Source organism: Bombina bombina, chromosome 5 (genome assembly GCF_027579735.1).
Source record: "Bombina bombina isolate aBomBom1 chromosome 5, aBomBom1.pri, whole genome shotgun sequence".
NCBI lineage: Eukaryota > Metazoa > Chordata > Amphibia > Anura > Bombinatoridae > Bombina > Bombina bombina.
The window spans coordinates 50,728,303-50,872,443 of record NC_069503.1 but is presented as its reverse complement, the minus strand read 5'-3'; the positions used below and the strand labels follow the sequence as shown (position 1 = coordinate 50,872,443).

The window sequence follows — 144,141 nt, the reverse complement described above, 5'->3', positions numbered from 1 at the left end:
TAGGCCACCCAGATTTGATTAAGTTTTTCAGCATGAGTTGAGGATCCTGTTTTGTAGCTGTTCGAATGTCAGTCAGTTTCCTATCACTAATAGGGAGATTGGTTATGACTGTGTGAATCTGTGCATCCATTCCTTTATTCAGTGATTCAAGTCTGTATGGTATTGATTTCCTGGACAGGGTGTCGGCTATTGGAATATCTTTTCCTGAACGATATATATTATTTCAAAGTCATACTTCTGTAGCTGCAATTCTCTGAAGGCGTAGTGGTGAAGCTGCAAGGGGTTTCTTCATTATGGGTATTAAAGGTTTATGGTCAGATTCAACAACAATCTTTCTGCCATAGACATACGTGTGAAACGTTTGCATCTAAACACCACAGCATATAACTCCTTCTCAATTTGAGCATAGTTTTCTTCTGTTGATGTGAGAGATTTAGAAGCATAGGCAATTGGCTTACCTTCTTGGAGCAATTCAGCACCTAGGCCACTCTTTGACACATCAGCTCTTTGTTAACTGTATCAATAAACATTTCATCCAGCTCCTCAAAATTTGTGTTTTGAACTGTATGTACAGTTTTACGTGTATCTGGCGGCCTTGACTTACATGCCTTTGCAAAGTGGTTAAATTTATTGCATATTTTGCACTGATGTACTTTTGCAGGGCATGTGTCTTCCTGGCTGTGTTGAAGAGCACAATGACTGCATAGCCTGTCTTTAGTGATGCTCCTGTCACTTCCTTTCACAGTTTTCCAATGCTTTTGCTGGGCTGTTTTTTTTTACTAAACACTGCATGAGCTGACTGGCTCTGGGTTGCCATTGCACATGAGTTTATTGTCTTAAGCTGCTATTGTGCAATTTCGTGTGACCGCGCTATATCAATGGCTTTTTCAAGTGTCAGATCAGCACCCTGATTAAGTAATTTCTCTCTGACTTTTCGAGAATTAGTGGCAAAAACAATGCGGTCTCATACCATCTCATCACTGTTAACATATCCACAGTCTTTTACAAGCTATTTAAGTTCTGTTACAAAATGTTCAAATGTCTCATGTCCCCCCTGCATTTTTTCATGAAACGTGTATCTTGCAAAGATTGGATTAGCTTTGGGCATAACATATTCCTCAAATTTGTCATAATAAGACTTCAACTTTTTAGACTCCTTAAATTTTAACGTCCAAGTATTATAAACATCTCTCCCTTTTTCACCTACCCAGAGAAGCAAGTAGCTGCACAAGGTTTCCTCAGGCTTGCCACAGAGAGGGCCAGAGAATATGAGCTGTACATGCTGGCGAAATCTCCTCCATGCATCTGGTCCATTTTTTGAGTACCAATCCATCTGTGTCATAGGCACACCTGATCAATTTTGCAGAAATAAACCAGCTTCTGACACCATGTGTTGTTCTTGTGTAGTCACTCAAATTAGTGTCTTACCAAGGAATAACTCAGAGAACACAGAGCTGCATCTAGTCACTAACTGTTTATTATCCTAACTGAACTTGTTACCATATATGGTAGAAACACCAACAACCAATCAACATTCTGTATGCAAATTGACAAACACATCACATGACATGTTAATAACATTACACCCACCACTTCCCCTATTGTTTGTGTCCTATGCCCTGTGTTGTCCACTTCCCCTTTGTGGGAGTCTTTATCTGTCTCTGTCACTCCAACTCCCATCACTTCCCCTCCCCTTCCATCTGCATCTCTGTGTGTGTGTACGGCAATGATGTGTCCTCTTTCTTCTGACCCATCCACCTTTCCTTCATCTGACCCATCCACCTCTCTTTCTTCTGACCCCTCCACCTCTTTCTTTTGACCCCTCCACCTTTTTATATCTGTCCCATCCACCTTTCCTTCATCTATCCCATCCACCTGTTTTTTCTGTCCCCTCCACCTCTCTTTCTTTTGAACCCTCCACCTCGCTCTTTCTTCTGCCCCCTATACCGCTCTTTCTTCTGTCCCCTCCAACTCTCTTAATTCTGTCCCATCTTACATCTCTTTCTTCTGTTCCCTCCACCTCTCGTTCTTTTGTCCTTTCACCTTTTCTTCATCTGTCCCATCCACCTCTCTTTCTTCTGTCCCCTCCACCTTTCTTTCTTCTGACCCTCCACCTTTCCTTCATTTGTCCCATCCACCTCTCTTTCCTCTGTCCCTCCACCACTATTTCTTCTTTTACCTCCTCCTCTATTTCATCTGCTGTTCCTACTTCTCCTGTGGTGCCTTTGCCTTCCTCCTCATGTGTCTGTTGTTGTCATTCTCCCCCTGTGTGTTTATGATGTCCCTACCCCTAATATGTCCTTGACCCTGCCACAATTTCCCTTTGCCCAACCCTCCCTCTCCCATTACTCTGTGTCTCCCTTTCTTTACCCCATCTTTCTCGGCTCGATGCCAATGTCATGGGTGAGTTTGTAAGGTAATTCAATATTTTGTGTATTGTTAATAGGTATGTGCATGTATTAATGGTTTGCCTTTTTTTCTTCTCTTCCACAAAGGTGGACCCATCATGGTATAATATATCAGAAACCCTACAAAAGATTGACAATATTATGCTGAATTCCCACATGCAACTTGGCCTCATAATGGATAGTTTGTTTGTGTTTCCAGAGCAGAATCAATAGATTTTTGAAATTTTAATATTCGTCTTCCTGCTCCTGAAGCACAACAGGGGCGTGAAGAAAGGGAGGTTGTAGACCCTAGTGGAGGAGCTTCCAAAGAGTGAAGGGGGGCAATATATCCTCCTGGTTCTTATTGTTTAAAAGTGGACACTGCCTCTTAAAATGGTTGGGCTTGAATTGCAAAGGACTATCTCTGGCCTGATGAGTGGACATTAGCCTTCTTTAGCACTGCCTCTAGAAATGGTGCTCTGGTAGTGTTTGAACTGTAAAGGACTATATCTGGCCTTCATATCTGGCCTTCTGAGTAGACATTGGCCTCCTTTGGCACTGCCTATTGAAATTGTGCTCTGGTACTGTTTGAACTGCAAAGGACTATATCTGATCTCATGAGTGGACATTGGCCATGTACCACTATTTTGGTTTTATTTATGAAGTTTCTTACACGTATAATAAATTACTTTATTTAACTGTAGTGGTTCACACCTAATTCACTTATAAGGTCTTAAAGCACAGTTATATTGAAATATGATTTCCAAGCACTGACCTTTAAATATTATATCAGTGAAACAGGTCTCATTTCTTACAAAGAAAGTTTCTGAGTACAATAAAGAAATGGTATTGAGAGAAGAATATTGCTTTAATAAATTTTTATTATGCAGAAAAATTAGCTTACAGAAGTAATAAAAATTAAATTCATTTAAATCCAAAATACACATAGAGTTAATTGACTATCAGTTAAACTTGCTTTCAATAACCACTCAAAATGACTTCTATGCAACCAGTCACCTTATCTCACCTTATCTCTAGATGTTCTAGAACGTCATGCCCCTTGTTTACAAAAGAGGTGTTTTTATAATGTTTCTGTTATCAGATGCAGACATTGTATGTTTTTAAAACATAAACATTTTGTTCATAGCCTTGAGAAGTTGTTATACAAGTTTTATCATACGCACTAAATTATTGCAATGAGCATCCATTTTAGAACTTACTAATTCAAGGTTGAATAAAACTCCATTTTAAAATCATATAATATCTTTTGTTGATTAAGTTAGTTAGTCTAGTTAGTATGTAAGTTTGAACAATTTTAAACCTTTTATATTGCAGAAGAATTTTGTTTAAACATATATTTGAATACAGTTATACATTATATAGATTGCAGACGTATTTTATTTAAACATATAATTGATTATTGCAGGATAAGCATATGAAAGATTATATTCATCATCTTCAGTACAATCATGTGAAAAGAGTTAACAGATATATATAGTAAGGCACTCTTCTTAATATATAGAAGATGTATATGAAAGATTTAAAAGATATCTTTCATTTATAGTAAGTTATAAGTGTCTTTCTAAAGAATGTATTTCTTACTGTTGGTGTAGTTTTTAATCAAATAGCAATGTTAATATGCAAACTAACATTTAAATAGCAGCTTTTATTGAGACAAGCATGCTATAAACAAAGTTTATTTGCAAAGTTATGCACTGTTAACTACAAATTACATTTACAAACACAAGTGAAACACAGGGTTAAATAAAATCCTGTCACATAACTAACGTGTGTGTATATATTTGCTAATGAAATTATTATTATTATCAGTTATTTGTAGAGTGCCAACAGATTCCGGAGCACTATAAACATAGGCGGTATGGTATCATTTATAGGGATCAAATGGGTAGAGGGCCCTGCTTAGAGTTGCACTGTTGTAGTTAGCTCTTATGAGGGTGGGCTCATAGGCTTACATGCTAAGGGGATTCAAGGGGATAACAATGAAGTTAGGAAAGGTTAGTGTAGGTTGTATGCATCCCTGAACAGTAGAGTTTTTAAGGAGCGCTTGAAGCTTTCAAAACTAGTGGAGAGTCTTGTGGAGCAAGGCATAGAGTTACACAAGATGGGAGCCAGTCTGGAGAAGTCCTGTAAACAGGAATGTGAGGAGTAACAAGAGAGGAGGAGTGTAGGAGGTTGTGAGCAGAGTGAAGGGGACGGGAGGGAGAGTATCTAGATACAAGGTCTAAGATATAGGGGGGGCAGTGCAGTTGAGTGCTTTGTATGTCAGAGTCAGAATTTTGTGTTTTTTTGTGGAGGCAAGAGGAAGTCAGTGAAGGGATTGGCAGAGAGGTGCAGCAGATGAAGAGTGACGTGTAAGGAAGATCAGACTGGTTGAGGCATTTTTTATGGAGACCAGAGAGGATGGAGTTGCAGTAGTCGAGGAGGGAAAGGATGAGAGAGTGGATTAAAATCTTAGATGTTGAAATAAAAATAAACACCTCAAGCTAATAAAAGGAACAGTATATTTTGAAAGTAGTATATCCTTCATGTGCCAGCAATGGCTGTTTCAAACAATAGCAGATTTTAATTTTATGATAAAATATTTTAGGTTAAAAAGTATAGTTTGCTTATTTTTCAAATGGTAAACAAAACATTTTTCATCTACAATGGTAAGCATGGAACATGTTATTTAATATAAAATCAAATGATAAAATCCCAGCTACAGTATCTTATCTTTGACTCAAAGGACAATTAAAATGCTATTTTTCAGAATGCCAAGCTCACAACAATGGTTTTAAATGTTTTATAACATATTTGAAATGTGTTAAGATATCCAAAAATGTTAAAAAATGTAAATATAAGCAACGAACAAGAGCATTCACTCATAAATGGAGCCCCGGCTGGATTCAGGGAAATTTGTTATTTTAACACCTAATTTTACAAAAGAAGTTGTGCAAAACTTCAGAGGAGGTTGATATTTAGAGGTATCTTCCCTGCATCACAAAATCGCTACAGTGGAGCACTTTACATAATGTAAGGTGATGCTAGTGCAAACCAGAGGATGGCACATAGTGTAAAAGCATCACCGGAATACAGGCACTATACCTTTACAGGAGAACCGATACAGACAGAGGAGCTAATTAGTGCCGGACATAGCATATAGTGTCCAAGAAGACATCTTAGCTGCATATAAAATATTAATCATACAACAAGTGACCTTGGGGAGCCAATGACACTGAAGGCATTCAAGGCATCCCCCCCCTTTCCTGCTGAACTCAATGTCAGCAGGTCATATTCACAGTTCCTTTTACCATCATTGTCCAGTGAGGACACATACCTTGGGGAGTAGTGACATGTCTACTATCTTACAAATGCCCTAAACTAACAGCTTGCTCCAACTGAACTGTTAATTCGACGCCCAAATTTCCAGCAAAGCTCCTCCACTAGTGCTGTCCCACACAAGAATGGCACACTCTAATAGAAAAAAGCATCAACAAAGACAACTTGAAGGACCTAAACGTACGGTCGCCGATTACTTTAATAGTAAGATACAGCTAGACAGAGACGGCTCTGACAACGATTCTAGAGACTCACACCTTTCTTTTAAAGGCACCACAGATCCAGAATCCTCTATAATGATGAGCTCATCACATGTAGATTCACTAGTTCTAGAATCCATAATGGCCTTATCCACAAAATTAGATAATCATTACTCTTCACTTAAAAATGAGAGACTTGAACGCCCTTGGAGAGAAAACCGAGACCATAGAAAGGAAACAAGAGGATCTAATTGTAGATCAAGCAAACTTACCATCATATGCTCAAACAAAATAATTGAGGATCTACAATCTAAAATGGCAGACCTAGAAGATAGATTGAAGATAGAAGTCAGGATAAGGGGTAAAATTTAAATAGAGCTCAGGAACTTGTTGTTCAAATATGTGTGGAACAATAATGTTCATATATAACTCTTTAATAGAACTAGAGTTCTCTCATATTGTTTTTCTCCAAGAAAGGATTACACATATCTTCTAAAAGAGTTAATGTTAGAATCATACAGTTTACAACTAATAATATTGCTGTTTATAGACTTTACCAGACTCAAGGTTTTCTGAAAAATTACATTAATGACTTTGATATCTCTTTACTTTTGTTGAGAGGTACCAATGACAGCAGTGCCTTTATATATACTCTTTACTTCCTTACAGTTATACTATATAATTCCAACAGTTTCTCATTATTCACTATTGCACTAGTGGTGATCATCAAACCTCTTGAGACTTTGAACTAATTTACACAGGATTACAAAAAGAATTGTATAAATGTTAAACATCTGATATTGCCTAAAAACGTAATGTTTGAATATACATGTAATATTTATGTGCATATCTTATTGTACTATGTTGCTTTTGTTTAGTTTTTTTATCGTTAAGGCAATGATGTTAAAATATCAAAAGGTACTAGCTCTATAGTACTACAATCTTTCAAAAACAATATGAGTAATTTTGGTTCATACCAGCCTTGATGCTGTGTTAAAAATGTTTAAATTAATATTTAGGTTCTTTATTTATATCCAGAGTCACCACAGTTAGCAGTGCATTGTCCCCTACCCCCTATATCTCTGTTACTTAATTACAACAACCCCTCCCTACCTTTAGAAGCTCCACAATCCTTTGCTATAAGATTGAAAGTAGACTTTGTTCTCCCTAAAAGACTACACTTTAACCTCCTCCCATACCTCCTCCCCCCAATTGACTAAGAATCCATTTAAATCTGAAATATTGCCCTCAGATAAATACTCTAAATTTACCAAATTTTGTGAATTCTTTAGCGGAACCAATCTGCTGCTTTGTATTTATTTATACAAGTTGTAATAGTATATGCACTTCAGATAGAGTCAGCTAAAATACATATCTGAATAGATACAATTAATGGACAACTACAGTCTGGTGACCCATTAATAGTCGAGACAACACTTAACACTAAGTATATAACTCCCTTTCCCTTACCCTCCTCTCCTTCTATTTTTTGTGTGTCTTTTTCTGTTTTATTTTGCTATCTGTATATAATTTAATCATGGTTGGCCTTCACTTCATGTCACATAATATACAGGGACTAAACACTGCTGCCAAGAGGAGTCTTTTCCTTAACAACCTTAAGAAAAATAAAGTAGAGGTGGCTTTTATACAGGAGAATCACTGGCTACGTTCCCAGGGTAAATCACATATTTTTTTAAATTTTTCTAATATATTTGGTGCATCCTACTACACAAAATCCAGAGGGGTGGTTATATTGATTAGAGACTCCATAGGATTTGAAGAAGTCTATACAGAGTATGACCTTGGGGGTACATAATTTTAGTCTGTAAAATTAATTATGTGCTATTAACATTACTCACTGTCTATGCATCCAACTCAGGTCTGATTCATTTCCTTAGAAAATTACTAAGGCTGGTGTCCAACGTCAGGCATGGTGAACTATGTATAGGTGGTAATTTCAATCTAACATGGAACCCGGACAATGATAGGCTCTTACCCCCTTCAGCTAAAAAATAGAGATCTGAGAAGTCCATGTCTGGAGCTTTAAGGAAACTGATGTTCCAACATCAGTTATATGATGCTTGGAGGGCATATAATTCAACAGAATGGGATTATACTTTTTACTCTAACCCTCTTAGGTCGTACTCCAGAATCAACACATTTTTTTCCTCACATAAACTACTAGATAAAGTAATTACATTCCAAAATACTTCCTATAACTTGGTCGGACCATCACTCGGTTACATTAGAATAAGGTCCTATCATTCCTAATGAAGGTTTTTCTTGGAAATTAGCAGATTGGTTACTAAACTCCCTCATATAAATACAAAATACTTCTGATGTTATTACTGACTTTTTGATGTTAGACGATAATCAAACCAATACACAAACTTTATGGGCCACACTAAAGGCATATATGAGAGGCCATTTTAGTTCAGCGGACACTAGACAAGTTAGGCAAAAGTTCATTACAGCAACAACAAACCCACAACATCTCTAGCTAACAAATTGCGTAATAGAACAGCCCAATGTAGGATTGCGGCTATTAGATAGGGCACAGAGACTGTGACCTCTCCTAAGGATATTGGTCAGGCTTTTACAATTTTATAAATCCCTATACAACCTGCAATCACACCCAAATAACCCAAAATGTTAAGCCCACACTATTAAGTCTTTTTTGGTGAAACTGTAACTCCTAACCCTATCAGTGGAAGCCATAGAAGTTCTGAAAGGCTCAATCTCAGTTGAAGAAATATGAAAAGCAATTAAACACATAAAGTTAGGGAAGACGCCTGGGCCAGATGTCTATAAAGGAATATTTTTATAAAAGCTTTCAAACTCTATTGATCCCTATTTTACACAGACATTTTAATGAGATTATGCAATCTGGAAAGTTCTCCCAAGAATTTCTAGAGGCATCCATAGTAACCCTATTAAAACCAGATAATACACACTGTGCTACTATTTGTGATATTGAAGAGTTAATTCAAGCTGGGCTGCTCTCTGTGTTAGTGAAGTGTTAATACATACTGTGCAGCTCTCTGTGCTAGTGAAGGGTTAATACACACTGTGCAGCTCTCTCTGTGCTAGTGAAGGGTTAATACACACTGTGCTGCTCTCTGTGGTAGGGAAGGGTTAATACACACTGTGCTGCTCTCTGGTAGGGAAGGGTTAATACACACTGTGCTGCTCTCTGTGGAAGGGAAGGGTTAATACACACTGTGCGTCAGGGTTTTTTCCTGCTTTGTTTGCCATGTGCTGCTGGCAGCCATTTTACTCACCTCTCTTGCTGACTCTGGTGCATACTATGTGATGCTGCTCAATTCCTGCACTTCCTTTTATGGCCAGACTGGTGTACATCATCAGTGTGAGACAGGATGCAGTCTCAGAATTGTGATGTCATCACTTACTATTTAAAGGGCCTCTGTTCAGTATGCTTTGCCCTTGCGTTGTCTCAGACCTGTTTGTGAGAGCTCCTGTGTATTACCTAGCTGTCTGATGTCCCTCCTGGTTCCTGATCCCTGGCTTGTTCCTGACTCTGCTGTTCTCCTTGTTCCTGATTCCGGCTCGTCTGACTACTTGCTTTGGCTCCTGACTCGGCTCGTCTGACTACCAGCTCTGGTTTTGATTCCTGGCTTGTTATTTGACTTGTGGACTTTTTATTATTTTTTGCTATTAATAAAGGTGTGATTATTTTTGCACTTCTCGTCTCAGTCTGATTCCTGGCACCCTGACATTACGCAAGGGCCATGAATCCTGATGGTGCTAATAATCCACCTTTAACTGCCTTAATTTCCAAGATGGATGAACAGGATCACCGCTTGGATCAATTTGCATAGCCCTGCAAACCCTGCTGAGTAGCACTGCACATTTGGACCAAAGTGTCCCGCAAGTTATGGTTGCTCCTGTTTCCGCTGCTGCACCTCATCCTACCAGGAGCATGTCCGGTTCTGCACCTCTACGTCAGCGTTATGGAGGCGATCCTAATCAGTGCAGAGGGTTTTTGAACCAGGTGGGCATTTACTTTGAGATGTTACCTCAGGTGTTTCCCTCTGACAGAGCTAAGGTGGAATTTCTCATCTTGTTACTCTGACACAGCTCTTGCCTGGGCTAATTCCTAGTGGGAGACTAATAAACCTGTGATTTCAAATTACCCTGAATTTGTGGCCTCCTTTCGAAGGGTATTTGATGTTCCGGCTCGCTCTTCCTCTGCTGCTAAATGACTCATGTCCATTCAGCAAGGTACAAGATCTGTTGCTTAGTATGCCATTGAGTTCCATACGCTTGCCGCAGAGGTAGATTGGAACAATGAAGCCCTTGTTGCCGCCTTCTTTCATGGGCTCTCTGATACGATTAAAGATGAAGTTGCTGCCAGAGATTTACCAGAAGATCTCGAGGCATTGGTGTCTTTTTTTTCCTAATTGACATTAGACTAAGTGAGAGGCCCTCTTTCAAGGAGCGCTTGCGGAAGCCTCCTGTTTTGTTGTCTCCTACGTGTTCGTTCCCACCCATGCCTCCCTCTCCTCCCATGCCTCCTGGTCCCGAGTCACCAAGTTCTGCTGAGCCGATGCAGTTGGGATTCACGCGTCTCTCCATGGCGGATAGGGCCTTTAGGAGGAGGGAGGGGCTCTGCCTCTATTGTGGGTTACATGGCCACCTTTTGAAGTCTTGTCCTACACGGCCGGGAAACGCTCACACCTAAGGTCCTGTCGGGGCAGACCTTGGGTGGTTTATCCTTGCCCCCGGAACCGCTAAAGGAGAAACCTTTGGTTACGGTTGTCCTTTGCTCTTGTTGACTCCGGTACTGCGGGCTATTTCATTGACAGTGCTTTTGTATCAAAGCACTCCATTCCTTTTTGCCCCAGTCTGTTCCGCTTGCTATTGAGGCCATTGATGGCAGGCCCCTTCAGCCCGCACTCGTTACTCACGAAACTGCTCCGTTATCCATGGCTGTTGGGGCTCTCCATTTTGAAACCCTCCAGTTCCAGGTGATAAACTCTCCACATTTTCCGGTTGTTCTGGGTTATCCCTGGCTCCAAAAGCACATTCCCAGTCTCGACTGGCGCAGGTCCGAAATTTTGTCGTGGTCTCCGCAATGTATTTCCACTTGTCTTCGGAAACCAGTTAAAGTCTTGTGCACTTCTTTGGTATCTCAATTGCCAGATGAGTAATGAGAGTTCCTAGACGTTTTTGACAAGGTGCGTGCCGGTACGTTTCCTCCTCACCGGTCTTACGATTGTGCCATAGACCTGCAACCCGGAGCCATTCGTCCTCTGGGCCGGGTGTACCCTCTGTCTGTTGCGGGGGATTATCCGCAAATCCTGCTCTCCTGCAGGGGCTGGCTTCTTCTTTGTGAAGAAAAAGGGTGGCGAGTTAAGACCATGCATCGATTATAGGGGTCTTAATCATCTTACCATTAAGAATGCCTACCCCGCGCCCAAGGATGGTAGTGATTAAGTATCTAAACTTTCAACATAAGATACAGATAATGAGACATTACAGGAAAATTCAGGGGTTTAAGATAAGCACGAAATCTGTCTTTCTATTTCAGGATTTCTCAATAGAGACTTCCTCAAAGAGAAAGGCAATGGCACCCTATTGCACAAGCCTAATTAAGGAGGGAATTAAGGCAAACATGAGGTACCCAGCCAAAATTGTAATTTTTTTAATGCAGAAGGGAATGCTACTGTATTAAATACTGTAACAGAAGCTAAAAAATATTGTACAGAAAATGGTATAGAGGTATGATTTATCAAACAGCAATGTTTCGGCTTTTATATTATTCTTTGTTTAGATTAGTGATGTCGTTGGCTGTTTTCGTTGTTAAATTTTCTGATCAAATAATTGTTTTGTTTTTTTCCCTTTTTCTTCTCTCGCATGTCTACCGCCAAACTGCCTTGATGTACCCGATCCCGTTTGAACTCGGAAGTGAAGTTGGGTTGGGCCTGGCCAGTACCTGCATGGGAGACCACCTGGGAACACCAGCGGCTAGATTTAGAGTTTTGTCGGTAACGACCCGCGTAGCTAACGCATGCTTTTTTTCCCCCGCACCTTTTAAATACCGCTGGTATTTAGAGCTCACAGAATGGCTGCGTTTTCAGAGCGTTAGGCTCCAAAAAGGGAGCGTAGAGCATAATTTACCGCTACTGCAACTCTCGATACCAGCGGTGCTTACGGACGCGGCCAGCTTCAAAAACGTGCTCGTGCACGATTCCCCCATAGGAAACAATGGGGCTGTTTGAGCTGAAAAAAAACTAACACCTGCAAAAAAGCAGCGTTCAGCTCCTAACGCAGCCCCATTGTTTCCTATGGGGAAACACTTCCTAAGTCTGCACCTAACACTCTAACATGTACCCCGAGTCTAAACACCCCTAACCTTACACTTATTAACCCCTAATCTGCCGCCCCCGCTATCGCTGACCCCTGCATATTATTATTAACCCCTAATCTGCCGCTCCGTACACCGCCGCAACCTACGTTATCCCTATGTACCCCTAATCTGCTGCCCCTAACACCGCCGACCCCTATATTATATTTATTACCCCCTAATCTGCCGCCCCCAACGTCGCCTCCACCTTCCTACAATAATTAACCCCTAATCTGCCGACCGGACCGCACCGCTACTCTAAATAAATGTATTAACCCCTAAAGCTAAGTCTAACCCTAACACTAACACCCCCCTAAGTTAAATATAATTTAAATCTAACTAAATAAATTAACTCTTATTAAATAAATTATTCCTATTTAAAGCTAAATACTTACCTGTAAAATAAATCCTAATATAGCTACAAATATAAATTATAATTATATTGTAGCTATTTTAGGATTAATATTTATTTTACAGGCAACTTTGTATTTATTTTAACCAGGTACAATAGCTATTAAATAGTTAATAACTATTTAATAGTTACCTAGTTAAAATAATTAAAAAATTACCTGTAAAATAAATCTAAACCTAAGTTACAATTAAACCTAACACTACACTATCAATAAATAAATTAAATAAACTACCTACAATTATCTACAATTAAACCTAACACTACACTATCAATAAATTAATTAAATAAAATACCTACAAATAAATACAATTAAATAAACTAACTAAAGTACAAAAAATAAAAAAGAACTAAGTTACAAAAAATAAAAAAATATTTACAAACATTAAAAAATATTACAACAATTTTAAACTAATTACACCTACTCTAAGCCCCCTAATAAAATAACAAAGACCCCCAAAATAAAAAAATGCCCTACCCTATTCTAAAATTAAAATAGAAAAGCTCTTTTACCTTACCAGCCCTGAAAAGGGCCCTTTGCGGGGCATGCCCCAAAGAATTCAGCTCATTTGCCTGTAAAAAAAAACATACAATACCCCCCCCAACATTACAACCCACCACCCACATACACCTAATCTAACCCAAACCCCCCTTAAATAAACCTAACACTAAGCCCCTGAAGATCTCCCTACCTTGTCTTCACCACACCGGGTTCACCGATCGATCCAGAAGAGCCTCCGATGTCTTGATCCAAGCCCAAGTGTGGGGCTGAAGATGTCCATGATCCGGCTGAAGTCTTCATCCAAGCGGGAGCTGAAGAGGTCCATGATCCGACTGAAGTCTTCTATCAAGCAGCATCTTCAATCTTCTTTCTTCCGGATCCATGTAGTTCATCCCGCCGACGCGGAACATCCATCTTCACCGACGACTTCCCGACGAATGACGGTTCCTTTAAGGGACGTCATCCAAGATGGCATCCCTCAAATTCCGATTGGCTGATAGGATTCTATCAGCCAATCGGAATTAAGGTAGGAAAATTCTGATTGGCTGATGGAATCAGCCAATCAGATTCAAATTCAATCCGATTGGCTGATCCGATCAGCCAATCAGATTGAGCTCGCATTCTATTGGCTGATCGGAGATTTATGATTATACAAGCCGAAATCAACAATTGACTGTGGACGTTTTGTAACATATATGGTCTGAATGAAATTGATACAGAATTCTGGGAAATGATTAAGAATAAATTAGCAAACTATGTAGGGCAAAACATAGTGATGGCAGGTGACTTTAATGCTACGATGCGGCCACAGATCGATAGGCTATGATCCGGAACCATCAGAAGGCATAATAGAGAGGCAAAGCTTCTACGGGAATTTGCAAAGACATTAAAATTAAGGGATATATGGCGCTTACAGCATCCAGATGAGCGCAAATTTTCGTGCGAATCTAAATCATTTAAAAACTTTTCGCGGATAGATATGTTTTTGATAGACGAGAAATTTTTGGCTCTGGATATGGAGACACAAATGGCCGAGATAGTAATTTCAGATCATGCGATTATTAACTTTGAAAATAGAGGGCGGGATGGATAAGGGCAGCAACAGAAACACGTTTAGTTTCCCCAGTTATATGTTACAGGACGAGAATTTCCAGAACTTCCTAACGGAAAGATGGAGAGAATATTATAGGCAGAACAGACTAGATGTGAGCAGCCCAGACATATTCTGGGAAGCTGGTAAAGCTGTTTTATGGGGCGAGATTAAAAGTTATATGATAAAAAGAATCCAATTGGAGAGATCCAATTAGCCAATCATCTCAAAAATTCATATAGTAGGTATGTGATTACTCCAAATAGATATTCCTGGAATAGTTACAAAATAGCTAAATCAGAGCGGGAGACTTTTCTGAGAGAAAAGTGGGCAAGAGAAGATATTCGGACAAGAGCATACTGTCAGGGGTATCAGGGGATCGCCGCAAAGCATTTGGCAAAAATAATACAATTTCAGAAAAAAATAATCTAATATCAATTATTAAAGAAGGAGCAATGACCTTTACTCAATCAGCAGAGATAAGAGAGGCTTTTTTTAGATATTACCAGGAATTGTACTCCAGCGAGGTAATTGATGAGACGATAAAGGGTGAATTCTAGCGAAAGATCCGGGTCCCGAAAATAGATAAGAAGGACCTAGTCCAGATTAACTCCCCGATAACAGAGGAAGAAGTTAAAACTATGATTGATAGAATTAAAGTTAATAAGGCACCGGGGCCTGATGGTCTTCCGCCAGAATTCTACAAAATTATTAAAAAAGATATCTCGGGTACACTGGTAGAACTATATAACAGTTATTATTTGCAAGCGAATCTAAATTCACCTTTTTTCACTGACTCAATAGTTTCATTAATACACAAGAAAGGGAAAGCACCAGAAGAGTTGGGATCATACCGACCAATTTCACTCCTGAATCAAGACTACAAAATACTAATGTCAATTATAGCAGATAGATTGAAGAAAGGGGTTGGAAATTTGATTCATAATGACCAATGAGGATTTTTCCTGGGTAGAAACCCAGTACGGAATATGCGGAGGGTGCTAGCCATTCTAGACCATTATTTTAATAAATCCCAGAAGTCGAATAAAAAAATACAAGCAGATCTGGCTATGCTTATGATCGATGCAGAAAAAGCATTCGATTCCATCATTTGGGATCATCTATTTATGGCACTTAAGGAATTCGGTTTTGAAGGTAATATGGTCCAGTTAATTAAGAGGATTTATACCAGCCCGCGGTCTCAACTGTTGGTAAACGGAGAATTATCTCACTATATAACTTTACAGAGAGGGACCAGACAGGGATATCCCTTGTCACCATTATTATTCGATTTGGCATTGGAACCACTGTCTGTTCAATTTAGACAAGAATTAAAGGGAGTGGAATTTGGGGGACATGATCTCTTAATATCCTTATATGCGGATGATATTATGTTGTTCTTGCAGCATACTAAAACAAGTATTCCCAAATGTCTGGCAATTATCAATAATTTAGGCTATTTTCAGGATATAAAATTAATAAGAAAAAGTCAGAGCTGTTATGGATTAACAAAACAAGATCGAGTCATCTGCAACATGGATTTAAAGAAGTAAAGTCGATAAACTATTTAGGAATCAAAATAAGTAAAAATCCTAAAGAATGGTACAGTTTGAATTATGCTGAGTTCTTTGACAATCTAGAGGGTAAATTAGGCAGGTGGAATATCCACTACCTATCGCTCTCTGCGAAAATAATGTTGATTAAAACTATTGTCTTCCCCAGGCTATTGTTCTTAATGCAAAATCTACCACTGTGAATCACCAGACAAGATGTTGCAAGGTATAATAGAGCTTGCGCGCACTTTATCTGGGGTAAGAGGAAAATTAGAATAGCGACCGAGAAACTTACCCAAAGTAAAAAATATGCTGGTTTGGCTTTGCCAGACATTGTAAAATATAATGTCGTTGCTCTTACGAAATTTGGAGTAGACTGGATAACGGAGGCTAATCATGTGACTTATTATGATTTAGAATCCACACTGTTAATGCCCTTTGACCTTAAGGCAATATTACACCATCCGTATAGGAGTCTACCTTTGCTAATGTGGTTCGCGCATGGCAGAAGTTTTATGGATATGTGGGTCAAGATTTCCATTTATCACAATACTTGCCTCTTATCGGTACTCCGGATTTTATACCCGGGATGAATAATATGGTCTTTAAAGTATGGAAGCAAAAAGGTATACGTTACTTTTATCAGCTATTGCAAGGAGAGGGGCAAGTGATGCAAACATTTGAGACACTGGCAAAACAATATCAGCTACTGATAAAAACTTTTTTTCGCCTATCTACAGGCCAGGCGTTACCTCTTTAAACTGTTTCAAACTTACAGAATTGTGTGGGATCCAGGAATTGATTCAGGAGTGAAATTATACGCGGCTGGCAAAAGATCGATATCGTATTGGTATAAGATTTTACTAATTCTCTCAGGGAAAGAACATATAAACAAAAGGAAAATGTTTGCTATGAAATATGTTAGCTCGCTACAAGGCGAGGAAATTGAAAGGAGTCTTAAGCTGGCAGATGCAGCAACAAGGTTGGTGAGCTGGAAAGAATCACAGGTTAAGTTGCTAAATATTTATTACTTAACCCCAATGCGGATGACTAAATGGGCGCAGAACGGGCACAAGGGGAACTGCTTTAAATGCCAGAAAGAGGGGGAGACCTGAGCCATTGTCTCTGGGAATGCCCAAAAGTCAGTCAATTCTGGAGCAAAATCCAATATTGGGTAAACAGGTTTCTGCCAGAAGAGCTTACCTTTCAATTGAGGCACATTTTTATTCTAAAAGAATATTGGCGTGCCAAAGGTGAGGGTCAATGAATTAATATGGCTATCTTGGCGGCACGGCATATGATATTCTCGAAATGGAGATCTCCTGAGGCCCCTACTTTATGTGAGTTTGTCAATACTATTAAGCTACAAATGATTATTGAAAGACATCACTTAGTAAGAGTATTGGAAAAGACTCTTAGATTATTTTTTGACAAATGGAAGAAGGTAATTTTATCACCGGACGGCACAGGTTCAATTTGTTACACCCTTAAAGAATAATGTAAAATTCATAGCGCTGGTTGCAGGGGAGGTTGTCCCCGCATATTGGCTTTGAGTTTCTCTGGCAGGGATAAGGGGTCGGACTGACCACCAAGTTTTGGGGTAGACGTTTCCCTTTTTTTTTTTCTCCCCTCCTGTTGTTGAGTTGGAAGTTTCGAGCAGGAGCTGCGTCTCCTTTGAATATTTCTGTACACAAGGAAGCTGTGTCTTCCAAGAGCTGTCTGAAGTTCATTATTATTTATAATTCTATGTTTTTTGATGTTGTGATGTGTGCAGTTCTATAATAAAAACTTTATAAGAAAAAAAGAATGCCTACCCTATTCCGCTCATTACGGAACTCTTTGGCCACCTCAAGGGAGCTACGGTCTTTACTAAACTTGATTTGAGAGGAGTTGAGAGGATTTGAGAGGAGTTTGTGCAATCTCGTTAGGATCAAGGAGGGCCACGCATGGAAAACAGCATTTAACACCAGGAGCGGGCATTATGAGTATCTTGTAATGCCCTTTGGCCTATGTAATGCTCCTGCTGTTTTCCAGGAATTTATTAATTATGTCCTATGAGATATGTTGCAACAGTGTGTTGTGGTGTACTTAGACAACATCCTCATACACTCACCCACACTTGAGGCTCATTGTTCTGATGTTACACGGGTTCTTCAGAGACTACGTGAGAACGGCCTGTTTTGTAAACTCGAGAAATGGGAGTTCCATCAGACTCAAGTAACCTTCCTAGGTTATGTTATCTCCGTTGCAGGGTTCTCCATGGATCCTGAAAAGTTATCTGCAGTTCTGCAGTGGCCTCGCCCAGTTGGTCTTCGGTCTATTCAATGTTTTTTGGGGTTCGCCAATTACTATAGAAAGTTTATTAAAAACTTTTCTTCTTTGGTCAAACCTATAACAGACATGACCTGTAAAGAGAATGATCCACTCCATTGGTCATCTACTGCCAATAAGGCCTTTGATAGTCTTAAGACTGCCTTTGCTGCCGCTCCAGTTCTGACTCATCCTAACCCTGTCCTGCCTTTTATTCTTGAGGTCGATGCGTCTGAGAGACTGGAGTAGGTGCCCTCTTGTCTCAACGTCCTACGCCTGACGGTTCCTTGCATCCGTGTGGTTTCTTCTCTAAGAAATTGTCTCTAGCGGAGTGCAATTATGAAATTGGTGACAGGGAATTACTGGCCATAATTTTGGCACTCAAGGAATGGAGGCATCTTCTCGAGGGTACTAGCGTGAAAGTGCTCATTCTTACTGACCACAAGAATTTAACTTATCTATCTGAAGCAAAACGTTTGTCGCCCGACAGGCCAGATGGGCGCTATTTTTGTCTCCGGTTAATTATGTGGTCTCCTACCTGCCTGGTAGTAAGAATGTTAGGGCTGATGCCCTCTCTCGACAATTTTCCCCTCTGTCCAAGGAGGAGTCTGTACCTATTCCAGTTATACCTCCTGACCATATTTTGGCTCCCATACGTACTAATTTGACTTCTCCCTTGGGGGAGGAGATCCTGGCTGCACAAACCAATGCACCTCCTGAGAAACCTAGTGGTAAGTGTTTTGTTCCTGAGAATCTTTGAACTAAACTTTTGCACACTTTGCATTCCTTTGAAGAAGTTGCCTACTGCTCAGGAGCTTGCTTCAATTTTTGCCCGGGAGGTCTTCCGTTTACATGGTTTACCCAAGGAGATAGTGTCGGATCGGGGTAGCCAGTTTGTCTCCAGATTTTGGCATTCCTTTTGTGCTCAAATGGGGATCCAGCTTTCCTTCTCCTCGGCATATCACCCTCAATCCAATGGGGCTGCGGAACGGTTTAATCAAGCTCTGGAACAGTGCCTCCATTGCTATGTTTCAGATCACCACAATAATTGGTCTGAACTGTTACCTTGGGCAGAGTTTGCTCATAATAGTGCTATTAATGCTTCCACCAAGTTATCCCCGTTCATGGCGAATTATGGGTTTCAACCATCCTTGTTGCCCGATTCATTCATGTCTCAGGGTATTCCATCTTTGGAGGAGCATCTCCGGCAACTCCGTTCCACGTAGGTGCAGATTCAGGATTGCCTTCATCGTTCTATGAAGCGCCAAAAGTTCCAGGCTGATCGTAGGTATCTGCCTGCGCCTTCCTACCAGGTTGGTGAGAGAGTTTGGCTGTCCTCCCGCAACTGTCAGGGTTTTTTCCTGTTTTGTTTGCCATGTGCTGCTGGCCGCCATTTTACTCACCTCTCTTGCTGACTCTGGTGCATACTGTGTGAAGCTGCTCAATTCCTGCACTTCCTTTTATGGCCAGACTGGTGTACATCATCAGTGTGAGACAAGATGCAGTCTCGGAATTGTGATGTAATCACTTACTATTTAAAGGGCCTCTGTTCAGTATGCTTTGCCCTTGCGTTGTCTCAGACCTGTTTGTGAGAGCTCCTGTGTATTACATGGCTGTCTGGCGTCCTTCCTGGTTCCTGATCCCTGGCTTGTTCCTGACTCTGCTGTTCTCCTTGTTCCTGATTCCGGCTCGTCTGACTACTCGCTTTGGCTCATGACTCGGCTCGTCTGACTACCAGCTCTGGTTTTGATTCCTGGCTTGTTATTTGACTTGTGGACTTTTTATTATTTTTTGCTATTAATAAAGGTGTGATTATTTTTGCACTACTCGTCTCAGTCTGATTCCTGGCACCCTGACAGTGTGCTAGTGAAGAGTTAATACACACTGTGCAGCTCTGTGTGCTAGTGAAGGGTTAATACACATTGTGCTTCTCTCTGTGTTAGTGAAGGGTTAATACACACTGTGCAGCTCTCTGTGCTAGTGAGTGGCAAATACACACTGTGCAGCTCTCTGTGTTAGTGAAGGGTTAATACACACTGTGCTGCTCTGTGTGCCAGTGAAGGGTTAATACACACTGTGCAGCTCTCTGTGCTAGTGAAGGGTTAATACACACTGTGCTTCTCTCTGTGCTAGTGAAGAGTTAAAGGGCCACTAAACCCAAAATCTTTCTTTCATGATTCAGATAGAGCATACAAATTTAAACAACATTACAATTTACTTATTTATTTTGCTTAATTTTTTAGATATCCTTATTTGAAGAAAAAGCAATGCACATGGGTGAGACAATCACATGAGGCTTCTATGTGCAGCAACCAATCAGCAGCTACTGAGCATATCTAGATATGCTTTTCAGCAAAGAATATCAAGAGAATAAAACAAATTAGATAATAGAAGTCAATTAGAAAGATGTTTAAAAATGCATTATCTTTCTAAATCATGAAAGAAAAAATGTGGGTATCATGGCCCTTTAATACACAGCTTCATAGTTTTTCAATAAGAATATAACACATAAATTTAGCTATAAACTATTTCTCTAGATTTAATCTTTGAACTGTGAGACTAATGAAGACATCTAGAGACAGACATATGAAGCATTTCTTGCAATGACCACAACAGTGTCATGAGCCAGTGTAGCTAACTTACAAATGGTTCCCTATTCTCAAAGGTCAGAAAATGACAAAATGACAAAATGAAAGTAAGGAATAATATCAAGTGTTCTGTACTACAGATTACAAATACAAAATCTTACATCTTGCAAGTTTAGATTTGTGCTCATATTATGTGATACCTAATCTGTACCACATAATATGAAGTATGAACACAAATCTAAGCTTGAAAGATGTAAGATTTTGTAATCTCGAAAATGTAAATTCTTTTTCAGCACAAATATCCTGAGCTTTAAAGATATTTTACAAGTTAACTGAAAATGTAACACACACTTTTAATAAATGCAGCCTGAAAAATAGAGTGGAAGTCTATTTATTGCTTGATCTCTTTAGGGGACAGATTCATTTAATTTCATATTCAAATGGTCTGAGAATTAATTCTGAAACTTCTGGACTCAGATGCTAGAACAAATCTACAGACCTGCAGTATCTGGTCCTTTTGTGCATCAGTTAATAATACTGTAAATCATTTGCAGTAGTTTTTATCATAAACACCAATTACATCTAAAACAAATCTACTCTAGAGGTCATCTGTGCCTGGTAAATTCTATTCTACTCAAGTGTGGGTCACATTAGCATTTAGATGGCTACAGAAATATTGCTCATCCATTTAATTAGCTTTCATTCACTTCACAAGTATAATGTACATAATACAACAGCCTTACTGTATACAACTATTTATTTTGTGGAATAACCCTGAGACCCTTTGCTTTCAATGAGTTTCATAATCATAGACACAATTTCTTTGTACCATTTTATAATCAGAACATGGCTCACTTCTCACTTTTCAGTAGTACAAAGTTGAGTTACCTAAATAACATTGTTATAGAAATTTCATACATTTTCAAGTGAAGGTGAACTTACCTTTTTGCCGATCTAGTTTATCATTCTTTGCTCTAAATCAATATGAGTTTCATTCATCAATTTTTCTAAATTAGAGTGTAAATAAAGTTATCTCCGTTATAAATCTATTTTTTCAGGTACACCAATTCAACCGGTATTTTTTTTGTTTTGTTTGTTCTTGATCACCTTTTTCTAGTACCCAATTGAAAATCTGGCCGTTAGGCGGCCATCAATCCACGTCATAAGCCTCATCTGCCATTGCGATATTCTTATTTTCTTTATATCTGACTAGCTTTGCTGATTAGCGCATGCGCAGAAGAAAAGCTTCTCAGGTAAATGGAGCTTCATGAATGTGCTTTTGAGACAAAGAGAGAGGGTGGGACCGCTCTATACGTCACAGACAATAAAAGCAGGAAAAAAGGCTTGGGAGGAGTCAACATCTAAATGGTAAGGATTTATAAATATATATATTAGGCAACCTTCCTTCGAGACACCAAGCATTTGTTGAATTGTGTGGAGGAGATCATGTGGTGTTCAGAATATTGCTGGCTCACGGTGGATGTGGTGGGATTATATTCCGTCATACCACATGATAAGGGCCTACAGGCCATTAAGTATATGCTAGACTTTCTGAGTGACTATTCGCCTGAACTAAGGGATTACATTGTACGAGTCATTGAATTTTTGCTTGATCACAATTTCTTCAATTTTAATGGATGTTTTTATCTGCAAAGGCGTGGGACAGCGATGGGAGCCAAATTTGCCCCAGCCTATGCTAATTTGTTCATGGGCTGGTGGGAGCTGTCCCACGTCTTTGCAGATACAAATCCCTTCAGTGAACAGATAGTTGGCTACAAGCGCTACATAGATGACCTGTTGTTTGTTTGGTCAGGCAGCAGGGAACAAAGTGAGCAGTTTGTGTCATACCTCAACAGCAACGATGTGGGCTTGTCATTTACTCATTGTTTTGACAAGATAAAGGTAGATTACCTTGACATCACGCTAATAGGTGACAGCGTTGCTGGTGGGGTTAGGACGAAACTGTTCACTAAACCGATTTCAGCCAACTCATTGATTCATGCGAGAAGCAGTCACCCATGCCATATGCATTATGGTGTGGCAAAGGGCCAGCTAATCAGGGCTAAACGCAATTGCTCTGACGAGTTGGACTTTGAAACAGAAAGTGAGACTCTCATGGCAAAACTAAGAGAAAGGGGGTACCCAGAGGGTCCTATAAAAAGAGCTCAGAGAGAAGTCAGGAATATGCCCAGAGAAACATTGTTATTACCAAAACAACGAAAACAGGAAACCCGTAGTGAGATTACATTTGTTACAGCATACACCAGTCAATTTCACAAGATTTGTAACATCATCAAAAAGAATCTTCAGATTCTAAGAGGTGATGACATCTTAAAAAATGTGATAGACAAGGGCTGTCGATTTGTTCCTAGGAGGAATATCACCATAGGGAATATGATCTCCCCAAGTATGCTCAAGCCACCGAAAAAAGAGAGTAGCTGGTTGAGCAGCAAAGGGCACTACAAATGTGGTGCCAGAAGTTGCACAGCGTGCAGCTATGCTTTAATAAGCAAGGTGTTTCAATCGGCACATACAAAGAAGGTTTTTGAATGTCAGAGATGCACTAACTGCAGGTCAGAATTTGTCGTGTACCTGGTGACATGTAACGTTTGCAATTTGCAATACGTGGGGTGCACTTCAAGAGAGGCTAGAGCAAGGATAAGAGAGCATCTCAATGATATCGACAAAGAAAAAACAACTACAGGGGTAGCGAAACATTTTCTGTATGATCATCATGGTGATGCAAGTAACTTCAGATGGATGATCATAGAGGTGATAGACAAGAAACCTAGAGGGGGTAGTAGGATGCAGGAGCTATTACGTAGAGAGGCATACTGGATCTTCACCCTAAATACACGGAGACCAGTGGGCATGAATATAACAAATGACATCATCAATTTTTGGGAGTAGTGGAAAGGACAAGGAATAGGTGTACCGAACTCCCTTGTATAATTAACACAATATGTTGGTGTTCATTACTGTGATATAAAGATTGAACAAATTGTGTTCAAATTTAGGAAGTTTATTTATGTCAGATTTATTCACAAAAAGCGAATACAGATAATGATAATCGCTGCTCCATACATATAACAATTTAGGAACATTAGTGTTAAGCTACATGAGGGCTGGCTAATTTTATTTTATTTCTTTTCTTTTCTGTGACACACAACATTATAAACCAACACATATTTTCCCTTATTCTTATCCTAATTGGGTTTAGATAATAGGTCCAGAAATCACTGAGGCAAACGTGACATGTCTATGAATGTAATAGGCAACTGTGACAGGCTTTAAATAATGAAAAGTATGTTGTGTGCAAAGGCAGATGTCAATCAATGTCAATTATGCATAAGGGAGGAGTTATTACAGACACATTACACAGGCTACCAATCAGATTGTGAGGGGGCATTTAAAGTCCCACAGGTGAATTAACAAAATTAAGTCTATGAATAAGGCATATCAGCCGAAACGCGTCAGACTGGCCTGTTTGTGACTAAGCAGCTGTTTGAAAATACTTGTTACTGCACGCTGGCATCAAGTTTTTATGTTGATCAATAAAGTACTGAGTTTTACCTTAGCGGCATTCTCTTTTTTCTGTGGATATCGTTTGGCCTAGGAAGGGGCCATTGCTTGCTGCAATAGGGCTGCTTGCCCGAATTTACCCGTATTTACCCGTGAGAGCTCCGGGTAGGTGTAATTCAAATCACTGCTGTGACCGGTAGGAGCTGGAGAATAGCAAAGACACCGCGCACCCAGTCTGCCCCGTGATTGGCTAGGTACGGTCACGAGAGAGTGACGTCAGGCGCCGTCCGAAAAAATCCCCGAGCACGGTCGAGAACAGAGGACGGGTACAGAGGAGATGGCAGTCATCGGGACAGAGGTGTTTTGAAGGTGAGGTAATTTCTTTCACAGCCACCGCTAGCAGGACGGATCCCCGTGAGTCAGAGGAGTACCTTTCTTTACACATTTAAACTTGAAAAATATTAGATAAAAAACATTAGCGATTAGCTTCTTATAATATTAGCCAATGCATTGATGTTCCAAATGTGAAAACTTTACCTTCACTTTAATGTGCAGGATGTGTATAGTTTTATGGGTAAATAGTCAGTCTTGGTCTAAAGACATTAGGTGGCATTGCCATATCAGTAAAGCAGCCAGCAATATTAGCCACTGTGAGATTAGACAGGTGGAATGAAATTATTTGTGAGCAGAAGAGAGATTAAATATATATAAGGAAGCTGTGAAAAATAAGGCAAAAGAGATTCAGATTTAGATTAGAGCCACAAATGTTTATGGTCGACACACCCAAAAAACTAAAATACCAAAAGAACAAAACAAAACAGAAAAAATAAACAACAAAAAGTAAATAGAATTGAAATGCATATTTGTAAGCTCTAATATGGTTGGATATCTCTAGAGAACAAAGCATATAAGTGCACATCTGTATATACACTGAATATCTCAATAAACAGTGGTTTGCACTCGCTGGTCTTTTAAAAAAAAACGTGCCTTTATTGTAACGTGCCTCACTACAGACTGCTCCTAACTAAAACAGAGTCCTCCTAGTCCTACCTACTCCTTCTGACTGTCAAGTGGACACGGCACGTGGCATCACAGCCCACTGTGAGAATTTGAAATAAGCCACACCGCAACCAGCTGGCCACACATTACAGTAGTGCAACCGAGTGCCAAATTTTTATTACTCTCACACCTCTGCAGTGACAGGCAATCACAGTGTAATCTTCCTGAGCATCTCTGAGTGAATCTGTACAGCGTGAGGCATGTGGGTCTTCTCAAGCTGATGAGTGATCACGTGATGTGCGACAGTGCATCTCACAGACCCGGTGAAGCTGCGCCTGCTACTACGGTTCCAAATTATCTACTCAGTGGATCATGGGCTGGGCAGTGGGACACCCTAAGCACATGGTGCCAGTGGTCATAACGTTACACCACTCGGCACATAGGCGCCACTATCAGTGTGTGCGGGACACACAAATGGCGGGCCCGAGTTCCACATGTCACCTGACATCACTCGCATCATGTGTATCGTGCAGCTGCTCCGGCCATCACACCACATCACTGTGTGATTGGCCCACTACACCTGTGAGTGACAGCGGTCGGTGTGGGCGAGGCTAAGGAAACCGGCGGTCCACCGGGCATTTGCCCGGTATGCCCTATGGTCAGTCCGGGATATGTATCTGTCAAATGGTATATATTATATATATATATATATATACGCGTGTGTATATGTGTATATATGTATTTACAGACATATACACATATAATCACATTAATATATATGTATACATATTTTATATGCACAAATTACAGTATGCAATTATTATTGTGCATATTACATTATGCAATCATGTTTGTGAATATTATACAAGAACATTGGAATATGAAATATTCATATTTTCATGTCGGGTTTGTGCTAATGAGAATATGTCATGGTGATTGCGCGACAGAGTGGGTGTTAGTTTTTTTCTTTTTCTTTATCTCTCCATTGATCTCTATGGGGGAAAACATGAACGTGCACCTGAAAACTTAAAGTTAGGTTTTTAATGCTATTTAGGTAAGGTTACCGCTAGCGCCGAATACGTTAGTCATGTACCTGACTAGGAGCCTATTGCAGGCTTCAAACGTTGTCCTCTTGTCTTTTGGACCCAACCAATGAAAATAAAGGTCTTTTAACCCTTTGAGTGCTAAGCACTTTCTCACCTGGGTGCTAAGCTAAATTTAAGTTTTTTTCTTTTTTAATTTTTCTCAGATCCGCAAGACTTACACCGTTGGGAGCTTGGCAGCCATTTCAAAGTGGCCAGAGACAATATACATTTTATTATAACTGTTTTACTGTTCCTACTACATGATATAGAAAAGGTGCAGGGAGCTATATACAGCTTAATCTAAGGTAAGACTTTAAGATGACTAAGGTGTAGACTGTCAGCTATAGAGTGGCAATATAATACTGGGAGCTAGCTGAGCATATCTGGTGAGCCAATGACAAGAGACGTGTGTAGCCACCAGTCAGCTCCCAGTAGTACATAAGTTTGATAACAGAAGTGAAATTAAGTGTCATAAAAAGACACATTCTATCTGAATAATGAAAGTGTCATTTCATATCCCTTTAAGTATGATTTAAGTAACAGAAAATGCCTGTGTATAAAGTCTTGCTGGTGATTAATAATCTGGGTTGGTGTAGGTTGGGGTTCATTTGATATTGTTTTATGTACTGTTAAAGGGACAGTAATGTCAAAATTAAACTTAAATGGATTGGATAGAACATGATATTTCAAACAACTTTCCAATTCACTTCTATTATAATTTGTGCTTAATTCTCCTAGTATCCTTTGTTAAAGAATAATCCTAGGTGAACTCAGGAGTGTGCACGTATCTTCAGACAGCAGAGTTTGCAAGAAAATTTATAGCATTGTTATACATAGTTACAAACACTTCTGCACAGAGTACTAAATACACGTGCACGCCCCAAAGCTCATATAATATCAGCCTCCTAGGTTTATTCTATAACAAAGGATACCAAAAGAACAAAGCAAATTAAATTGGAAAGTTGGGTAAAATTGCTGCTCTATCTGAATTATCAGCGTTTAACTTTCACTTTTACAAAAAACACAAAATACTGGTCTGGATTTCAATCACTTTTTATTTGCATAAAAAACATTGTATATCATTATATAGTAAACAGCAGCATTACATGATATATGCACACAATGGTATAAATATACCCAACACTTGTGCTCTTGATACAAAGGGATTTATCAGACATATAATGTTCCCTTTATATATACAGTATGTGCTATTATCAGTTCTTGTGGCTTCTAACTAACATGAAAACATCTAACAGACATAATATCAAGTTACACAACATGACACACATATTACATACCCAGTATACATGTAGGTTATAGTAGCCATTTAAATTAAACTGATTATGATCACATGACACACATATTACATACCCAGTATACATGTAGGTTATAGTAGCCATTTAAATTAAACTGATTATGATCACATGACACACATATTACATACCCAGTATACATGTAGGTTATAGTAGCCATTTAAATTAAACTGATTATGATAACATATATAACGGTTACTGATATTGTGTCTCATGAAATAAAATCAGTTTCCCTCAGTAATTCCTCTGGTATATAACATGTACAATGCTAAGCATCTATTGCTATAAGAAAAGGTTTATCCACATGATGTGCACAATAAATGTATCTCACATATGTCAATCATATGAGACTGATGTTCTTGTTTATATAAGTCTCTAACACTCTATTCATATAAAGACTCCTTTATTCTGTAAAGGTAATTATTTTCTCCCCTATGTAAAACAAACGTACAACTCCTAACACTGGCATGTTAATAAACACTGGGGGTGCTTTGGTGGTAAATGGTTGTGTAAACTGGTCAGTATGAGGGCAGATCTGTATATTCCTGTGTGGTGTTTGTATTCTATCACATTGATATGAGAGAAACTGAGGGACACATATATAGAGGAACAAAGGACAGCACTTCCAATCTGGGGCTTTTATAACTGGGATTTAGTAAATATTATTTACAATGGGATCCTTTTTGTTGCTTCTATTTAGAGAGTTTGTCCTCTTTAGGATATTTGTAAAAAGGTTTGTACACTGTGTATATAAAGTTTATTTGTGTGTAAATATTTGGTGTTTTTTTATATCCCTGATTTCAATAAAAACATAAATTATGCTTACCTCATAATTTTATTTCCATTGAGGGGAGGAGAGTACACTGCTTCATTCATTACTAGTGGGAATTAAGAACCTGGCCACCAGGAGGAGGCAAAGACACCCCAGCCAAAGGTTTAAATACTTCCCCCACTCCCCTCATCCCCCAGTCATTCTACCGAGGGAACAAGGAACAGTAGAAGCATCAAGGTATAAATGGTGCCAGAAGAAGATAATAAATTTAGGTCAGCCCATCGGAGATAGGAGCGGGAGCTGTGGAGTCTCCTCCCCTCAATGGAAATAAAATTATTAGGTAAGCATAATTTATGTTTTTCATTTAAAGGGGAGGAGAGTGTACGGCTTCATTCATTACTAGTGGGAACATATACCCAAGCTATAGAGGACACTGAATGAAACCGGGAGGGTAAAAGGCGGACCCTTAGTCTGAGGGCACCACAGCCTGTAGAACCGTTCCCCCAAAAACAGCTTCCGCAGAAGCAAAAACGTCAAATTTGCAAAACTTTGTGAAAGTTTGCAAGGAGGACCAGGTAGCCTCCTTGCAAATATGCTCCATAGAAGCCTCATTTTTGAAGGCCCAAGGTGAAGCTACCGCTCTAGTGGAATGAGCCGTAATTCTCTGAGGAGGCCTATTTCCTGCTGTCTCATAGACCAAGCGGATCAAGCTCCTCAGCCAAAAAGACAAAGAAGTAGCAGAAGCCCTCTGACCCCTGTACTTCACTGCATATACAACAAAAAGAGATTTAGTTTGTCTGAAATCCTTTCTAGCCACATCCAAATTATGAAGCAACCTTTTCTTAGGAGAAGAGGGGTTAGGACACAATGAAGGAACAACTATTTCCTGATTAATGTTACGGTTAGACACCACCTTGGGGAGAAACCCCAAGCTTGTGCGAAGAACAGCCTTATCCGAATGAAACCCCAGATAAGGAGGCTCATGCTGCAAGGCCGCCCGCTCAGATACTCTGCGTGCTGATGCAATAGCCAACAGGAAAAAAACCTTCCAAGACAGAATCTTTATGTCAAGAGAATGCATAGGCTCAAACGGAACCTTCTGCAGAACCTTAAGTACCAAGTTTAAACTCCAAGGCGGAGCAGAATGCTTAAAGACAGGCCTGATTCGAGAAAGAGCCTGAACAAAAGATTGAATGTCAGGGAGTTCAGCGAGTCTCCTATGCAACAGAACTGATAAAGCTGAAATCTGTCCCTTTAGGGAACTAGTGGCCAGACCCTTATCCAACCCCCCTTGGAAGAAGGACAACATCCTGGAAAACCTCACCTTGTGCCAAGGGTATCCATGTCTCTCACACCAGGATAAGTAAGTCCTCCACACCTTATGGTAGATGCATCAAGTGACTGGCTTCCTTGCCTGAACTAAAGTGTCAATCACACTCTCAGAAAAAACGCTTTTACCCAAGACTAAAAGTTCAAACTTCATGCAGTCAGCCTCAGAGCATCGAGATGCTTTGATGTTGAAAAGGACTCTGTTCCAGCAGATCCCTGAGACAGGGTAAATTCCACGGCGGAGAGGATGACATCCCCACCAGATCCACAAACCACGTCCTCCTCGGCCACGAAGGAGCAATCAGAATGGATGATGCTCTCTCCTGCCTTATACAAGCCACTACACGAGCAAGAAGCGGTAATGGAGGAAATATGTACACTAGACCGAACCCCCAGGGTACCGCTAATGCATCTATTAGCTCCGCCTGGGGGTCCCTCGACCTCTATCCATATTGAGGAAGCTTGCAATTCAGCCTTGATGCCATGAGATCGATCTCTGGCGTCCCCCATCTGAGATAGATCTCTGCAAACACTTCAGGGTGAAGAGACCATTTCCCCGGATGAAAAGTTTGCCTGCTGAGAAAATCCGCTTCCCAATTGTCCACACCCGGGATGTGGATTGCCGAGAGCAAACAACTGTGGGACTCTGCCCACTCCAGTATAGGAAACACCTCCCTCATTGCCAGGGAGCTCCTCGTACTGCCTTGGTGGTTGATGTAAGCCACTGAGGTAATGTTGTCCGTCTGGAACCTGATGAAGTTAAAATCCCCCAGATGGGGCCATGCCTTTAGAGCTCCAGGATATTTATTGGAAGAAGAGACTCCAGCTGTAAGGATTCCACTCCGTGTTTTTGTTTTCACCTTTTCCCGGTCACCTGACTCAGGCTTACCTGTACTTAAAGCATCACCTGACTGCAGACAGGTGCTTAATTATTAAATTCCCAGACAACCTCTGAAGTCACAGAGTTACCTATATGCTGTGTTACAGATAGCAAGCAGTTCAACTTTTATATCCAAACCGGAGCCTGTCTGCTCCCTGGGAGCATTTACTACAGAAGCTTTGACATCACGCTCATAACCGGACTGAACTTCTATATAATTAAGAGACTTTATCTTTCTAGCGTTTACGCTACAACTGTTCTACCAGCAGCTGCAGTCTGTTTGATTCTGTCTCCCTCTGTGAATCGCACAATCTCTTAAGCACTGAAGCGCTTCACCTATACCGGACTCCTCCCCCCAGCTGCCGCAACGGAGCGCAACCTCTCCTCTCACAGCGTCCCACGGATCTCGCAGCAGGACGTTCAGCAAGCAGCTCCTCTCCTGTTCCACTCCATCGGCTCTGGGGGTAAGCGCTATACCAACTTAATAGTGCTGTGCTTAACTTAAACGCTGCAAAACTTTACACTGTTGCTTCACTGACCGCAAGGCTGACTAACACTCCTTGGGACAGATTTAAGCTCAACCAGACTCCATGCTGTGATTGTACTGACGGCTTATGCATACAATTCCTGTAACTTACTTCTGCACTAACAGCAATACTGACAACTAACTGGGACTCTGGCTTATAACTACATTACTACTATCTAATGACACAAATGAACTTTAATCATTCCTACAATCAAGTAGAGATATAAGCTATTTGAAATTCAGCTTCCTGCCTCTGAGTATGTTTATTATGTTGCTGTGACTTTCAACAGCAACTCTGATTTCCTTTTCTAGTTGCCAGGCATACCTATGCTCCGCAAATTAATTTTCACAGAATAAATATTTCACTGCAAGCAGCTTGGTCTATGCTGATCAATAGTCCATTGCCAAAGTGATACATATTATTTATTTAATATAACTCTGCAGCTGTGATCCACTCTCACGCAGCACTGAGACATTACACCAGCCAAGACCACTTCCCCTGTGCCATCCTAGCACCCCAAACAGCTCACCATCCCCCGAAACTCACTTTTGTGGTCACAATCTCCCAGGATGGTCTCAAAAAGGATGTTCACATGGACAGTTGGTCCGGGCGGATCCACCAAGAGAGGGAAATCAGAGACTGCACATCAATGGATATCAGCTGTGATTGATCGGAATTATCGCTGTTCCACTGCCTTAACATGCACAATTGAAGATGTCTGAGATGAAACCTAGCGAATGGAATGATGTCCATGCTGGAAACCATGAGCCCAATTACTGAGCAACAGATGGTCTCACTGTAAACTGAAGGGCAGGACAGGTAGATATCATATTTGTGCGTTGCTTGTCCGTGAAAAAGATCTTCATGGACACGCAGTCTATGATCATTTCCAAAAACTCCACCCTGGTACTGGGAACTGGTGAACTCTTCTCGACATTGATCTTTCAACCGTGAGATTGAAGTAACTGCAGCAGGGCCCTGGCATGAGTCTCTGTCTGATGGGATGATGGAGCTTGGACAAGGATATCATCCAGGTAGGGCGCCACTGCGATGCCCCGAGATTTGGCAACAGCTAGGAGGGGCCCCAAGACGTTTGTGAAAACTCTCGGGGCCATCGCCAGACCGAATGGAAGAGTCACAAACTGGAAATGCTGATCCAAAAAGGCAAATCTGAGAAACCTGAAATGGTCCCTGTGAATCGGAACATGAAGGTAGGCATCTTTCAAGTCTATAGTGGTCATTAGCTGCCCCTCTTGAACCAGGGGCAGAATAGATCTGATTGTTTCCATTTTGAACGATGGAACAAACAGGAACTTGTTTAAACATTTGAGGTCCAGGATCAGGCGGAACGTGCCCTCCTTCTTTGAAACCACAAACAAATTTGAGTAGTACCCAAGACCCCTTTCTGCGTGGGGTACTGGTATGATAAAACCTAAAGCAGAGAGATCCCGCAATCCAGAAAGGCCTCTCTTTTCTCCGGCCTTAAGGATAGATTTGATAAAAGGAATCTGCCCCTGGATGGAGAGGACTTGAACCCTATCCTGTAACCCTGGGCGACTACCTCCAGAACCCAGGGGTCCTGAACATCCTGCAACCAGGCGTTTAAGAATAGAGACAATCTGCCACCCACTCGGTCCGTAGACCGGTCGAAGGCCACTCCTTCATGCAGAGTTAGTCTTGGTGGGCTTCTTGTTCTGCTTAGATTGTTCCAAGCTTGAGCAGGCTTGCAGGCGCCCTTGGGTTGGTCCACTTTTGGATGAAAAATAGAACCCTTAGGTTTCGCTTTCTTATCCTGAGTTGAGTCCAGACCTGGACTGAACAGAATCTTGCCCTTAAAGGGTAAAGACAGGAGCCTCGTTTTAGAGGTCATGTCCGTCGACCAGGATTTTAGCCACAGAGCCCTGCGTGCTAGAACCGAGAAACCAGATACTTAAGCATTCAGGCAGATAATCTGCATATTAGCATCACGAATGAAAGAATTGGCCACCTTCAGAGCCTTAATCTTTTCCTGCACTTCCTTGAAAGAGGGTTCACCCTCAATCACATCAAATAAGGCATCACAGCAATATGACACAGCTTCAGCAACTGCAGCGACCAGCGCTGCCGGTTGAAAAACAAACCCTGTGTGTTGAAACATCTTTCATAACATGTTTTCCAATTTTTTATCCATAGGCTCTTTGAATGAAGAATTATCCTCTAAAGGAATCGTCGTGTGTTTAGCGAGCATGGAGATGGCCTCATCCACCTTGGGAATGGCCCCCCACAGTTCCAGCTGAGCCTCTGCAATGGGGGAAAGCTTTTTACATTAAAAAGAAATGGAAAAGGAAGAATCTAACCGCTCCCATTCGTTCTTTATAATGTTTGCCATCTTCACAAGAACTGGGAAAGTCTGGGGAACCACCCTGTCCTCGTAAACCTTATTTAAATTCGGAATGGAGGGCTCTTCCGGAAGCTTCTGTTCTGAGAACTTCTAAAGTAGCCAGTACTTTTTTTAGTAAGAAATGCAAGTTCTCCATCTTAAACCTTAAGTCAGACTCTTACGCTGCCGGGGTTTAGATGACATGGATTTTGACCCAGAAAGGGCCCCTTCCAAAGCGCCAGAATGGCCCTCGTCGTCGTACCACCCATCCGGAGTGTCCAACCGAGACAATTCCTTGGTCGGGCTGCTATGAAAAGCTCTACACTTGCACTTAGCAGAACATGGCAAAGCATGGATCACCTTACCAACTGCCGTTTCAAGCTGGTCCGCAAAATCAGGCATCCAAACAATCTCCCCAAAGGGGTAACAGTCGGACCCTGGGGCGCTGCATGTGGGATACGGGATGCCATTAGGGAATGCACCTCATGGGACGGTGACCCCTCAGAGGTGGACGGCTCAGTAGTGCTAGACATTCTCTTATGTTTAGAAGTTGTAGCCTACTCAAGGCATGTGGAACTCAGTTGCGCAGGCTGGTCTACCAAAACCTCACAATAAACACAGGTATAAGGCTTAGTTACAGAGGGACTACTCTCTAATGCGTCAGAATCCTCCATAGCCTTTGTTGTGAAAAGATAAGACAAACACCTTTATAACTACCAATGGACGGGGCACTCACCACCTCCTATGACCCGGGATGTGGAAACTTTGACTGGGGTGTCTTTGCTGCCTCCTGGTGGTCAGGTTCTTAATTCCCACTAGTAATGAATGAAGCTGTGAACTCTCCTCTCCTTTAAATGGAAAAGCTTTTTTCCACTTTATAAACATGTGAAAGGTTTCTTCCCCTGTGAATCCTTTCATGAGTTTTCAGATTATTCATATGTGTAAAACTTTTTCCACACTCTGTACATGTGAAAGGCTTTTCTCCTGTATGACTCCTTTCATGCTTTTTCAGATCACTCTTTTGTGTAAAACTTTTTTCACACACTGTACATGTGAAAGGCTTTTCTCCTGTGTGAATCTTTTCATGAGTTTTCAGATTATTCATATGTGTAAAACTTTTTCCACACTCTGTACATGTGAAAGGCTTTTCCCCTGTGTGACTCCTTTCATGAGTTTTCAGATCACTCTTTTGTGTAAAACCTTTTCCACACTCTGTACATGTGAAAGGCTTTTCCCCTGTGTGACTCCTTTCATGAGTTTTCAGACAATTTATACGTGTAAATCTTTTTCCACACTCTGTACAGGTGAAAGGCTTTTCTCCTGTGTGAATCCTTTCATGAGTTTTCAGATTATTCATATGTGTAAAACTTTTTCCACACACTGTACATCTGAACGGCTTTTCTCCTGTGTGACTCCTTTCATGCTTTTTCAGATCACTCTTTTGTGTAAAACTTTTTCCACACACTGTACATCTGAACGGCTTTTCTCCTGTGTGAATTCTTTCATGAGTTTTCAGATATTCCACTCGTATAAAACTTTTTCCACACTCTGTACATGTGAAAGGCTTTTCTCCTGTGTGAATCCTTTCATGAGTTTTCAGACAATTTATACGTGTAAATCTTTTTCCACACTCTGTACATGTGAAAGGCTTTTCCCCTGTGTGACTTCTTTCATGAGTTTTCAGATCACTCATTTGTGTAAAACTTTTTCCACACTCTGTACATGTGAAAGGCTTTTCTCCTGTGTGAATCCTTTCATGCTTTTTCAGATCACTCTTTTGTGTAAAACTTTTCCCACACTCTGTACATGTGAAAGGCTTTTCCCCTGTGTGACTCCTTTCATGCTTTTTCAGATCACTCTTTTGTGTAAAACCTTTTCCACACTCTGTACATGTGAAAGGCTTTTCCCCTGTGTGACTCCTTTCATGAATTTTCAGATTATTCATATATGTAAAACTTTTTCCACACTCTGTACATGTGAAAGGCCTTTCCCCTGTGTGACTCCTTTCATGAGTTTTCAGATCACTCTTTTGTGTAAAACCTTTTCCACACTCTGTACATGTGAAAGGCTTTTCCCCTGTGTGACTCCTTTCATGAGTTTTCAGACAATTTATACGTGTAAATCTTTTTCCACACTCTGTACATGTGAAAGGCTTTTCCCCTGTGTGACTCCTTTCATGAGTTTTCAGATTATTCATATCTGTAAAACTTTTTCCACACTCAGTACATGTGAAAGGCTTTTCTCCTGTGTGACTCCTTTCATGCTTTTTCAGATCACTCTTTTGTGTAAAACTTTTCCCACACTCTGTACATGTGAAAGGCTTTTCTCCTGTGTGACTCCTTTCATGCTTTTTCAGATCACTCTTTTGTGTAAAACCTTTTCCACACTCTGTACATGTGAAAGGCTTTTCCCCTGTGTGACTCCGTTCATGCTTTTTCAGATCACACTGTTGTGTAAAAATTTTTCCACACTCTGTACATGTGAAAGGCTTTTTTCCTGTGTGAATCTTTTTATGAGTTTTCAGATGATCCATTTGTGTAAAACATTTGCCACACTCAGGACATGTGTGTGGTTTCTCACCTTTGTGAATTTTGTAGTGTTCTAGTAGAGGAGACTCCCATCTAAAGCTTTTCTGACATTTTGAAGATTTGAAAGATTTCTCCTTTGTATGAATCATTTCATACTGTAGACTTCTCCCTTCTTTAATATGTTTTGAAAACTCAGTAAATGTGTGTGGTTTATCCTCTGGGATAATAATTTCACTAGATAAGTCATAAATGTTGTCCTCTTGATTGATGACTAAATTACTCTCTGTACATAATGATTGCTGCCATGTTCCTGCCAATTCACCATCTTCTTTAAATATCTGCTGTGATATCCCCAATGTTTGTGAATAGTCATTGGTGTCTAGGACTTTTGTAGTTTGCGGTATCATTCTGATGCTTCCTATAGTGAAGGATGGATATGAACTATTCATGTGTTTGTCTACATAAAAAGAAATGGAATAAAGAAAAATAAGAATGTTTATTTTTTATGATATAATTCATCTCAATTATAAAACATTTTTTTATACTCAAAAAATGTATTCCGTGTTGTATTTTTAAATGTATTTACCTCTAAATCACAAATTAAAAAGGATGACAAGAACGTAAACATTACTACATCATAGTAACCTAAATGACTGATTACTGATGAAAACAAGTTATATGGCCGAATTAAACAAAGTGCGTGTGGTTAATTTTCTCAGCCAGGGAACAAATACATCTGTATTCTGGGCAAGAGAGGTGACATCCATCATCCTCATTTAACATTGTACAAGCAACTGCACATATAGCCCTGCACAGCTCATGCTCAACCAGTTGGGTGAGAACATGATGTCCTAATCATCACAGACTAATCATCAATGTGAGATGTTTTGAGAGGGTAAGAAGCAGTGACCTTATGATAATCTTTAGCTTTCAGCTGTGGTTCTATTTATATAAACAGCCAAAAACATTATTAGTTTAATAATACTCACTGTAAAAATAAGCACACAAATCAGTGTTGGTTCTGGGGTGGGGAACACTGGGGGAGTTTTGGGTGTTCCACAAATGGGAACAAGGTAGGCATAAGTGTAGTTATGAGTGTTCCATGAGCGAGGTCAGGGCAGGGGAAGATGGAGTTGCCGGTGTTCTGAGTAATGAACTAGGTTAGGGGATGAGGTTAGGAAGTTGTTGGACATGATCTGTCTAAAAGAACAGAGGGGGGAGTAGTTTATTTTACCCTCCCCCTTTATAAAACGTCACTGACACGAATGTTCTTAAAGACGCAGATATAAATAACATAATTTATGTAAGAACTTACCTGATAAATTCATTTCTTTCATATTAGCAAGAGTCCATGAGCTAGTGAAGTATGGGATATACATTCCTACCAGGAGGGGCAAAGTTTCCCAAACCTCAAAATGCCTATAAATACACCCCTCACCACACCCACAAATCAGTTTAACGAATAGCCAAGAAGTGGGGTGATAAGAAAAAAGTGCGAAAGCATAAAAAATAAGGAATTGGAATAATTGTGCTTTATACAAAAAAATCATAACCACCACAAAAAGGGTGGGCCTCATGGACTCTTGCTAATATGAAAGAAATGAATTTATCAGGTAAGTTCTTACATAAATTATGTTTTCTTTCATGTAATTAGCAAGAGTCCATGAGCTAGTGACGTATGGGATAATGAATACCCAAGATGTGGATCTTCCACGCAAGAGTCACTAGAGAGGGAGGGATAAAATAAAGACAGCCAATTCCGCTGAAAAATAATCCACACCCCAAACAAAGTTTAAATCTTAAAATGAAAAAAAAACTGAAATTATAAGCAGAAGAATCAAACTGAAACAGCTGCCTGAAGTACTTTTCTACCAAAGACTGCTTCAGAAGAAGAAAATACATCAAAATGGTAGAATTTAGTAAAAGTATGCAAAGAAGACCAAGTTGCTGCTTTGCAAATCTGATCAACCGAAGCTTCATTCCTAAATGCCCAGGAAGTAGAAACTGACCTAGTCGAATGAGCTGTTATCCTTTGAGGCGGAGTTCTACCCGACTCAACATAAGCATGATGAATCAAAGACTTTAACCAAGACGCCAAAGAAATGGCAGAGGCCTTCTGACCTTTCCTAGAACCAGAAAAGATAACAAATAGACTAGAAGTCTTTCTGAAATCTTTAGTAGCTTCAACATAATATTTCAAAGCTCTAACTACATCCAAAGAATGCAACAATCTTTCCTTAGAGTTCTTAGGATTAGGACACAATGAAGGAACCACAATTTCTCTACTAATGTTGTTAGAATTCACAACCTTAGGTAAAAATTTAAATGAAGTTCGCAAAACCGCCTTATCCTGATGAAAAAACATAATTTATGTAAGAACTTACCTGATAAATTCATTTCTTTCATATTAGCAAGAGTCCATGAGCTAGTGACGTATGGGATATACATTCCTACCAGGAGGGGCAAAGTTTCCCAAACCTCAAAATGCCTACAAATACACCCCTCACCACACCCACAAATCAGTTTAACGAATAGCCAAGAAGTGGGGTGATAAGAAAAAAGTGCGAAAGCATAAGAAATAAGGAATTGGAATAATTGTGCTTTATACAAAAAAATCATAACCACCACAAAAAGGGTGGGCCTCATGGACTCTTGCTAATATGAAAGAAATGAATTTATCAGGTAAGTTCTTACATAAATTATGTTTTCTTTCATGTAATTAGCAAGAGTCCATGAGCTAGTGACGTATGGGATAATGACTACCCAAGATGTGGATCTTTCCACGCAAGAGTCACTAGAGAGGGAGGGATAAAATAAAGACAGCCAATTCCGCTGAAAAATAATCCACACCCAAAATAAAGTTTAAATGATAAAAACTGAAAATATAAGCAGAAGATTCAAACTGAAACAGCTGCCTGAAGTACTTTTCTACCAAAAACAGCTTCAGAAGAAGAAAAGACATCAAAATGGTAGAATTTAGTAAAAGTATGCAAAGAAGACCAAGTTGCTGCTTTGCAAATCTGATCAACCGAAGCTTCATTCCTAAACGCCCAGGAAGTAGAAACTGACCTAGTAGAATGAGCTGTAATCCTTTGAGGCGGAGTTTTACCCGACTCAACATAAGCATGATGAATTAAAGATTTCAACCAAGATGCCAAAGAAATGGCAGAGGCCTTCTGACCTTTCCTAGAACCGGAAAAGATAACAAATAGACTAGAAGTCTTTCGGAAAGTCTTAGTAGCTTCAACATAATATTTCAAAGCTCTAACTACATCCAAAGAATGCAATGATTTCTCCTTAGAATTCTTAGGATTAGGACATAATGAAGGAACCACAATTTCTCTACTAATGTTGTTGGAATTCACAACCTTAGGTAAAAATTCAAAAGAAGTTCGCAACACCGCCTTATCCTGGTGAAAAATCAGAAAAGGAGACTCACAAGAAGAGCAGATAATTCAGAAACTCTTCTGGCAGAAGAGATGGCCAAAAGGAACAAAACTTTCCAAGAAAGTAATTTAATGTCCAATGAATGCATAGGTTCAAACGGAGGAGCTTGAAGAGCCCCCAGAACCAAATTCAAACTCCAAGGAGGAGAAATTGACTTAACAGGTTTTATATGAACCAAAGCTTATACAAAACAATGAATATCAGGAAGATTAGCAATCTTTCTGTGAAAAAGAACAGAAAGAGCAGAGATTTGTCCTTTCAAGTAACTTGCAGACAAACCTTTATCCAAACCATCCTGAAGAAACTAAAATTCTAGGAATTCTAAAAGAATGCCAGGAAAAATGATGAGAAAGACACCAAGAAATATAAGTCTTCCAGACTCTATAATATATCTCCCTAGATACAGATTTACGAGCCTGTAACATAGTATTAATCACAGAGTCAGAGAATCCTCTTTGACTGAGAATCAAGCGTTCAATCTCCATACCTTTAAATTTAAGGATTTGAGATCCTGATGGAAAAAAGGACCTTGCGACAGAAGGTCTGGTCTTAACGGAAGAGTCCACGGTTGACAAGAAGCCATCCGGACAAGATCTGCATACCAAAACCTGTGAGGCCATGCTGGAGCTACCAGCAGAACAAACGAGCATTCCTTCAGAATCTTGGAGATCACTCTTGGAAGAAGAACTAGAGGCGGAAAGATATAGGCAGGATGATACTTCCAAGGAAGTGACAATGCATCCACTGCTTCCGCTTGAGGATCCCTGGATCTGGACAGATACCTGGGAAGTTTCTTGTTTAGATGAGAGGCCATCAGATCTATTTCTGGAAGTCCCCACATTTGAACAATCTTAAGAAATACCTCTGGGTGAAGAGACCATTCGCCCGGATGCAACGTTTGGCGACTGAGATAATCCGCTTCCCATTTGTCTATACCTGGGATATGAACCGCAGAAACTAGACAGGAGCTGGATTCCGCCCAAACCAGAATTCGAGATACTTCTTTCATAGCTAGAGGACTGTGAGTCCCTCCTTGATGATTGATGTATGCCACAGTTGTGACATTGTCTGTCTGAAAACAAATGAACGATTCTCTCTTTAGAAGAGGCCAAGACTGAAGAGCTCTGAAAATTGCACGGAGTTCCAAAATATTGATCGGTAATCTAACCTCCTGAGATTCCCAAACCCCTTGTGCCGTCAGAGACCCCCACACAGCTCCCCAACCTGTAAGACTTGCATCTGTTGAAATTACAGTCCAGGTTGGAAGAACAAAAGAAGCCCCCTGAACTAAACGATGGTGATCTGTCCACGACGTCAGAGAATGTCGTACAATCGGTTTTAAAGATATTAATTGAGATATCTTTGTGTAATCCCTGCATCATTGGTTCAGCATACAGAGCTGAAGAGGTCGCATGTGAAAACGAGCAAAGGGGATCGCGTCCGATGCAGCAGTCATAAGACCTAGAATTTCCATGCATAAGGCTACCGAAGGGAATGATTGTGACTGAAGGTTTCGACAAGCTGATATCAATTTTAGACGTCTCTTGTCTGTCAAAGATAGAGTCATGGACACTGAATCTATCTGGAAACCCAAAAAGGTTACCCTTGTCTGAGGAATCAATTAACTTTTTAGTAAATTGATCCTCCAACCATGATCTTGAAGAAACAACACAAGTCGATTCGTATGAGATTCTGCTAAATGTGAAGACTGAGCAAGTACCAAGATATCGTCCAAATAAGGAAATACCACAATACCCTGTTCTCTGATTACAGACAGAAGGGCACCGAGAACCTTTGTAAAAATTCTTGGAGCTGTTGCTAGGCCAAACGGCAGAGCCACAAACTGGTAATGCTTGTCTAGGAAAGAGAATCTCAGAAACTGATAGTGATCTGGATGAATCGGAATATGCAGATATGCATCCTGTAAATCTATTGTAGACATATAATGCCCTTGCTGAACAAAAGGCAGGATAGACCTTACAGTTACCATTTTTTTTTTTTTTTTTGAATAATATTTTTTTATTGAGGTAACGAAAGATTACAATCAGAAATACAGAAAATATGTCAGAATATACATCTTAGTTTGAACGATACATCTTTACAGTTTTCTTAAAGAGAATAAGTTTGGTCTAAACCTTCAAGATAGTGAAATTACAAAGCATACAGAATAGTAAGATCATCATAGAGTCGCATTAGGAACCTGTGTGTGGAAGATGTAGAAAGCTGGGACATATTATAACACAACCTCTTTTTATAACCTTTGGCTAAATGAAAATAATGATGATGAGCCCCCATTTACTATGGGATTCTTATAACTGTTTGTCCACTATAACTACGTCAGGGTAAAATGGGGGTTAGTATAAAGGTTTTATTTGGGGGATGGGGATTTCAGCGGGCCAGAGCCGCTCCAGTTGGGGAAGGGGGGGGAGGGGGGCGGAGCCTGTTAGAGTAATGGTCTGGTCTGGTGGAGCTTTGGGGTCTCTAGGTTTAGTGTCCTGAAGAAATTACATATAGGGGGATGAGTGAATGTAAGCCATATACATGTAACCAGGCGAGGCTATAGTAAATGGCCTCAAAATAGCCTCAAAATAGCCTATCCCTGCATGACTATGAATAAATAATATGCTAAATCTCCTGTAGGGCGATATTAGGAGCTTGAGTTAAAACTTATTGTCAAATGTAAGTTGCTTGCATTGCCTAGGAAGTGTCCGGTTAAATATAATAAAGCCATATTTAGAGTTCAGAGTACATTATAGTGTCGGCATTTCTGCAATGAGGCGTGACATACCAATATAGTATATAGTGTAAAAACTGGATAACACCCATGTAAAATTTTACAAACGGCTAAAGCATATACTGGATTACTAAAGATAAGGTAAACCTTAGAACATAGTATAGGCAATGCAGGTAATCTGGTTGGTTGTTAATCTGTATTTATGTGGGGTAGTTGTCAATGTCTTGCTTGATAGTGCAGGCTAATAGTTAAAATAATGTATGCTCAGCTACCTTAAAGATTGCTTGACTATTAATAAGGGATGATGTAACAAAACTTCTCTGACTACTTGATATATAGTGAAATAATAATATAGACATCCAGTACATACATCTTGGTATAAGATTAATATCAGCCACAAATATTAAACAAAGATAGCTTGGTAGTGACTAAATGAAAAGGGGCTGTCCGTTTAAAACCATTAACAGGAGGGTTTAAAAAGATATGCCCGATAGAGACACAATATGATATGACGTAGATCTCCAGACACCTAGACGACAAGTATCAGTGATAGGGTTAGGATTACTTAATAAGCTTGAGTTAAACTTGTTGTCAAATGTGAGTCGTTTGCATTACCTAGGAAGTGTCCAACCAAATATAATAAAGCCATATTTAGAGTTCAGAGTACATTATTGTGTAGACATTTCTGCAATAAGGCGTGACATCCCAATATAGTATATAGTGTAAGAACTAAATATCACATATATAAGATTTTACAAACGGCTAAAGCTTTAGCATATACTGGATTACTATAGATAAGGTAAACCTTAGAACATAGTATCATTGCACATCCATGGAACCAACATATGCATTCTAGATAAAGAGCTTCAACTAACTTGAGGAACATAAGCAATGCCAGTAATCTGGCTGGTTGTTACTCTGCATTTATGTGGGGAAGTTGTCAGTGTCTAGTTTGATAGTGCAGGCTAATAGTTAAAACTCAAGGATTGCTTGACTATTAATAAGGGATGGTATAACATGACTCCCCTATCTACTGACTACTTAATATATAGTGAAATAATATTATAAATATCCAATATATGCACCTTGGTATAAGATTGATATCAACCTAAAGTATTGAACAAAGATAGCTTGGTAGTGTCTAAATGAGAAGGGGCTGTCCGTGTCAAATCATTAACAGAAGGATCTAATAAGATATGCCCGATAGAGTCACAATATGATGTAGCGCAGATCTCCAAACACATAAACAATAAGTATCAATGATAGAGTTAGGATTACTTAATATACAAACAATCTAAAGATAGAACACCCTAAATTAAGGGTTAATGCACATGAGAAAAACACATTGTATTATAACATAGATAGAGAAAAAAAAAATTACAGCTCAAGGGTCCTGAGAGACAATTTAGGCTGCTGTATGTATCTTTAGAAGTTGTCCTTTATCCTATGCCCGTAACCAATTTTAAGCCAGCGTGTAACGGCTGCAGTAAAGTGAAGGGGCTGAGTGACCAGACAGAAAAGTTCCGTGTCAGAAAACTGTGGTACTGGATTGGGGAATCCCAGGCATCTGTCCCTTCATAAGGTAGAAACTGTAGGTCAACTCCGCAAATCAACTCACATGATGATGTTTCTATGGAGTCTTCTATGTATACGCACCGTTCCGGTTCAGCGGCTATCTCAGAGCCCAGCTTGATAGGTTCAGGATCCGGCGTTCTCAGGCTATCTCTTAGTTCCTCCTTGTTCGGCATATGCTGATGTCTAAATGCTCCCACCGGAGCAGTAGTTGCCTTCAGGGAAACAGGAACCTTTGAGTCACAAAGGGACTGCGAGTGGGTAGCCATGCTGGGATCTGATCTGTCGCCGCCATCTTGCCTGTCGCGTGAGGTGAAAAACTGCTCAGAGAGCTGCGTGAGCAACAAATTCATTGCTGAAAAATGATCTTCCAGGCTCCCACTAACCTGCTCCTCGAACTTGCGGAGTGCAGCTTCCATATCCATATTTGGTAAGTATTAAGAGGAGGGTTACTCAGAATTAGGATGACTTATATCCTCCCTGCCTCTGCAGATAAATTAGGCTCCAGGCCGCGATGTCCCTTGGAGGGCTTAAAAGTCAATAGACATCCAAGTAATTTAAAGGTCCGGGTCGTTATGGTATTATATGGTTATCCATCTTCAATTAATTTTAGTAGAGGAGCTCCATATACACACGTCTTCTCTCCTTGCAGGCAAACTCCGCCCCCCCTTACAGTTACCATTTTGAATGTTGGTATCCTTACATAACGATTCAATATTTTTAGATCCAGAACTGGTCTGAAGGAATTCTCCTTCTTTGGTACAATGAAGAGATTTGAATAAAACCCCAGCCCCTGTTCTAGAACTGGAACTGGCATAATTACTCCAGCCAACTCTAGATCTGAAACACATTTCAGAAATGCTTGAGCCTTCGCTGGATTTACTGGGACACGGGAAAGAAAAAATCTCTTTGCAGGAGGTCTTATCTTGAAACCAATTCTGTACCCTTCTGAAACAATGTTCTGAATCCAAATATTGTGAACGGAATTGATCCAAATTTCTTTGAAAAAACGTAATCTGCCCCCTACCAGCTGAACTGGAATGAGGGCCGCACCTTCATGTGGACTTAGGAGCTGGCTTTGCTTTTCTAAAAGGCTTGGATTTATTCCAGACTGGAGATGGTTTCCAAACTGATACCGCTCCAGAGGATGAAGGATCAGGCTTTTGTTCCTTGTTGTGACGAAAGGAACGAAAACGATTATTAGACCTGAATTTACCTTTAGATTTTTTATCCTGTGGTAAAAAAGTTCCTTTCCCTCCAGTAACAGTTGAAATAATAGAATCCAACTGAGAACCAAATAATTTATTACCCTGGAAAGAAAGGGAAAGCAGAGTAGACTTAGAAGACATATCAGCATTCCAAGTTTTAAGCCATAAAGCTCTTCTAGCTAAAATAGCTAGAGACATATACCTGACATCAACTCTAATGATATCAAAGATGGCATCACAAATAAAATTATTGGCATGTTGAAGAAGAATAATAATGCTATGAGAATTATGATCTGTTACTTGTTGCGCTAAAGCTTCCAACCAAAAAGTTGAAGCTGCAGCAACATCCGCCAAAGATATAGCAGGTCTAAGAAGATTACCTGAATACAAATAAGCTTTTCTTAGAAAGGATTCAATTTTCCTATCTAAAGGATCCTTAAAGGAAGTACCATCTGCCGTAGGAATAGTAGTACGTTTAGCAAGAGTAGAGACAGCCCCATCAACCTTAGGGATTTTGTCCCAAAACTCTAATCTGTCAGATGGCACAGGATATAATTGCTTAAAACGTTTAGAAGGAGTAAATGAATTACCCAAATTATTCCATTCCCTGGAAATTACTTCAGAAATAGCACCAGGAACAGGAAAAACTTCTGGAATAACTACAGGAGATTTAAAGACCTTATCTAAACGTTTAGATTTAGTATCAAGAGGACCAGAATCCTCAATTTCTAATGCAATTAGGACTTCTTTAAGTAAAGAAAGAATAAATTCCATTTTAAATAAATATGAAGATTTATCAGCATCAACCTCTGAGACAGAATCCTCTGAACCAGAAGAACCATTATCAGAATCAGAATGATGATGTTCATTTAAAAATTCATCTGGATAATGAAAAGTTTTAAAAGACTTTTTATGTTTACTAGAAGGAGGAATAACAGACATAGCCTTCTTAATGGATTCAGAAACAAAATCTCTTATGTTATCAGGAACACCCTGAGTATTAGATGTTGACGGAACAGCAACAGGTAATGGAACTTTACTAAAGGAAATATTATCTGCATTAACAAGTTTGTCATGACATTCAATACAAACAACAGCTGGAGGAACAGCTACCAAAAGTTTACAGCAGATACACTTAGCTTTGGTAGCTCCAGCACCAGGCAGCGATTTTCCTGAAGTATCTTCTGACTCAGTTGCAACGTGGGACATCTTGCAATATGTAATAGAAAAAACAACATATAAAGCAAAATTGATCAAATTCCTTAAATGACAGTTTCAGGAATGGGAAAAAATGCCAGTGAACAAGCTTCTAGCAACCAGAAGCAATAAATAATGAGACTTAAATAATGTGGAGACAAAAGTGACGCCCATATTTTTTTAGCGCCAAATAAGACGCCCACATTATTTGGCGCCTAAATGCTTTTGGCGACAAAAATGACGCCACATCCGGAACGCCGACACTTTTGGCGCAAAAGAACGTCAAAAATGACGCAACTTCCGGCGACACGTATGACGCCGGAAACAGAAAAAAAATTTGCGCCAAAAAAGTCAGTGCCAAGAATGACGCAATAAAATTAAGCATTTTCAGCCCCCGCGAGCCTAACAGCCCACAGGGAAAAAGTCAAATTTTAAGGTAAGAAAAAAATTATTGATTCAAATGCATTATCCCAAATATGAAACTGACTGTCTGAAATAAGGAATGTTGAACATCCTGAGTCAAGGCAAATAAATGTTTGAATACATATATTTAGAACTTTATAAAAAAGTGCCCAACCATAGCTTAGAGTGTCACAGAAAATAAGACTTACTTACCCCAGGACACTCATCTACATGTTGTAGAAAGCCAAACCAGTACTGAAACGAAAATCAGCAGAGGTAATGGTATATATATATAAGAGTATATCGTCGATCTGAAAAGGGAGGTAAGAGATGAATCTTTACGACCGATAACAGAGAACCTATGAAATAGACCCCGTAGAAGGAGATCATTGAATTCAAATAGGCAATACTCTCCTCACATCCCTCTGACATTCACTGCACGCTGAGAGGAAAACCGGGCTCCAACCTGCTGCGGAGCGCATATCAACGTAGAATCTAGCACAAACTTACTTCACCACCTCCATAGGAGGCAAAGTTTGTAAAACTGATTTGTGGGTGTGGTGAGGGGTGTATTTGTAGGCATTTTGAGGTTTGGGAAACTTTGCCCCTCCTGGTAGGAATGTATGTCCCATACGTCACTAGCTCATGGACTCTTGCTAATTACATGAAAGAAATCAGAAAAGGAGACTCACAAGAAAGAGCAGATAATTCAGAAACTCTTCTAGCAGAAGAGATGGCAAAAGAAACAAAACTTTCCAAGAAAGTAATTTAATATCCAGCGAATGCATAGGTTCAAACGGAGGAGCTTGAAAAGCCCCCAGAACCAAATTCAAACTCCAAGGAGGAGAAATTGACTTAATGACAGGTTTTATACGAACCAAAGCCTGTACAAAACAATGAATATCAGGAAGATTAGCAATCTTTCTGTGAAAAAGAACAGAAAGAGCAGAGATCTGTCCTTTCAAGGAACTTGCAGACAAACCTTTATCCAAACCATCCTGAAGAAACTGTAAAATTCTAGGAATTCTAAAAGAATGCCAAGAAAAATGATGAGAAGAACACCAAGAAATGTAAGTCTTCCAGACTCGATAATATATCTTCCTAGACACAGATTTACGAGCCTGTAACATAGTATTAATTACGGAGTCAGAGAAACCTCTATGACTGAGAATCAAGCGTTCAATCTCCATACCTTCAAATTTAAGGATTTGAGATCCTGATGGAAAAAAGGACCTTGCGATAGAAGGTCTGGTCTTAACGGAAGAGTCCACGGTTGGCAAGAAGCCATCCGGACAAGATCCGCATACCAAAACCTGTGAGGCCATGCTGGAGCTACCAGCAGAACAAACGAGCATTCCTTCAGAATCTTGGAGATCACTCTTGGAAGAAGAACTAGAGGCAGAAAGATATAGGCAGGATGATACTTCCAAGGAAGTGACAATGCATCCACTGCTTCCGCTTGAGGATCCCTGGATCTGGACAGATACCTGGGAAGTTTCTTGTTTAGATGAGAGGCCATCAGATCTATTTCTGGAAGTCCCCACATTTGAACAATCTTAAGAAATACCTCTGGGTGAAGAGACCATTCGCCCAGATGCAACGTTTGGCGACTGAGATAATCCGCTTCCCATTTGTCTATACCTGGGATATGAACCGCAGAAACTAGACAGGAGCTGGATTCCGCCCAAACCAGAATTCGAGATACTTCTTTCATAGCTAGAGGACTGTGAGTAGCCATCCGAACAAGATCCGCATACCAAAACCTGTGAGGCCATGCTGGAGCCACCAGCAGAACAAACGAACGCTCCTTTAGAATCTTGGAAATCACTCTTGGAAGAAGAACTAGAGGCGGAAAGATATAGGCAGGATGATACTTCCAAGGAAGTGACAATGCATCCACTGCTTCCGCCTGAGGATCCATGGATCTGGACAGATACCTGGGAAGCTTCTTGTTTAGATGAGAAGCCATCAGATCTATTTCTGGAAGTCCCCAGATTTGAACAATCTGAAGAAATACCTCTGGGTGAAGAGACCATTCGCCCGGATGTAATGTTTGGCGACTGAGATAATCCGCTTTCCAATTGTCTATACCTGGGATGTGAACCGCAGAAATTAGACAGGAGCTGGATTCCGCCCATACAAGTATTCAAGATACTTCTTTCATAGCCAGAGGACTGTGAGTCCCTCCTTGATGATTGACATATGCCACGGTTGTGACATTGTCCGTCTGAAAACAAATGAACGACTCTCTCTTTAGAAGAGGCCACGACTGAAGAGCTCTGAAAATCGCACGGAGTTCCAAAATGTTGATTAGTAATCTCGCCTCCTGAGATTTCCAAACCCCCTGCGCTGTCAGAGACCCCCATACCGCTCCCCAACCTGTCAGACTTGCATCTGTTGAGATCACAGTCCAGGTCGGAAGAACAAAAGAAGCCCCCTGAACTAAACGATGGTGGTCTGTCCACCACGTCAGAGAGTGTCGTACAATCGGTTTTAAAGATATTAATTGTGATATCTTTGTATAATCCCTGCACCACTGGTTCAGCATACAGAGCTGAAGAGGTCGCATGTGAAAAACGAGCAAAGGGGATCGCGTCCGATGCAGCAGTCATAAGACCTAAAATTTCCATGCATAAGGCTACCGAAGGGAATGATTGAGACTGAAGGTTTCGACAAGCTGAAACCAATTTCAGACGTCTCTTGTCCGTTAACGACAGAGTCATGGACACTGAATCTATCTGGAAACCTAAAAAGGTTACTCTTGTCTGAGGAATCAACAAACTCTTTGGTAAATTGATCCTCCAACCATGTTCTCGAAGAAACGATACAAGTCGATTCGTATGAGATTCTGCTAAATGTGAAGACTGAGCAAGTACCAAGATATCGTCCAAATAAGGAAATACCACAATACCCTGTTCTCTGATTACAGATAGTAGGGCACCGAGAACCTTTGTAAAAATCCTTGGAGCTGTTGCTAGGCCAAACGGCAGAGCCACAAACTGGTAATGCTTGTCTAGAAAAGAGAATCTCAGAAACTGATAGTGATCTGGATGAATCGGAATATGCAGATATGCATCTTGTAAATCTATTGTGGACATATAATGCCCTTGCTGAACAAAAGGCAGAATAGTCCTTATAGTTACCATTTTGAATGTTGGTATTCTTACATAACGATTCAATATTTTTAAATCCAGAACTGGTCTGGAGGAATCCTCCTTCTTTGGTACAATGAATAGATTTGAGTAAAACCCCAGACCCTGTTCCAGAACTGGAACTGGTATAATTACTCCAGCCAACTCTAGATCTGAAACACATTTCAGAAACGCTTGAGCTTTCACTGGATTTATTGGAACACGAGAAAGAAAAAATCTTCTTGGCCTTATCTTGAAGCCTATTGTGCACCCCTGTGAAACAATGTTCTGAATCCAAAGATTGTGAATCGAATTGATCCAAATTTCTTTGAAAAATCGTAATCTGCCCCCTACCAGCTGAGCTGAAATGAGAGCCACACCTTCATGTGGACTTGGGAGCTGGCTTTGGCTTTCTAAAAGGCTTGGATTTATTCCAGACTGGAGATGGTTTCCAAACTGATACCGTTCCTGTAGGGGAAGGATCAGGTTTTTGTTCCTTATTGTGACGAAAGGAACGAAAACGATTAGCAGCCCTATATTTACCTTTAGATTTTTTATCCTGTGGTAAAAAAGTTCCTTTCCCCCTAGTAACAGTTGAAATAATAGAATCCAACTGTGAACCAAACAATTTATTCCCTTGGAAAGAAAGGGAAAGCAAAGTTGACTTAGAAGACATATCAGCATTCCAAGTTTTAAGCCATAAAGCTCTTCTAGCTAAAATAGCTAAAGACATATACCTGACATCAACCCTAATGATATCAAAGATGGCATCACAAATAAAGTTATTAGCATGTTGAAGATGATTAACAATGCTATGAGTATTATGATCTGTTACTTGTTGTGCTAAAGCCTCCAACCAGAAAGTTGAAGCTGCAGCAACATCTGCCAAAGATATAGCAGGCCTAAAGATTACCTGAACATAAGTAAGCTTTTCTTAGAAAGGATTCAATTTTCCGATCTAAAGGATCCTTAAAGGAAGTACTATCTGCCGTAGGAATAGTAGTACGTTTAGCAAGAGTAGAGAAAGCCCCATCAACTTTAGGGATTTTGTCCCAAAACTCTAATCTGTCAGATGGCACAGGATACAACTTCTTAAACCTTTTAGAAGGAGTAAAAGAATTACCCAGATTATTCCATTCCCTGGAAATCACTTCAGAAATAGCATCAGGGACGGGAAAAACTTCCAGAATAACTACAGGAGGTTTAAAAACCGTATTTAAATGTTTAGATTTAGTATCAAGAGGACCAGATTCCTCTATTTCTAAAGCAATTAAGACTTCTTTAAGTAAAGAACGAATAAATTCCATTTTAAATAAATAACAGAATTTATGCTTACCTGATAAATTACTTTCTCCAACGGTGTGTCCGGTCCACGGTGTCATCCATTACTTGTGGGATATTCTCCTCCCCCACAGGGAAAGGCAAGGAGAGCACACAGCAAGAGCTGTCCATATAGTCCCTCCCAGGCTCCGCCCCCCCCAGTCATTCGACCGACTGTTAGGAGAAAAAAAGGAGAAACTATAGGGTGCCGTGGTGACTGTAGTGTATAGAGAAAGAAATTCTTCAAACCTGATTAAAAAAACCAGGGCGGGCCGTGGACCGGACACACCGTTGGAGAAAGTAATTTATCAGGTAAGCATAAATTCTGTTTTCTCCAACATTGGTGTGTCCGGTCCACGGTGTCATCCATTACTTGTGGGAACCAATACCAAAGCTTTAGGACACGGATGAAGGGAGGGAGCAAATCAGGTTACCTAAACAGAAGGCACCATGGCTTGCAAAACCTTTCTCCCAAAAATAGCCTCCGAAGAAGCAAAAGTATCAAATTTGTAGAATTTGGACAAAGTGTGCAGAGAAGACCAGGTCGCTGCCTTACATATCTGATCAACAGAAGCCTCGTTCTTGAAGGCCCATGTGGAAGCCACAGCCCTAGTAGAGTGAGCTGTGATTCGTTCAGGAGGCTGCCGTCCGGCAGTCTCGTAAGCCAATCGTATGATGCTTTTCAGCCAAAAGGAAAGAGAGGTAGCAGTAGCTTTTTTGACCTCTCCTCTTGCCAGAATAAACAACAAACAGAGAAGACGTTTGTCTGAAATCCTTTGTTGCTTCTAAATAGAACTTTAAAGCACGGACTACATCTAAATTGTGTAACAAGCGTTCCTTCTTTGAAACTGGATTCGGACACAAAGAAGGCACAACTATTTCCTGGTTAATATTCTTGTTGGAAACAACCTTTGGAAGGAAACCAGGTTTAGTACGCAAAACAACCTTATCTGAATGGAACACCAGATAGGGCGGATTACACTGCAGAGCAGATAATTCAGAAACTTTTCTAGCAGAAGAAATAGCAACCAAAAACAGAACTTTCCAAGATAACAACTTGATATCTATGGAATGTAAGGGTTCAAACGGAACCCCTTGAAGAACTGAAAGAACCAAATTTAGACTCCAGGGAGGAGTCAAGAGTCTGTAAACAGGCTTGATCCTGACCAAAGCCTGAACAAAAGCTTGAACATCTGGCACAGCTGCCAGTCGTTTGTGTAACAAGACAGATAAAGCAGAAATCTGTCCTTTTAGAGAACTCGCTGATAATCCCTTATACAAACCTTCTTGGAGAAAGGAAAGGATCCTAGGAATTTTAATCTTACTCCATGAGAATCCCTTGGATTCACACCAACAGATATATCTTTTCCATATTTTATGGTAATCTTTCTAGTCACAGGTTTTCTGGCTTGTACCAGAGTATCTATCACAGAATCCGAAAACCCACGCTTAGACAAAATCAAGTGTTCAATTTCCAAGCAGTCAGCTGGAGAGAAACTAGATTTGGATGTTCGAATGGACCTTGTACTAGAAGATCCTGTCTCAAAGGTAGCTTCCATGGTGGAGCCAATGACATATTCACCAGGTCTGCATACCAAGTCCTGCGTGGCCACGCAGGAGCTATCAAAATCACCGAGGCCTTCTCCTGTTTGATCCTGGCTCCCAGCCTGGGAATGAGAGGGAACGGTGGAAACGCATAAGCTAGGTTGAAAGTCCAAGGCGCCACTAATGCATCCACTAGAGTCGCCTTGGGATCCCTGGATCTGGACCCGTAGCAAGGAACCTTGAAGTTCTGACGAGACGCCATCAGATCCATGTCTGGAATGCCCCATAATTGGGTCAACTGGGCAAACACCTCCAGGTGGAGTTCCCACTCCCCCGGATGAAAGGTCTTACGACTCAGATAATCCACCTCCCAGTTTTCCACTCCGGGATGTGGATCGCAGACAGGTGGCAGGAGTGATCCTCCGCCCATTTGATAATCTTGGTCACCTCTCTCATCGCCAGGGAACTCCTTGTTCCCCCCTGATGGTTGAAGTAAGCAACAGTCGTCATGTTGTCTGATTGGAATCTTATGAATCTGGCCTTTGCTAGTTGAGGCCAAGCCTGGAGAGCATTGAATATCGCTCTCAGTTCCAGAATGTTTATTGGTAGAAGAGACTCTTCCCGAGACCATAGACCCTGAGCTTTCAGGGAATCCCAGACCGCGCCCCAGCCTAATAGACTGGCGTCGGTCGTGACAATGACCCACTCTGGTCTGCGGAAGCTCATTCCCTGGGACAGGTGATCCTGGTCAGCCACCAATGGAGTGAGTCTCTGGTCTTCTGATCTACTTGAATCACTGGAGACAAGTCTGTATAGTCCCCATTCCACTGTTTGAGCATGCACAGTTGTAATGGTCTTAGATGAATTCGCGCAAAAGGAACTATGTCCATTGCTGCAACCATCAACCCTACTACTTCCATGCACTGAGCTATGGAAGGCCGTAGAACAGAGTGAAGAACTTGAAAAGCGTTTAGAAGCTTTGACTCTCTGACATCTGTCAGGAAAATCTTCATTTCTAAAGAATCTATTGTTGTTCCCAAGAAAGGGACTCTTGTTGACGGAGACGGGGAACTTTTTTCTATGTTCACCTACCACCCGTGAGATCTGAGAAAGGCTAGAACAATGTCTGTGTGAGCCTTTGTCTTTGAAAGAGACGACGCTTGAATTAGGATGTCGTCCAAGTAAGGTGCCACTGCAAAGCCCCTGGGTCTTAGAACCGCTAGAAGGGACCCAAGCACCTTTGTGAAAATCCTTGGAGCAGTGGCTAGTCCGAAAGGGAGAGCCACAATAGGTAATGTTTGTCCAGAAAGGCGAACCTTAGGAACTGATGATGATCTTTGTGGATAGGAATATGCAGATACGCATCCTTTAGATCCACGGTAGTCATAAATTGACCCTCCTGGATTGTAGGTAAAATCGTTCGAATAGTTTCCATTTTGAACGATGGCACTCTGAGAAATTTGTTTAGAATTTTTAAATCCAGAATTGGTCTGAAAGTTCCCTCTTTTTTTTGGGAACTACAAACAGATTTGAGTAAAACCCCTGACCTTGTTCCACAGTTGGAACTGGGTGTATCACTCCCATCTTTAACAGGTCTTCTACACAATGTAAGAATGCCTGTCTCTTAACTTGGTTTGAAGATAAGTGAGACATGTGGAACCTTCCCCTTGGGGGTAGTTCCTTGAATTCTAGAAGATAACCCTGAGAGACTATTTCTAGTACCCAAGGATCCTGAACATCTCTTGCCCAAGCCTGAGCAAAGAGAGAGAGTCTGCCCCCTACTAGATCCGGTTCCGGATCGGGGCTACCTCTTCATGCTGTCTTGGTAGCAGCAGCAGGCTTCTTGGCCTGTTTACCCTTGTTCCAGCCTTGCATTGATTTCCAAGCTGGTTTAGTCTAGGAAGCGTTACCCTCTTGTCTAGAGGCTGCCGAGTTGGAAGCCAGTCCGTTCCTGAAATTACGAAAGGAACGAAAATTGGACTTATTCTTAGCCAGAGCGCTCTGCGCGCCACAATTGTAAACCCTGAATTTTTTGCCGCTAACCTCGCTAACTGCAAAGCGGCGTCTAAAATAAAGGAATTAGCTAACTTAAGTGCGTAAATTCTATCCATGACTTCCTCATACGGAGTCTCCCTACTGAGCGACTTTTCCAGTTCCTCGAACCAGAACCACGCCGCTGTAGTGACAGGAATAATGCACAAAATAGGTTGAAGGAGGTAACCTTGCTGTACAAAAATCTTTTTAAGCAAACGCTCCAATTTTTTATCCATAGGATCTTTGAAAGCACAATTGTCCTCAATAGGAATGGTCGTGCGCTTGGCTAGATTAGAAAACTCCCCCTCGACCTTAGGGACTGTTTGCCATGTGTCCTTCCTGGGGTCGACCATAGGGAACAATTTCTTAAATATAGGAGGAGGGACAAAAGGTATGCCTGGCTTCTCCCACTCCTTATTCACTATGTCCGCCACCCGTTTAGGTATCGGAAAAGCATCAGGGTGCACCGGGACCTCAAGGAACTGTCCATCTTGCACAATTTTTCTGGGTTGACCAGATTGTCACAATCATCCAGAGTAGATAGCACCTCCTTAAGTAATGCGCGGAGATGCTCTAATTTAAATGTCACAACATCAGGTTCTGCCTGCTGAGAAATTCTTCCTGTATCAGAAATTTCCCCATCTGACAAACCCTCCCTTACTGCCACTTCAGATTGGTGTGAGGGTATGACAGAAAAATTATCATCAGCGCCCTCCTGCTCTACAGTGTTTAAAACAGAGCAATCACGCTTTCTCTGAAATACTGGCATTTTGGATAAAATATTAGCTAAGGAGTTATCCATTACTGCCGTCAATTACTGTATAGTAACAAGCATTGGCACGCTAGAAGTACTAGGGGTCGCCTGCGCGGGCATAACTGGTATAGACACAGAAGGAGATGATGTAGAACTATGTCTACTTCCTTCATCTGAGGAATCATCCTGGGCAACTTTACAATTTGTGACAGTTCTGTCCTTACTTTGTTTGGACGCTATGGCACAATTATCACACTATATTTGAAGGGGGAACCACATTGGCTACCATACATACAGAACATGATCTATCTGAAGGTACAGACATGTTAAACAGGCTTAAACTGGTTAATAAAGCACAAAAACCGTTTTAAAACAAAACCGTTACTGTCTCTTTAAATGTTAAACAGGGCACACTTTATTACTGAATATGTGAAAAACTAGGAAGGAATTATCCAAGCTGTTAACCCTTAAAATGTGGAAACTGGAGCCGTTTTTAATTTTAACCCCCTTACAGTCCCAGCCACAGCCTTTGCTGCAACTTCACCAATCCCAGGGGGGTATATGATACCAAATGAAGCCTTCTAGGAACGTTTTTAGTGGATTCCAGACCCTCACACATGCAGCTGCATGTACTGAACTCAAAATTAACTGCACAGTAATGGCGCGAAAATGAGGCTCTGCCTACTACAGAGAAAGGCCCTTCCTGACTGGGAAGGTGTCTTAACAAGTGCCTGGTGCTAAAAACGTTCCGCAATGTTATAAAAGTGTTAAATACAACTTCAAACTGCATATAATACTTAAATAAAGCAATCGATTTAGCCCCTAAAAGTGTCTACCAGTTTATAGCCCATAATAAGCCCTTTATTCTGTTTGAGACTAAGAAAATGGCTTACCGATCCCCATGAGGGGAAAATGACAGCCTTCCAGCATTACACAGTCTTGTTAGAAAAATGGCTAGTCATACCTTGAGCAGAAGAGGCTGCTAACTGTTTCCCCCAACTGAAGTTATCTCATCTCAACAGTCCTATGTGGAAACAGCAAACGATTTTAGTAACTGCTGCTAAAATCATATTCCTCTCACAAACAGAAATCTTCATCCTTTTCTGTTTCAGAGTAAATAGTACATACCAGCACTATTTTAAAATAACAAACTCTTGATAGAAGAATAAAAAACTACAACTAAACACCACAAACTCCTCACCATCCCCGAGGAGATGCTACTTGTTCAGAGCGGCAAGGAGAATGACTGGGGGGGCAGAGCCTGGGAGGGACTATATGGACAGCTCTTGCTGTGTGCTCTCCTTGCCTTTCCCTGTGGGGGAGGAGAATATCCCACAAGTAATGGATGACACCGTGGACCGGACACACCAATGTTGGAGAAATGAAGATTTATCAGTATCAATCTCTGAAACAGAATCCTCTGAACCAGAAAAATCATTATCAGAAACAGAATCAGAATGATGATGTTCATTTAAAAATTCATCTGGAAAATAAGAAGTTTTAAAAGACTTTTTACATTTACTGGAAGGAGGAATAACAGACATAGCCTTCCTAATAGATTTAGAAACAAAATCTCTTATGTTAACAGGAACACCCTGAGTATTAGATGTTGATGGAACAGCAACAGGTAATGGAACATTAATAAAGGAAATATTATCTGCATTAGAAAGTTTGTCATGACATTCATCACAAACAACAGCCGGAGGAACAGATACCACAAGTTTACAACAAATACACTTAACTTTGGTAGATCCAGCATCAGGCAGCGATTTTCCAGAAGTAGCTTCTTATTCAGGGTCAATCTGAGACATCTTGCAAAATGTAATAGAAAAAACAACATATAAAGCAAAATTGATCAAATTCCTTAAATGACAGTTTCAGGAATGGGAAAAAAAGGCAATGAACAAGCTTCTAGCAACCAGAAGCAAATAAACAATGAGACTTAAATAATGTGGAGACAATAATGACGCTCATATTTTTTAGCACCAAAAAAGACGCCCACATTATTTGGCGCCGACATTTTTGGTGCAAAAACGTCAAAAAAATGACGCAACTTCCGGCGACAAGTATGATGCCGGAAATGACAAAGAAAATCTTTGCGCCAAAAAAGTCAGCGCCAAGAATGACGCAATAAAATGAAGCATTTTCAGCCCCCGCAAGCCTAACAGCCCACAGGAAAAAAAGTCAAATTTTTAAGGTAAGAAAAATTGATTATTCATATGCATTATCCCAAATAATGAAACTGACTGTCTGAAATAAGGAATATCGAACATCCTGAATCAAGGCAAATAAATGTTTAAACACATATATTTAGAACTTTTATATAAAAGTGCCCAACCATAGCTTAGAGTGTCACAAAAAATAAGACTTACTTACCCCAGGACACTCATCTACATGTAGTAGAAAGCCAAACCAGTACTGAAACGAGAATCAGTAGAGGTAATGGTATATATAAGAGTATATCGTCGATCTGAAAAGGGAGGTAAGAGATGAATCTCTACGACCGATAACAGAGAACCTATGAAATAGACCCCGTAGAAGGAGATCACTGCATTCAAATAGGCAATACTCTCCTCACATCCCTCTGACATTCACTGCACGCTGAGAGGAAAACCGGGCTCCAGCCTGCTGCGAAGCGCATATCAACGAAGAATCTAGCACAAACTTACTTCACCACCTCCACGGGAGGCAAAGTTTGTAAAAACTGATTTGTGGGTGTGGTGAGGGGTGTATTTATAGGCATTTTGAGGTTTGGGAAACTTTGCCCCTCCTGGTAGGAATGTATATCCCATACGTCACTAGCTCATGGACTCTTGCTAATTACATGAAAAAAATAATATTTGCTTAATGAGCAATCTGTTCTATTTTCCCAGTAATTAAAGTCAGCATAATATCTATTTTACTCACCTAACACATATGAGTTCATGCTGATAACAGGCTCCAATGTCTGTGCTCAGGAAGAAGGTTCCCTTATTCACTCCAGTTACATCAATACCTGATATCTCTCTGTGGCCTGGCTGTGTCTGTAAAAAGTATATTAAATGGTTTAGACAGATAATAATAAATAATGGTCCTGATTAACTGTACGTATGGTATAATTAAAGGCACACATAACAATTCATGTGATACAGATCAGCTGTTTAGGTTATTACATATGTGCTATTGATTCAGCACAAACATTTAGTACAGTCAGCTCTGAGTGTTATAATTGTCCCTTAAATATGAATCTTGCCAGATCTATACAACATAATGGTAGAAAATCTGTTTAAGTGGGACCATATCACAACTTTACAAATATATTATAATCTTTGTTTTCTATCATTTATTTGAAACAATATTTTCTCCTGAAAGAAATGTTAAATATAATTTGTTTAAATATAAGTTAAAATGGATCCTGCATATGCCAAGTAGGAGCCGGAGCCTCAGGTTATTTAAAGGCTGTGTACAATTTAATAATGAAAATAAATTACAAACAGCAAACAGTTATTTTACATAAAAATAAAGCTAAAGGTAAAATGTCCCATACACTTTATACACCGGTAAAACAAGTCATTAGAAACACAATTAAAGGGACAGCAAAGCCACAATTAATCTTTTATTATTCAAATTTAAACAACTTTCCAATTTCCTTCTATTATCAAATCTGCTTTATTCTCATGGGGACCTTTGTGGCAAAGCATATAATGCAGTATAGTGTGCTAGCTGCTGATTAGTGGCACATACAAGCCTCTTGTCATTGGCTCACCTTATGTGCTCAGCTAGCTTCCAGTAGTGCATTGCAGCTGCTTCAATAAAGGATATCTAGAGAATGAAGAAAATATCATAATAGAAGTCAGTTGGAAAGTTGTTGAAAATCATATGTTCTATTTAAATGATGAAAAACATTTGGGGTTTTCTTGTTATTTTTTTGCTGAAATTGCTTTTATTGTCACACGGTATAACATACATTTTGCAGTTTACATTTTTCTCTTAGTACAATAATATTTCACATAGTAAATAAAACCGTTTCCAACAGACTTCAGTTTAAAACTTGTCACAGCATTAGAGACCGGCAACAAGTAAAAAACAGCAAATGTAAAAGACATTTCTCTGGATATTTGTTCATAACCAGCTAAAGTGTAGTCGTACATTGCTAAGTACATTACCCGTTAGTGTGAGTTCTAAGTGCGTCTACCTCTAGCTTCTGTGTGCATAATCCATGGCTCCCATATGGTGAGGAATTGGTCCTTAGTCGCTAGTAGGTCAGCTGCTAGACTAGACATCTTATAGAAGTGCTCTATTTCCCGCTCTATGAGGAAGACTCCTGGGGGTTCTGTATTCCAGTATTTGGCGAGGCACATTCTGGTAGCTGTGCAAAGTATAGGTATCAACTTATTTTAGTTAGAGGTAAGTCCTGTAACTGGAAAGTGCAGTAGTGAATGCTCAGGGAGTAATTCTATCTCTTTGTCAATTAGCTGCGTCTTTCCAGAAGGGTTGTATTTTACTACAGTGCCACCATGTATGTAAATATGTCCCCTCCTCCCCACAACCTCTAAAGCAAAGATTATTATCCTTTCCTCCCTTCTTGATTAATCTTGTGGGGTATAGATACCATCTAAACTTTATGTAATTTTCCTGTAGTGGGGAACTAATAGTGAATGAGGTCCCTCTTCATAATGTTTCAACCCATACCCAGGCTGGCCATTCTTTACCTAGTTCTTTTTCCCATTTGTGCATAAATGCTGTTTTAGTGATGAAGTCTGACTTATTAAATATGGGATACAGTTTGGTTATTGAACTCTTTGGTCTTTGTTTTGACAGAGAATTTCAAAAGATGTAGAGCTATGTGTGAGAGCTTTTCCAAGCACCTCTGCTACTCTAGATCTCAATTGGAAATAATGAAACCAGGTGTTGCTATCAGTTGGGTCTAATTCATTGTAATGTTGTATCGTGAAGAACTTACCATTAACAAGGAGTATCAGCTATCCTGTACAAGTTTATGCTTATCCATTTACCTTGTACTTATTTATCCAAGGAGGAGTTTAGATCTATCAGTGGGGTAACTGACAAGTTAGTATTTAGTAACAGAAAAAGTTTGGTGTTCTATCCCACATGTACAAGATGTGTGCAATAGCTATGTAACTTCTTACCTTCTGAGGTCTATTTATCTTAGCCGTCCACAGTAGTTTGGCTATATCATCTATTCCCATTATGTCAGCTTCTAATTGTATCCATTGGATGGCGCCCGATCTATTATGCCACAGGGCAGTTTGGGCCATTCTGGCAGCATTATAAAATGAGACAAGGTGTGGTAGGCCCAACCCGCCCCCTGATCTATGTCTAGTTAATATTTGTTTGTTGATCCTTGCTCTTTTATTATTTCAAATGAAGGCCTGGATGTCCCTTTGTAGATTATTAAGGTCTGTGAGTGGAATTGAGATGGGCAGTGATCTAAAAAGATAGAGCAATCTAGGCAGGGTCGTCATTTTAGTCTCCACAATTCGTCCCAGAAGTGAGATTTTGTATTTAGACCATTTAGTCATAAGTTGTCTTATATGAGTCATTAGGGGTTTGCAAGTATATCAATATAGATCATGGACATCTGCTGTAATGTTTATTCCTAGATACTTAATGTGCTTGTTTGCCCATTTAAAAGAGAAGTTTAGCTTCAGTAATTTTTTTGGTAGTGTTTGGTATGTGAATGCCTATTGCCTCACACTTATTGTCATTTATTTTATAGCCTGATAAGGCACTAAATCACTGTAACGTGAAGTATAAGGGGGCAGTGACAGTAGGGGCTTCGTCAAAGTCAGTATCACGTCGTCCGCGAATAGGCTTATCTTGTATTGATTGGACTCTATCGATATCCCTGTTATATCTATACAGTCTCTTATTTTGATTGCAAGGGGTTCAATACAAAGGACAAAAAGCAATGGCGACAGTAGGCACCCCTGTCTGGTTCTATTGCGAATTGCAATAGTCCTAGACTGATATCCGGCCAGTCTTATGTATGCCGCAGGGGTGGAGTATAAAGACAAAATCACTGTATGGAACTCCCCTCTAATTCCAGCCTTTTCCAAAAGAGCATGCATATAGTTCCAGGTTACTCTAACAAATGCCTTCTGTGCTTCCAGTGATAGGAGAAGAGAAGTGTCATACTCTGCAAGGGAGCAGGTTCAGGAGTTGGGAGCTGTTGTGCAGAGGTGTCAGGTTCTGGGGTTAAAGTTGTGTTTTGTCTGTGTGAGTCTTTCCTTTTTTGGCATAATTAAACAAGTACAAGGTTTTAGGAAATAAAGGTGATGTTTTATTGATAGGATAATTAGCAATGCAGAGATATGCAAATTAGATAAGGCAAAGTCTATAGGCTGTAGACTGGAACTCTGTAGTATCAGGCAGGAATGCACTCTTTGTAAAAACAGGCAGGATACTTGCATATGCTGTAGACTGGAACTATAGGCTGTAGCCTGGAACCATATGGTATAGACTGGAACTCTGTAGTAACAGGCAGGAATGCAGTTCTTTGTAATAACAGGCAGGATACTTGCATAGGCTGTAGACTGGAACTCTGTAATAACAGGCAGGAATGCAGTTCTTTGTAATAACAGACAGGATACTTGCATATGCTGTAGACTGGAACTCTGTAGTAACAGGCAGGATACTTGCATATGCTATAGACTGGAACTATAGGCTGTAGACTGGAACCATATGGTGTAGACTGGAACTCTGTAGTAACAGGCAGGAATGCAGATCTTTGTAATAACAGACATGATACTTGCATATGCTGTAGACTGGAACTCTGTAGTAACAGGTAGGAATGCAGATCCTTATAATAACAGACAGGATACTTGCATATGCTGTAGACTGGAACTCTGTAGTATCAGGTAACAAGCAAGTAAAAGAACCTGAGGCAGTCCTTCAGAAATAACAGAGACCTAGCCAAGGTCAATTGCCAGGAAATCAGTCCAGAAACAAACACAGTGGCAATGGAATATCCAGATGAGTAGTCACAAAATGAAGCAGAAATCAGGCATCAGGAAATCCAACAAATCTGTATTCACTCAGGAAACAGGACCAGAGGGTCTGTCAGAGTATAACACTCAATGTCAAAGCCCAGAATTGCAAGCAAACCTCCCAAATATAGCAGGCTGCTGATTATATGATTTGTTTCAGCTTGTAAGCAGGTGGAGCCAGAGAGCCAAAGTTGCAGCAAACAGAAAAACCCAATATTCTTAGCCTGTGATCAAGCCATCTGGTGGCAAAGAGGTAAGACAACAGGCTGGGAAAGAACAGCAGCATAAATAGAGACAGGTCCCAGGTTCAATTCTAGGCTGGATCATGACAAGAAGGCACTCTATTGATCAAAGCGTAATTTATAAAGTCTATGCCTTTACGAACATTATCTGGGGCTTCCCTTGCCTTGATAAATCCGACTTGATAAGTGTGAATTAAGTGAGTCAATGGCCCATTCAGTCTATTAGCTAATATTTTTGTAAATTGTTTGATGTCATGATTTATTAGGGAGATGGCTCTATAGTTCTTGCAGTATTGTTTGTTCTTCCTGGGTTTGGGGATCACTGAGATTCTAGCCATTAGCATTTCACTGGGAATCTCACTACCCTTCATTATGGCATTAAATATGGAAACTAGCAGTGGTGCTAGAATATTTTTAAATGTTTTGTAAAATATGCCTGTATATCCATCAGGTCCTGATGCTTTATTGGTTTTTAAATCTTTAATGACTGTCAATACCTCAGAGCAGTGATTTGTTAACCTTTTTTTTTGCCGTGGCACACTTTTACATTAAAAAATCCTGTGGCACACCACCATCTCAAAATTTTAAAAAAAATCACACATTGTAGCCTAATACAGGATATATATATATACACATACACACACACAAACATACTGTATGTATTGTGCTGTTATGCCATGCCTCCTACAAACTACCCCTGCACTGGGAGTAAAAAACAAACAAAGTTTAAAAAATATGTCACACTGTTGTCAGTCTGCCACGGCACACCTGAGGATCTCTCACGGCACACTAGTGCACACTGGTTGAAAAACACTGCCTCAGAGGGTTATGAGTTTAAAGTACTTCTGTCTTCATCAGTGAGGGAGGGCAGCGTGCTATCATCTAGAAATTTATCTAGGGCGTCCCCTGCCGCAAGTTCCTTAGATTGTGTGGGATAAAAGACTTGTAATACCAACGGTAGTGGAAAAAGAGCGATAACGCTGCTTTTTCACCCATACCCTAAAACTCGTAATCTAGCCGTTTGTCAGCTGTAAAACACAAAGACCTAACATTGAGGTGGTAAATTGTGAAAACTAGGTGATAAAAGCATTTATCGCCATTAAAGTCTATAGAGAATTCGTATGATACCAGCAGTTTCCAAACTTTACTACCACAATGAAAACACGGCCAAAGTATGATCTGTTAGAACCATATAGAAAAAGCACTTACATCTGTGCTTAAAGGGACAGTCTACTCCAGAATTGTTTATTTTATAAAGATAGATAATCCCTTTATTACCCATTCCCCAGTTTTGCATAATTAACACGATTATATTAATATACTTTTTACCTCTGTGATTACCTTGTATCTAAGTCTCTGCAGACTGTCCCCTTATCTCGGTGCTTTTGACACTAGTATTTTAGCCAATCAGTGCTAACTCATAAATAACTCCATGTGAGTGAGTACAATGTCATCTATCTGGCCCACATGAACTAGCGCTGTCTAGCTTTTAAAATCTACACTAAATTAAGAGGCAGCTTTCAAGGGATTAGAAATTAGCATATGAGCCTACCTATGTTTAGCTTTCAACAAAGAACACCAAGAAACAAAGCAAATTTTATGATAAAAAGTAAATTGGAAAGTTTTTTTTAAAATTGCCTGCCCTATCTGAATCATGAAAGTTTAATTTTGGCTATACTGCCCCTTTAACATACAGAGAGATATTTAAGGAAATACAAACTAGGTTACAAAGATGGGCTTCATTTCTGATAATTGTATCTAAAAAGATCATCTTAATGAAAATAGTTATTCTCCTACTGAGTATGAATCTATTAATATACTTTTTACCTCTGTGATTACCTTGCATCTAAGCCTCTGCACACTGTCCCTTATCTCAGTTCTTTTCACAGACTTGCATTTTAGCCAATCAGTGCTGACTCAAATAACTCCATGGGAGTGAGCACAATGTTATCTATATGGCACACATGAACTAGCACTGACTAGCTGTGTAAAACTTTCAAATGCACTGAGATAAGAAGCTGCCTTTAAGGGCTTAGAAATGAGCATATGAGCCTACCTAAATTTAGCTTTCAATAAATAATATCAAGAGAACAAAGCAAATTTGATGATAAAACCAAATAGGAAAGATGTTTAAAATGACACACCCTATCTGAATCACTAAAGGGACAGTCAACACATTTATAATGACTTATTCCTATGTAGTAGTTAATTTTAATATAACCCCCCTGTAGCCCATATTTAATGCATATATAATTTTTGTTCAAAATCACTTTTCATACTCCGGCCAATTTGAAATGGCCACCAGACCCCTCCTTTCCCTGACAACATCCTAAATGAATGCTCTGTTGAAAGTAACTGCTCCGTGTCGAGCAAGCTTGTGTACGTCTTTTGCGCATGCGCATTGTATTTAAGAGTTTAGTCTCACAGCGCCAAGTGCAAGCTCCTCTGAATTCTCCCTTGACTTCTAATTTGACTTTCACTGCATAATCCCCCCCCCCCCCTCACAATTACTCTGCCATACGGTTCCTCCCTACAAAGCAACCATGTCACGTAACGCACAATACTTGCAGCTATACAACTTGCCTGAGCCAGACACCATGCGGGAACTTTAGAATATTGCCAGTAATTAATGCAAACGTCAGAATTCACACACTGGTAGCGCCAAGTGCAAACACCTTGCACATCAATAGAAAATAAAATGCAATGCCTGTACTGGTGTCTTTAGTACTAGATACAGAACTGCACAATGTCAGACCACACACAGCCCAACCACTATAGTGTAATGTTACACCGAGATATTTCTGTCACAGCCTCAGTCCCCATACATAATACTATAAGTGACATTGTGCAGTTCTATATCCAGTGTAACACTGAATAATGAAAGAAATATATTAAGTTTAATGTCCCTTTAAAACGAACCCTGCTACACATCTGCCCCTAGTTAGTCTGAGCAGGGGTGATACGATCATGTAAAACAATACAAGTGTTGATAGAAAACTAATATAACAAATCTTTGTCTACTCTGTAACAAGGTCAGATTGGCTCCTACAAATAAGGCAAACTATGTGAGGTTATTAGTTACTGGGCTGAGTTCTGTCAAGGTATGTGTAAGGTTAATAAATATATATTTTAATCTTATATTTTAAGGTTAATAAATATATATATATATATATAGATTTATTCAGATCTGACTGGTCAGTAGAAAATAATTCATATCTTTCAGACAAACTGACTTCAATCATGGTTAATTCTCCCCCACTGAGCATATCTCAAGACTAAAATTGCAGACAGGATGTCCCAAGAAACAAAAGGGAAGCATTTGCTCTTAATTGGAAGTGCAAACTCATGTTCAGCTCTTCCCCCATTTAGTATTCAAAAAACATAATTTATGTAAGAACTTACCTGATAAATTAATTTCTTTCATATTAGCAAGAGTCCATGAGCTTGTGACGTATGGGATATACATTCCTACCAGGAGGGGCAAAGTTTCCCAAACCTCAAAATGCCAACAAATACACCCCTCACCACACCCTCAAATCAGTTTAACGAATAGCCAGGAAGTGGGGTGATAAGAAAAAAGTGCGAAAGCATAAAAAATAAGGAATTGTAATAATTGTGCTTTATACAAAAAAATCATAACCACCACAAAAAGGGTGGGCCTCATGGACTCTTGCTAATATGAAAGAAATGAATTTATCAGGTAAGTTCTTACATAAATTATGTTTTCTTTCATGTAATTAGCAAGAGTCCATGAGCTAGTGACGTATGGGATAATGACTACCCAAGATGTGGATATTTCCACGCAAGAGTCACTAGAGAGGGAGGGATAAAATAAAGACAGCCAATTCCGCTGAAAAATAATCCACACCCAAAATAAAGTTTAAATTAAAAATATAAGCAGAAGATTCAAACTGAAACAGCTGCCTGAAGTACTTTTCTACCAAAAACAGCTTCAGAAGAAGAAAACACATAAAAATGGTAGAATTTAGTAAAAGTATGCAAAGAAGACCAAGTTGCTGCTTTGCAAATCTGATCAACCGAAGCTTCATTCCTAAACGCCCAGGAAGTAGAAACTGACCTAGTAGAATGAGCTGTAATCCTTTGAGGCGGAGTTTTACCTGACTCGACATAAGCATGATGTATTAAAGATTTCAACCAAGATGCCAAAGAAATGGCAGAAGCCTTCTGACCTTTCCTAGAACCGGAAAAGATAACAAATAGACTAGAAGTCTTTCGGAAAGTCTTAGTAGCTTCAACATAATATTTTAAAGCTCTAACTACATCCAAAGAATGCAATGATTTCTCCTTAGAATTCTTAGGATTAGGACATAATGAAGGAACCACAATTTCTCTACTAATGTTGTTGGAATTCACAACCTTAGGTAAAAATTTAAAAGAAGTTCGCAACACCGCCTTATCCTGATGAAAAATCAGAAAAGGAGACTCACAAGAAAGAGCAGACAATTCAGAAACTCTTCTAGCAGAAGAGATGGCCAAAAGAAACAAAACTTTCCAAGAAAGTAGTTTAATATCCAATGAATGCATAGGTTCAAACGGAGGAGCTTGAAGAGCCCCCAGAACCAAATTCGAACTCCAAGGAGGAGAAATTGACTTAATAACAGGTTTTATACGAACCAAAGCTTGTACAAAACAATGAATATCAGGAAGATTAGCAATCTTTCTGTGAAAAAGAACAGAAAGAGCAGAGATTTGTCCTTCCAAGGAACTTGCAGACAAACCTTTATCCAAACCATCCTGAAGAAACTGTAAAATTCTCGGAATTCTAAAAGAATGCCAGGAAAAATGATGAGAAAGACACCAAGAAATATAAGTCTTCCAGACTCTATAATATATCTCCCTAGATACGGATTTACGAGCCTGTAACATAGTATTAATCACAGAGTCAGAGAAACCTCTTTGACTAAGAATCAAGCGTTCAATCTCCATACCTTTAAGTTTAAGGATTTGAGATCCTGATGGAAAAAAGGACCTTGCGACAGAAGGTCTGGTCTTAACGGAACCTGTGAGGCCATGCTGGAGCTACCAGCAGAACAAACGAGCATTCCTTCAGAATCTTGGAGATCATTCTTGGAAGAAGAACTAGGATGATACTTCCAAGGAAGTGACAATGCATCCACTGCTTCCGCTAGAGGATCCCTGGATCTGGACAGATACCTGGGAAGTTTCTTGTTTAGATGAGAAGCCATCAGATCTATTTCTGGAAGTCCCCACATTTGAACAATCTGAAGAAATACCTCTGGGTGAAGAGACCATTCGCCCGGATGCAACGTTTGGCGACTGAGATAATCCGCTTCCCAATTGTCTATACCTGGGATATGAACCGCAGAAACTAGACAGGAGCTGGATTCCGCCCAAACCAGAATTCGAGATACTTCTTTCATAGCTAGAGGACTGTGAGTCCCTCCTTGATGATTGATGTATGCCACAGTAGTGACATTGTCTGTCTGAAAATAAATGAACGATTCTCTCTTTAGAAGAGGCCAAGACTGAAGAGCTCTGAAAATTGCACGGAGTTCCAAAATATTGATCGGTAATCTCACCTCCTGAGATTCCCAAACCCCTTGTGCTGTCAGAGACCCCCACACAGCTCCCCAACCTGTAAGACTTGCATCTGTTGAAATTACAGTCCAGGTCGGAAGAACAAAAGAAGCCCCCTGAACTAAACGATGGTGATCTGTCCACCACGTCAGAGAGTGTCGTACAATCGGTTTTAAAGATATTAATTGAGATATCTTTGTGTAATCCCTGCACCATTGGTTCAGCATACAGAGCTGAAGAGGTCGCATGTGAAAACGAGCAAAGGGGATCGCGTCCGATGCAGCAGTCATAAGACCTAGAATTTCCATGCATAAGGCTACCGAAGGGAATGATTGTGACTGAAGGTTTCGACAAGCTGATATCAATTTTAGACGTCTCTTGTCTGTCAAAGATAGAGTCATGGACACTGAATCTATCTGGAAACCCAAAAAGGTTACCCTTGTCTGAGGAATCAATGAACTTTTTAGTAAATTGATCCTCCAACCATGATCTTGAAGAAACAACACAAGTCGATTCGTATGAGATTCTGCTAAATGTGAAGACTGAGCAAGTACCAAGATATCGTCCAAATAAGGAAATACCACAATACCCTGTTCTCTGATTACAGACAGAAGGGCACCGAGAACCTTTGTAAAAATTCTTGGAGCGGTTGCTAGGCCAAACGGCAGAGCCACAAACTGGTAATGCTTGTCCAGGAAAGAGAATCTCAGGAACTGATAGTGATCTGAATGAATCGGCATATGCCGATATGCATCCTGTAAATCTATTGTAGACATATAATGCCCTTGCTGAACAAAAGGCAGGATAGTCCTTACAGTTACCATTTTGAATGTTGGTATCCTTACATAACGATTCAATATTTTTAGATCCAGAACTGGTCTGAAGGAATTCTCCTTCTTTGGCACAATGAAGAGATTTGAATAAAACCCCAGCCGCAGTTCCAGAACTGGAACTGGCATAATTACTCCAGCCAACTCTAGATCTGAAACACATTTCAGAAATGCTTGAGCCTTCGCTGGATTTACTGGGACACGGGAAAGAAAAAATCTCTTTGCAGGAGGTCTTATCTTGAAACCAATTCTGTACCCTTCTGAAACAATGTTCTGAATCCAAAGATTGTGAACGGAATTGATCCAAATTTCTTTGAAAAAACGTAATCTGCCCCCTACCAGCTGAGCTGGAATGAGGGCCGCACCTTCATGTGGACTTGGGAGCTGGCTTTGCTTTTCTAAAAGGCTTGGATTTATTCCAGACTGGAGATGGTTTCCAAACTGATACCGCTCCTGAGGATGAAGGATCAGGCTTTTGTTCCTTGTTGTGACGAAAGGAACGAAAACGATTATTAGACCTGAATTTGCCCTTAGATTTTTTATCCTGTGGTAAAAAAGTTCCTTTCCCTCCAGTAACAGTTGAGATAATAGAATCCAACTGAGAACCAAATAATTTATTACCCTGGAAAGAAAGGGAAAGCAGAGTAGACTTAGAAGACATATCAGCATTCCAAGTTTTAAGCCATAAAGCTCTTCTAGCTAAAATAGCTAGAGACATATACCTGACAACTCTAATGATATCAAAGATGGCATCACAAATAAAATTATTAGCATGTTGAAGAAGAAGAATAATGCTATGAGAATTATGATCTGTTACTTGTTGTGCTAAAGCTTCCAACCAAAAAGTTGAAGCTGCAGCAACATCCGCCAAAGATATAGCAGGTCTAAGAAGATTACCTGAACACAAGTAAGCTTTTCTTAGAAAGGATTCAATTTTCCTATCTAAAGGATCCTTAAAGGAAGTACCATCTGCCGTAGGAATAGTAGTACGCTTAGCAAGAGTAGAGACAGCCCCATCAACCTTAGGGATTTTGTCCCAAAACTCTAATCTGTCAGATGACACAGGATACAATTGCTTAAAACGTTTAGAAGGAGTAAATGAATTACCCAAATTATTCCATTCCCTGGAAATTACTTCAGAAATAGCACCAGGAACAGGAAAAACTTCTGGAATAACTACAGGAGATTTAAAGACCTTATCTAAACGTTTAGATTTAGTATCAAGAGGACCAGAATCCTCAATTTCTAATGCAATTAGGACTTCTTTAAGTAAAGAACGAATAAATTCCATTTTAAATAAATATGAAGATTTATCAGTATCAACCTCTGAGACAGAATCCTCTGAACCAGAAGAACCATTATCAGAATCAGAATGATGATGTTCATTTAAAAATTCATCTGGATAATGAGAAGTTTTAAAAGACTTTTTATGTTTACTAGAAGGAGGAATAACAGACATAGCCTTCTTAATGGATTCAGAAACAAAATCTCTTATGTTATCAGGAACACCCTGAGTATTAGATGTTGACGGAACAGCAACAGGTAATGGAACTTTACTAAAGGAAATATTATCTGCATTAACAAGTTTGTCATGACATTCAATACAAACAACAGCTGGAGAAACAGCTACCAAAAGTTTACAGCAGATACACTTAGCTTTGGTAGCTCCAGCACCAGGCAGCGATTTTCCTGAAGTATCTTCTGACTCAGTTGCAACGTGGGACATCTTGCAATATGTAATAGAAAAAACAACATATAAAGCAAAATTGATCAAATTCCTTAAATGACAGTTTCAGGAATGGGAAAAAATGCCAGTGAACAAGCTTCTAGCAACCAGAAGCAATAAAAATGAGACTTAAATAATGTGGAGACAAAAGTGACGCCCATTTTTTTTAGCGCCAAATAAGACGCCCACATTATTTGGCGCCTAAATGCTTTTGGCGCCAAAAATGACGCCACATCCGGAACGCCGACACTTTTGGCGCAAAAGAACGTCAAAAATGACGCAACTTCCAGCGACACGTATGACGCCGGAAACAGAAAAAAAAAAATTTGCGCCAAAAAAGTCCGCGCCAAGAATGACGCAATAAAATGAAGCATTTTCAGCCCCCGCGAGCCTAACAGCCCACAGGGAAAAAGTCAAATTTTTAAGGTAAGAAAAAAATGATTGATTCAAATGCATTATCCCAAATATGAAACTGACTGTCTGAAAATAAGGAATGTTGAACATCCTGAGTCAAGGCAAATAAATGTTTGAATACATATATTTAGAACTTTATAAAAAAGTGCCCAACCATAGCTTAGAGTGTCACAGAAAATAAGACTTACTTACCCCAGGACACTCATCTACATGTTGTAGAAAGCCAAACCAGTACTGAAACGAAAATCAGCAGAGGTAATGGTATATATATGAGTATATCGTCGATCTGAAAAGGGAGGTAAGAGATGAATCTCTACGACCGATAACAGAGAACCTATGAAATAGACCCCGTAGAAGGAGATCATTGAATTCAAATAGGCAATACTCTCCTCACATCCCTCTGACATTCACTGCACGCTGAGAGGAAAACCGAGCTCCAACCTGCTGCGGAGCGCATATCAACGTAGAATCTAGCACAAACTTACTTCACCACCTCCATAGGAGGCAAAGTTTGTAAAACTGATTTGTGGGTGTGGTGAGGGGTGTATTTGTAGGCATTTTGAGGTTTGGGAAACTTTGCCCCTCCTGGTAGGAATGTATATCCCATACGTCACAAGCTCATGGACTCTTGCTAATTACATGAAAGAAAAATTATTCTCAACACCCCAGTGAGGGAAATAAACATTTGGCTTATTCAACTTTAACAGCTATCTCAGGTGCAAATGAGTACTGCTGTGCAACGCTGACCCTTGAATATACAAAATGTTAGACATTGTGTCTAGGGAGGATAAAACACAGTGACCTAGATTTGGAGTTTGGCGTTAGCCGTGAAAACCAGCGTTAGAGGCTCCTAACGCTGGTTTTAGGCTACCGCCGGTATTTGGAGTCACTCAAAATAGGGTCTAACGCTCACTTTTCATCCGCGACTTTTCCATACCGCAGATCCCCTTACGTAAATTGCGTATCCTATCTTTTCAATGGGATCTTTCTAACTCCGGTATTTAGAGTCGTTTCTGAAGTGATCGTTAGACATCTAACGACAAAACTCCAGCCGCAGGAAAAAAGTCAGTAGTTAAGAGCTTTCTGGGCTAACGCCGGTTTATAAAGCTCTTAACTACTGTGCTCTAAAGTACACTAACACCCATAAACTACCTATGCACCCCTAAACCGAGGCCCCCCCACATCGCCGACACTCGAATAATTTTTTTTAACCCCTAATCTGCTGACCGCCACCTACGTTATCCTTATGTACCCCTAATCTGCTGCCCCTAACACCGCCGACCCCTGTATTATATTTATTAACCCCTAACCTGCCCCCCACAACGTCGCCTCCACCTACCTACACTTATTAACCCCTAATCTGCCGACCACAAAGCGCCGCCACCTACGTTATCCTTATGTACCCCTAATCTGCTGCCCCTAACACCGCCGACCCCTATATTATATTTATTAACCCCTAATCTGCCCCCCACAACGTCGCAGCCAGCTACCTACAATAATTAACCCCTAATCTGCCGACCGCAAAGCGCCGCCACCTACGTTATCCTTATGTACCCCAAATCTGCTGCCCCTAACACCGCCGACCCCTATATTATATTTATTAACCCCTAATCTGCCCCCCACAACGTCGCCTCCACCTGCCTACACTTATTAACCCCTAATCTGCCGACCGGAGCTCACCGCTATTCTAATAAATGTATTAACCCCTAAAGCTAAGTCTAACCCTAACACTAACACCCCCCTAAGTTAAATATAATTTACATCTAACGAAATTAATTAACTCTTATTAAATAAATTATTCCTATTTAAAGATAAATACTTACCTGTAAAATAAATCCTAATATAGCTACAATATAAATTATAATTATATTATAGCTATTTTAGGATTTATATTTATTTTACAGGTAACTTTGTATTTATTTTAACCAGGTACAATAGCTATTAAATAGTTAAGAACTATTTAATAGCTAAAATAGTTAAAATAATTACAAATTTACCTGTAAAATAAATCCTAACCTAAGTTACAATTAAACCTAACACTACACTATCAATAAATTAATTAAATAAACTACCTACAATTAACCTAACACTACACTATCAATAAATTAATTAAAATACAATTCCTACAAATAAATACAATTAAATAAACTAGCTAAAGTACAAAAAATAAAAAAGAACTAAGTTACAAAAAGTAAAAAAATATTTACAAACATAAAAAAAATATTACAATTTTAAACTAATTACACCTACTCTAAGCCCCCTAATAAAACAACAAATCCCCCCAAAATAAAAAATGCCCTACCCTATTCTAAATTACTAAAGTTAAAAGCTCTTTTACCTTACCAGCCCTGAACAGGGCCCTTTGCGGGGCATGCCCCAAGAAGTTCAGCTCTTTTGCCTGTAAAAAAAAACATACAATACCCCCCCCAACATTACAACCCACCACCCACATACCCCTAATCTAACCTAAACCCCCCTTAAATAAACCTAACACTAAGCCCCTGAAGATCATCCTACCTTGTCTTCACCTCACCAGGTATCACCGATCCGTCCTGGCTCCAAAATCTTCATCCAACCCAAGCGGGGGTTGGCGATCCATCATCCGGTGGCTGAAGAGGTCCAGAAGAGGCTCCAAAGTCTTCATCCTATCCGGGAAGAAGAGGCGATCCGGACTGGCAACCATCTTGATCCAAGCGGCATCTTCTATCTTCATCCGATGACGACCGGCTCCATCCTGAAGACCTCCACCGCGGACCCATCTTCTTCCGGCGACGTCCAACTGAAGAATGACGGTTCCTTTAAGGGACGTCATCCAAGATGGCGTCCCTCGAATTCCGATTGGCTGATAGGATTCTATCAGCCAATCGGAATTAAGGTAGGAATATTCTGATTGGCTGATGGAATCAGCCAATCAGAATCAAGTTCAATCCGATTGGCTGATCCAATCAGCCAATCAGATTGAGCTTGCATTCTATTGGCTGTTCCAATCAGCCAATAGAATGCGAGCTCAATCTGATTGGCTGCATGGATCAGCCAATCGGATTGAACTTGATTCTGATTGGCTGATTCCATCAGCCAATCAGAATATTCCTACCTTAATTCCGATTGGCTGATAGAATCCTATCAGCCAATCGGAATTCGAGGGACACCATCTTGGATGACGTCCCTTAAAGGAACCGTCATTCTTCAGTTGGACGTCGCCGGAAGAAGATGGGTCCGCGGTGGAGGTCTTCAGGATGGAGCCGGTCGTCATCGGATGAAGATAGAAGATGCCGCTTGGATCAAGATGGTTGCCGGTCCGGATCGCCTCTTCTTCCCGGATAGGATGAAGACTTTGGAGCCTCTTCTGGACCTCTTCAGCCACCGGATGATGGATCGCCAACCCCCGCTTGGGTTGGATGAAGATTTTGGAGCCAGGACGGATCGGTGATACCTGGTGAGGTGAAGACAAGGTAGGATGATCTTCAGGGGCTTAGTGTTAGGTTTATTTAAGGGGGGTTTGGGTTAGATTAGGGGTATGTGGGTTGTAATGTTGGGGGGGGGTATTGTATGGTTTTTTTTACAGGCAAAAGAGCTGAACTTCTTGGGGCATGCCCCGCAAAGGGCCCTGTTCAGGGCTGGTAAGGTAAAAGAGCTTTTAACTTTAGTAATTTAGAATAGGGTAGGGCATTTTTTATTTTGGGGGGCTTTGTTGTTTTATTAGGGGGCTTAGAGTAGGTGTAATTAGTTTAAAATTGTTGTAATATTTTTCTTATGTTTGTAGATATTTTTTTATTTTTTGTAACTTAGTTCTTTTTTATTTTTTGTACTTTAGTTAGTTTATTTCATTGTAGTTATTTGTAGATATTGTATTTAATTAATTTAATGATAGTATAGTGTTAGGTTTAATTGTAACTTAGGTTAGGATTTATTTTACAGGTAATTTTGTTATTATTTTAACTAGGTAACTATTAAATAGTTCTTAACTATTTAATAGCTATTGTACCTGGTTAAAATAATTACAAAGTTGCCTGTAAAATAAATATTAATCCTAAAATAGCTACAATGTAATTATAATTTATATTGTAGCTATATTAGGATTTATTTTACAGGTAAGTATTTATCTTTAAATAGGAATAATTTATTTAATAAGAGTTAATTAATTTCGTTAGATTAAAATTATATTTAATTTAGGGGGGTGTTAGTGTTAGGGTTAGACTTAGCTTTAGGGGTTAATACATTTATTAGAATAGCGGTGAGCTCCGGTCGGCAGATTAGGGGTTAATAATTGAAGTTAGGTGTCGGCGATGTTAGGGAGGGCAGATTAGGGGTTAATACTATTTATTATAGGGTTAGTGAGGCGGATTAGGGGTTAATAACTTTATTATAGTAGCGCTCAGGTCCGGTCGGCAGATTAGGGGTTAATAAGTGTAGGCAGGTGGAGGCGACGTTGTGGGGGGCAGATTAGGGGTTAATAAATATAATATAGGGGTCGGCGATGTTAGGGCAGCAGATTAGGGGTACATAGGGATAATGTAAGTAGCGGCGGTTTACGGAGCGGCAGATTAGGGGTTAATAATAATATACAGGGGTCAGCGATAGCGGGGGCGGAAGATTAGGGGTTAATAAGTGTAAGGTTAGGGGTGTTTAGACTCGGGGTACATGCTAGAGTGTTAGGTGCAGACGTAGGAAGGGTTACCGCATAGCAAACAATGGGGCTGCGTTAAGAGCTGAACGCGGCTTTTTTGCAGGTGTTAGGGTTTTTTTTCAGCTCAAACAGCCCCATTGTTTCCTATGGGAGAATCGTGCACGAGCAGGTTTTTGAGGCTGGCCGCTTGCGTAAGCAACTCTGGTATCGAGAGTTGAAGCTGCGTTAAAAATGCTCTACGCTCCTTTTTTGGAGCCTAACGCAGCCTTTATGTGGACTCTCAATACCAGAGTTATTTTTATGGTGCGGCCAGAAAAAAGCCGGCGTTAGTTTTTCGGGTCATTACCGACAAAACTCCAAATCTAGCCGAGTGAAAGCACATGCTTTAAATTATACTCTTGGGAACCATTGTTAAGAGACAGCATAAATAAAATTAAATACATTTTGAAAAAGAAAAAAAATGCCAATTGCTTCATGTGTGTTTAATATAATTCAAATAACCCATAAATGTATATGGAACTGAAACAGATTGTATTAAATAAAGATTTGTTGCAGTGAATAGATATATGAATAAATAAATTCAAATCTGTAATAGATTAAATGGAAATTACAATAAACCCATTGTTAAAAAAAAACAGCATAGAAATTAATACATGTGTGTGCATATATATGAAAAAATCTTTTTATTTTTCAGATGGACCATAGAGGAATTCATGCAGACAAAACTTGTTGGAGATGTAAAAACATATTATATCTGTATGAACACCATATTAGATATATAAATGCCATTAATCTTGAATAGTTAGCAATATAAATTGTTTTAATATAAAATATTGATGTTTCATGTCAAATTGATCAGAATAAAAAAAAATGTAATATAATACATTACATATAAACATATAACTTAATAATGTAAGGAAATTATGACAGTTATTACCCATTTTAAAGAAATATTTATTTCACTGTCTAAAAATGTTGGTTAAATGAATCTGTATGTATTGTCATGATGCATGTATTGCTGTGTCTGTTTGTAATGCTGCCACCCGGTGTTGCCATACGAGAACTACAGCCACAAGGCTTTTTGGCTGTTTTAAAAATGAAATTTCAAAGGGCCAATCCGAGACAAGGTTTCCGTGTGGGCGTAACCAAACCAGATCTCTAATGATTATAAAACAGGAAGGTTAAATGTAAGAGAGGACAGTTTTTTTGGTGATTGCTTACCCTGGTGACTGATAACTGGCAAGCATACTTGGGACACAGTCATTCAAGCAAGGAGCTGAAATACTAACCCTGATCTATGCAAAATAACTTTTCCTTCAAATGAGGAGATCTAAGATATTTGGAAAATATTGAATTACAATTTGGTTCAGACTGGTGATGTATGATTTCTAACTTTAATATTTTAAACAAAGGTTATTGATAATATCATAGTCAAATTGTAGTTAAGCAGATTTAAATAAGCAGTTTGTATTTCAAGTCAGTATTTCATAAGCCTGTGTAGTGTTAAAAGTTTATTTTTGTATGCTAAGGAATTCATTTAAAGCATTTGTCCACTGTAAGAATATATGTACTTTAGTACCCTAATTAGAATTGTATTGCTGAAGATTAGTAGCTGTGATATTTTAGTCTCATTGTGTTAATTTTGAATGAAAGGATATTGTAAATCAGGCTAGCTTTAAAGGTAAACTTTTATGAGCTTGGCAAAAAAGTATAGACTGTCCTATTGTTTAAATTAGCGCTGTTAGAATTGTATTGCTTGGGTATTTAGCTGTTAAAGATCTTAAAATCTCATTGTACTAACAGGGTGAACTTTTACTGTGAATAAGATAGATTTTTATGAATGTTGCATAGCCTATTTGAACGGTTTTAAACGCATATAGTGTTGACTCATATTCTAATTCTCACAAATATTTATGTATCAACATGTTCATAGTTATTTACTAATAATAAAGAATTCAGATATTTATATTAATTTCGTTGTCTTAGTAGAAGTATATTGATTGTGGGTTCCGTCTAAAGAAAGATTGTTAAATATATTCCCTGCCATATACTCACACATTGTTTGGAGAATACTGCTAAGATTTTTATAAATATACTCACATATTATTTGGAGGCATTGCATGAGATATTATAAATAATTATCATATTGATATAGTATATTTGTGGTAAATAGAAATTATTATAGAAGATAATTTTTTTTTTCATATTTCGAATTGATATTTTGAAAATATAGAAGTTTTTTTTTTTTGAAAATTTAAATATTGATTTTTGTGTTCAAGATTAATATTAATATTTTGAAATATTATTAAAAATTAATTTTTTGAAAAATTAATAAAAATATTAATTTTTCATATTTTAAAGTTCATAAAAATATTAATTTTTCATATTTCAAAATTCATAAAAATATAAATTTTTCATATTTCAAAATTGGTCAAAAATATTAATTTTGTCATATTTTCAAAATTGATATTGATATTTTGAAGATATATATATATATTTTTTCCCCCTCTCTCTTATTGGTCAAAATTGTATTAGCGTTTTATCTTATTAAGTACAACACTAAAATAACGATGACTTCAGCAAAAAGTAATGCTAGCGTTTCTGTACAAGATGAAATTGTGCCCTCCCCAAGGTCCTCCGTCAATGAAGGGATTCAGAAAAAAAACGCTCAAATTAGACGCCATGAATCACATCATGACTAGACTTGATATTGGGGACGATGTCTCCAGGTATATTAATGAGTGTTAAGATAAGGCCAAAGATTTAATTAAAGATATGTGGTTTGAAGATGGGGAATTATACCAAATGTTACTGCAACTTAATAAATGCACGGAACTTAGGGGGCGTGATTAATTAATTTTCTAAACTTGGCCGATCCTAATGTATTTGAGCTGTGAGATGTCTAACCAAATGGCAGGACAGAACAGACAATTAGGTCGGCTAAGGGATGAAAATGATTCATTACGAGAATTTCAAGATGCCTTTATTCAGGCAAAGACAGAGGTTTTCCACACTAGCCAAAAGGCTTCTGACTTAGATAAATATAATCAGGAATTAGTAGCTGATTTTAAAGCTTTCGAAGAAGAATATGAAAAGTGCCAAGATGAAAATAAAACTTTAAAAGCTAGATATCATGAGGCTGAAAAAGCATACGAGCAGGCAATAAATAAATTACAGAGACAAATTAGCAGTTATAAGGACTGGGACAGAAATCAGTTTCAAGATACCAGGCGGGAGGATAGACAAAGATACCCAAATTATAGCCCAAATTCAGGCCCAGAGGTAAATTTTTCCCCTAGGCAATTACGTAACTCTGGGGGACCAGAAAATTATTACGCCTCAGATGAAAGGCACTCTAGCTCAAACAATAAGTCCCCAGTAAGATCCAGTGATGTACCAAATAAAGTGTATGACACCCCCACAATAATTAAATTCCTAAAGAATACAGTACGCCCATTTTCTAAAGGGGGGGGGCACTTCCATAATTGACCATTTAGAGGCTTTTGAAAATGCTTTATCTTTAATGAGTGTTACAAATGAGCAGTTAAAAATTGAATTTCTACCCTGGGTATTTGAAAGTAAACATCACAAATTCTTTGCTTCACTAAAGGATATGAATATTCATTCCTGGAGTGAAACAAAACGACAATGCAGAAAAGAATTTGGACAACATTGCACTAAAACAGCAGCGAGAATAGCTGTATATGGTTTAAAATGTAGTGCGAATCAAAGTCCAATCGAGTTCCTTTCTATATTGAAGAATGCATACAGCATGGCTGAAGATGATCTCATATTTGAAGGTTCAGAGGGGAACCAATGGTCCAAGAATCATTATTATGGGGCATCAAGAGCTAGGCCCAGGAGTAGGGGTAACTTGTACAATCAAGTAGATCAGCTTAGTACCCAGCTAATTCGGTTGAGCGAACAAGTCGCTAATATGAGTCAAAAACTTACGGCTCAGCAACCAAACAATACTTTTTTAGGGGTACAGCCAGTGGTCAGCAGTGGACCACAGGCACAATCATAAACACTGCGGTATCACCTGAAAGGGAGGGGAGAGATATACAAAATGTAATAATAAATATCAACGATACTAATCATGTTGTCTCCCCACAGACCGGAAACGGATGATTTAGCCGTGATGACAAGCAACCTCATCCGGGAAAAATTAATAAATCTCTTCCTTTGCAGCACTCTCCTAACCTTATTCCCATAAATGCAGTACAGAAGAATCCAGCCGACCCTGTCATGGAGGAGGCCGGTAGGTATGAAGCTTCCTCTGCAAGGGAAAACGTGGAGAATTCAGGTAACACGTGGCGTAGCCCACAGATATATGAGAATGCCAATTTTATGTGTGAAATGGTAGAAACTGCAAGGAGATATTATGTATTGGCTGAACTACAAGATTCAGTCTCCAACCCTATCATGGGATTAGTTGATACTGGATCTCAGGCAACTATTTTATCCCACAGGTACTACACACAGCTAAATGAGCTAACACCCCACAAACCTAAAATAAAAGAATTTGACGGTTCTCTAATAGGAGTTGGGGGTGATTCTCTAAAAGTCTACGGTACGGCCTGGTTAAAATTTAAATTTGGGAACAGGGTCATAAGACACGCTGTCATTATAGTGGATCTGCCAACTGATCGTTTAATTATTGGTAGTGATCTCCTGAAGCGATTAAGCACCATAATTGATTGCATAAATAATGTAATTTGGTCACAAGTTAAAAGGCCTATCAATTATGAAAAATCTGGTATATCTCGCACCCGACATAGCTGTCACGTGGTGGAAGAGAAACCAGATGCTGTGGAGATTCATTTCAGGAATAACTCTGTACCTGAAATCACTATTCTACAAATAGATGATCAGACTCCTTTAAGTGGCTCTGATGGTAATACTTTTAAAATTTCGCCTGGAAAGATAGCGAATATTTCCCTAGATGGCGATGTATTAACCATATCACTCCACAAGGGGGATCATTGAATCCCTAAGGGGGAAGGCCACGCTCAATACCTCACAGGGATTGAGAGAGTTAAAGAGGATCTATTTATCCCTATACAAATGCATGACCTTGGGAAAACCAAGTATGCTAAATTGAACTTAAATGAAGTGTGTCACTGAGCGCCTACTACAATGAAGACCCTTAGCTCTAATATATTGACCCCTAGCGGTCAAAAAATATGGAGAATCAGAAGAAATATTATCAAAGCGCCAAATAACAATGGCAGGGTCTGAGTAATATGAAATAAATTTTATTCAAACAGTTGCATTTGAATAAAAGATTAAAACAATGTGACAGTTTGGACAATTTAATGAAGGATATAAACAATGTGACAATTTTAAATAATGTGACAATTTTAAAACCGATGTTGATTAAAACAATGTTACAATTAAAACAAATAATCGAGGATCCAAGATTTTACAATATTTAAAAACCCAACTTCTTGGGAGACAGCAAGAATTTGCAATAAATAATATACAAATAACAAGTGACTTCCTATATGTAGGCCTATGGGCGTGTTGGAGCGGTGTTTTTAATGCCTTTTATATAAGGGATTTAATGTGTCTTATCCTAGTATTTTCAGAATTCTTTTGATGAAAGGTATAAATGCTTGAGTGAAATTTTTTTTTAATAAACTTGATGTGAAATAATATGTGTCAGAGTCAATGGTGTGTTTAAAAACAAAACAATGATTTTGGAAAATAGTGAAAAAACTGCACTAAAAAACGATAAGCAGAGAACAGTGTGAACGGTAAAAAATCCAGTAAAAGTACAAATACGGTGCTTATCTAAATACAATCTGTCTTCATAACTGATAAACAGTGAAAATAATAATCAGTAAAAATATAGAACAGTACAAATGTGGTCTTCACAATTGTGCAAATACAATCCAGTGATCAAAATAAAAAGGAATTGTGATCCATGATGTAAAAAGTCAAGTGAAAAAGGAAAAGAAAAAATGTTTGTTCAAATTGGTGTGAAACAGTCACACAACCAGAAGTAGAGTCAAATTTAAAATGTATATGTGATGGTTTTCCTCCAAGATTGAGGGTGCAATGTGTCTTCTAAATAGTGAATTCAACTCGCTGCAGATAAAAGTCCTTCTGCCAAAAAAGAAATAAATAATAGTGTAGATGGTTTAAAAAGGATAATAATACCAGAATGTCACTCACCAGTCGACGCGTTTCGGTCATCCACTGACCTTTATCAAGGCCAGTCTTGATAAAGGTCAGTGGATGACCGAAACGCGTTGACTGGTGAGTGACATTCTGGTATTATTATCCTTTTTAAACCATCTACACTATTATTTATTTCTTTTTTGGCAGAAGGAATTTTATCTGCAGCGAGTTGAATTCACTACTTAGAAGACACATTGCACCCTCAATCTTGGAGGAAAACCATCACATATACATTTTAAATTTGACTCTACTTCTGGTTGTGTGACTGTTTCACACCAATTTAAACAAACATTTTTTCTTTTCCTTTTTCACATCATGGATCACAATTCCTTTTTATTTTGATCACTGGATTGTATTTGCACAATTGTGAAGACCACATTTGTACTGTTCTATATTTTTACTGATTATTATTTTCACTGTTTATCAGTTATAAAGACAGATTGTATTTAGATAAGCACCATATTTGTACTTTTACTGGATTTTTTACCGTTCACACTGTTCTCTGCTTATCGTTTTTTAGTGCAGTTTTTTTCACTATTTTCCAAAATCATTGTTTTGTTTTTAAACACACCATTGACTCTGACACATATTATTTCACATCAAGTTTATTAAAAAAAAATTTCACTCAAGCATTTATACCTTTCATCAAAAGAATTCTGCAAATACTAGGATAAGACACATTAAATCCCTTAGATAAAAGGCATTAAGAACACCGCTCCAACACGCCCATAGGCCTACATATAGGAAGTCACTTGTTATTTGTATATTTTTTATTGCAAATTCCTGCTGTCTCCCAAGAAGTTGGGTTTTTAAATATTGTAAAATCTTGGATCCTCGATTATTTGTTTTAATTGTAACATTGTTTTAGTCAACATCGGTTTTAAAATTGTCACATTATTTAAAATTGTCACATTGTTTATCCTTCATTAAATTGTCCAAACTGTCACATTGTTTTAATCTTTTATTCAAATGCCACTGCTTGAATAAAATTTATTTCATATTACTCAGACCCTGCCATTGTTATTTGGCGCTTTGATAATATTTCTTCTAAATTGAACTTAAAACAGGAAGCTAGCTATATAAGCAAAGGCTTATTAGCGCAGATAGCTGAACCTAAAGTGATTAAATATCTTTCTCCCCAAGACCACTGTGTCAACGACCTGGATAACAGGTCTGAAAGCTATAACATCACAGCTAAGTGCTTATTATCTATCTCTATAGGAAATAAGTCAGTGAAGCACCTGGTTTTAGTTTTAAATACTCCCCATAATCAAATATACATTGGCAATGATATCTTGCCTCTGGAGTAGGTTAAAGGGGGACCCTGAAGTATTTCAGGACGAAAATGCAGCCCTGAAATCAAACCAGCAATTGCCATATGCTGTGAATATGCAGGCGCCTAGCGATGTTATAATTCCTGCTGGGGCTGATAAATTTCTTTTACCCTTACAGGTAAAGAGAGGTCAGAAATTAAAAACTTCTGAAACATTAATTTGCCTCTCCCATAGAACACAAAATCTGGGTGTCACAGTAACCTACACTCCTATGGTGAATATTGGAACTGTTCCAATACATATTATTGTGCATAACATGACCCCACAGGATATAACATTATCCAAGGGAACTACCATAGGATATGCGCTGGAATCAAGTTATTACACTTTTGGATTCCAGAATAATGTAATTTGGCTAATACCTGAAGGATACCTAACTGAAGAACAATTAATAGAACAATCCTTTGCATCTATGCCAGAGGGTCTATTTAATATTCAGTCTATTTATCCCTTCAGCTCAGAGGAAGGCATCTGTAAAATTGAAGAAGCCTCTCTAGTGTTTGATCAGCCAATCAAACAGCAAGATTATCCCAATACCCAGAGTCATGGGAGCAATGTAAATTATAATCAAGGGGATCTCACCTCTAGGTTGGAAGAAGCCTATGAAATAGGACAGCCTGAAATCTTTCCAGGATTTCAACAAATAGTCGAAGAGCAAATATCCTTAGCTAATGGCTGTTCCAGCGATGATGAACGCCAACTGCTGCGAGAACTTCTGTTGGAGTACAAGGATATTTCCGCTAGGGATTCTTACGACTGTGGTACTACAGACTTGCACATTGCAAGGATACAAACAGATCCCAATGCACCACCTGTCGTTGTTAAACAATACAGACTTCCTTTAGCCTCATATGATTCTCTTGCAGAAATCATAAGGAACTTGGAAGAAAGGGGTATCATACGACAGGTGCACAGCTCTTATAATAATCCTATTTTAGGTGTTCTTAAGGACAATGGCATTTGTGTGCTGATTTAAGACAGCTAAACAAACGAGTGTACATGTCTGGCTGGCCTGTACCATACATTGACTAATGCCTAGCGCAGATGCAGGGATCCAAAATTTTCACTGCCATTGATTGTGCACAGGGATATTGGACCATAAAGGTACATGAGGAGGACCAGTATAAGCTGGCATTCTCATTCCAAAAGGTCCAATATGCGTTTCAGAAACTTCCATTTGGATACATAAATTCTGGACATGAATTTGCTGTATTCATGCATAAGGCTATGCCTGATGCACTGGAAAGGGGGAGCTTATCTTATGTTGATGATGTTTTAATCAAAAGCACAGACTTTGAAAAACACATTGCAGAGCTTAAACACATCCTCAGCCAACTTAAAAGGGCAGGTTTCAAATTATCCCTACAAAAAGCTCAATGGTGGCGCACTCGTGTAAACTTCTTGGGACATGAAGTTACTTCTGAAGGGCTAAATCCTCAGAAGAAAAAGGTGGAAGCTATAGTAAATTCTAAAAACCCAACCAACTTAAAGGAATTGAGATCATTCCTGGGTATGACAAATTATTCTCGCAAATTCATTGATAATTATGCAGAGTTAGCTAAACCACTACTACTTCTTCTAAAGAAGGATGTGAAATGGCACTGGAGTGAGTCTCAAGAGACAGCCATCAAAGAGCTGAAGAGAAAACTCACACAAGCACCTTGCTTAGCATATCCTGAAGGTGGTAAACCTTTCTACTTAGAAACAGGGTACAAAGATGTAAGCATGAGTGCTGTTTTATACCAAAAGCATGATAATTTAAACAAAGCCATTGCTTATGCGAGTAAAAATCTATCCCCAGTAGAAATAAAGTTTAGCGATTGCGAAAAAGCCCTCTTATCTACTGTATGGGCTCTACAAAATTTCCACAGCTATATACAGGGCGAGAAAATTATTGTAGAAACGGCCCACCAGCCTTTGCTATATTTGCAAAGTGAGAGAATAAGAGATGGGAATTTGTCAAATAGCCGCATAACAGCATGGACTCTTTCCTTATAAGGCTGGCCATTAGAAATTCGCTACAAGCAGAATAAAAAGAATCCAGTCACACAGGGGCTTGCTGAGCTCCACGACTGTACTGCTAGAGATCCTGGGGAAGAATTATCAGAAGATGATTTTCTGGAGGAACAATTGCTTTCCCCATATAAAACGTACAATGAGGACCATTGTCAAACATTACATTGGGTATATGTTGATGGTTGTTCTTACCATGCCACTATTGAAAATGAGCGCAGATTAGTCGCTGGCATTGGTATAACTGGGGCAAATGGATTCCCAAATATATCTATAGGTTTCAACATTGGACCAAGATCCAGTCAAGTTGCAGAACTAACTGCTGTTTTCAAAAACATTGAAATGGCTATTGAACATGGTATTCATGAATTTGTGATCATAACTGACTCAAATTATGTGCGTGACAGTTTTGTTGAATACCTGCCAACTTGGAAAAGAAATGGCATGCAGAAAAGCAATAACAAACCAGTCAAACATGGCAAGTTGTTCTGCGAGATTGATAATCTGGTGGTATCCAATGATTTAACCATACACTGGAAAAAGACCAAGGGTCATTCCAGGGTTCTAGGTCCAGCTAAGGAAGGAAATGACCTTGCGGATTCATTAGCCAAACAAGGAGCCATAACTGGAGAACTCCTTAATATTGGCCACTTAATGGGTGCAATTCAGGTAGAAGCCATTACCAGAAACCAGGCAAAACAACAGAGTGAGCCTAACTTGGTACAATGGAGTCAGGATTCTCCTAGTGAGGACCTGATCACTAGTCAAAAAGAAGACCCCATTGTAGGCATCTTCTATAAACACATAGAAGATCCTGAAAGCAACCCCATTCCAAAAGATGATTGTATTGGCAAAGAAGATCTTAGAATCTTAATAAAGTCCAGATCACAATTCAAGTTACAGGATGGCTTGTTAATTAGAACCTCCAAAACTGGCATCCAGCAATGGGTAGTACCCACCAAGTTCAGAGGTCTAATGCTTCAACATGCCCATGATGCTCCCACATCTGGTCATCGTGGTGCCAAACTCACGTATGAAATATTCCGTGATTACGCCTTTTGGCCACACATGTTGAAAGATGTTCACTAAATGGGTAGAGTGCATCAGTGCACCTAACAATAGTGCTGAAACATGTGCAGCATTGCTCATCAACCATGTATTTTCCAGATTTGGTTTGCCCCAAAGAATCGAGTCAGATCGGGAAACCCACTTCACTAGCGAAGTGATGACAAAAATGTGGAAAATACTAGGGGTTAAAAGAAAGCTCCATATTGCTTATAGAGCTTCCTCAAGTGGTGGTGTAGCGCATTACAACCAGTTCATTGTTAAAATCCTCAAAAAGTTTGTGAGTGAAACGGGTAAAGACTGGGATATAAAACTACCTCTAGTCCTAATGGCATTAAGAGCAACTCCAAGTAGTGCTACCAAGATGTCACCTTTTGAACTGATGACTGGTAGAAGGACTGGTAGATGACTGGTAGATGGTACATCAGACCAAAACTTGATAAACGCTGCCAATACACATCAATATGTGTAGAACCTAAAAAAGCATCTGCAATATGTCTTTGCATTTGCTCAAAGGAATTTAGAAAGAGCCGCAACTGCCACTAAAACCTATTATGATCTCAAAATGTCCAAAAAGGAATATGAAATAAATGATAAAGTTTATCTTTATAACTTTGGCAGAGATCAGGTTAGGGAGAAGAAATTTCTTCCCTCATGGAAAGGTCATTTTGTCATTACTGACAAAATATCGCCAGTGGCCTATAAAATACGGATCCCCAAAAATGAAAGTTTCATAGATAAATGGGTCCATAACAATCAATTGCGGGCATGTCATCCCAGGTCCCAACTACAAGTCATAGAGGGAGAATGAAGTGTCATATCCCCAGATGCACTAAAGACATACTGTAGTTTAAAGAGGCCTAGCTGATGAACATGAAGGCTCAAAAAGGACAGACTTTCTACATAGAAGACTGTCTATGATGTGTACGGTCAACATCCTTACCAAATACTATTGACTTTAAGCCAATTTAAATACATGTGTCCTACATCTATTTAAAATTGGAAGGGGGATTTATGTCAAGGTATATGTAAGGTTATATATTTTAATCTTATATTTTAAGGTTAATATATATAATATATATCATATATATATATATATATATATATATATATATATATTATATATATATATATATATATTTATTCAGATCTGACTGGTCAGTAGAAAATAATTCATTTCTTTCAGACAAACTGACTTCAATCATGGTTAATTCTCCCCCACTGAGCATATCTCAAGACTAAAATTGCAGACAGGATGTCCCAAGAAACAAAAGGGAAGCATTTGCTCTTAATTGGAAGTGCAAACTCATGTTCAGCTCTTCCCCCATTTAGTATGCAAAAAAAATATTCTCAACACCCCAGTGAGGGAAATAAACATTTGGCTTATTCAACTTTAACAGCTATCTCAGGTGCAAATGAGTACTGCTGTACAACGCTGACCCTTGAATATACAAAATGTTAGACATTGCGTCTAGGGAGGATAAAACAAAGTGAAAGCACATGCTTTAAATTATACTCTTGGGAACCATTGTTAAAAGACAGCATAAATAAAATTAAATACATTTTGAAAAAGAAAAAAAATGCCAATACCTTCATGTGCGTTTAAAATAATTCAGATAACCCATATATGTATATGGAACTGAAACAGATTGTATTAAATGAAGACTTGGTGCAGTGAATAGATATATGAATAAATAAATTCAAATCTGTAATAGATTAAATGGAAATTACAATAAACCCATTGTTAAAAAACAAACAAAAAAAAAACAAAAAACAGCATAGAAATTAATACATGTGTGTGCATATATATGACAACATTTTCTATTTTTCAGATGGGCCATAGAGGAATTCATGCAGGCAAAACTTGTTGGAGATGTAAAAACATATATCTGTATGAACACCATATTAGATATATAAATGCCATTAATCTTGAATAGTTAGCAATAAAAATTGTTTTAATATAAAATATTGATGTTTCATGTCAAATTGATCAGAATAAAAAAAATGTAATATAAAATACAATACATATAAACATATAACTTAATAACGTAAGGACATTATGACAGTTATTACCCATTTTAAAGAAATATTTATTTCACTGTCTAAAAATGTTGGTTAAATGAATCTGTATGTATTGTCATGCTGCATGTATGGCTCTGTCTGTTTGTAATGCTGCCACCCGGTGTTGCCATACGAGAACTACAGCCAGAAGGCTTTTTGGCTGTTTTAAAAATGAAATTTCAAAGGGCCAATCCGAGACAAGGTTTCCGTGTGGGCGTAACCAAACCAGATCTCTAATGATTATAAAACAGGAAGGTTAAATGTAAGAGAGGACAGTTTTTTTGGCGATTGCTTACCCTGGTGACAGATAACTGGCGAGCATACTTGGGACACAGTCATTCAAGCAAGGAGCTGAAATACTAACCCTGATCTATGCAAAATAACTTTTCCTTCAAATGAGGAGATCTAAGATATTTGGAAAATATTGAATTACAATTTGGTTCAGACTGGTGATGTATGATTTCTAACTTTAATATTTTAAGCAAAGGTTATTGATAATATCATAGTCAAATTGTAGTTAAGCAGATTTAAAGAAGCAGTTTGTATTTCAAGTCAGTATTTTATAAGCCTGTGTAGTGTTAAAAGTTTATTTTTGTATGCTAAGGAATTTATTTAAAGCATTTGTCCACTGTAAGAATATATGTACTTTAGTACCCTAATTAGAATTGTATTGCTTGAGATTAGTAGCTGTGATAGTTTAGTCTCATTGTGTTAATTTTGAATGAAAGGATATTGTAAATCAGGCTAGCTTTACAGGTAAACTTTTATGACCTTGGCAAAAAAGTATAGACTGTCCTATTGTTTAAATTAGCGCTGTTAGAATTGTATTGCTTGGGTATTTAGCTGTTAAAGATCTTAAAATCTCATTGTACTAACAGGGTGAACTTTTACTGTGAATAAGATAGATTTTTATGAATGTTGCATAGCCTATTTGAACGGTTTTAAACGCATATAGTGTCGACTCATATTCTAATTGGTGATGTCGCAAACCTTAAAATTTTGGTTCGCGAACGGCGGACTCAAACTTCCGCTACTGTTCGCGAATCGGTGAACCGCCCTTGACTTCAATAGGCAGGCGAACTTTAAAACCCACAAGGACTCTTTCTGGCCACAATAGTGATGGAAAAGTTGTTTCAAGGGGACTAACACCTGGACTGTGGCATGCCGGAGGGGGATCCATGGTAAAACTCCCACGGAAAATTACATAGTTGATGCAGAGTCTGGTTTTAACCCATAAAGGGCCTAAATCACCTAACATTCCTAAATTGTTTGGAATAACGTGCTTTAAAACATCAGGTATGATGTTGTATCGATCATGTAGTGTAAGGGTTACGCCAGCTTCACAGTGACAGACCAAACTCCCCGTGTAATGCACCGCAAACAAACGCAAACAGTCCATTTGCACAACCACGAGATAGATAGATTTGATAGATACATAGATTACATAGATCAATAGATGCAATATACATATGATAGATACGAATTACATAGATCAATAGATGCAATATATATTTGATAGATACGATTGATAGATAGATTCGATAGATAAATAGATAGATTTGATAGATATATAATTTCCCTGACAGAGTATAACAATAGGACATGCGGTCTGGGACCCGTGGTGTGTTAAGTAGTACTATTCTTAGCAGTTTACTACCTGTTACTCCCTCTATCGGGGGAGGTTTATATGGCCTGCATCTTTGGAACAGGGAGATGGAAGAAGATGATTGGTCTGTCCTCCTACTTCAAATTTGGCCTAAACACAAGTGGATGTTTCAAAACAGTCCGGCCATGAGATAGATAGATTTGATAGATAGATATACATAGATTGATACGATAAAGGAGAAAGGCAGCACCTGTGGTTGTATTGTTGCGTTGCTAACACCAAACACCCCTTTTATGTATAGCACCTGCTACAATTTCCAAAACCTCACAGTGGCCCCCAAAAGTTCCGTTATATATTCATACGACCTGTATTCCGTTGTGGCGCTGATTCTGGGGACCCACCAAAACCTTCTGGGCTCCAGATCCCCTCTCTCCGTATTCTGTGTATCAACAGTGATGGCCTGGAGGTCGAGCCGCGGCGTGGGTCCCTATAGCGTCTAAGCGTGTGTGCAGATCGATCCGGAACTATGTGACGTCACAAATGGGAGCGGAAGAATCCGCAGGTGCGATGAGTCCTCAACCAGGGAGGACCGTTGTTACAGCGTCCTACTGTGTCTTATGCAGGGGTGATTCAATGCTGCACAAAAGGTGCAAGTACCCGTGCCTTTGAACATATCCATCAAGATACAGCGTCAAAGAAAGAGAATAGAGGCACCGGGTAGTTGCACAAACAAAATGTCCTTTATTAAGGAAAATAAAACTGGAAACACTTAGGATAAAGCTTAAATCCTTGGGGCAATGGTGTATGGTAGTTCCCCACGTACCCTAGTGCTGACATGTTTCGGCAAATGCCGTAATCGTAGCTATAGGGTGCAAAGCTTGTTTGTTTATTTAAATACACAAATCACATTTCATTGGTTAAAAACTTGTGTGCTACGTGGGTGACACCCACCTCCACCTGTAGTTAATCTATCTGCCCTAATCTAGGATGTGTTACCGTGCTATCCACTCTATGTACAGGTTAGTCATTCTCAATATAAACTAAACTGATATAATAAATATAATAGATAAATAATGTCATGAAACGAGACCTTCCTTAACATATGTATATAAATACATAAAGAAATACAAAAACTAAAACTGAAAAAACCTTTGTAATAATGAATTGTAAATAATAAACTAAATGGTACAATCTTAAATCCAAAAAATAATAATAACAAAGGCAGGGATCTGCTAAAACAGACCCAATACCTGGAGGCACCAGAGAGTATTCTCGGCAGCTAATACTCATAAGCATTTTTACATTAAACCATGTTTTACTATAGTGTACATATACTAGACTATTTTAAGTCAGTTTTCTATGTCTTTTGTATAGTTGCCAAAGATAAAATTTAAAGATAGAATTTATCGAAGGTGAAATTTATTCATGAACATATAAACTTGTAAGCATATATATATATTATAATGCTTTGTTTTGAATACACAGGCTAACACCAGAAATTAATTAAATCATACTCAGAGTTGAGCCCCTTGGGCACCCTGGTGTTCAACCTGTGTATCCAGAACACTTCCCTTTTGAGGAGCAAGTTCTCCCTATCCCCTCCCCTATTTTGTGTATTCACCACTTCAATAATTGTCCATGACAATGTCCCTGGATCCTTATTATGTTTAAACTTGAAGTGGTTTACAAGGGGGGTGGTGAGTTTACCTTGCTTGATATCGTTTATATGTTCCCTAATCCTGGTTCTGACTTGTCGAGACGTTTGTCCTGTATATTGGATGTCACATGTATCGCAACTGAGAAGATACACTGCATATGTAGACCTACAATTAAAGAGCGCCCTGTGTGCAAATGTTTCACCTGAATAGGCACTCCTAAATATATTTCCTAGTTTTACATGTCCACATGCTATACAGCCGCTAAAATTGCACTTGTAAACCCCTTTGTACCTTAACCAAGAGGATGTATTTATTTCATCTTGTTTTAATTGTGTGGGGGCTACATAGTTTCCTATGGTTTTGCCTCTCCTGAAGGCAAACCTCACTTTTTGTGTGGCAATGTGAGCGAGCTCATCATCAGCCTTCAGCAACGTCATGTGCTTGCGTACAATATTGCACACCTGATAATATTGCCTACTAAACTGTGTGACAAAAGTTAACTGTTCTGGTTTGGTGGTCACATTTTGATTGTTTCTCACAAAGTAAGGTGGTCCTTTTTATGGCCCTTACTTCCTCACATGCCCTATATATATCCTGCTTGGGGTACCCTCTCTCCTTAAATTTGGTTACTAGTTCAGTTTCATGCTTGAAATGTTCACTATCTCGGGTGCAATTCCTTTTGACCCTGGTGAACTGACCCTTCAAGACTGATTTAAATACCTGTTTCGGGTGGCTACTATGGGCATGTAAAAGCGTATTTCTGGTTATTGGTTTCCTATAAAGCTCGACCTTAACGTATTCCAGTTTCACACCATGAAGGGTAACATCCAAAAAATTGATGCTAGTGGACCCATATTCATGGGTGAACTGTAGGCCAGCCTTATTGATATTCAGATACTCTGCAAAAATCTCAGCTTCCTCCACACTTCCATCCCAGACAAAAAGCAGATCGTCTATATAACGACGATAATATGCAATTTTGCTTCTCTGTCTGTTTTTATCTCCATAGATGTGGCACAGCTCCCACCAACCCATATACAGGTTGGCGTAAGAGGGAGCAAATTTTGCTCCCATGGCCGTGCCACATCTCTGGAGATAAAATACGTTTTCAAACACAAAGAAATTATGTGTGAGGAGGAATTCGGTTACCCTGACAACAAATTTAATGAAATCATCATTATATTTAGTAGATCTTCTTAGAAAGAAGGCTATGGCTTCCAAACCTAAATTATGTGGAATGGATGAATAAAGCGACTTTACATCCACTGATAACCAGCCATAGCCCTCCCTCCAAGAGATCTTTTCCACCTCTATGAGGAGTTGTTTGGTATCCCTCGGCATTTGCCGAAACATGTCAGCACTAGGGTACGTGGGGAACTACCACTACACCATTGCCCCAAGGATTTAAGCTTTATCCTAAGTGTTTCCAGTTTTATTTCCTTAATAAAGGACATTTGTTTGTGCAACTACCCGGTGCCTCTATTCTCTTTCTTTGACGCTGTATCTTGATGGATATGTTCAAAGGCACGGGTACTTGCACCTTTTGAGCAGCATTGAATCACCCCTGCAAAGACACAGTAGGACGCTGTAACAACGGTCCTCCCTGGTTGAGGACTCATCGCACCTGCGGATTCTTCCGCTCCCATTTGTGACGTCACATAGTTCCGGATCGATCCTGCACACACGCTTAGACGCTATAGGGACCCACGCCGCGGCTCGACCTCCAGGCCATCACTGTTGATACACAGAATACGGAGAGAGGGGATCTGGAGCCCAGAAGGTTTTGGTGGGTCCCCAGAATCAGCGCCACAACGTAATACAGGTCGTATGAATATATAACGGAACTTTTGGGGGCCACTGTGAGGTTTTGGAAATTGTAGCAGGTGCTATACATAAAAGGGGTGTTTGGTGTTAGCAACGCAACAATACAACCACAGGTGCTGCCTTTCTCCTTTATCGTATATATCACACTGCATGTCCCAGTGAATTAAGCTTGCACTGTGAGAGTATATATTGTTGTTGCTATACTGAAGCTGTCTTGCATACAAGTAACATGGAGGCCGATCAAAGCTTGGATGTGTCTACACATTTCTATTCACTCTCTAAACTGGAGGACAGAGGGTTAAATGAAGGGTGAACTTGAGACTTTGTTTGTTACGGATAGAGCACAGTTACCACTCAGTAAGCTCTTTTGAAGAGGCTGAATTTCTCTTGATAAAAGAATGTCGTCTCAAATGGGACATTTGGACATTACAAAAATATCTTTCCTTAGGGATTATACCCAGGGGACTACGCATAGCTAAGTTCCCTACCTTTCCTGTTGAGGATATAGAATTTATCACTGCATGGAATGACATATTGACAGAATGTTCGATACGTTTGATAAATATGCTTATAGAGTATAAGAGAAAGTTATTACAAAATATAACAGTTGAAATTGAATTATTACAGTCAGAATTAAGCATACGCAGTACATGTGTCAAATACTCACAATATGACATTATTTTGAAAAGTACCTTGGATGAGGCTAAAAATAATATTATGGGCATTAAGCATGAGAAATATCTCAGGGATCAGAGTGATTATGACAACAATAAAGTCTATATCTGGAACAGGAAGCAAAGATCACATGCACATAGATTAAAAAGATAATAGACTTAGATCTCAGGGACAAGGGGGTCAGAAGGGACACTCCACACTCAAAAAAGTCACTTTCTCTGATAGTGAGGGTAGAGTCCACAAGAAGACTACAATACTGGTGCCTCTTCAGGTGACGAGAATATACAAACACCCACAGTCGCCTCGAATAAAACCAGAGCCATAGTTTCAGCCCCAGTACAGCCCAATACAGGTAGCAGGGGAAGAGGTAGGGGCAGACAATCCAGATACCAGGATCTAGATAGTATCAATGGTGCTCCTATACCCACTACTGCTATGTCCATGGAACGGGAGAGGGGAGAGATTGAACAGGTTTTTTCCAGGCCCCCCATAGGACAAGAAGGGGGGGGGGAAAGGTGGAGATCATTTAAAAACAAGGTCATCATCCAGAAGAAAATATCAGGGCAGGAAGTACAATTAACACCAGTGATCAATATTTCCAGCCACACATTGAGTAAGGTTGAGGAAAAAGTCCTAGGCTTGGGACTAAATTTTGTACCTACTGATAACTTTGACCTGTTCACTACGTTAATTGATGTAAACAAACTCATCAGAACACTAACATTAAAAAAGCATTTCAAAAATGATCAGGCTGAGGATATATATACAGGTGATTTAGCCAAAGGGCAAATAAATTCTTCTTTAACCTTTGAAGAATGTTGTGATGTGGTGAACTTGGAGTCACTAGATAGAGAGAACTATTGTGGTGATATGAATTCTGCCCACACCAGTACCATTGGTCCCAGATTCAGAGGTGCATCCAAATTTTACCCTATTCAGTCGAGGGGACCTATCCTGGAAAAATTCCAGCGAAGAATTGAGGAGGATTTAAATAAATTAGCATACACCTCTGGATATGGAGCTAATGGTAATCTCAGTGTTATGGAGAGGAAAGCACTCAAAGCTTTAAGTGAGAATAAAAATTTGGTGGTGAGGGCAGCGGATAAGGGGGGATCTGTTGTTTTAATGGATAGGGCATCCTTTATCAAAGAAGCCCTACGACAGCTTAATGACCCCAAACAATATACCGAACTGGATTTCAACCCCACACTAAGGTTCCAAAGAGAACTTTCACACCTAATTGATGATGGGATGGAAGGGGGGTTTTTTGATGAAGGGTACTAGCGATTATTTATATAATTGTAACCCCAGAATTCCTACCCTTCAACCTTCTCCCTAAGGTACACAAGTCCCTGGAGAAGGTTGAGGGTAGGCCTATCATCAGTGGGATTGGTTCCATGTTGGAAACATTATCCAAATGGCTAGACTCCCTTCTACAACCCCCTAGTGGGGGAACTCCTTAGTCACCTAGAGGGATACCAAACAACTCCTCATAGAGGTGGAAAAGATCTCTTGGTGGGAGGGCTATGGCTGGTTATCAGTGGATGTAAAGTCGCTTTATTCATCCATTCCACATAATTTAGGTTTGGAAGCCATAGCCTTCTTTCTAAGAAGATCTACATAAATATAATGATGATTTCATTAAATTTGTTGTCAGGGTAACGAATTCCTCCTCACACATAATTTCTTTGTGTTTGAAAACGTATTTTATCTCCAGAGATGTGGCACGGCCATGGGAGCAAAATTTGCTCCCTCTTACGCCAACCTGTATATGGGTTGGTGGGAGCTGTGCCACATCTATGGAGATAAAAAACAGACAGAGAAGCAAAAATGCATATTATCGTCGTTATATAGACGATCTGCTTTTTGTCTGGGATGGAAGTGTGGGAGGAAGCTGAGATTTTTGCAGAGTATCTGAATATCAATAAGGCTGGCCTACAGTTCACCCATGAATATGGGTCCACTAGCATCAATTTTTTGGATGTTACCCTTCATGGTGTGAAACTGGAATACGTTAAGGTCGAGCTTTATAGGAAACCAATAACCAGAAATACGCTTTTACATGCCCATAGTAGCCACCCGAAACAGGTATTTAAATCAGTCTTGAAGGGTCAGTTCACCAGGGTCCAAAAGGAATTGCACCCGAGATAGTGAACAATTCAAGCATGAAACTGAACTAGTAACCAAATTTAAGGAGAGAGGGTACCCCAAGCAGGATATATATAGGGCATGTGAGGAAGTAAGGGCCATAAAAAGGACCCACCTTACTTTGTGAGAAACAATCAAAATGTGACACCAAACCAGAACAGTTAACTTTTGTCACACAGTTTAGTAGGCAATATTATCAGGTGTGCAATATTGTACGCAAGCACATGACCGTTGCTGAAGGCTGATGATGAGCTCGCTCACATTGCCACACAAAAAGTGAGGTTTGCCTTCAGGAGAGGCAAAACCATAGGAAACTATGTAGCCCCCCACACAATTAAAACAAGATGAAATAAATACATCCTCTTGGTTAAGGTACAAAGGGGTTTACAAGTGCAATTTTAGCGGCTGTATAGCATGTGGACATGTAAAACTAGGAAATATATTTAGGAGTGCCTATTCAGGTGAAACATTTGCACACAGGGCGCTCTTTAATTGTAGGTCTACATATGCAGTGTATCTTCTCAGTTGCGATACATGTGACATCCAATATACAGGACAAACGTCTCGACAAGTCAGAACCAGGATTAGGGAACATATAAACGATATCAAGCAAGGTAAACTCACCACCCCCCTGTAAACCACTTCAAGTTTAAACATAATAAGGATCCAGGGACATTGTCATGGACAATTATTGAAGTGGTGAATACACAAAATAGGGGAGGGGATAGGGAGAACTTGCTCCTCAAAAGGGAAGTGTTCTGGATACACAGGTTGAACACAGGGTGCCAAGGGGCTCAACTCTGAGTATGATTTAATTAATTTCTGGGTGTTAGCCTGTGTATTCAAAACAAAGCATTATAATATATATATATGCTTACAAGTTTATATGTTCATGAATAAATTTCACCTTCGATAAATTCTATCTTTAAATTTTATCTTTGGCAACTATACAAAAGACATAGAAAACTGACTTAAAATAGTCTAGTATATGTACACTATAGTAAAACATGGTTAATGTAAAATGCTTATGAGTATTAGCTGCCGAGAATACTCTCTGGTGCCTCCAGTATTGGGTCTGTTTTAGCAGATCCCTGCCTTTGTTATTATTATTTTTTGGATTTAAGATTGTACATTTAGTTTATTATTTACAATTCATTAGTACAAAGGTTTTTTCAGTTTTAGTTTTTGTATTTCTTTATGTATTTATATACATATGTTAAGGAAGGTCTCGTTTCATGACATTATTTATCTATTATATTTATTATATCAGTTTAGTTTATAATTGAGAATGACTAACCTGTACATAGAGTGGATAGCACGGTAACACATCCTAGATTAGGGCAGATAGATTAACTACAGGTGGAGGTGGGTGTCACCCACGTAGCACACAAGTTTTTAACCAATGAAATGTGATTTGTGTATTTAAATAAACAAACAAGCTTGCACCCTATAGCTACGATTACGGCATTTGCCGAAACATGTCAGCACTAGGGTACGTGGGGAACTACCACTACACCATTGCCCCAAGGATTTAAGCTTTATCCTAAGTGTTTCCAGTTTTATTTCCTTAATAAAGGACATTTGTTTGTGCAACTACCCGGTGCCTCTATTCTCTTTCTTTGACGCTGTATACATAGATTGATAGTTAGATAGAATCGATAGAAGATAAATAGATAGATTTGATAGATAATTACCCTGACAAAGTATAACAATAAAACATGCGGTCTGGGACCCATGGTAACTAGGTTGTGTTAAGTAGTACTGTTCTTAGCAGTGTAATCCCTGTTACTCCCCCTATCAGGGAGATCTATATGGCCTGCATGATTACCCTGACAAAGTATAACAACAAGACATGCGGTCTGGGACCCATGGTAATTAGGTTATGTTTAGTAGTACTGTTCTTAGCACTTTAATCCCTGTTACTCCCCCTATTGGGGGAGGTCTATATGGCCTGCATGATTACCCTGACCAAGTATAACAACAAGACATGTGGTCTGGGACCCATGGTAACTAGGTTGTGTTAAGTAGTACTGTCTTAGCAGTTTAATACCTGTTACTCTACTCCCCCTATCGGGGGAGGTCTATATGGCCTAAATGATTACCCTGACAAAGTATAAAAACAAGACATGCGGGCTGGGACCTATGGTAACTAGGTTGTGTTAAGTAGTACTGTTCTTAGCAGTTTAATACCTGTTACTCCCCCTATCTGGGGAGGTCTATATGGCCTGCATGAATACCCTGACAAAGTATAACAACAAGACATGCGGTCTGGGACCCATGGTAACTAGGTTGTGTTAAGTAGTACTATTCTTAGCACATTAATCCCTGTAACTCCCCCTATCGGGGGTGGTCTATATGGCCTGCATGATTACCCTGACAAAGTATAACAACAAGACATGCGGTCTGGGACCCATGGTAACTAGGTTGTGCTAAGTAGTACTGTTCTTAGCAGTTTAATACCTGTTACTCCCCCTATCTGGGGAGGTCTATATGGCCTGCATGATTACCCTGACAAAGAATAACAACAAGACATGCGGTCTGGGACCCATGGTAATTAGGTTGTGTTTAGTAGTACTATTCTTAGCACTTTAATCTGTTACTCCCCCCTATCGGGGGGGTCTATATGGCCTGCATGATTACCCTGACAAAGTATAACAAAAAGACATGCCGTCTGGGACCATGGTAACTAGGTTGTGTAAGTAGTACTGTTCTTAGCAGTTTAATACCTGTTACTCCCTAATCTGGGGAGGTCTATATGGCCTGCATGATTACCCTGACAAGTATAACAAGAAGACATGCGGTCTGGACCCATGGTAACTAGGTTGTGTTAAGTAGTACTATTCTTAGCAGTTTAATTCCTTTTACTCCCCTATCGGGGGGAGATGGTCTATTTGGCCTGCCATGATATATAATTACCCTTACAAAATATAACAATAAGACATGCCGCGTCTGATGACACATGGTAAAGTTGATGTTAAGTAGTACTATTCTTAGCAAGTTTAATCCCTTTTACTCCCCCTATCGGGGGAGTTGTTCTATATGGCCTGCTATGACTATATAATGACCCTTACAAAATATAACAAATAAGACATGCGGTCTGCAACACATGGTAAGGTTGTGTTAAGTAGTACTATTCTTAGCAGTTTAATCCCTTTTACTCCCCCTTTCGGGGGAGGTGGTCTATATGGCATTCATGATATATAATTACCCTGACCAAAGTATAACAACAAAACATGCAGGTCTGGGAACCCATGGTAACTAGGTTGTGTTAAGTAGTACTATTCTTAGCAACTTTAATCCCTGTAACTCCCCTATCGGGGGAGACTATGTGGCCTGCATGATTACCCTGACAAAGTATAACAACAAAGCATGCGGTCTGGGACCATGGTAACTAGGTTGTGTTTAGTAGTACTATTCTTAGCACTTTAATCCATGTTACTCCCCCTATCGGGGGGGTCTATATGGCCTGCATGATTACCCTGACAAAGTATAACAACAAAGACATGCGGTCTGGGACCCATGTGTAACTAGGTTGTGTTAAGTAGTACTGTTCTTAGCAGTTTAATCCCTTTTACTCCCACTATCGGGGGAGGTCTATATGGCCTGCATGATATATAATTACCCTTACAAAATATAACAATAAGACATGCGGTCTGGGAGCCATGGTAAGGTTGTGTTAAGTAGTACTATTCTTAGCACTTTAATCCCTTTTACTCCCCCTATCAGGGGAGTTGTTCTATATGGCCTGCATGATATATAATGACCCTTACAAAATATAACAATAAGACATGCGGTCTGCGGACCCATGGTAAGGGTTGTGTTAAGTAGTACTAGTCTAGCAGTTTAATCCCTTTTACTCCCCCCTATCGGGGGAGGTCTATATGGCCTGCCTGATTACCCTGAACAAGTATAACAATAAAACATTGCGGTCTGGGACCCATGGTAAGGTTACTTCCTTTTGCACAATAGAGTACAGGTATGGCATCCGATTTTAGGAACCCCAGAGATAATTTTTATGAACCGGGAGATGGAAAAAGATGCTTGGACACCCAGTACTGGTCGTTCTCCTTCAGCCTTTTTTATACGGGTGTCCCCGGGCCCTCAACAGGCATAACAGCATGAAACACCACATATGCCATTCTTTTGCACAATAGAGTACAGGTATGGCATCGATTTTAGGAACCCGGGGATAATTTTTAGGAACCTGGAAATTGAACAAAAAACATGCTTTGACACCCAGTACAGGTCGCTCTCCTTCAGCCTTTTTATACGATGGTCCACGACCCTCAACAGGCACAACAGCATGAAACACCACATATGCCATCCTTTTGCACAATAGAGTACAGGTATGGCATCGATTTTAGGAACCCGGAGATAATTTTTAGGAACCTGGAGATGGAAAAAGATGCTTGGACACCCAGTACTGGTCGTTCTCCTTCAGCCTTTTATACGGGTGTCCCCGACCCTCAACAGGCACAACGGCAGGAAACACCACATATGCCATCCTTTAGCACAATAGAGTACAGGTATGGCATCAATTTTAGGAACCCGGAGATAATTTTTAGGAACCTGGAGATGGAAAAAGATGCTTGGACACCCAGTACAGGTCGTTCTCCTTCAGCCTTTTTATACGATGGTCCACGACCCTCAACAGGCACAACAGAATGAAATACCACATATGCCATCCTTTTGCACAATCGAGTACAGGTATGGCATCAATTTTAGGAACCCGGAGATCATTTTTATGAACCGGGAGATGGAAAAAGATGCTTGGTCGGTCCTCCTACTTCAAATTTGGGGCACTGCGCGTGCAATCTACTGTGCCACCAGATATGAGTGGTATGTTAAGTAGTACTATTCTTAACAGTTTAATCACTGTTATGTGACTTTTTTTGGTTTTGTAGCCACAGTGCAGCACCAGAGGCCAGAAAAATTAGGCATGTACAAATGCCTGAAAAATTAGGTATTGTTGTAGCCGCTGAAAACTTGATGTTTGTTTGACAGTTAGAAAGTGACCTAAAACATTGCGGCTTGAACCCTAGTTGTTGGCGAATAAGTCACGCAAGTCATCCAGCATTCGAAGATAAAATAGAGCAGCGTGTGTACCATTTGTAGCCCAAGGCAGCTCGTCATCTCATCATGCCTTTTTTACTCTAATGTATCGCACAATGTCAGTCCCTTCGGGATCCATCCCTCATTCATTTTAATAAAGGTGAGATAATCAAGACTTTTTTGACCTAGGCGACTTCTCTTCTCAGTGACAATACCTCCTGCTGCACTAAAGGTCCTTTCTGACAGGACACTTAAAGCGGGGCAGGCCAGAAGTTCGATTGCAAATTGGGATAGCTCAGGCCACAGGTCAAGCCTGCACACCCAGTAGTCAAGGGGTCCATCGCTCCTCAGTTTGTCGAGATCCGCAGTTAATGCGAGGTAGTCTGCTACCTGTCGGTTGAGTCTTTCTCTGAGGCTGGATCCCGAAGTACTGTGGCTTTGCATAGTAGTTAAAAAGGTCCGCATGTGTCCATCAACAACACGTCTGGAAAGTGTCCTGTCCTTGCCGGCGTGGTCGTGGGAGGAGGATTACTTTCATCTCTTCCCCTGTTAGATTCCTGTTGTGCTGTGACATCACCCTTATACGCTGTGTAAAGCATACATTTTAATTTATTTTTGAACTGCTCCATCCTTTCCGACTTGCGGGAATTCGGTAACATTTCAGTCACTTGATGCTTATACCGGGGGTCTAGTACGTGGACACCCAGTACAGGTCGATCCCCTTCAGCTTTTTTATACGAGGGTCCCTCAACAGGCACGACAGCATGAAAGACCCCATTTGCACAAGGTTGGATGCAGAGCTAATCATGTCCCGTTCCTCGTCCTCACTGATCTCACTGAAGTTATCTTCTTCCCCCCAGCCAAGTACAACACCACGGGAGCCAGATAGGTGACAACAACGAGCACCCTGGGATGCCTGTTGTGCTTGGTCTTCCTCCTCCTCCAAGCCACATTGCTCCTCTGACTCCTCTTCCTCACAATCCTCTTCCTGCGTTGCCGCTGGTCCAGCAAGCGATGCTGATAAGGCTGTTTCTGGTGGTGATGGACACCACAACTCTTCCTCTTCACGCTCATCTACGGCCTGATCCAGCACTCTTCGCAGGGCACGCTCCAGGAAGAAAACAAATGGTATGATGTCGCTGATGGTGCCTTCGGTGCGACTGACATGGTTTGTCACTTCCTCAAAAGGACGCATGAGCCTACAGGCATTGCGCATGAGCGATAAGTAACGTGGCAAAAAAAAATCCCCAGCTCCCCAGAGGCTGTCCTAGCACCGCGGTCATACAAATACTCGTTAACAGCTTTTTCTTGTTGGAGCAGGCGGTCGAACATTAGGAGTGTTGAATTCCACCGTGTCGGGCTGTCGCAAATCAAGCGCATCACTGGCAGGTTGTTTCGCCGCTGGATATCTGACAAGTGCGCCATGGCCGTGTAGGAACGCCTGAAATGGCCACACACCTTCCTGGCCTGCTTCAGGACATCCTGTAAGCCTGGGTACTTATGCACAAATCGTTGTACAATCAAATTGCACACATGTGCCATGCACGGCACATGTGTCAACTTGCCCAATTTCAATGCCGCCAACAAATTACTTCCGTTGTCAGAAACAACTTTGCAAATCTCCAGTTGGTGCGGAGTCGGCCACTGATCCACCTGTGCGTTCAGGGCAGATAGGAGTGCTGGTGCGGTGTGACTCTCGGCTTTCAGGCAAGTCAATCCCAAGATGGCGTGACACTGCCGTATCCGGGATGTTAAATAGTACCTGGGGAGCTGGGGGGGTTCCGTTGATGTGGAGCAAGACGCAGCAGAAGATGACTGAGCTGAGAAAGAGGTTATGGAAGAGGATGGAGTAGGAGGAGTAGAGGAGGTTGCAGCAGGCCTGCCTGCAAGTCGTGGCTGTGTCACAAACTCCTCTGCAGAGCCACGCATTCAATGCTTGTCAGCTGTCAGCAGGTTTACCCAATGCGCAGTGTAGGTGATATACCTGCCCTGACCATGCTTTGCAGACCAGCTATCAGTGGTCAGATGGACCCTTGCCCCAACGCTGTGTGCCAGACATGCCATTACTTCCTTTCGCACAATCGAGTACAGGTTGGGGATTGCCTTTTGTGAAAAGAAATTTCGTCCGGGTACCTTCCACTGCGGTGTCCCAATAGCAACAAATTTTTTGAACGACTTAGACTCCACCAGCTTGTATGGTAAAAGCTGGCGGGCTAAGAGTTCAGACAAGCCAGCTGTCAGACACCGGGAAGGGGGTGACTTTGGGAAATTGGCTTCTTATACTCAAACATGTCCTTGACAGACACCTGACTGTGGGCGGATGACCAGGAACTGCTACGTAAGAGAGACTGAGTGGAGAATGGTTGAGAGGGGGCAAGGAGGACAGCAGTGGTTGACGTGGCTGAAGATGCTGGACCAGGAGGAGGATGGCGGCTTTGAGTTTGTGTGCTGCTTCTATTCATGTGTTCTTCCCATCGGCGTTTGTGATGTGAGACCATGTGCCTTCGCAAAGCAGTTGTACCTAGGTGGGTGTTGGACTTCCCACGACTCAGTTTCTTTTGGCACAGGTTGCAAATGGCATCGCTGTTGTCAGAGGCAGACACTCAAAAAAATGCCACACTGCTGAGCTCTGCGATAACGGCATTCTGGTGGTGGCAACAGCATGCGTTGATTGGCGTGCTGTTTGGCTGACCCCGGGTGCCGATGCATGCTGTCTGACTGTGCCACTATATCCTTGCGACGACCTCCCCCTGCTTCCAACTCGTCTCCTTCTCCTCCTCTATGTCTCCCCATATGAACTTTCCCCCTCTTCTTCTTCTCTTCTAGCGGGCACCCACATGACATCAACGGACACATCATCATCAACCGCTTCACTTGTATCTGACAAATCAACAAAGGAAGCAGCAGCGGGTACAACATCATCATCACACCGTACGTCCATGTCTGTAATGCTGCCTGACTGAGACATATCACTGTTATCTACATCCTCTGTCAATGATGGTTGCGCATCACTCATTTCTTCCAACTGATGTGTCAATAACTCCGCTGACAGATCAAGTGAAGAGGCTGTGGTGCTAGTGTTGGTGGTGGCGGCAGGCGGGCGAGTGGCACTGGTCACTTGAGAGGTGCCCGAAGCTAAGCTGGAGGTGGATGGTGCGTCAAGGTTTGGACTAGGAGCGGAAGCTGTAGAAGATTGGGTGTCCTGTGTTAGCCATTCAACTAGGTCCTCCTCAGAACTTTTCGCGTCCATGGCACGTGGCCTCTGAACACTGTGCATAGTTGTAGGGTCTAAGGGAATCACAGCACCACGACCATGACGGCACCTGCGGGGTGGCCTGCCTCTGTCTATAATTTTTTTTTAAATGTACACTTACAATACTATTAAACGAATAATGAGTGGTGACACTGGGCAAGTGGGCACAGTATACGCTGTGAGCCTGACACAAAAAAGCAGTCTGATGTTTCACAGTCAAATTTTTTTTAAAATATTTACACTACTGTTATAACAAATATGATTGGTGTCACTAGTTGGCAAGTGGGCCTGGCACACACGCTGGGAGGCAGGCAACTTCAATTAGATTACACTAGCTGACTGATGTTTCACAGTCAAAAAAGTTTTTTTTAAAATATTTACAATACTGTTATAACAAATATGATTGGTGGCACTAGTTGGCAAGTGGGCCTGGCACACATGCTGGCAGGCAGGCAGGCAACTTCAATTAGATTACACTAGCAGACTGATGTTTCACAGTCAAAAAAGTTTTTTTTTTTAAATATTTACACTACTGTTATAACAAATATGATTGGTGGCACTAGTTGGCAAGTGGGCCTGGCACACACGCTGGGAGGCAGGCAACTGCAATTAGATTACACTAGCTGACTGATGATTCACAGTCAAAAAAGTTTTTTTTTTAAATATTTACAATACTGTTCTAACAAATATGATTGGGGGCACTAGTTGGCAAGTGGGCCTGGCATACACGCTGGCAGGCAGGCAATTGCAATTCAATTGCACTAGCAGACTGATGATTCACAGTCAAAAAAGTTTTTTTTTTAAATATTTACAATACTGTTATAACAAATATGATTGGTGGCACTAGTTGGCAAGTGGGCCTGGCACACACGCAGGCAGGCAACTGCAATTCAATTGCACTAGCAGACTGATGATTCACAGTCAAAAAAGTTTTTATTTTAAATATTTACACTACTATTATAACAAATATGATTGGTGGCACTAGTTGGCAAGTGAGCCTGGCACACACGCTGGGAAGCAGGCAACTGCAATTCAATTGCACTAGCAGACTGATGATTCACAGTCAAAAAGGTTTTTATTTTAAATATTTACAATACTGTTATAACAAATATGATTGGTGGCACTAGTTGGCAAGTGGGCCTGGCACACATGCTGGCAGGCAGGCAACTGCAATTCAATTGCACTAGCAGACTGATGATTCACAGTCAAAAAAGTTTTTATTTTAAATATTTACACTACTGTTATAACAAATATGATTGGTGGCACTAGTTGGCAAGTGGGCCTGGCACACACGCTGGGAGGCAGGCAACGGCAATTAAATAACACTAGCAGACTGATGTAAAAGTTTTTTAAAAAAAGTTACACTAATGTTACAACAGATAGGAGTGGTGGCACTCAGGATAGAAGTAGGCACAGTATGTGCTGGCAGCCTGACACACAGGCTGGCACTAGTGGCAGGCTGGCCTAGCAACTAAAATTAAATAACACTAGAAGACTGATGTAAAAGTTTTTTTTTTTTAAAAATTTACACTAATGTTACACCAGATATAAGTTGTGGAAAACAGAGCAATTAATCACAGTATATGATGTGGGCCTGACACACAGGCCTGATGGAAAATGAAATTAGATTACACTAGCAAAACGATGTAAATGTTTTTTTTTTTTTAAATTTACACTAATGTTAAGCAGATATCAGTGGTGGCACTAATCACAGTATATGCTGTGAGCCTCACACACAGGCTGACAGGTAGGCAAATGCAAATTAAATTACAAAAAAAAAACGACTGAAGTTCTAGCCCTAAAAAGGGCTTTTTGGGCTGAAGTTCTAGCCCTAAAAAACATAATTTATGCTTACCTGATAAATTCTTTTCTTCTGTTGTGTGATCAGTCCACGGGTCATCATTACTTCTGGGATATAACTCCTCCCCAACAGGAAATGCAAGAGGATTCACCCAGCAGAGCTGCATATAGCTCCTCCCCTCTACGTCAGTCCCAGTCATTCGACCAAGAATCAACGAGAAAGGAGTAACCAAGGGTGAAGTGGTGACTGGAGTATAATTTAAAAGATATTTACCTGCCTTAAAACAGGGCGGGCCGTGGACTGATCACACAACAGAAGAAAAGAATTTATCAGGTAAGCATAAATTATGTTTTATTCTGTTATGTGTGATCAGTCCACGGGTCATCATTAATTCTGGGATACCAATACCAAAGCAAAAGTACACGGATGACGGGAGGGATAGGCAGGCTCATTATACAGAAGGAACCACTGCCTGAAGAACCTTTCTCCCAAAAATAGCCTCCGAAGAAGCAAAAGTGTCAAATTTGTAAAATTTGGAAAAAGTATGAAGCGAAGACCAAGTTGCAGCCTTGCAAATCTGTTCAACAGAGGCCTCATTCTTAAAGGCCCAAGTGGAAGCCACAGCTCTAGTGGAGTGAGCTGTAATTCTTTCAGGAGGCTGCTGTCCAGCAGTCTCATAGGCTAAACGTATTATGCTACGAAGCCAAAAAGAGAGAGAGGTAGCAGAAGCTTTTTGACCTCTCCTCTGTCCAGAATAAACGACAAACAGGGAAGAAGTTTGGCGAAAATCTTTAGTTGCCTGCAAGTAGAACTTGAGGGCACGAACTACATCCAGATTGTGTAGAAGACGTTCCTTCTTTGAAGAAGGATTTGGACACAAGGATGGAACAACAATCTCTTGATTGATATTCCTGTTAGTGACTACCTTAGGTAAGAACCCAGGTTTAGTACGCAGAACTACCTTGTCTGAGTGAAAAATCAGATAAGGAGAATCACAATGTAAGGCTGATAACTCAGAGACTCTTCGAGCCGAGGAAATAGCCATTAAAAACAGAACTTTCCAAGATAACAATTTTATATCAATGGAATGAAGGGGTTCAAACGGAACACCCTGTAAAACGTTAAGAACTAAGTTTAAACTCCATGGCGGAGCAACAGCTTTAAACACAGGCTTGATCCTAGCTAAAGCCTGACAAAAGGCCTGGACGTCTGGATTTTCTGACAGACGCCTGTGTAACAAGATGGACAGAGCTGAAATCTGTCCCTTTAATGAACTAGCTGATAAACCCTTTTCTAAACCTTCTTGTAGAAAGGACAATATCCTAGGGATCCTAACCTTACTCCAGGAGTAACCTTTGGATTCGCACCAGTATAGGTATTTACGCCATATTTTATGGTAAATCCTTCTGGTAACAGGCTTCCTAGCCTGTATCAGGGTATCAATAACCGACTCAGAAAAACCACGTTTTGATAAAATCAAGCGTTCAATTTCCAAGCAGTCAGCTTCAGAGAAGTTAGATTTTGATGTTTGAATGGACCCTGTATCAGAAGGTCCTGTCTTAGAGGTAGAGACCAGGGCGGACAGGATGACATGTCCACTAGATCTGCATACCAAGTCCTGCGTGGCCATGCAGGCGCTATTAGAATCACTGATGCTCTCTCCTGTTTGATTTTGGCAATCAATCGAGGAAGCAGCGGGAAGGGTGGAAACACATAAGCCATCCCGAAGTTCCAAGGTGCTGTCAAAGCATCTATCAGAACCGCTCCCGGATCCCTGGATCTGGACCCGTAGTGAGGAAGTTTGGCGTTCTGGCGAGACGCCATGAGATCTATCTCTGGTTTGCCCCAACGTCGAAGTATTTGGGCAAAGACCTCCGGATGAAGTTCCCACTCCCCCGGATGAAAAGTCTGGCGACTCAAGAAATCCGCCTCCCAGTTCTCCACTCCCGGGATGTGGATTGCTGACAGGTGGCAAGAGTGAGACTCTGCCCAGCGAATTATCTTTGATACTTCCATCATTGCTAGGGAGCTTCTTGTCCCTCCCTGATGGTTGATGTAAGCTACAGTCGTGATGTTGTCCGACTGAAACCTGATGAACCCCCGAGTTGTTAATTGGGGCCAAGCCAGAAGGGCATTGAGAACTGCTCTCAATTCCAGAATGTTTATTGGAAGGAGACTCTCCTCCTGATTCCATAGTCCCTGAGCCTTCAGAGAATTCCAGACAGCGCCCCAACCTAGTAGGCTGGCGTCTGTTGTTACAATTGTCCAGTCTGGCCTGCTGAATGGCATCCCCCTGGACAGGTGTGGCCGATAAAGCCACCATAGAAGAGAATTTCTGGTCTCTTGATTCAGATTCAGAGTAGGGGACAAATCTGAGTAATCCCCATTCCACTGACTTAGCATGCACAATTGCAGCGGTCTGAGATGTAGGCGTGCAAAAGGTACTATGTCCATTGCCGCTACCATTAAGCCGATCACCTCCATGCATTGAGCTACTGACGGGTGTTGAATGGAATGAAGGACACGGCATGCATTTTGAAGCTTTGTTAACCTGTCTTCTGTCAGGTAAATCTTCATTTCTACAGAATCTATAAGAGTCCCCAAGAATGGAACTCTTGTGAGAGGAAAAAGAGAACTCTTCTTTTCGTTCACTTTCCATCCATGCGACCTTAGAAATGCCAGAACTAACTCTGTATGAGACTTGGCAGTTTGAAAGCTTGAAGCTTGTATTAGAATGTCGTCTAGGTACGGAGCTACCGAAATCCCTCGCGGTCTTAGTACCGCCAGAAGGGCACCCAGAACCTTTGTGAAGATTCTTGGAGCCGTAGCCAATCCGAATGGAAGAGCTACAAACTGGTAGTGCCTGTCTAAGAAGGCAAACCTTAGATACCGGTGATGATCTTTGTGAATCGGTATGTGAAGGTAAGCATCTTTTAAATCCACTGTGGTCATGTACTGACCCTTTTGGATCATGGGTAAGATTGTCCGAATAGTTTCCATTTTGAACGATGGAACTCTTAGGAATTTGTTTAGAATCTTTAAATCTAAGATTGGCCTGAAAGTTCCCTCTTTTTTGGGAACCACAAACAGGTTTGAGTAGAAACCTTGTCCTTGTTCCGACCGCGGAACCGGATGGATCACTCCCATTAATAACAGATCTTGTACACAGCGTAGAAACGCTTCTTTCTTTATCTGGTTTGTTGACAACCTTGACAGATGAAATCTCCCTCTTGGGGGAGATAATTTGAAGTCTAGAAGGTATCCCTGAGATATGATCTCTAGCGCCCAGGGATCCTGAACATCTCTTGCCCAGGCCTGGGCGAAGAGAGAAAGTCTGCCCCCCACTAGATCCGGTCCCGGATCGGGGGCTCTCGGTTCATGCTGTCTTTGGGGCAGCAGCAGGTTTCCTGGCCTGCTTGCCCTTGTTCCAGGACTGGTTAGGTTTCCAGCCTTGCCTGTAACGAGCAACAGCTCCCTCCTGTTTTGGTGCAGTGGAGGTTGATGCTGCTCCTGTTTTGAAATTCCGAAAGGGACGAAAATTAGACTGTCTAGCCTTAGCTTTGGCTTTGTCTTGAGGTAGGGCGTGGCCCTTACCTCCTGTAATGTCAGCGATAATTTCTTTCAAACCGGGCCCAAATAGAGACTGCCCTTTGAAAGGTATATTAAGTAATTTGGACTTAGAAGTAACATCAGCTGACCAGGATTTTAGCCACAGCGCCCTACGTGCCTGGATGGCGAATCCTGAGTTCTTAGCCGTAAGTTTGGTTAAATGTACTACGGCCTCCGAAATGAATGAATTAGCTAGTTTAAGGACTCTAAGCCTGTCCGTAATGTCGTCTAGCGTAGATGAACTAAGGTTCTCTTCCAGAGACTCAATCCAAAATGCTGCCGCAGCCGTAATCGGCGCGATACATGCAAGGGGTTGCAATATAAAACCTTGTTGAACAAACATTTTCTTAAGGTAACCCTCTAATTTTTTATCCATTGGATCTGAAAAAGCACAGCTATCCTCCACCGGGATAGTGGTACGCTTAGCTAAAGTAGAAACTGCTCCCTCCACCTTAGGGACCGTTTGCCATAAGTCCCGTGTGGTGGCGTCTATTGGAAACATCTTTCTAAATATTGGAGGGGGTGAGAACGGCACACCGGGTCTATCCCACTCCTTAGTAACAATTTCAGTTAGTCTCTTAGGTATAGGAAAAACGTCAGTACTCGCCGGTACCGCAAAGTATTTATCCAACCTACACAATTTCTCTGGTATTGCAACGGTGTTACAATCATTGAGAGCTGCTAAAACCTCCCCTAGTAATACACGGAGGTTCTCCAATTTAAATTTAAAATTTGAAATATCTGAATCCAATCTGTTTGGATCAGAACCGTCACCCAGAGAATGAAGCTCTCCGTCCTCATGCTCTGCAAGCTGTGACGCAGTATCAGACATGGCCCTAGTATTGTCAGCGCACTCTGTTCTCACCCCAGAGTGATCACGCTTGCCTCTTAGTTCTGGTAATTTAGACAAAACTTCAGTCATAACAGTAGCCATATCTTGTAATGTTATCTGTAATGGCCGCCCAGATGTACTAGGCGCCATAATATCACGCACCTCCCGGGCGGGAGATGCAGGTACTGCCGCGTGAGGCGAGTTAGTCGGCATAACTCTCCCCTCGCTGTTTGGTGAAATTTGTTCAAATTGTACAGATTGACTTTTATTTAAAGTAGCATCAATACAGTTAGTACATAAATTTCTATTGGGCTCCACCTTGGCATTGGAACAAATGACACAGATATCTTCCTCTGAGTCAGACATGTTTAACACACTAGCAATAAACTTGCAACTTGGTTATAATCTTTTTTAGCAAAAACGTACTGTGCCTCAAAGAGGTACTAAACGATTAAATGACAGTTGAAATAATGAACTGAAAAACAGTTATAGCATCAAACTTTAAAACAACACAACTTTTAGCAAAGGTTTGTTCCCATTAGTAAAATAACAATAATTAAATTTGACATAAAAATTACAGAGCAACGTTTTTATTCACAGTCAATATAAAAGTCTCACAGCTCTGCTGAGAGAATCTACCTCCCTCCAAAGAAGTTTGAAGACCCCTGAGATCTGTCAGAGATGAACCGGATCATGCAGGAAATATAAGAGTAACTGACTGGAAATTTTTGATGCGTAGCAAAGAGCGCCAAAAACGGCCCCTCCCCCTCACACACAGCAGTGAAGAGAAACGAAACTGTCACAATTAAAACAAACAACTGCCAAGTGGAAAATAATGCCCAAATATTTATTCACTCAGTACCTCAGAAATGTAAACGATTCTACATTCCAGCAAAAACGTTTAACATGATAAATACTTATTAAAAGGATTAGTGACTTTTAACAGAGTAGTTCCGGTGAAATACCATCCCCAGAATACTGAAGTGTATACATACATGTCATTATAACGGTATGGCAGGATTTTCTCATCAATTCCATTCAGAAAATAAAAACTGCTACATACCTCAATGCAGATTCATCTGCCCGCTGTCCCCTGATCTGAAGCTTTTACCTCCCTCAGATGGCCGAGAACAGCAATATGATCTTAACTACTCCGGTTAAAATCATAGTAAAAAACTCTGGTAGATTCTTCCTCAAACTCTGCCAGAGAAGTAATAACACGCTCCGGTGCTATTGTAAAATAACAAACTTTTGATTGAAGTCATAAAAACTAAGTATAATCACCATAGTCCTCTCACACATCCTATCTAGTCGTTGGGTGCAAGAGAATGACTGGGACTGACGTAGAGGGGAGGAGCTATATGCAGCTCTGCTGGGTGAATCCTCTTGCATTTCCTGTTGGGGAGGAGTTATATCCCAGAAGTAATGATGACCCGTGGACTGATCACACATAACAGAAGAAAAGGGCTTTTTGGGGTGCTGTCCTTACAGCAGAGATTAGATGAGTCCTTCAGGACTGTAGTGGACACTAAATACACTAGCCTAGCTATCTATTTCCCTATAATATCATCAGCAGCAGCACTAAACCTCCTCTCACTAAGAATGCAGGATTGTAATGAATCTAAAATGGCTGCTGCCCAGGAGCTGGGAGGGTCTGGGAGGGAGTGTCTGCTGCTGATTGGCTTAAATGTGTCTGCAGACTGTGAGATACAGGGTCAAAGTTTCCTCAATGATGACGAATAGGGGGCGGATCGAACATCGCATATGTTCGCCCGCCGCGGCGAACCCGAACAAGCTAAGATCGCCGGGAACTGTTCTCCGGTGAACAGTTCCCGACATCACTAATTCTAATTCTCACAAATATTTATGTATCAACATGTCCATTGTTATTTACTAATAATAAATAATTCAGATATTTATATTAATTTAGTTGTCTTAGTAGAAGTATATTGATTGTGGGTTCAGTCTAAAGAAAGATTGTTAAATATATTCCCTGCCATTTACTCACACATTGTTTGGAGAATACTGCTAAGATTTTTATAAATATACTGACAGTTCTCCCCTCTGCCCTAGTGTGTATTAACCCTTCCCTACCACAGAGAGCAGCACAGTGTGTATTAACCCTTCACTAGCACACAGAGCAGCACAGTGTGTATTAACCCTTCCCCTTACACAGAGAGCAGCACAGTGTGTATTAACCCTTCACTAGCACACAGAGCAGCACAGTGTGTATTAACCCTTCCCTTCCACAGAGACTAACACAGTGTGTATTAACCCTTCCCTACCACAGAGAGCAACACAGTATGTATTAACCCTTCCCTATCACAGAGAGCAGCACAGTGTGTATTAACCCTTCCCTACCAGAGAGCAGCACAGTATGTATTAACCCTTCCCTACCAGAGAGCAGCACAGTGTGTATTAACCCTTCACTAGCACAGAGAGCAGCACAGTGTGTATTAACCCTTCCCTACCAAAGAGAGCAGCACAGTGTGTATTAACCCTTCCCTACCACAGAGAGCAGCACAGTATGTATTAACCCTTCCCTACCAGAGAGCAGCAGTGTGTATTAACCCCTTCACTAGCACAGAGAGCTGTACATTGTGTATTAACCCTTCACTAGCACAGAGAGCAGCACAGTGTGTATTAACCCTTCACTAGCACACAGGGCAGCACAGTGTGTATTAACCCTTCACTAGCACACAGAGCAGCACAGTGTGTATTAACCCTTCACTAGCACAGAGAGCAGCACAGTGTGTATTAACCCTTCACTAGCACAAAGAGCAGCACAGTGTATATTAACCCTTCACTTGCCCAGAGAGCAGTACAGACTGTATTAACCCTTCACTAGCCCAGAGAGCGGCACAGTGTGTATTAACCCTTCACTAGCACAGAGAGCTGCACAGTGTGTATTAGCCCTTCACTAGCACAGAGAGCTGTACATTGTGTATTAGCCCTTCACTAGCACAGGGAGCTGCACAGTGTGTATTAACCCTTCACTAGCACAGAGAGCTGCACAGTGTGTATTAACCTTTCACTGGCACAGAGAGCTGCACAGTGTGTATTAACCCTTCACTAGTACAGTGCTGCAGTGTGTATTAACCCTTCACTAGCACAGAGAGCTGCACAGTGTGTATTAACCCATTCACTAGCACAGAGAGCTGCACAGTGTGTATTAGCCCTTCACTAGCACAGAGAGCTGCACAGTGTGTATTAACCCTTCACTGGCACAGAGAGCTGCACAGTGTGTATTAACCCTTCACTAGCACAGAGAGCAGCACAGTGTGTATTAACCCTTCACTAGCACAGAGAGCTGCACAGTGTGTATTAACCCATTCACTAGCACAGAGAGCAGCACAGTGTGTATTAGCCCTTCACTAGCACAGAGAGCTGCACAGTGTGTATTAACCCTTCACTGGCACAGAGAGCTGCACAGTGTGTATTAACCCTTCACTAGCACAGAGAGCAGCACAGTGTGTATTAGCCCTTCACTAGCACAGAGAGCTGCACAGTGTGTATTAACCCTTCACTGGCACAGAGAGCAGCACAGTGTGTATTAACCCTTCACTAGCACAGAGAGCAGCACAGTGTGTATTAACCCTTCACTAGCACAGAGAGCAGCACAGTGTGTATTAACCCTTCACTGGCACAGAGAGCAGCACAGTGTGTATTAACCCTTCACTAGCACAGAGAGCAGCACAGTGTGTATTAACCCTTCACTAGCACAGAGAGCAGCACAGTGTGTATTAACCCTTCACTAGCACAGAGAGCAGCACAGTGTGTATTAACCCTTCACTAGCACCGAGAGCTGTACAGTGTGTATTAACCCTTCAGTAGCACAGAGAGCAGCACAGTGTGTATTAACCCTTCACTAGCACAGAGAGCTGCACAGTGTGTATTAACCCTTCACTAGCACAGAGAGCTGCACTAGTCATGCACTAGGGACATTTTTTTTGCAGTACAGCGGTCCCACCCCTTGCTCTCTCCCCTCTCTCTTTTGCTCTCTCTCCCCCCTCTCTTTTGCTTTCTCTCGACCCTCTCCTTTGCGCTCTCTCCCCCCATTCTTTTTCTCTCTCTCCCCCCTCTTTTGCTCTCTTTCCCCCCTCTTTGGCTCTCTCCCCTCATTCTTTTTCTCTCTCTCTTTTGCTCTCTTTCCCCCCTCTTTGGCTCTCTCCCCTCTTTTGCTCTCTCTCCTCTTTGGCTCTCTTTCCTCTTTTGCTCTCTCTCTCCCCCCCCCCCCTCTTTAGCTCTCTCTCTCCCCCCTCTTTAGCTCTCTCTCCCCCCTCTTTAGCTCTCTCTAAAGGGCAGCTACGGCTGTATGGTGGCCTGGGATCAGCTCCGACATTGCAAGTCATGTGTCTAAATGTGCCTTTTGCCGGGAACGTCGGCCTACTCAGAGAAGGGAGCCCTTGATTTCTACTCCGCTGCCTGCAGGCCTGTGGCAGAAAATAGCTGCTGATTTGTGCAAACTGCACGGGAAAACGATCCTAGTTGTGATCGACTACTATTCCAGGTATTTGGAAATTGCACCTTTGAATGAAATCACAAGTCAAGCAGTTATCATTCGTCTTAAGAGCTTGTTCACCCGGTGGGGCATTCCAATGGAGCTGGTGAGTGATAACGGAATGCAGTTCGCTTCTACAGAGTTCAGGGCTTTCAGCAAGGAATATGATTTTATACATTCCACGTCAAGTCCACATTACCCGCAGGCCAATGGAATGGCTGAAAGGGCAGTTCAAACAACAAAATTCATTTTAAAGCAATCTGAGCCATACCTAGCCCTCTTGTCCTATAGGGTGACGCCCATTCAAGCCACGGGGTTTAGCCCCGCACAGCTTACCCTCTGTGGGTGTCTTCCAGCCGACTGGCTCTATTCCTCGGGACAATGTCCTTAGGAGGGATGAAGAGGCAAAAAGGGGCTATCGATTCTTCTACGACAGGAGACATTCTGTGAGGCCCTTACAGGAGCTGAATGCGGGGCAAAGTGTCAGAATTAAACTGGATGATGAGAAGAAATGGAAGACGCCTGCTACGGTAATTGGACTCTCTCCAGAACCAAGGTCTTATATAGTCCTTACTGGAGGGACAGTTACATGCCGTAACCGAAAACATCTTCAGCCTGTACCCGAGAGTTTGGAACTGGATGCCTCTGTACCACCGCCGGTGGGATCCCCTGTTTTAAAAAGGGTGCCTTCCCCTCAGCAAGATCACAGCAGGGATATGTCTTTGCCTCCAGCAGACTCTCAATCACCTTCTTCTGTATCAGAGGACAGTTCATGTAGAGTTACATCTAGTGGAAGAGTGGTGAAACTTCCGGCCCGATATCGGGACTAACTTTAGTTAGAACAGTGACTGGAAGTATGGGCAGAATAATCCCATGGTCACTGTGGACTAGGGTAGTCTACCCCGATGTTCAAGTCAGGATGTAATTCATGTTGTTTATATTTTCTGTAACTTATTTGTTATATACTATACAAAATTGTTGTTGTATACTCTGTTTGTATACCTTGTTATTTGTTATATTCAAATGTATGCTTTGTCCTTTGAAAAGGGGGAAGATGTGATGAGAGCAGGAAGTGACGTCACTAGATTGGGGGCAGGGCTTAGGTCCGTTTGTCTGTGTCGCAGTTAGTTAGTGAGATCAAACATACCAGATGTATATTTCCATGCTCTGTAATAAAATAGAGTTGTACCATCCTTGCTGTGTCCTGCATCTTATGACAACTAGCACAGAAAGCAGCACAGTATTAACCCTTTCACTGTCATAGAGAGCTGCATAGTGTATATTAGCTCTCTTCACCAGCACATAAAGCAGCACTTTGTGAATCAACTCTTCAATATCACAAAGAGTAGCACAGAGTGTATTATCCCCTTCCAGAGTTAATTAACTCTTCACTAGCAGAGAGTGCATTAACCCTTCACTAGCACAGAGAGCAGCACAGTGTGTATTAACCCTTCACTAGCACAGACAGCAGGGCAGTCTGTATTAACCCTTCACTAGCACAGTGAGCAGCACAGTGTGTATTAACCCCTCACTAGCACAGAGAGCAGCACAGTGTGTATTAACCCTTCACAGAGAGCTGCAAAGTGTGTATTAACCCTTCACTAGCACAGAGAGCAGCACAGTGTGTATTAACCCTTCACTAGCACAGACAGCAGGGCAGTCTGTATTAACCCTTCACTAGCACAGTGAGCAGCACAGTGTGTATTAACCCCTCACTAGCACAGAGAGCAGCACAGTGTGTATTAACCCTTCACAGAGAGCTGCAAAGTGTGTATTAACCCTTCACTATAACAGAGTGCAGCACAGTGTGTATTAACCCTTCACTAGCACAGAGAGTTGCACAGTGTGTATTAACCCTTCACTAGAACAGAGAGCAGCACAGTGTGTATTAACTCTTTACTAGCACAGAGCAGCACAGTGTGTATTAACCCCTTCACTAGCACAGAGAGCAGCACAGTGTGTATTAACCCATCACTGGCACAGAGAGCAGCACAGTGTGTATTAACCCTTCACTAGCACAGACAGCAGGGCAGTCTGTATTAACCCTTCACTAGCACAGTGAGCAGCACAGTGTGTATTAACCCCTCACTAGCACAGAGAGCAGCACAGTGTGTATTAACCCTTCACAGAGAGCTGCAAAGTGTGTATTAACCCTTCACTATAACAGAGTGCAGCACAGTGTGTATTAACCCTTCACTAGCACAGAGAGTTGCACAGTGTGTATTAACCCTTCACTAGAACAGAGAGCAGCACAGTGTGTATTAACTCTTTACTAGCACAGAGCAGCACAGTGTGTATTAACCCCTTCACTAGCACAGAGCAGCACAGTGTGTATTACCCCATCACTAGCACAGAGAGCAGCACAGTGTGTATTAACCCTTCACTAGCACAGAGGGCAGCACAGTTTGTATTAACCCTTCACTAGCACAGAGAGCTGCACAGTGTGTATTAACCCTTCACTAGCACAGAGAGCTGCACAGTGTGTATTAACCCCTCACTAGCACAGAGAGCAGCACAGTGTGTATTAACTCTTTACTAGCACAGAGCAGCACAGTGTGCATTAACCCCTTCACTAGCACAGAGAGCAGCACAGTGTGTATTAACCATTCACTAGCACAGAGAGCAGCACAGTGTGTATTAACCCTTCACTAGCACAGAGAGCAGCACAGTGTGTATTAACCATTCACTAGCACAGAGAGCAGCACAGTGTGCATTAACCCCTTCACTAGCACAGAGAGCAGCACAGTGTGTATTAACCATTCACTAGCACAGAGAGCAGCACAGTGTCTATTAACCCTTCACTAGTACTGACAGCAGGGCAGTGTGCATTAACCCTTCACTAGCACAGAGAGCAGCACAGTGTGTATTAACCCTTCACTAGCACAGAGAGCAGCACAGTGTGTATTAACCCTTCACTAGCACAGAGAGCAGCACAGTGTATATTAACCCAGCACTAGCACAGAGAGCAGCACAGTGTGTATTAACCCTTCACTAGCACAGAGAGCAGCACAGTGTATATTAACCCAGCACTAGCACAGAGAGCAGCACAGTGTGTATTAACCCTTCACTAGCACAGAGAGCAGCACAGTGTGTATTAACCCTTCACTGGCACAGAGAGCAGCACAGTGTGTATTAACCCTTCACTAGCACAGAGAGCAGCACAGTGTGTATTAACCCTTCACTAGCACACAGAGCAGCACAGTGTGTATTAACCCTTCACTAGCACAGAGAGCAGCACAGTGTGTATTAACCCTTCACTAGCACACAGAGCAGCACAGTGTGTATTAACCATTCACTAGCACAGAGCAGCACAGTGTGTATTAACCCTTCACTAGCACAGAGAACAGCACAGTGTGTATTAACCCTTCACTGGCACAGAGAGCAGCACAGGATGTGTTAACCCTTCACGAACACAGAGAGTTGAACAGCACTTAGTACCAATTGTCTGGCACAAGCAGGTAAATAACATACAATAAAAGAACAACATTTATAATAATAATTATAAACTTTTTAAGAAGACCAGAAAGTGACTAAAACGTTTTATCACACAGTACACACAGCCTGACTCACTCACCCAGCAGCAGCTGCACAGGAAGTAAATGGGAGGGGAACAACAGAATACAAAGGAGTCTAGCTGCAGACTGGAGCTCCACTCTAGATCTAGAAAGGAAACATGTGACCTCCACTCAAAGCTTTTTTTTTTTCTTTGTTGTTTTTTTTTTTTTTTAAATCAACTTTAATGTAACAAACAACCTATAGACAATCATTCTGAAAACTAAACATTTTGCAGCTTTCTTGTTCTTAACCATTCACAGTGTTTTTAATTTATAAAGTAAGCACTGTGACTGTCATTTATAAGGTAATCACTGTGACTGTCATTTATAAGGTAATCACTGTGACTGTCATTTATATGGTAATCACTGTAACTGTCATTTATAAGGTAACTGTCATTGATAAAGTAACCACTGTGACTGTCACTTATAAGGTAACCACTGTGACTGTCATTTATAAGGTAACCACTGTGACTGTCATTTATAAAGGAACCACTGTGACTGTCATTTATAAGGTAATCACTGTGACTGTCATTTATAAGGTAACCACTGTGACTGTCATTTATAAGGTAATCACTGTGACTGTCATTTATAAAGTAACCACTGTGACTGTCATTTATAAAGGAACCACTGTGACTGTCATTTATAAAGGAACCACTGTGACTGTCATTTATAAGATAACCACTGTGACTGTCATTTATAAAGTAACCACTGTGACTGTCATTTATAAAGTAACCACTGTGACTGTCATTTATAAGGTAACCACTGTGACTGTCATTTATAAAGGAACCACTGTGACTGTCATTTATAAGGTAACTACTGTGACTGTCATTTATAAAGTAACCACTGTGACTGTCATTTATAAGGTAACCACTGTGACTGTCATTTATAAAGTAACCACTGTGACTGTCATTTATAAAGTAAGCACTGTGACTGTCATTTATAAGGTAACCACTGTGATTGTCATTTATAAGGTAACTACTGTGACTGTCATTTATAAAGTAACCACTGTGACTGTCATTTATAAAGTAACCACTGTGACTGTCATTTATAAGGTAACCACTGTGATTGTCATTTATAAGGTAACTACTGTGACTGTCATTTATAAAGTAACCACTGTGACTGTCATTTATAAGGTAACCACTGTGACTGTCATTTATAAGGGTAACTGTATAAAGGAACCACTGTGGACTGTCATTTATAAGGTAACTACTGTGACTGTCATTTATAAAGTAACCACTGTGACTGTCATTTATAAGGTAACCACTGTGGACTGTCATTTATAAAGTACCACTGTGACTGTCATTATAAAGTAAGCACTGTGACTGTCATTTATAAGGTAACCACTGTGATTGTCATTTATAAGGTAACTACTGTGACTGTCATTTATAAAGTAACCACTGTGACTGTCATTTTATAAGGGTAACCACTGTGATTGTCATTTATAAGGTAACTACTGTGACTGTCATTTATAAAGTAACCACTGGTGACTGTCATTTATAAGGTAACCACTGTGACTGTCATTTATAATGTAATTTATAAAGGAACCACTGTGACTGTCATTTATAAGGTAACTACTGTGATTGTCATTTATAAAGTAACCACTGTGACTGTCATTTATAAGGTAACCACTGTGACTGTCATTTATAAGGTAATTTATAAAGGAACCACTGTGACTGTCATTTATAAAGGTAACTACTGTGACTGTCATTTATAAAGTAACCATTGTGACTGTCACTTATAAAGTAACCACTGTGACTGTCATTTATAAGGGTAACTACTGTGACTGTCATTTATAAAGTAACCACTGTGACTGTCATTTATAAAGTAACCACTGTGACTGTCATTTATAAGGTAACCACTGTGGACTGTCATTTATAAGGTAACCACTGTGACTGTCATTTATAAAGGTAATTTATAAAGAAACCACCTGTGACTGGTCATTTATAAGGTAACTACTGTGACTGTCATTTATAAAGTAACCACTGTGACTGTCATTTATAAGGGAACCACTGTGACTGTCATTTATAAGGGAACCACTGTGACTGTCATTTATAAGGTAACTGTCATTTATAAAGTAACCACTGTGACTGTCATTTATAAGGTAATCACTGTGACTGTCATTTATAAAGTAACCACTGTGACTGTCATTTATAAGGTAATCACTGTGACTGTCATTTATAAAGTAACCACTATGACTGTCATTTATAAGTAATCACTGTGACTGTCATTTATAAAGTATACCACTATGACTGTCATTTATAGGTAAATCACTGTGACTGTCATTTATAAAAGTAACCACTATGACTGTCATTTATAAGGTAATCACTGTGACTGTCATTTATAAGGTAACTACTGTGACTGTAATTTATAAGGTAACCACTGTGACTGGTCATTTATAAGGTAATTTATAAAGGAACCACTGTGCTGTCATTTATAAGGTAATCACTGTGACTGTCATTTATAAAGTAACCACTATGACTGTCATTTATAAGGTAATCACTGTGACTGTCATTTATACATTTATATTCAAAGTTTTATTTTTTAATCAGGTGAGTTAATCAATTCTAGTTTGCCCTTAATAGTCACAAATATTTTGTTAGATATTTCCTGTTAACCTGGTCTTATCTGTCGACAATAACACTGGGTCAGTCAGGAATCTGGTAATAATATCATTTTTTTATGGTTTGCCAGGATTATTAGTTTACCTGATTCTTGCCAGCGATGCTGAGAATTTAAATAACAAACATTTCTGTTTCTCTATTATACACGCAAGCTACTGCAAATAAAATCATTTAGTGATTGTTTTCATTAGTTCTAACCTGATAATCATTAAATCATTGTAATGATGTATGCTTATTGATTTGCTGTATTCAAATATTGCTTATTATTCCAATACTTCTTTTAATAAACTAAGTTTGTTTATTGATCTGGTCTCAGTTTAATTAATAGACAAATCAGAACTAAAAGGATTCAGGTTTTATATCTATTATCCTTTGCAAATGATATCATTCAGAGTGTTATTAAATTGCACACATTGCTCCTGCAAAGTTGGTAACCGCTATTATATATATATTGAGTTACATTATCAGAATGATATAGAGGTTCCATGATATTTATTGTGTCTTAACACATAATACACTTTGCGGAGACATTACTGAAATAATAATAATAATAAAAATAATAAAAAAAAGGATAATATTCACAAATATATATATAATACTTGCTTCATAAATGCTCTTTTTAGCCAGTAACTGCAAGGTCTCACTACAAATCTAATATGTGATACAATCACTGTGGAGGGGGTTCACAAGGTTATATATAAAAAAGTAAAAGTGATCAATACTGGCCCCTAGAGGCAATTTGTAACTATGACAAATAGTGCAAACAGATCTTAATACAGACCAATAAAATCCTGTAAATATAATATGGTAAAATCTCCTTTAGTATAGAGAAAAGAAAAAGTATTTTTATATAATGGACTGATAGTTGGTATTGGCAGCCTCCTCTTCACCAGATGATCCAGAGAACAACTATAAAACAGAAAACAACAGAGGGGCGCCTCATGTGTAGTATTATCTTGGTGATGACAGAGATATAATTGAATAGCCAAATAGGTACTCACATATTCCACAAGCACACTTATGAGCTGGTAGGGACAGGCTGTAGATTTGTATAGGTGTAACAGCTCACCCGTTCTGGGATACTTCCAATACAATAATGCTGCAGCAAATATAAAAAAGCAAACAGAAAGCACTATATGTGCAGACCATTAAAAGATAAAACATAGGTGTGTACTTATACGCAGAAGATGGGTACTCACATACTCCCATAGCACACCAATGTGCTAGTAGATGCAGGCTGCAGATTCAGACAGGTGTGGCAGCTCACCCAAACAGATAGTCCTTCAAGTATTGATGAAATGAGAAGAGATGCAGGTTTTGAGCTTTCCAGTGGCTGTATCCTTCTCAGTACAAATGAGCAGATGGTAGGAAATGAATTCCACTCCAAAGATAGAAGTTAAAAAATATTTATTAAAAACAAGTAAAAAATTAAAACAACACCAAGGTTTGTTACATAAAGTGGATTGTAGGGTCACCCAGTTGGCCCCAATAATTGCAACGCGTTTCTCGGTTTACAAACCATTTCATCAGGCATATCATATTCATTCCTACCTCTGTTCTTTATACCCTACATGCAAACAAACAATTGACTCCTTTCTAATCGGTGTGTGCCTCATTAGTTCCCACCTGTGTAAATTGTCAGGTGTTTCACAAACTGATTTATTGTTGAAAACAAAAGACAATATTGATAATAAAAAGTAAATAAAAAACTAAGTATTCCCCTTTTGTTTGTACATTTATGTATTTATATGCAATATTTTTTTTTTTTTGTAATATTTTTTTTATTGAGGTTTTGCAGAAAAAAAAATGTCATATAACAGAAATCGCCTGTGCGCATCATGAATTAAAAATACAGTGAAAATTGAACAAATTATTTCAGAAATTATACAGTATGCAATAAGTAGGCTAATGAAACCTCGTTTTTATGATAAATAGCATAAATGACTAACCAATTAGCAACCAACTCTCAGGCCATACGGCCACTAAGGATATAATGAAGAAAACTGGTAGACAGGTAAATAGCTTCAGGGTATGGGGGGGGAGGATATTCAGAGGATAAGCACCGCTAGTCAAACATGGGGGGGGGAGTGGGGGGGGGGGCAGAGCCTTATACAAGTTTTTGGTATTGCACACAAGTTGTACCTATAATACTAGTTACTACTAAATACACAAATAGTATTTGTAAACTGGGGACACTGTATTAGACTTTTTGTTATATTAAATAGGATATGAATACTTAAGGTCAAAGTCTCTGTTAAGGAGATGACTAGATTAACTAGTAGTAAGACCATTTTTCATGTAGTTAATGGTATTGACAAATACTTGTGTATCCTAGAACAGAAGTCCAGGAATATACAGGGGTTTAAGATATATGTAGGTATCCATACATAATGAACCTGCGTTTCCGCCTTATATTGTGACATATAGCTTGAAGCTTAGTAGAGACAGCGCTAGAAGGTACTATTATTTATATTAGGCCATATGCACAGCCCTGACACAAAACTAGGGAGGAAAGGGCTACAAATAGGTCAAAGTAATCATCACTTATGCAGTTCAAATCTACTCTAATCTAGTGATTGAGTGCCGTATGAGAGTCCTAGAATATAAGGACTAAGTAGTACCTCCTCAAAATTTTGGGGATCCCAAAAGCCCTTAATCATAGTAGAAAAAGCAATATAGTATCCCTATGTGTTGTGAATAAACTGTTATTCCGAAACTGTTAACCATGGCTTAAAGGCCTATGCAGAGCTCCATGTGTATGTGTAGGCTTACAGTAGCAATTATCATGTTGAAAGAGGGTACACCGCCTATAAACAGAGTAACATAAGAAGCAGGGTTCCAAAACAATCTTGGTAATTTCATACCTCAAGTTGTGGGGTCAAGTTTGCCTGTGTGCTTATGGTGTGATAGATGCAATGGCGCCCATTAAAGCAGTTAATAGACTATGGCTCTCTCAGGCCATTCCAAGGTTAGATAGGTCATAACAGAGCATAAAGTAAAACTATAGTTTAGGTGTTTTGCAATACCAGATATCAGGCACATATATAAATTTGACATAGGATACACAATACGCTGGAAGATCTGGGCTACACAATATTTGATCACTAGAGACTGATCCCTTATTTTCACTATAGTATAGGGTCTAGTAGGTATGAGTAAATAATTACAGATCTGTAGGGGAGCACTTCTGGGTGCGCAGAGCACATAAAGGTATAAAGAGGCTAAAAATCTCATAAGTATAAACCCACATAAGTCTATGTCTAATCTACATCAAGATCATATGTAAATGATTGGGTTTTTGGGTTTTTTTTCTCTTTTTTTTTCTTTTTTTTTTTTTTTTTTCCTTTTGGATTCTCCAATGTATCTAAGACCTGAAGGGATGACCTGATGAAACATATCTGCAAAATCATAACTGACATAGCTCTAATTGCTTATAGTAGGCATATATGATGTATTAACTACAAGAGGGAGCCATCAAATATACCCTTACAGAGTTATTCATACAGCATAAAGGCATACATAATGGAGTGAAACAGTTGGTTCCTCTGTAGATAACCCTTGTTAGGTAAAGACAAAGGCGGAAGGCATATATCAGAATACAAACATATTACACAGAAACTCACCAAAACCTCATATCAACAATCTAAACTAACATTAAATATGGAAGGCAATTATATTAGCAAACGCTTATAGTCCCATTTATCTAAATGTGTCCGTAGGGAAAACAAGAGATAGCAAAAGAAAAATTTTGTCAAAATATGGGGCTCTACAATAACTCTAAACGTAGCCCTTACAAAAGTCCTGCCAGGTTGCATGAGAGTTCATAAACCACCGTATCAGTAACTCCGGTATTCAGCCTGTGGTTAAGCAGAAAAAAAAAAAAGAAAGTTAGCCACCCGGATCAAAGTTCCTCCTCAGCGATCCAGAGAGCATCATGTAGTTCAGCCTTCGGGTTCTCTGCCTCAGACTCGGGTATTTATTCTTAGCGTAGTCGCGACCATAGCCGCTCAGATGCCAGGTAAGAGAAGGTTGCGTATGAGCGAGAGGCAAAGGTGTCTTATCTGCGGCGGACTTTTTTGGAAAAGATAGCATCTCAGTAAGAACCGCCACCTTGAGCGGAGTGATAGATCTTCTGGCCGGGTTATATTTAGAGACCAAAGAAGGAGGGTTGGGCTGCTTAGCTGGGAGCAGGACCACAGTAGGGAGGTCAATTACATTCAGAGAAAGGATCGCCTCGTGCATCCACTGTCCAGCTCTCTTCCCCTTATATATGGCAGCACTTGACACAGATTGTGAACCATCCGCTTGAGTCGTGTGTGCCTGTGCGCTAGCTCGTAGGTCTACTTGCTTTACCACCTCCCTTGTAGTTACAGATGTCTCTCTTTGTTCAGCGCCATAACATATGACGCTTCTCAGGGAATTAAATTGGCACATCATGCGATTGTCAAATTCTATTAGGAGGGCTCTTACTTCCTCCAAGCTCTCCATTATGCCGTATACAAGCAGAACAGTTTTGGTGATCTAGGCAGAGTTGCAGTAATAAAAGAAGTGCGGTAGTTAGAGTTATGACATGAGCCACATGGTTTCTCTCACAGCCACTAGTTGCTGGTTGTAGTAGGCCCCAGTTCACAGAACCTCTGATGTTGCTTCCCAGATCACATATCCGGATTCTACTCACTAAGTAGTTTATAGAAACAGTTATCCTTAGATCCTGTCCATTCTGGAGATTCCAGTTAATAATAAATTGGGTATTTGCTCATGTTTAACTTTTTGGAACAGAGGAGCTCCAGGCATGCACGTCTGTTCTCCTCGGCAGTAGGCTCCGCCCCTATATGCAATGATATTTTGAGGAATGTCATTGTTCCTATATGCTTATATAATTTGTGTTTTAGTGTTACACACTGTTACACAGTGGTACACTAAAACACAAATTATATAAGCATATAGGAACAATGACATTCCTCAAAATATCATTGCATATAAATACATAAATGTACAAACAAAAGAGGAATACTTAGTTTTTTTATTTACTTTTTATTATCAATATTGTCTTTTGTTTTCAACAACAAATCAGTCTGAGAAACACCTGACAATTTACACAGGTGGGAACTAATGAGGCACACACCCATTAGAAAGGAGTCAATTGTTTGTTTGCATGTAGGGTATAAAGAGCAGAGGTAGGAATGAATATGATATGCCTGATGAAATGGTTTGTAAACCGAGAAACGCGTTGCAATTATTGGGGCCAACTGGGTGACCCTACAATCCACTTTATGTAACAACCTTGGTGTTGTTTTAATTTTTTACTTGTTTTTAATAAATATTTTTTAACTTCTATCTTTGGAGTGGAATTCATTTCCTACCATCTGCTCATTTGTACTGAGAAGGATACAGCCACTGGAAAGCTCAAAACCTGCATCTCTTCTCATTTCATCAATACTTGAAGGACTATCTGTTTGGGTGAGCTTCCACACCTCTTTGAATCTGCAGCCTGCATCTACTAGCACATTGGTGTGCTATGGGAGTATGTGAGTACCCACCTTCTGCTACTAAGTACACACCTATGTTTTACTTTTAATGGTCTGCACATATAGTGCTTTCTGTTTGCTTTTTCATTTGCTGCAGCATTATTGTATTAGAAATTTCCCAGAAAGGGTGAGCTGTTACACCTATACAAATCTACAGCCTGTCCCTACCAGCACATAAGTGTGCTTGTGGAATATGTGAGTACCTATTTGGCTATTCAATTATATCTCTGTCATCACCAAGATAATACTACACATGAGGCGCCCCTCTGTTGTTTTCTGTTTTAAAGGTCTCACTACAGACTGCTCCTAACTAAAATGTAGAGTCCTCCTAGTCCTACCTACTCCTTCTGACTGTTAAGTGGACACGGCACGTGGCATCACAGCACAGTGTGAGAATTTGAAATAAGCCACACCGCAGCCAGCTGGCCATACACTACAGTAGTGCAGCCGCGTGCCGTATTTTTACTACTCACTCACCTCTGCAGCTATAGGTAATCACAGTGTAATCTTCCTGAGCATCTCTGAGTGAATCTGTACAGTGCGAGGCACGTGGGTTTTCTCAAGCTGATGCGGGATCACGTGATGTCTGACAGTGCATCTCACAGACCTGGTGAAGCTGCGCCTGCTACTACGGCTCCAAATTATCCACTCAGTGGATCATGGGCTGGACAGTGGTCATAATGTTACGCCACTATCAGTGTGTGCGGGACGCACAAAAGGCGGGCCTGAGTTCCACATGACACATGACATCACTCGCATCATGTGTATCGTGCAGCCACACCGAACATCACTACACCACATCACTGTGTGCTTGGCCCACTACACCTGTGAGTGACAGCAGTCGGTTTGGGAGGGGTTAAGGTAACCGGCGGCCCACCGAGCATTTGCCCGGTATGCCTTATGGTCAGTCAGGGCCTGTACAGATATTTATCTTTAAAATGTAATTGAATCAGGTGTCTCATTTTAAATAGTGGTTTGGTTGAAGTCTATGTGTATGCCAGTGAACAAGGGCGAGGGATAGGCCCAAAACATGTTTGGCACTCTTTTCCACCAGACCACAGGATTGTTCTAATATTTTTATGGCTCTTCTATATATTTTTTTTTTTTTTTTAAAAACATAATTTATGTAAGAATTTACCTGATAAATTCATTTCTTTCATATTGGCAAGAGTCCATGAGCTAGTGACGTATGGGATATACATTCCTACCAGGAGGGGCAAAGTTTCCCAAACCTCAAAATGCCTATAAATACACCCCCACCACACCCACAATTCAGTTTAACAAATAGCCAAGAAGTGGGGTGATAAGAAAGGAGCGAAAGCATCAACAAGGAATTGGAATAATTGTGCTTTATACAAAAAAATCATAACCATAAAAAAAGGGTGGGCCTTATGGACTCTTGCCAATATAAAAGAAATGAATTTATCAGGTAAATTCTTACATAAATTATGTTTTCTTTCATGTAATTGGCAAGAGTCCATGAGCTAGTGACGTATGGGATAGCAAATACCCAAGATGTGGAACTCCACGCAAGAGTCACTAGAGAGGGAGGGATAAAAATAAAGACAGCCAATTCTGCTGAAAAATAAATCCACAACCCAAATCAAAAGTTTTAATCTTTATAATGAAAAAAACTGAAATTATAAGCAGAAGAATCAAACTGAAACAGCTGGCCTGAAGTATTTTTCTACCAAAAACTGCTTCTGAAGAAGAGAAAACATCAAAATGGTAGAATTTAGTAAAAGTATGCAAAGAAGACCAAGTTGCTGCTTTGCAAATCTGATCAACAGAAGCTTCATTCTTAAAAGCCCAGGAAGTAGAAACTGACCTAGTAGAATGAGCCGTAATCCTCTGAGGCGGGGATTTACCCGACTCCAAATAAGCATGATGAATTAAAAGCTTTAACCAAGATGCCAAAGAAATGGCAGAAGCCTTCTGACCTTTCCTAGAACCAGAAAAGATAACAAATAGACTAGAAGTCTTTCTGAAATCTTTAGTAGCTTCAACATAATATTTCAAAGCTCTATCCACATCCAAAGAATGTAAAGATCTCTCCAGAAAATTCTTTGGATTGGGACACAATGAAGGGACAACAATTTCTCTACTAATGTTGTTGGAATTCACAACTTTAGGTAAAAATTTAAATGAAGTCCCCAAAACCGCCTTATCCTGATGAAAAATCAGAAAAGGAGACTCGCAAGAAAGAGCAGATAATTCAGAAACTCTTCTAGCAGAAGAAATGGCCAAAAGGAACAATACTTTCCAAGAAAGTAATTTAATGTCCTGAGAATGCATAGGCTCAAACGGAGGAGCCTGTAAAGCCCTCAAAACCAAATTAAGACTCCAAGGAGGAGAGATTGACTTAATGACAGGCTTGATACGAACCAAAGCCTGTACAAAACAATGAATATCAGGAAGATTAGCAATTTTTCTGTGGAACAGAACAGAAACAGCAGAGATTTGTCCTTTCAAGGAACTTGCAGACAAACCCTTATCTAAACCATCCTGAAGAAACTGTAAAATTCTAGGAATTCTAAAAGAATGCCAAGAGAATTTATGAGAAGAACACCATGAAATGTAAGTCTTCCAAGATCTGTAATAAATCTTTCTAGATACAGATTTACGAGCCTGCAACATAGTATTAATCACCGAGTCAGAGAAACCTCTATGACTAAGCACTAAGCGTTCAATCTCCATACCTTCAAATTTAATGATTTGAGATCCTGATGGAAAAATGGACCTTGAGATAGAAGGTCTGGCCTTAACGGAAGTGGCCAAGGTTGGCAACTGTACATCCGAACAAGGTTGGCAACTGTACATCCACATACCAAAACCTGTGAGGCCATGCTGGAGCCACCAGCAGTACAAATGAACGCTCCATTATGATTTTGGAAATCACTCTTGGAAGAAGAACTAGAGGCGGAAAGATATAAGCAGGTTGAAAACTCCAAGGAAGTATCAACGCATCCACTGCTTCCGCCTGAAGATCCCTGGACCTGGACAGATACCTGGGAAGTTTCCTGTTTAGATGAGAAGCCATCAGATCTATTTCTGGAAGCCCCCACATCTGAACAATCTGAAAAAAACACATCTGGGTGAAGAGACCACTCTCCCGGATGTAAAGTCTGGCGACTGAGATAATCCGCTTCCCAATTGTCTATACCTGGGATATGGACCGCAGAAATTAGACAGGAGCTGGATTCTGCCCATGCAAGTATCCAAGATACTTCTTTCATAGCTTGAGGACTTGAGTCCCACTTTGATGATTCACATATGCCACGGTTGTGACATTGTCTGTTTGAAAACAAATAAATGGTTCTTTCTTCAGAAGAGGCCAAAACTGAAGAGCCCTGAGAATCGCACGGAGTTCCAAAATATTGATTGGTAATCTCGCCTCTTGAGACTTCCAAACCCCCTGCGCTGTCAGAGATCCCCAGAAAGCTCCCCAACCTGAAAGACTCACAATCTGTTGTGATCACAGTCCAAGCTGGACGAACAAAAGAAGCCCCTTGAATTAAATGATGGTGATCTAACCACCAAGTCAGAGATAGTCGAACATTGGGATTTAAGGATATTAATTGTGATATCTTTGTATAATTCCTGCACCATTGGCTCAGCATACAAAGCTGAAGAGGTCTCATGTGAAAACGAGCAAAGGGGATCGCGTCCGATGCTGCAGTCATGAGACCTAAAACCTCCATGTACATAGCTACTGAAGGGAATGATTGAAACTGAAGGTTTCGACAAGCTGAAATCAATTTCAGATGTCTTTTGTCTGTTAGAGACAAAGTCATGGATACTGAATCTATTTGGAATCCTAAAAAGGTTACCTTTGTCTGAGGAATCAAGGAACTTTTTGGTAAATTGATCCTCCAACCATGTCTTTGAAGAAACAACACTAGTTGATTCGTGTGAGATTCTGCAGAATGTAAAGACTGAGCAAGTACCAAGATATTGTGCAAATAAGGAAACACCGCAATACCCCGCTCTCTGATTACAGAGAGTAGGGCACCGAGAACCTTTGAAAAGATCCTTGGAGCTGTTGCTAGGCCAAAAGGAAGAGCAACAAATTGGTAATGCTTGTCTAGAAAAGAGAATCTCAGGAACTGATAGTGATATGGATGAATCGGAATATGAAGATATGCATCCTGTAAGTCTATTGTGGACATATAACGCCCTTGCTGAACAAAAGGCAGAATAGTCCTTATAGTCACCATCTTGAATGTTGGTATTCTTACATAACTATTCAAAATTTTTAGATCCAGAACTGGTCTGAAAGAATTCTCCTTCTTTGGAACAATGAAAAGATTTGAATAAAACCCCAGACCCCGTTCCTGAAAAGGAACTGGCACAATTACCCCAGATACCTCTAGGTCTGAAACACACTTCAGGAAAGCCTGAGCCTTTACTGGGTTCACTGGATTGCGTGAGAGAAAAATTTTTCTCACAGGCGGTCTTACTTTGAAACCTATTCTGTACCCTTGAGAAATAATGTTCTGAATCCAATTATTTTGGATTGAATTGATCCAAACATCCTTGTAAAATCTTAGTCTGTCCCCTACCAGCTGCGCTGGAATGAGGGCCGCACCTTCATGCGGACTTGGGGGCTGATTTTGATTTTTTAAATGGCTTGGATTTATTCCAGACTGGAGAAGGCTTCCAATTGGAAACCGTTCCCTTAGGGGAAGGGTCAGATTTCTGTTCCTTATTTTGACCAAAGGAACGAAAACGGTTAGCAGCCCTAAATTTACCCTTAGATTTTTTATCCTGAGGCAAAAAAGCTCCCTTCCCCCCAGTGACAGTTGAAATAATAGAATCCATTATGATCTGGTACTTGTTGTGCTAAAGTTTCCAACCAAAAGGTTGAAGCAGCAGCAACATCAGCCAAAGAAATAGCAGGCCTAAGAAGATGACCTGAACATAAATAAGCCTTCCTTAGAAAAGATTCAAGTTACCTATCTAAAGGATCTTTAAAAGAAGTACTATCTGCCGTAGGAATAGTAGTACATTTAGCAAGAGTAGCGATGGCCCTATCAACTTTGGGGATCTTATCCCAAAACTCCAGTTTCTTAAACCTTGAAGAAGGAGTAAAAGAAGTACCCAGTCTATTCCATTCCCTAGAAATTAGATCTGAAATAGCATCAGGAACTGGAAAAACCTCTGGAATAACTACATGAGGTTTAAAAACCAAATTTAAACGTTTACTGGTTTTAATATTAAGAGGACTAGTCTCCTCCATATCTAATGCAATCAACACCTCTTTTAATAAGGAATGAATATACTCCATTTTAAATAAATATAAAGATTTATCAGTGTCAATATCTGAGGCAGAATCTTCTGAACCAGATAGATCCTCAGAGATAGATAAATCAGAATGCTGTTGGTCATTTAAAAATTCATCAAATTTATGAGAAGTTTTAAAAGACCTTTTACGTTTATTAGAAGGTGGTATGACAGACAAAGCCTTCTGAATGGAATTAGAAACAAATTCTCTTACATTAACAGGAATATCAACATGTAATGGATTATTACTAATGGAAATATTGTCTGCTTTTGAAAGTTTATCATGACAACTAGCACAAACTACAGCCGGAGGAACAGTTACCACAAGTTTACAACAAATGCAAATGGAAGATACACTTGTGTGGCGCTTACCGTTCCTGCGGGGGTTGTGGTCCGTTCTCTGAGCAGCGTCGCTTCAGCGTGTCTGTGTGTGGCGTCCGTTCCGCTCCTCCATGCAGCCAGCAATGTTGATTCCGGAAGTAGGGAGCCCAGCCGACACGCCTCTGTCAAGGGGGCAATAGAGATCAAAGAATACGAGGATTTGTTGCGGCTACAGGGCTTCAAACCTACTTAGTCCAAATACCAAGATAGGGGACAGTACAAGAAAAGGTAAAAGTAAAAAGGCTTTATTCGGTACACTTAAAAACAGAAAGAGCCGTAGCTCTAAATAAAGGCATACACTGACAAAAAGGGGTAACAGTGCAGCACAGCAGACATGTTTCGTGTGTCTCCAGCACACTTGTTCACTGCTTTGGTAGAACCGACATCAGGCAGCAGGTTTCCAGTAGTAGATTCTGATACAGGGTCAGCTTGAGACATCTTGCAATATGTAATAGAAAAAAATAATATATAAAGCAAAATTATCAATTTCCCTATATAACAGTTTCAGGAATGTGAAAAAATGCAAACAAAATAAGCCTCTGGAAACCAGAAGCAAAATGAAATGACTTAAATAATGTCAAAAATCTGGAGTCAAGTATGACGCACAACTAACAAAATATTTTTTGGCGCCAAGAACGTCTGCAACAAACACGAGCGTCATAGATGACGCAACTACGTAAAAACTCTCGTCATAACGTCAACAAACGTAATTCTCACGCCATAAAAGTCTTGCGCCAAGATAGACGCAATAAATTGTAGCATTTTGCGCTCCCGCGAGCCTAACAGCCCGCAATTTAGAAAAGAAAGTCAATTTGAAAAATTTTCAGGTAAAAAAAAAATTTCTTTTTTTTTTATATATATATATATTTATAAATGCATTTCCAAAAAAAATGAAACTGACAGTCTGTAAGAAGGAAACATTCTGATTAACCTGAATCATGGCAAATATAATTACAAACATTATATTTAGAACTTTACATATAAAGTGCCAAATCATAGCTGAGTGTGTTACATAAAGTAGATAGCCAAACCAGTACTGAAACGAGAATCAGTAGAGGTAATGGTATATAAGAGTATATCGTCAATCTGAAAAGGGAGGTAGGAGATGAATCTCTACGACCGATAACAGAGAACCTATGAAATAGATCCCCGTTAGGATGACCATTGTATTCAATAGGTAATACTCCCTTCACATCCCTCTGTCATTCACTGCACTCTGAGAGGAACCGGGCTTCAGCACGATGAGAAGCGCATATCAACGTAGAAATCTAGCACAAAAATCTAGCAGGAAACTTTGCCCCTCCTGGTAGGAATGTATATCCCATACGTCACTAGCTCATGGACTCTTGCCAATTACATGAAAGAAATATGGAACTCTTCACGAATTTGCGTGTCATCCTTCCGCAGGGGCCATGCTAATCTTCTCTGTATCGTTCCAATTTTAGTATATGTGCTGCCGAAGCGAGCACACTCTTCTGTATTTTTAATCATGTTTAAAATACATGTTATTTTTTACTATTTTTGATTTCCCTTCATTCTTGAGAGGTGCGGATGATACCGGCTTTATATATATATATATATATATATATATATATATATATATATATATATATATATATATATATATATATATTTATTTATATATAAAACAGAAAGTGGGACAAGCGAACAATCGTATAGATGGTATATATATATATATATATATATATATATATATATATATATATATATATACACACACAGTATATATATGTGCATGTGTGTATATATGTATTTACAGACATATATACACATAATTACATTACTATATATGTATACAATTTTTTTATAAGCGCAAATTACAGTATGCAATTATTTGTGCATATTACATTATGTAATCATGTTTCTGAATATTACACTATGTGGTAGGGTATGTGCATATTACAAAAAATGTTAAAGAACATTGGAATATGAAATATTAATATTTTCATGTCGGATTTGCGCTAATGAGACTATGTCATGGTGATTATGCGACAGAGTGGGTGTTAGTTTTTTTTTTCTTTCTCTCTCCATTGATCTCTATGGGGGAATACATGAACGTGCACCTGAAAACTTAAATTAGGGTTTTAACGCTATTCAGGTTACCACTAGCGCAGAATCCGTTAGTCATGTACCTGACTAGGAGCCTATTGCAGGCTTGAAACCTTGTCCTCTTGTCTTTTGGACTCAACCAATGAAAATAAAGGTCTTTCAACCCTTTGAGTGCTAAGCGCTTTCCCACCTGGGTGCTAAGCTAAATTTAAGTTTTATATACTGTTAAAGGGACAGTAAAGTCAAAATTAAACTTAAATGGATTAGATGGAACATGATATTTCAAACAAATTTCCGATTTACTTATATTATAATTTGTGCTTAGCTCTCTTAGTATCCTTTGTTAAAGAGTAATCATAGGTGAACTCAGGAGCGTGCACGTATCTTCAGAAAGCAGAGTTTGCAAGAGCAATTATAGCAGTTATACATAGTTACAAACACTGCTGCACAGAGTGCTAAATACACGTGCATGCCTCTAAGCTCATATAATATCAGACTACTAGGTTTACTCTATAACAAAGGATACCAAAAGAACAAAGTCAATTAGATAATAGAAGTAAATAGGAAAGTTGGGTAAAATTGCTGCTCTATCTGAATTATCAGCGTATAACTTTCACTGTCAGATTTGGCTTCTGTCTTTGATGATGTTTTCCTAATTATTCTGTGATATTGTGTTTTTATTTATACAAAAAACACAAAATATTGGTCTGGATTACAATCACTTTATTTCCATGAAAAAACATTGTATATCATTATATAGTAAACAGCAGCATTACATGATATATGCACACATGGTATAAATATACCTAACACTTGTGCTCTTGATACAAAGGGATTTATCAGACATATAATGTTCCCTTTATATATACAGTATGTGCTATTATCAGTTCTTGTGGCTTCTAACTAACATGAAAACAGCTAACAGACATAATATCAAGTTACAGAACATGACACACATATTACATACCCAGTATACATGTAGCTTATAGTAGCCATTTAAATTAAACTGATTATGATCACATGACACACATATTACATACCCAGTATACATGTAGGTTATAGTAGCCATTTAAATTAAACTGATTATGATCACATGACACACATATTACATACCCAGTATACATGTAGGTTATAGTAGCCATTTAAATTAAACTGATTATGATCACATGACACACATATTACATACCCAGTATACATGTAGGTTATAGTAGCCATTTAAATTAAACTGATTATGATCACGTATGTACCGGTTACTGATATTGTGTCTCATGAAATAAAATCAGTTTCCCCTCAGTAATTCCTCTGGTATATAACATGTACAATGCTAAGCATCTATTGCTGTAAGAAAAGGTTTATCCACATGATGTGCACATTAAATATATCTCCCAGATGTCAATCATTTGAGACTGATGTTCTTGTTTATATAATTCTCTAACACTCTTCATATAAAGACTCCTTTATTCTGTAAATGCAATTATTTTCTCCCCTTTGCAAATCAAACGTACAACTCCTAACACTGGCATATTAATAAACAACACTGGGCGTGATTTGGTGGTAAATGGTTTTGTAAAATGGTTAGTATGAGGACAGATCTGTATATTCCTGTGTGGTGTTTGTATTCTATCACATTTATATGAGAGAAACTGAGGGGCACATATATAGAGGAACAAAGGACAGCAGGAGAGCACTTCCAATCTGGGGCTTTTATAACTGGGATTTAGAAAGTATTATTTACAATAACATCTCTTTTGATGCTTCTATTTAGAGAGTTTGTCCTATTTAGGATAATTGTAAAAAGGTTTGTACACTGTGTATATAAAGTTTATTTGTGTGTAAATATTTGGTGTTTTTTGATACTTGATTTCATTAAAAACCTTTTTTCCACTTTCTAAACATGTGAAAGGTTTCTTCCCTTGTGAATCCTTTCATGAGTTTTCAGATTTTTCATGTGTGTAAAACTTTTTCCACACTCTGTACATGTGAAAGGCTTTTCCCCTGTATGACATCTTTCATGAGTTTTCAGATTACACTTTTGTGTAAAACTTTTTCCACACTCTGTACATGTGAAAGGCTTTTCTCCTATGTGAATCTTTTCATGAGTTTTCAGACTACTTATTTGTGTAAAACTTTTTCCACACTCTGTACATGTGAAAGGCTTTTCCCCTGTGTGACTCCTTTCATGAGTTTTCAGATGATCCATTTGTGTAAAACTTTTTCCACACTCTGTACGTGTGAAAGGCTTTTCTCCTGTGTGATTCCTTTCATGATTTTTTAGATAATTTTTATGTGTAAAACTTTTTCCACACTCTGTACATGTGAAAAGCTTTTCCCCTGTGTGAATCCTTTCATGAATTTTCATATCACTCTTTTGTGTAAAACTTTTTCCACACTCTGTACATGTAAACGGCTTTTCCCCTGTGTGACTCCCTTCATGAGTTTTCAGACTACTCTTTTGTGTAAAACTTTTTCCACACTCTGTACATGTGAAAGGCTTTTCTCCTGTGTGACTCCATTCATGAGTTTTCAGATAATCCATTCGTGTAAAACTTGTTCCACACTCTAAACATGTGAATGGTTTTTCCCCTGTGTGAATCCTTTCATGCTTTTTCAGAACACACTTTTGCGTAAAACTTTTTCCACACTCTGTACATATGAAAGACTTTTCTCCTGTGTGAACCTTTTTATGAGTTTTCAGATGATCCATTTGTGTAAAACATTTGCCGGACTCAGTACATGTGTGTTGTTTCTCACCTGTGTGAATGTTGTGGTGTTCTAGTAGAGGAGACTCCCATCTAAAGCTTTTCTCACATTTTGTAGATTTGAAAGATTTCTCCTTTGTATGAATCATTTGGCTAGACTGTAGACTTATTTCTTCTTTAATATGTTTTGAAAACTCAATAAATGTGTGTGGTTTATCCTCTGGGATAACAATTTCACTAGATAACTCATAAATGTTGTCCTCTTGTTTGATGACTAAATTACTCTCTGTACATAATGATTGCTGCCCAGTTCCTGCCAAATCACCATCTTCTTTAAATATCTTCTGTGATATCCCCAATGTTTGTGAATACTCATTAGTGTCTAAGACTATTGGAGTTTGCGGTATCATTCTGATGCTTCCTATAGTGAAGGATGGATATGAACTATTCATGGGTTTGTCTACATAAAAAGAAATTGAATAAAGAAAAATAAGAATTTTTATTCATTATAAAATAATCCATCTCAATAAAAAAAAATTCACACTCAAAAAATGTCTTCCGTTTTGTATTTTTAAATGTATTTACCAGTAAATCACAAATTAAAAAAGAATGACATAGAATGTAAACATTACTACATCATAGTAAACTAAATTACTGATGAAAACAAGTTATAGGGCTGCATCAAAGAAGGTGCGTGTGGATAATGTTCTCAGCCAGGGAACAAGTACATCTGTATTCAAGGCAAGAGAGGTGGCATCCACCATCCTCATTTAACATTGCACAAGCAAATCCACATACAGCTCTGCACGGCTCATGCTCACCCAGTTGGGTGAGAACATGATGTCTTAATCATCACAGACTAATATTCAGTGTGAGATGTTTTGAGAGGGTAAGAAGCAGTGACCTTATGATAATCTGTAGCTTTCGGCTGTGGTTTTTCTATTTATATAAACAGTCAACAACTTTATTAGTTTAATAATACTCACTGTAAAATTAAGCACGCAAATCAGTGGTGGTTCTGGGGTGGGGACCACTGGGGGAGTTGTGGGTGTTCCACGAGCGAGATCAGTGCAGGGGTAGATGAAGTTGTCAGTGTTCTGAGTAATGAACCAGGTCAGGGGGCGAGGTTGGGCAGTTGTTGGACATGATCTGTCTAAAAGGACAGAGGGGGGAGTAGTTTTTTTTTACCCATCTACTCAGCCCAATGGGGGTTGCTCCTTCTCTATAACGTCACTGACACAAATGTTCTTAAATATGCAGATATAAATATAATAGTTTATATTTGTTTAATGAGTGATCTATTCTATTTTCCCAGTAATTAAAGTGAGCATAATATCTATTTTACTCACCTAACACATGTGAGTTCATGCTGATAACAGGCTCCAATGTCTGTGCTCAGGAAGAAGGTTCCCTTATTCACTCCAGTTACATCAATACCTGATATCTCTCAGTGCTCTGGCCGTGTCTGTAAAAAGTATATTAAATGGTTTAGACAGATAATAATAAATAATGGTTCTGATTAACTGTACGTATGGTATAATTAAAGGCACGCATAACAATTCATGTGATACAGATCAGCGGTTTAGGTTATTACATATGTGCTATTGATTCAGCACAAACATTTAGTACAGTTATCTCTGTGAGTGTTATAATTGCCCCTTAAATATGAATCTTCCCAGATCTATACAACATAATGGTAGAAAATCTATTTAAGTGGGGCCATATCATAACTTTACAAACCTATTATAATCTTTGTTTTTATAATTTTTTTGAAACAATATTTTCTCCTGAAAGTAAAGTTGAATATAATTTATTTAAATATAAGTTAAATTGGATACTGCAGTTTTGGTATTGTACTTCCTACTAATTCTCACTGTCAGACATTTTGTCATGTGCTCCACCAGCTTGAGAGCCCTAATTCTATCCAGAATATCATCTAATGGGGTCTCAAACTTAAGAGCCTCTTCTAGAGTCTCGAACCAAAAGGACGCTGCAGTATTTACAGGAACAATGCACGCTATAGGTTGGAGAAGAAAACCTTGGTGAACAAATATTTTCTTCAGAAGAACCTCTAATTTTTTATCCAAAGCACAACTGTCCTCAATAGGTATAGTTGTACGCTTAGCCAGGGTAGAAATAGCTCCCTCCACCTTAGGGACCGTCTGCCACGAGTCCCGCACGGCGTCAGATATGGGAAACATTTTCTTAAAAGTAGGAGGGGGAGCGAACGGAATACCTGGTCTATCCCACTCCTTAGTAACAATTTCCGAAATCCTCTTAGGGACCGGAAAAACATCAGTGTAGGCAGGAACCTCTAGGAATCTGTCCATTTTACACAATTTCTCTGGAACTACAATAGGGTCACAATCATCCTGAGTCGCTAAAACCTCCCTGAGCAATAAGCGGAGGTGTTTTAGTTAAAATTTAAAAGCCATCATATCTGAATCTGTCTGAGGGAACATATTTCCTGAATCAGAAATCTCTCCCTCAGCCAGCAAATCCCTCACTTCAGAACATTGTGAGGGTACATCGGATATGGCTAATAAAGCGTCAGAGGGCTCAGCGTTTGTTCTCACACCAGACCTACTGCGCTTCCCCTGCAACCCAGGCAGCTTAGATAAAACCTCTGTGAGGGTAGTATTCATAACTGCGGCCATATCTTGCAGGGTGAAAGAATTAGACGCACTAGAAGTACTTGGCGTCGCTTGTGCGGGCGTTAACGGTTGTGACACTTGGGGAGAATTAGATGGGAAAACCTGATTCTCTTCTGACTGAGAATCATCCTGCGACATACTTTTAGTAGCTAAAATATGGTCTTTACCCTCCTGGGTATAATGTCAGCCTTTCTGAAATACACAGTCTCTCCAGAAAAATATGACTGAACATATCTCATTGCTGCATAGCATGAAACCTTTCCTCACACTGAAGTTTCCTGTACTCCTCAGCCTCTGTGGGAACAGCAATGGATCTTAGTTACAAATGCTAAGATCATCATCCTCCAGGCAGCAGTCTTCATCCATCTGCTGCCTGAGAGTAAATAGTACACACCGGTACCATTTAAAATAACAAACTCTTGCTTGAAGAAATTAAAAACTAATATTTTATCAACTCTTTCACTTTACCCTTCCTAGTACTTAGAGTAGGCAAAGAGAATGACTGGGGGGTGGAGCTAAGGGAGGAGCTATGCTGTGGTGCTCTTTGCCACTTCCTGTAGGGAAGGATAATATACCACAAGTAAAGGATGAATCCGTGGACTCGTCTTACCTTTATAGAAGAAAAGGAAAGGCTAAAAAGGTGCAGAGGTGACTGAAGTTTACAAAAAATATAAAGAAAAACTGTCTTAAAAAGAACCGGGTGGGCCGTGGACTTGTCATATCGTAAAAGAAAGTAATTTATCAGGTAAGCATAAATTTAGTTTTCTTTTACAAAGATATGACGAGTCCACAGATTTCATCCTTACTTGTGGGAAACCAATACCAAAGCAATAGGACACGGATGAAAGGCAGGGACAAGACAGGAACCTAAACGGAAGGCACCACTGCTTGAAGAACCTTTCTCCCAAATATAGCCTCAGAAGAAGCAAAAGTATCACATTTGGAAAATTTGGAAAAAGTGTGAAGGGACAACCAAGTTGCAGCCTTACAAATCTGTTCCACAGATGCATCGTTTTTAAAAGCCCATGTGGAAGCCGCAGCCCTAGAAGAATGAGCTGTAATTCTTTCAGGAGGCTGCTGTCTAGCAGTCTCATATGCCAGGCGGATGATACTTCTCATCCAAAAAGAAAGAGAGGTAGCCGTAGCTTTCTGACCCCTACGCTTTCCAGAATAAACAATGAATAATGAAGATGATTGACGGAAATCCTTAGTTGCCTGTAGGTAAAACTTTAAAGTACGGACCAAGTCCAAGTTATGTAACAGACGCTCCTTCTTAGAAGAAGGATTAGGACACAAGGAAGGAACAACAATTTGCTGATTAATATTCTTATTCGAAACAACCTTAGGAAGGAGCCCAGGTTTGGTACGTAAAAACCACCTTATCAGAATGAAATATGAGGCGAATCACACTGTAATGCTGAAAGCTCAGAAACTCTTTGAGCAGAAGAAATAGCAACCAAAAACAGAACTTTCCAAGATAATAGTTTAATATTTATGGAATGCATAGGTTCAAACAGAACCCCTTGCAGAACTCGAAGAACTAAATTCAAACTCCAGGGAGGAGTAATAGGTCTAAATACAGGCTTAATTCTAGATAGAGCCTGACAAAAAGACTGAACATCTGATACATTTGCCAAACGTTTGTGAAACAGAATTGACAAAGCTGAAATTTGTCCCTTTAAGGAATTTGCTGATAACCCTTTCTCCAATCCTTTTTGGAGAAAAGACAAAATCCTAGGAATCCTAACTTTACTCCATGAGTAACCCTTGGATTCACACCAAAAAGATATTTACGCCATATCTTTATGATAGATTTTTCTAGTGACAGGCTTTCTAGCCTGTATCAAAGTATTGATAACTGAACCAGAGAATCTTTGCTTCGATAAAATCAAGCGTTCAATCTCCACGCAGTCAGTTGCAGAGAAATTAGATTTGGATGTTGGAAAGGACCTTGAATGAAAAGGTCCTGTCTCAACGGAAGTTTCCACGGTGGCAGAGAGGACATGTCCACTAGATCCGCATACCAAGTCCTGCGTGGCCACGCAGGCGCTATCAGGATCACTGAAGCTCTCTCCTGTCTGATTCGAGCAATCACGCATGGGAGGAGAGGGAAGGGCGGAAAACATAAGCTAGGCTGAACAACCAAGGTACTGCCAAGGTATCTATCAGTTCGGCCTGAGGATCCCCTGACCGGGATCCGTATCTTGGAAGCTTGGCATTCTGACGTGATGCCATCAAAACCAATTCCGGTCTGCCCCATCTGAGAATCAATAAGGCAAATACCTCCGAGTGAAGTTCCCACTCTCCCGGACTCTGTCGGCTTAGAAAATCTGCTTCCCAGTTCTCTACCCCTGGGATGTAGATCGCTGACAGATGACAAGAGTGGGCCTCTGCCCAACTGATTATCTTGGATACTTCTATCATCGCTAAGGAACTCCTTGTTCCCCTCTGATGATTGACATATGTCACAGTCGTTATGTTGTCTGACTGGAATCTGATGAATTTGGCAGAAGCCAACTGAGGTCACGCCTGAAGTGCATTGAATATTGCTCTCCGTTCCAGAATATTGATTGGAAGTAGAGACTCCACCCGAGTCCAAACACCCTGAGCCTTCAGGGAGTTCCAAACGGCACCCCAGCCCAGAAGGCTGGCATCTGTTGTCACTATCACCCCGGAGGGTCTGCAGAAACAAGTGCCCTGGGACAGATGATCTGGCGACAACCACCAGAGAGTTTCTGGTCTCTTGATCCAGAATTATCTTTGGAGATAAATCTGCATAATCCCCATTCCACTGACCGAGCATGCACATTTGCAGTGGTCTGAGATGAAAGTGAGCAAACGGAACAATGTCCATTGCCGCTACCATTAATCCGATTACCTCCATACACTGAGCCACTGATGGCCGAGGAATGGACAGAAGTGCTCGGCAAGTATTCAAAATCTTTGATTTTCTGACCTCTGTCAGAAATACTCTCATGGCTACCGAGTCTATCAGAGTTCCCAGAAAAGGAACCCTTGCCTGTGGAACAAGTGAACTCTTCTCTATGTTCACCTTCCAGCCGAGAGTTCTCAGAAAAGACAACACTGTGTCTGTGTGAGATTTTGTCAGATGATATGTTACGCCTGAATCAGAATATTGTCCAGATAAGGCGCCACCGCTATCCCTTGCGGTCTGAGAACCGCCAAAAGAGACCCTAGAACCTTTGTGAAGATTCCGGGTGCTGTGGACAACCCGAAAGGAAGAGCCACGAACTGATAATGTTTGTCCAAGAAGGCAAACCTCAGAAATCGATGATGATCTTTGTGGATTGGAATATGAAGGTAAGCATCCATCAACTCCACGGTAGTCATATATTGACCCTCCTGGATCATTGGCAAAATCGTTCGAATTGTCTCCATCTTGAATGATGGAACTCTTAGAAAACAGAATTTATGTTTACCTGATAAATTTCTTTCTCCAACGGTGTGTCCGGTCCACGGCGTCATCCTTACTTGTGGGATATTCTCTTCCCCAACAGGAAATGGCAAAGAGCCCAGCAAAGCTGGTCACATGATCCCTCCTAGGCTCCGCCTACCCCAGTCATTCGACCGACGTTAAGGAGGAGTATTAGCATAGGAGAAACCATATGGTACCGTGGTGACTGTAGTTAAAGAAAATAAATTATCAGACCTGATTAAAAAAAACCAGGGCGGGCCGTGGACCGGACACACCGTTGGAGAAAGAAATTTATCAGGTAAACATAAATTCTGTTTTCTCCAACATAGGTGTGTCCGGTCCACGGCGTCATCCTTACTTGTGGGAACCAATACCAAAGCTTTAGGACACGGATGAAGGGAGGGAGCAAATCAGGTCACCTAAATGGAAGGCACCACGGCTTGCAAAACCTTTCTCCCAAAAATAGCCTCAGAAGAAGCAAAAGTATCAAACTTGTAAAATTTGGTA

The 144,141-nt window shown here is 40.0% G+C and overlaps 1 protein-coding gene and 1 non-coding gene across 2 annotated transcripts; both read right to left on the bottom strand.

Moving 5' to 3' along the window:
* Nucleotides 1-27,388: 27,388 nt before the first annotated feature.
* Nucleotides 27,389-139,010, bottom strand: LOC128661293 (zinc finger protein 271-like). Its single transcript, XM_053715564.1, has 3 exons — nt 138,894-139,010; nt 136,752-138,004; nt 27,389-36,511 (listed from the first exon to the last, which is right to left on the bottom strand). The coding sequence occupies exons 1-3, from the start codon at nt 138,910-138,912 to the stop codon at nt 34,382-34,384; spliced, it is 3,402 nt and encodes a 1,133-aa protein (XP_053571539.1). The 5' UTR covers nt 138,913-139,010; the 3' UTR covers nt 27,389-34,381.
* On the bottom strand, nt 134,138-134,244 carry LOC128661896 (U6 spliceosomal RNA). The gene has a single exon (XR_008402668.1). It is a non-coding gene; the product is annotated as a U6 spliceosomal RNA (small nuclear RNA).
* Nucleotides 139,011-144,141: the final 5,131 nt, after the last annotated feature.

Coding starts and splice junctions, on each gene's coding strand:
- LOC128661293 (XM_053715564.1), bottom strand. Junction 36,512..136,751: donor AAAGGATTCACAAGGGAAGA/AACCTTTCACAT, acceptor TATGTAGACAAA/CACATGAATAGTTCATATCC.